This window comes from Saimiri boliviensis, chromosome 17 (assembly GCF_048565385.1).
Source record: "Saimiri boliviensis isolate mSaiBol1 chromosome 17, mSaiBol1.pri, whole genome shotgun sequence".
Lineage (NCBI taxonomy): Eukaryota > Metazoa > Chordata > Mammalia > Primates > Cebidae > Saimiri > Saimiri boliviensis.
This window is the reverse complement of record NC_133465.1, coordinates 7,587,987-7,711,475: the sequence shown is the minus strand read 5'-3', so window position 1 is coordinate 7,711,475 and position 123,489 is coordinate 7,587,987. Positions and strand designations below refer to the sequence as shown.

At 53.2% G+C, this 123,489-nt stretch overlaps 10 protein-coding genes across 32 annotated transcripts; 7 read left to right on the top strand and 3 right to left on the bottom strand.

The window, feature by feature from the left end:
- The first annotated feature begins 21,522 nt into the window (after positions 1-21,522).
- YBX2 (Y-box binding protein 2) lies at positions 21,523-28,210 on the top strand. The gene is made up of 9 exons (XM_039476608.2): positions 21,523-21,939; positions 22,701-22,764; positions 24,138-24,171; positions 25,044-25,133; positions 25,656-25,940; positions 26,120-26,223; positions 26,490-26,667; positions 27,647-27,731; positions 27,834-28,210. Exons 1-8 carry the CDS (start codon positions 21,657-21,659, stop codon positions 27,695-27,697), a joined length of 1,089 nt encoding a protein of 362 aa, XP_039332542.1. The 5' UTR covers positions 21,523-21,656; the 3' UTR covers positions 27,698-27,731; positions 27,834-28,210.
- A 234-nt stretch (positions 28,211-28,444) lies between these two features.
- Positions 28,445-34,475, bottom strand: SLC2A4 (solute carrier family 2 member 4). Its single transcript, XM_003929151.4, has 11 exons — positions 34,176-34,475; positions 32,815-32,931; positions 32,532-32,704; positions 32,315-32,439; positions 32,097-32,212; positions 31,807-31,969; positions 31,515-31,702; positions 31,251-31,355; positions 31,001-31,102; positions 30,266-30,469; positions 28,445-29,748 (listed from the first exon to the last, which is right to left on the bottom strand). The coding sequence occupies exons 1-11, from the start codon at positions 34,206-34,208 to the stop codon at positions 29,545-29,547; spliced, it is 1,530 nt and encodes a 509-aa protein (XP_003929200.1). The 5' UTR covers positions 34,209-34,475; the 3' UTR covers positions 28,445-29,544.
- Positions 34,476-41,882: 7,407 nt separating this feature from the next.
- CLDN7 (claudin 7) lies at positions 41,883-45,625 on the top strand. Of its 3 annotated transcripts, none has more exons than XM_074388129.1 (5): positions 41,883-41,972; positions 43,401-43,917; positions 44,757-44,921; positions 45,018-45,102; positions 45,215-45,625. In XM_074388129.1, the coding sequence occupies exons 2-5, from the start codon at positions 43,695-43,697 to the stop codon at positions 45,375-45,377; spliced, it is 636 nt and encodes a 211-aa protein (XP_074244230.1). In that variant the 5' UTR covers positions 41,883-41,972; positions 43,401-43,694; the 3' UTR covers positions 45,378-45,625. The 3 variants fall into 3 exon arrangements, with proteins under 3 accessions (XP_074244230.1, XP_010338070.3, XP_010338071.3); XM_010339768.3 differs by lacking the exon at positions 41,883-41,972 and adding an exon at positions 42,540-42,625; XM_010339769.3 differs by lacking the exon at positions 41,883-41,972 and adding an exon at positions 43,113-43,249.
- Positions 45,626-45,843: 218 nt separating this feature from the next.
- Positions 45,844-53,424, bottom strand: ELP5 (elongator acetyltransferase complex subunit 5). Of its 3 annotated transcripts, none has more exons than XM_003929147.3 (8): positions 53,060-53,424; positions 52,852-52,912; positions 52,687-52,767; positions 50,538-50,758; positions 48,561-48,742; positions 47,096-47,191; positions 46,852-46,952; positions 45,844-46,210 (listed from the first exon to the last, which is right to left on the bottom strand). In XM_003929147.3, exons 1-8 carry the CDS (start codon positions 53,103-53,105, stop codon positions 46,096-46,098), a joined length of 903 nt encoding a protein of 300 aa, XP_003929196.3. In that variant the 5' UTR covers positions 53,106-53,424; the 3' UTR covers positions 45,844-46,095. The 3 variants fall into 3 exon arrangements, 2 of the variants coding, with proteins under 2 accessions (XP_003929196.3, XP_039331918.1); XR_012514529.1 differs by having other exon boundaries at positions 46,134-46,210; positions 46,775-46,952; positions 53,060-53,120; XM_039475984.2 differs by lacking the exon at positions 47,096-47,191 and having other exon boundaries at positions 53,060-53,415.
- Positions 53,425-53,627: 203 nt separating this feature from the next.
- On the top strand, positions 53,628-62,441 carry CTDNEP1 (CTD nuclear envelope phosphatase 1). 2 transcript variants are annotated; one of them, XM_010339767.3, is made up of 9 exons: positions 53,628-54,449; positions 58,029-58,095; positions 58,190-58,308; positions 58,504-58,575; positions 58,992-59,108; positions 59,235-59,346; positions 61,398-61,482; positions 61,786-61,842; positions 62,080-62,441. In XM_010339767.3, coding segments are annotated over exons 1-9 (732 nt in total). In that variant the 5' UTR covers positions 53,628-54,347; the 3' UTR covers positions 62,081-62,441. The 2 variants fall into 2 exon arrangements, with proteins under 2 accessions (XP_010338069.1, XP_003929191.1); XM_003929142.4 differs by having other exon boundaries at positions 53,629-54,449; positions 61,786-62,441.
- Positions 62,442-63,515: 1,074 nt separating this feature from the next.
- Positions 63,516-65,562, top strand: GABARAP (GABA type A receptor-associated protein). The gene is made up of 4 exons (XM_003929149.4): positions 63,516-63,733; positions 64,303-64,381; positions 64,522-64,640; positions 65,063-65,562. Exons 1-4 carry the CDS (start codon positions 63,644-63,646, stop codon positions 65,126-65,128), a joined length of 354 nt encoding a protein of 117 aa, XP_003929198.1. The 5' UTR covers positions 63,516-63,643; the 3' UTR covers positions 65,129-65,562.
- An 897-nt stretch (positions 65,563-66,459) lies between these two features.
- PHF23 (PHD finger protein 23) lies at positions 66,460-70,958 on the top strand. Of its 2 annotated transcripts, none has more exons than XM_003929145.4 (5): positions 66,460-66,732; positions 68,305-68,336; positions 68,491-68,583; positions 69,418-70,054; positions 70,146-70,958. In XM_003929145.4, exons 1-5 carry the CDS (start codon positions 66,699-66,701, stop codon positions 70,358-70,360), a joined length of 1,011 nt encoding a protein of 336 aa, XP_003929194.1. In that variant the 5' UTR covers positions 66,460-66,698; the 3' UTR covers positions 70,361-70,958. The 2 variants fall into 2 exon arrangements, with proteins under 2 accessions (XP_003929194.1, XP_003929192.1); XM_003929143.4 differs by having other exon boundaries at positions 66,462-66,732; positions 69,217-70,054.
- Positions 70,959-71,391: 433 nt separating this feature from the next.
- On the top strand, positions 71,392-82,020 carry DVL2 (dishevelled segment polarity protein 2). Of its 3 annotated transcripts, none has more exons than XM_010339766.3 (15): positions 71,392-71,868; positions 75,952-76,021; positions 76,629-76,774; positions 76,905-77,002; positions 77,117-77,252; positions 77,381-77,471; positions 77,615-77,684; positions 77,781-77,920; positions 78,010-78,086; positions 79,307-79,374; positions 79,566-79,694; positions 79,814-79,945; positions 80,080-80,259; positions 80,712-80,930; positions 81,039-82,020. In XM_010339766.3, exons 1-15 carry the CDS (start codon positions 71,675-71,677, stop codon positions 81,485-81,487), a joined length of 2,199 nt encoding a protein of 732 aa, XP_010338068.1. In that variant the 5' UTR covers positions 71,392-71,674; the 3' UTR covers positions 81,488-82,020. The 3 variants fall into 3 exon arrangements, with proteins under 3 accessions (XP_010338068.1, XP_074244228.1, XP_003929187.1); XM_074388127.1 differs by having other exon boundaries at positions 76,905-77,014; positions 79,847-79,945; XM_003929138.4 differs by having other exon boundaries at positions 76,905-77,014.
- A 62-nt stretch (positions 82,021-82,082) lies between these two features.
- On the bottom strand, positions 82,083-87,740 carry ACADVL (acyl-CoA dehydrogenase very long chain). 2 transcript variants are annotated; one of them, XM_003929136.4, is made up of 20 exons: positions 87,654-87,740; positions 87,502-87,577; positions 87,159-87,224; positions 87,002-87,074; positions 86,851-86,915; positions 86,623-86,757; positions 85,986-86,130; positions 85,286-85,415; positions 85,068-85,193; positions 84,529-84,727; positions 84,175-84,279; positions 83,637-83,723; positions 83,491-83,553; positions 83,297-83,398; positions 83,124-83,221; positions 82,956-83,028; positions 82,799-82,871; positions 82,642-82,714; positions 82,472-82,547; positions 82,083-82,398 (listed from the first exon to the last, which is right to left on the bottom strand). In XM_003929136.4, exons 1-20 carry the CDS (start codon positions 87,713-87,715, stop codon positions 82,258-82,260), a joined length of 1,968 nt encoding a protein of 655 aa, XP_003929185.1. In that variant the 5' UTR covers positions 87,716-87,740; the 3' UTR covers positions 82,083-82,257. The 2 variants fall into 2 exon arrangements, with proteins under 2 accessions (XP_003929185.1, XP_074244229.1); XM_074388128.1 differs by lacking the exon at positions 82,083-82,398 and having other exon boundaries at positions 82,471-82,547; positions 82,630-82,714.
- A 103-nt stretch (positions 87,741-87,843) lies between these two features.
- DLG4 (discs large MAGUK scaffold protein 4) lies at positions 87,844-118,116 on the top strand. Of its 14 annotated transcripts, none has more exons than XM_010339762.3 (22): positions 87,844-88,847; positions 89,039-89,137; positions 89,398-89,438; positions 99,428-99,493; positions 103,321-103,374; positions 103,515-103,565; positions 103,772-103,896; positions 103,993-104,162; positions 104,265-104,401; positions 104,548-104,692; positions 110,481-110,776; positions 110,998-111,100; positions 111,241-111,355; positions 113,357-113,533; positions 113,862-113,898; positions 113,993-114,020; positions 114,150-114,197; positions 114,282-114,383; positions 114,746-114,918; positions 115,860-115,969; positions 116,553-116,644; positions 117,179-118,116. In XM_010339762.3, exons 1-22 carry the CDS (start codon positions 88,829-88,831, stop codon positions 117,283-117,285), a joined length of 2,295 nt encoding a protein of 764 aa, XP_010338064.2. In that variant the 5' UTR covers positions 87,844-88,828; the 3' UTR covers positions 117,286-118,116. The 14 variants fall into 14 exon arrangements, with proteins under 14 accessions (XP_010338064.2, XP_074244219.1, XP_039331916.2 ...); XM_074388118.1 differs by having other exon boundaries at positions 88,814-88,847; positions 103,321-103,375; positions 103,507-103,565; XM_039475982.2 differs by having other exon boundaries at positions 88,814-88,847; positions 99,428-99,592.
- The last annotated feature ends 5,373 nt before the right edge of the window (positions 118,117-123,489 follow it).

The window sequence follows — 123,489 nt, the reverse complement described above, 5'->3', positions numbered from 1 at the left end:
TGTGGTTGCTAAGTGCTAGGGGAAGAGGGGAATTGGGAGTCACTGATTAATGGGTATGGAGCTTTTGGTGATGAAAATCTTTTGGAACTAGACAGAGGTGGTGTTTGTACACCATTGTGAATGCACTAAATACCACTGGATTGTTCATTTTAAAAATCGTTAATTTTGGCTGGGTGTGGTGGGTGGCTCATGCCTGTAATCCTAGTACCTTGGGAGGCCAAGGTGGGTCAATCATTAAGTCAGGAGTTTGAACTGGCCAACATGGTGAAAACCCGTCTCTACTAAAAATACAAAAATTAGTGGGGCGTGGTTGCACAGGAGAATTGCTTGAACCTGGGAGGCAGAGGCTGTAGTGGGCTGAGATCGTGCCACTGCACTCCAGCCTGGGCAACAGAACAAGACTCTGTGTCAAAAAAAAAAAAAAAAAAAAAAAGGTTAATTTTAGGCTGGGTGTGGTGGCTGACACCTGCAATCCCAGCACTTTGGGAGGCTGAGGTGGGAGGATCACTTGAGGTCAGGAGTTCCAGACCAGCCTAGCCCACATGGCGAAACTCCGTCTCTGCTAAAATTACAAAAATTAGGCATGGTGGCATGCATCTGTAATCCCAACTACTCAGGAGGCTGAAAATCACTTTAACCCAGAAGGTGGAGGTTGCAGTAGGCCAAGATCGCACCACTGCACTTCAGCCTGGGCAACAGAGCAAGATTCTGTGTCAAACAAAAACAAAAACAAACAAACAACAAGGCCAGGCAAGGTGGCTCATGCCTGTAATCCCAGCACTTTGGGAGGCCGAGGCGGGCAGATCACGAGGTCAGGAGATCAACACCAGCCTGGCCAACACGGTGAAACCCTGTGTCTACTAAGAATACAAAAATTAGCTGGGCGTGGCAGGGCATGCCTGTAGTCCCAGCTACTCAGTAGGCTGAGGCAGGAGAATTGCTTGAATCTGGGAGGTGGAGGTTGCAGTGAGCCAAGATTGTGCCACTGCACGCCAGGCTGGGCGACAGAGTGAGACTCTGTCTCAAAAAAAAAGAAAAAAAGAAAGATAGTGTCACATGACACGGGTTAGAATATAATAAAAAATAAATAAAAATTTTAAAAGGCTTGGGCCAGGTATGGTGGTGGCTCACACCTGCAATCCCAGCACTTTGGGAGGCCGAGGGGAATTGATTGCTTGAGTCCAGGAGTTTGAGACTAGCCTGGGCAACATGGGGAGACCCTGTCTCTACAAATAAAAAATAAAAAATTAGACAGGTGTGGTCATGTGTGCATGTAGTCCCAGCTATTGGGGAGGGCTGCATGAGCTTAGGAGTTCAAGGCTGCAGTGAGCTGTGATCACACCACTGTATTCCCGCCTGGGGAACAGAGTAAGACCCTGTTCCAAAAAGAGAGAGAGAGAGAGAGAGAGAGAGAGAGAAAATGTTGTACATAAATGTTCAAAGCAGCATTATTACTTTTTTAGGGGGATGGAATCTCAAACTGTTTGTCACCCAAACTGGAGTGCAGTGGTGCAATCTTGGCTCACTGCCACCTCTACCTCCTGTGTTCAAGTGATTCTCCTGCCCCAGCCTCCCAAGTAGCTGGGATTACAGGCACGTGCCAGCACACCCGGCTAATTTTTTGTATTTTTAATAGAGACGAGGTTTCAGCCTAAGATCAGGCTGGTCTCAAACTCCTGACCTCAGGTGCTCCGCCTACCTTGGCCTCCTAAAGTGCTGGGGTTACAAGCATCATTTTTTTTTGAGATAGGGTCTCACTCTCACTCTGTCACTTACACTAGAGTGCAGTGTCACCATTATGACTCACTGCAGCCTCTGCCTCCCAGAGTTGGGTGATCCTCCCACCTCAGCCTCCTGAGTAGCTGGGACTACAGGTGTACACCACCACCTCCAGCTGCTTTTTTGTATTTTTTTGCGGAGATGGGGTTTTGCCATGTTGCTCAGGCTGGTCTTGAACTCCTGGGCTCCACTGATCTGCCCAATTTGTCCTCCCAAAGTGCTGGGATTATAGGCGTGAGCCACCATGAATGGCCAACGGTTTTTTTTGTTTGTTTGTTTTTGGTTTTTGTGAGACAGAGTCTCACTCTGCTGCTGACGCTGGAGTGCAAGGGCAAGATCTCTGCTCACGGCAACCTCCACTTCCCGGGTTCAAGCGATTCTCCTGCCTCAGCCTCCCAAGTGTCTGGGACTACAGGTGTGTGTCACCACGTCCAGCTAATTTTTTTTTCTTTTTTTTTTTTTTTTTTTTGAGACGGAGTTTCGCTCTTGTTACCCAGGCTGGAGTGCAATGGCGCGATCTCGGCTCACCGCAACCTCCGCCTCCTGGGCTCAGGCAATTCTCCTGCCTCAGCCTCCTAAGTAGCTGGGATTACAGGCACGCGCCACCACGCCCAGCTAGTTTTTTGTATTTTTAGTAGAGACGGGGTTTCACTGTGTTGACCAGGATGGTCTCGATCTCTCGACCTCGTGATCCACCCGCCTCGGCCTCCCAAAGTGCTGGGATTACAGCTAATTTTTTTTTTTTCTTTTCTTTCTTCTTCTTTTTTTTTTTTTTTTTGTATTTTTAGTAGCGACGAGGTTTCACCATGTTAGCCAGGCTGGTCTCGAAATCCTGACCTCAGGTGAACTGCCTGCCTTGGCCTCCCAAAGTGCTGGGATTACAGGCATGAGCCACCGCACCCGGCCTGACAGTCTCATTTGGTTCATTGCTCTGAGACATTGACTAAGTGTCTTGACTGAGCCACAAACTCCATGATATCAAAAGGGACTTGGGTAGTCACAGCCCCCAAGAGCTTCCATTCAATTTAGAAGCATAGATAATGTGGACAGAAGACTAACGCATACACCAAGAAAGACAAGGGCAAAACATCATGTATATCGTGGTTTGACGAGACAGCACCTGGGAAGACCAGCAGTGGTGTTGGATTTATGGGATCACCACAGTCCAGGACAGAGCCTTCAGCTTTGGAAGGTTCATCATTTTCTTTTGCCAACTCAAGTGACTTCTTCAGGAAATCCTTTCTTGACCTGGCAGGCTAAGTAGGCTTCTTGTGTTACATGCTCTCATAGCAAAAAAAGCATTTGTCATAGACTGTTGATATTCATATATCTGTAAAATTGTTGTATTAAAGTCTGGTTTTCCTCATTAGAATAAATCTGTATAGCCTGGCGCTGTGGCTCAAGCCTGTAATCCCAGCACTTTGGGAGGCCGAGGCGGGTGGATCACGAGGTCAAGAGATGGAAACCATCCTGGTCAACATGGTGAAACCCCGTCTCTACTAAAAATACTAAAAATTAGCTGGGCATGGCGGCGCGTGCCTGTAATCCCAGCTACTGAGGAGGCTGAGGCAGGAGAATTGCTTGAATCCAGGAGGCGGAGGCTGCGGTGAGCCGAGATCGCGCCATTGCACTCCAGCCTGGGTAACAAGAGCGAAACTCCGCCTCAAAAAAAAAAAAAAAAAAAAAAAAAAGAATAAATCTGTATAAGGGATAGGAACCTGTTTGTTTTGTTCAACACCATGTACTCAGCTCCTCGCATTGTTCCTCGGAAATACTTGGCATGTTATAAATATCAATTTAATGTTGAATAAGGGTACACCTGACTTAAGCTAGCCAGATTCACAATAGACTGACAAAGATATAGCAGTGTCAGATTATTTATAAATGAATTGAAATGACTTAAGGCACAGGGCTCCGTGGCTCACGCCTGGAATCCCAGCACTTTGATAGGCCAAGGCGGGCGGATCACGAGGTCAAGAGATAGAGACCATTCTGGCCAACCTGGTGAAACGCATCTCTACTAAAAATACAAAAATTAGCTGGGTGTGGTGCCATGCACCTGTAGTCCCAGCTACTTGGGAGGTTGAGGCAGGAGAATTGCTTGAACCTAGGAGGTGAAGGTTGCAGTGAGCTGAGACTGCACCACTGCACTCCAGCCTGGAGACAGAGTGAGACTTAGTCTCAAAAAAAGAAAAAGAAAAAAAAAAAAAAAAGGGCCAGGGGTGGTGGCTTACGCCTGTAATCATTTGGGAGGCCAAGACCGGTGGATCACAAGGTCAAGAGATGGAGACCATCCTGGCCAACATGGTAAAACTCCGTCTCTACTAAAAATACAAAAATTAGGGCCGGGCGCGGTGGCTCAAGCCTGTAATCCCAGCACTTTGGGAGGCCGAGGCGGGTGGATCACGAGGTCGAGAGATGGAGACCATCTTGGTCAACATAGTGAAACCCCGTCTCTACTAAAAATACAAAAAACTAGCTGGGCGTGGTGGCGCGTGCCTGTGATCCCAGCTACTCAGGAGGCTGAGGCAGGAGAATTGCCTGAGCCCAGGAGGCAGAGGTTGCGGTGAGCCGAGATCGCGCCATTGCACTCCAGCCTGGGTAATGAGAGTGACACTCTGTCTCAAAAAAAAAAAAAAAAAAAAAAATACAAAAATTAACCAGTTGTGGTGGTGGGCACCTGTAGTCCCAGTTACTCAGGAGGCTGAAGCAGGAGAATTGCTTGAACTCAGGAGGCAGAGGTTGCAGTGAGCTGAGATCGCAACACTGCATCCAGCCTGGTGACAGAGGAAGACTGTCTCAAAAGAAAGAAAGAAAGAAAGAAAATGACCTAAGGCAATAGAATATCCATATTGGTTGGCCCATCTGTTTATTTTTTCTATAAGACAAAATCAGTGAAAAGACAAAACTCAGTCAAAGAGCCTTGAAATCAAAGCAAGGTAATTCGCTGCACCTCCTTCAGGCCTAGTATCATACAACTCTAAGACCTGAGTACATTTGTCTTTAGTGTAAAAGAAGGCCTGTCTGTCTTCTCTTCAAGAAGAATCCTGGAATATTAATAAATGGATCAGGAGGTGCCATGAAAACTATTGGAGAGCCTCTCTTTGACCTTCTTTCTAATTTACATATTAAGCATTTCTGTTCACACAGAAGTTTCCTTCTTGAGAAATGATTCAAATACAATTGAATGGCCGGGCGCGGTGGCTCAAGCCTGTAATCCCAGCACTTTGGGAGGCCGAGGCGGGTGGATCACGTGGTCAAGAGATCAAGACCATCCTGGTCAACATGGTGAAACCCCGTCTCTACTAAAAATACAAAAAAAAAAAAAAAATTAGCTGAGCATGGTGGCACATGCCTGTAATCCCAGCTACTCAGGAGGCTGAGGCAGGAGAATTGCCTGAGCCCAGGAGGCGGAGGTTGCGGTGAGCCGAGATCGCGCCATTGCACTCCAGCCTGGGTAACAAGAGCGAAACTCCATCTCAAAAACAAAAAACAAACAAACAAACAAAAAACAAATACAATTGATTGGATTCTAGCTTGTCTTAATGGCCATGATTAATGACACACACATTCCCTTCCTACTTCCTTTCGGTTACACTCACTCACCATGATTAGAATTCAGATATTCTTGAAAACTGTCAGGCACAGTTGCTTGTGCCCATAATCCCAGCTACTCTGGAGGCTGAGGCAGGAGGATTGCTTCAGGCCAGAAGTTCAAGACCAGCCTGGGAAACATGGCAAGACCCCCATCTTTACAAGAAAATTAAAGAATTAACTGGACGTGGTGGCATGCGTCTATAGTCCTAGTTACTTGAGAGTCTGAGGAAGGAGGATTGCTTGGGCCCATGAGTTCAAGGTTATAGCGAGCTATGATCACACTACTGTATTCCAGCCAAAGTGATAGAGTAAAACCCTGTCTGTAAAATTAGTTAAACTTTGGGAGGCCAAGGTGGAAGGATTGTTTGAGCCCAGAAGTTCAAGACCAGCCTGGGCAAGTTGGTGAGACCCCCATCTCTACAAAAAAAAAAATGCAAAAATTAACTGGACATGGCTAGTCCCAGCTACTAGGGAAGATGAGGCAGAAGGATCACTTGAGCCCAAGAATTTGAGGTGGCATGAGCTATGATTGTGCCACTGCACTCCATCCTGAGTGACAAAGTGAGGCCCTGTCTCTAGAAAAATAAATTCTATAATTTTGTTTATTTTGTTTTATTTTTTAGACAGAGTCTCACTTTGTCATCCAGGTGGGAATACAGTGGTACAATCTTGGTTCACTGCAACATCCACCTCCCGGGTTCAAGTGATTCTCCTGCCTCAGCCCCACCGAGTAGCTGGGATTACACATGCCCATCACCACTTCTGGCTAATTTTTGTATTATTAGTAGAGACGGGGTTTCACTGTGTTGGTCTGGCTGGTCTCAAACCCCTGATGCCAGGTGACCCCCCAACTTGGCCTCCCAAAGTGCTGGGATTACAGGCGTGCACCACCGTGCTTGGCCAATTTTACAATTTTAAAGATTTAAATTAAAAAGTTTTTAAGCCGGGCGCGGTGGCTCAAGCCTGTAATCCCAGCACTTTGGGAGGCCGAGGCGGGTGCATCACGAGGTCAAGAGATCGAGGCCATCCTGGTCAACATGGTGAAACTCCGTCTCTACTAAAAATACAAAAAATTAGCTGGGTGTGGTGGCGCGTGCCTGTAATCCCAGCTACCCAGCTACTCAGGAGGCTGAGGCAGGAGAATTGCCTGAACCTGGGAGGCGGAGGCTGTGGTGAGCTGAGATCACGCCATTGCACTCCAGCCTGGGTAACAAGAGCGAAACTCCGTCTCAAAAAAAAAAAAAAAAAAAAAGAAAAGTGGGTGAAATTTGGTTGGAGGGAAAGGTAGAAATAAGAGTAAAGAGAATTGCTGACGATGGGAGTGATGAGAGCAGCAGGATGGAGGAAGATGTGCTTGGTGAATAGAGGAAAAGAGTCGGCCAGGTGCGGCGGCTCACACCTGTAATCCCAGCACTTTGGGAGGCTGAGGCAGGCAGATCACAAGGTCAGGAGTTTGAGACCAGCCTAACCAATGTGGTGAAACCCCATCTGTACTAAAAATACAAAAATTAGGCAGGTGTGGTGGTTCGTGCCTGTAAGCCCAGCTACGCAGGGGGCTGAGGCAGGAGAATTGCTTGAACCTGGGAGGCAGAGGTTGCAGTGAGCCAAGATCACACCATTGTACTCCAGTCTGGGCAACAGAGCAAGAATCCATCTAAAAAAAAAAAAAAAAAAAAGAATCATGGGGGATTGGGAGGGAGGGCAGAGATAGATCATCATGAGAGCTAAAGTGGGGATGGAAGATCTGGGCCATTGTGAAGGCTTAAATCTGTGCAGAGGAACAGGGCCTTTTTTCTGTAAATAAGGAAGAAGCAACGTTGGTCCCTGATGTGGCTGTGCTCTAGGAAGCTCACACCAGCCATGCGGGACAGAGCAATCAACATGGAGCCAGACTGGAAACGAGACTGGTGAAGAGCCTGTGGCAGTAGCCTGAGTGAGCAAATGGGGGCCTGGATTGGGGTAGTGGTGGTGGGTGAGGCAGGGAGGAACACATAAGTATCAGAGACATTTTGGAGATCCAGTTCACGGAACTCAGTGGGTAATAGAATGAGGAGGATAAGGTCAAAGAGTAAGTCAGAGGCACCATCAGTCTATGAGGCTGGAGAACATAATAGATTAACCAAGACGTTCCCAAAGACAAATGCAGTAATGCAGGTCGGGATTTGTGGCTCACACCTGTAATCCTAGTACTTTGGGAGGCAGAGGCAGGTGGCTCACTTGAACCAGCCTGAGCAACACGGTGAAACCTCATCTTTACGAAAGGTACAAAAATTAGCCAGGTGTGGTGGTTTATGCCTGTAGTGCTAGCTACTCAGGAGGCTGAGGTAGAGGAATCGCTTGAGCCTGGGAGGTAGAGGCTGCAGTGAGCCACGATTGTACCACTGGACTCTAGCCTGAGCAACACAGCAAGACCCTGTCTCAAAAAGAAAAAAAAAAGAGGGGAGTGGGGCTGTGTGTAGTGCCTCACACCTGTAATCCCAGCACTTTGGGAGGCCAAGATGGGCAGATCATTTGAGGTCAGGAGTTTGAGGCCAGCCTAGCCAACAATGGTGAAACCCCATCTCTACTAAAAATACAAACAAACAAACAAACAAATTACCTGGGCATGGTGGTGTGCACCTGTTGTCCCAGCTGGCTGGGAGGCTGAAGCAGGAAAATCGCTTGAAACCGGGAGGCGGAGGTTGCAGTGAGCCAAGATTGTACCATCACATTCTAGCCTGGGTGACAAAGTGAGATTCCGTCACACACACACACACACACACACACACACACACAGAGGCCAGGAGGCAGAAAAGACTTGAGCGTAGGCCGGGCGCAGTGGCTCACATCTATAATCCCAGCACTTTGGGAGGCTGAGGCAGGTGGATCACGAGGTCAAGAGGTCGAGACCATCCTGGTCAATGTGGTGAAACCCCGTCTCGGCTAAAAATACAAAAAAAAAAAAAAAAAATTAGCTGGGCATGGTGGCACGTGCCTGTAGTCCCACCTACTTGGGAGGTTGAGGCAGGAGAATTGCTTGAACCCAGGAGGCGGAGGTTGTGGTGAGCCGAGATTGTGCCATTGCACTCCAGCCTGGGTAACAAGAGCGGAACTCTGTCTCAAAAAAAAAAAAAAAAAAAAAAAGACTTGAGTGTAATGGAGCAAAAAGTTAAGTGCAACTGACAAGTCTAATAAATAAGGAGGAGAACAGAGGTAGGCAGGATCAGATCAACCAAAGCCTTGGGATCTGGGTTTTAGTCTAAGAGTGATAGGAATGGGAAGTTTTGTTTGTTTGTTTGTTTGTTTGTTTTGAGATGGTGTCTCAGTCTATCACCAAGGTTGGAGTGCAGTGGTGTGATCTTGGCTGACTACAACCTCTGCCTCCCGGGTTCAAGTGATTTGCCTGTCTTAGCTTCTCCAGGAGCTGGGACTACAGGTGTGTGCCAACACACCCGGTTATTATTATTTTTTTTTTAATTTTTCGTAGACAGGGTTTTGCCACGTTGACCATGCTGGTCTCGAACTCTTGACCTCAGGTGATCCACCTGCCTCAGCCTCCCAGAGTGCTTGGATTACAGGCGTGAGCCAGCACACCCAGCGCCCCCTCCTGGCCTTTACACTAGCTATTTCATGAGTCTGGACTCTCCCTTCCTCCCTTTGTTGTTATCTTTTCCTTTTTTGGTTTTTTTGTTTCGTTTCATTTTTTGTTTCGTTGTTTTGAGTCTCACTCTGGCCCAGGATAGAGTGTGTGCAGCGGCTCGATCTCGATCTCGGCTCACTGCAAACTTCATCTCCCAGGTTCAAGTGATTCTCTTGCCTCACTTGCTTGTAAGCTGGGATTACAAGCATTTGCTACCACGTCCAGCTAATGTTTGTATTTTTAGTAGAGATGGGGTTTCACCATGTTGGCCAGGCTGGTCTGGAACTCCTGACCTCAAGTCAGCCGATTGCTATATTTTTCTTATCCTTCAAGTCACAGTGTAAACACACCACCTCCTAGGAATGTCTTCCCGGCAGCCTAATTCTAGATTAACCCCCCACATTCTCCTACTCTCTATCACATCAATCTGTGCATTTCTCTCATGGCTTTTCCTGTGTCTGTACTTAGCATGTGTATGTGCTTACTTTTTCACCATCTCCTTTACTGGAATGCAAGCTCTGACCCAGGGATTTTTTTTTTTTTTTTTTTGAGATGGAGTCTCGCTCTGTTGCCTGGGCTGGAATGCAGTGGTTTGATCTTGGCTCACTGCAACCTCCACCTCCTGGTTCAAGTGATTCTCCTGCCTCAGCCTTTTGAGTAGATGGAATTACAGGTGCACGCCACCATGCCCAGCTAATTTTTGTATTTTAGTAGAGATGGGGTTTCAGCATGTTGATCAGGCTGGTCTTTAACTCCTGACCTCATGATTCACCTGCCACGGTCTCCCAAAGTGCTGGGATTGCTAGTGTGAGCCACTGCACCTGGGCTGTTGCTGGGATCTTGTATGTCTAATTCACTGTTATACTTTAGCATGTTTTATAGAACCTGGCACACAGTAGGTGCTCAATAAATATTTGTTAGAAACAAAAGAAGACTGGTGTGGTGGCTCACACCTGTAATCCCAGAACTTTGGGAGGCCGAGGCGGGCGGATCACAAGATCAGGAGTTTGGGACCAGCTTGGCCAATATGGTGAAACCCCGTCTCTACTAAAAAATACAAAAATTATCCGGACGTGGTGGCAGGCACCTGTAGTGCCAGCTACTTGGGAGGCTGAGGCAGGAGAATCGCTTGAGCCGGGGAGTTGGAGGTTGCAGTGAGCCAAGCTTGTGCCATTGCTCCCCAGCCTGGGTGACGAAGTGAGACTCCATCTCAAAAGAAAGAAAGAAAGAAAGAAAGATGCATATTTTATTGTAAACGATGTGAAGTATTTTTAGAAGGCAACTCACAGAGTTGCTAACCAGCACTGAGATTATCATGACAGTTACTAGTGCATTTGTCTCCCAGGCCAGATGGTCAGAGGAAAGCACTCAAGAAATCTCAGCGAAATTAACTCAAATAGGAAACTATTTCTGAAACTTTTAGAAGAGAAGATTTAGTATCCTGAGAATTGAGATTTACAGAGATGGTTGAAGCCAGGCATGGTGGCTCACGCCTGTAATCCTAACAGTTTGGGAGACTAAGGTGGGTGGATCATTTGAGTCACAGAGACGGGATTACCCAGGAGCGGGAGACCAGCCTGGGCAACATGGTAAAATCCGTCTCTACCAAAAATACAAAAATACAAAAATTAACCAGGCGTAGTGGTGTGAACCTGCAGTCCCAACTACTCCAGAGGCTGAGGTGGCAGAATCATGTGAGCCTGGGAAGGTTAGGGCTGCAGTGAGCTGTGAGTGCCCGGCTGCACTCCAGCATGGGAGACAGAATGAGACCCTGTCTGAAAAAAATATATAGAGTTTGTTAAATAGTAGTGCTGTCTGCTAGACCTTTCTTTGAGGGTGGGAATGTTCTCTATCCGTGCTAATATAGTATCCTTGAGCCTCATCTGGCTGTTGAGCTTTTGAAATGTGTCTGGTAAGACTTAGAAACTGAATTTGAAATTTTATTTTAATAAAACTGAAATAGCCATATGTAGCAATGTCAGGAAGACTGGTCAGGAGGCAGTGCTTGGGGCCTGGCTGGGTACGGTGGCAATGAGTTGGATCTTGGGCCCTTATAGTTAAGCCAAGGTTTGAGCTTTACCTGTGAGTTTTCGATGGGAAGTCACTGAAGAGTTTTAAGCAGAATATAACATTTTCATTCATTCCTACATTTGATTTTTTTTAACGCCCCCAACCCCATTTACTTCCTTGCTCCTCCTCAAGCAATTATAATGTTATGCATCTTTTTAGTTTTTTGTTTCTATTTTGGTTTTTTTGTTTTTTGTTTTTTGTTTTGAGATGGAGTTTCGCTCTTGTTACCCAGGCTGGAGTGCAATGGCGCGATCTCGGCTCACCGCAACCTGTCTCCTGGGTTCAAGCAATTCTCCTGCCTCAGTCTCCTGAGTAGCTGGAATTACAGGCACGCGCCACCATGCCCAGCTAATTTTTGTATTTTTAGTAGAGATGGGGTTTCACCATGTTGACCAGGATGGTCTTGACCTCTTGACCTCATGATCCACCCGTCTCGGCCTCCCAATGTGCTGGGATTATAGGCGTGAGCCACCGCGCTCGGCCTTCTATTTTGTTCTTTGAGACAGAGTCTCGCTCTGTTGCCAGGCTGGAGTGCAGTGGCACAATCTCAGCTCATTGCAACCTCTGCCTCCCGGGTTCAAGCAATTCTTCTGCCTCAGCCTCCCAAGTAGCTGGGACTAAAGGTGTGCACCACCATGCTCAGCTAATTTTTCTATTTTTAGTAGAAACAGGGTTTCACTATGTTGGCCAGAATGGTCTTGATCTCTTGACCTCATGATCCACCTGCCTCAGCCTCCCAAAGCGATGGGATTACAGGCGTGAGCCACCATGCCTGGCCAATCTTTTTTTTTTTTTTTTTTTTTTTTGAGACAGTGTCTCACTCTGTCACCAGGCTGGGGTTTAGATATAGTCTGAGAGATGTGGTTTGTTTTTTGTGGGAATGATTCTTTTTATGCATCATTGTATATGTTTCTTTGAGACAGGGTCTTGCTGTGTCACACAGGCTGGAGTGCAAGTGGCAGGATTGTAGCTCACTGTAATCCTGACCTTCCAGGCTCAAGCAATCCTCCCACCTCAGCCCCTCCCAAGTAGCTGGGACCACAGGTGTGTGCCACCATGCCTGGCTAATTTTTAAAATTATTAGTTGAGATAGGGTTTCCCTATGCTGCCCAGGATGGTCTCAAACTCCAGGCCCCAACCTATCATGCCATCTCAGCCTCCCAAAGTGCTGAGATTATAGGCGTGAGCCACCATACCCAGCCTGTTGTATATGTCTCATCCTGTTTCTCACCCTTTTTCTGTAAGTAATGTGTTTATTTTCTTTCTTTCTTTCTTTCTTTTTTTTTTGAGATGGAGTTTCGCTTTTGTTACCCAGGCTGGAGTGCAATGGCGTGATCTCGGCTCACCACAACCTCCGCCTCCTGGGTTTAGGCAATTCTCCTGCCTCAGCCTCCTCAGTAGCTGGGATTACAGGCACGTGCCACCATGCCCAGCTAATTTTTTGTATTTTTTTTTTAATTTTATTTTATTTGAGACGGAGTTTCGCTCTTGTTACCCAGGCTGGAGTGCAATGGCGCGATCTCGGCTCACCACAACCTCCGCCTCCTGGACTCAGGCAATTCTCCTGCCTCAGCCTCCTAAGTAGCTGGGATTACAGGCACGCACCACCACGTCCAGCTAGTTTTTTGTATTTTTAGTAGAGACGGGGTTTCACCATGTTGACCAGGATGCTCTCGATCTCTTGACCTCGTGATCCACCCGCCTCGGCCTCCCAAAGTGCTGGGATTACAGGCTTGAGCCACCGCGCCCGGCTGTTTTGTATTTTTAGTAGAGATGGGGTTTCACCATGTTGACCAGGATTGTCTGGATCTCTTGACCTTGTGATCCACCCGCCTCAGCCTCCCAAAGTGCTGGGATTACAGGCTTGAGCCACCGCGCCCGGCCCAGTAATGTGTTTCTAAGATACATCCTGGCAGGGGCACAGTGGCTTATGTGTATAATCCCAGCAATTTGGGAGGCCAAGGGGAGTAGATCACCTGAGGTCAGGAGTTTGAGACCAGCCTGGCCAACATAGCAAAACCTTATTTCTGTTAAAAATGCAAAAACTAGCCGGGCGTGGTGGCTCAAGCCTGTAATCCCAGCACTTTGGGAGGCCGAGGCGGGTGGATCACAAGGTCAAGGGATCGAGACCATCCTGGTCAACATGGTGAAACCCCGTCTCTACTAAAAATACAAAAAATTAGCTGGGCATGGTGGCGTGTGCCTGTAATCCCAGCTACTCAGGAGGCTGAGGCAGGAGAATTGCCTGAACCCAGGAGGCGGAGGTTGCAGTGAGCCGAGATCGCGCCATTGCACTCCAGCCTGGGTAACAAGAGCGAAAACTCCGTATAAAAAAAAAAAAAAAAAAAAATGCAAAAACTGGCCAGGCATGGTGGCTCATGCCTGTAATCCAGCACTTTGGGAGGCTGAGGCAGGCTGATCACGAGGTCAGGAGCTCAAGACCAGCCTGACCAACATGGTGAAACCCCGTTTCTACTAAAAATACAAATAAGAAAAAAAATCAGCTGGGCGTAGTGGTGAGTGCCTATAATCCCAGCTACTCAGGAGGCTGAGGCAGGAGAATCGCTTGAACCCAGGTGGCGGAGGTTGTAGTGAGCCAAAATTGCACCACTGCACTCCAGACTGGGCAATAACAGCAAGACTCTGTCTTAAAAAGAAAAATCTGGCCAGGTGCAGTGTCTCATGCTTGTAATCCCAGCACTTTCGGAGGCTGAGGCGGGCAGATGATGATGTCAAGAGATCAAAACCATCCGGGCCAACATGGTGAAACGCTGTCTCTACTAAAAATAATTAATTAACTGTGCATTGAGGCCTTGGCCTCACCTGTAGCTGGGATTATGGGCGCATGCCACCACGCCTGGCTAAATTTTTTTGTATTTTAGTAGAGACGGGGTTTCACTATGATGGCTAGGTTGGTCTTGAACTCCTGACCTCAGGTGATCCACCCATCTCGGCCTCCCAAAGTGCTGGAATTACAGGAGTGAGCCACCACACCCAGCCTCATGTCTGTCTTCTGTGAAAGAATCCCTTTGGGTCACATGCCCAGAGGATGAATTGCCTGGTCACAGGGAATGTAAATATTTAACGTGAGGAAGTATTACTAGAAAGAAAAATGCATTTTAGACAAACCTTCTGTCTTCATTCATTCAGCCAGATATTCACTGGTCACTTACTAGGTGCTAGGTACAGTTACAGGGGCTGATGATACAGCAGCCAACAAGACAGACAAGATTTCAAACTTACAAATTATAAACAAGAAAATATCAAGTAATAGCTGGGCACCATGGCACATGCCTGTAATCCCAGCTGCTGGGGGGGTTGAGATGGGAGTATCATTTGAGCCCAGCCTGGGCAACATAGCAAGAAGACCGTATCTCTGCAAATAAACAAAAAAATAGCCAGGCATAGTGGCCCATTCCTATAATCCTAGCACTTAGGGAGGCCAAGGCTGGCGGATGACTTGAGGCCAGGATTCAAGAGCAGACTGGCCAACATGGTGAAACCCTGTCTCTACTAAAAATAAAAAAATTAGCCAGGTGTGGTGGCATACACCTACAATCCCAGCTACTCGGGAGGCGGAGGCACAAGAATTGCTTGAGTCTGGGAGGCAGAGGTTGCAGTGAGCCAAGATCATGCCACTGCACTCTAGTCTGGGCGACACAGTGAAACTCCATCTCAAAAAAAAAAAAAAAAAAAAAAAAGTTAAAAGTCAGGCGTGGTGGCATGGGCCTGTAGTCAGATCACTTGAGGTCAGGAGGCTAAGCATGGGAAGTCAAGACCAGAGTGACCTGTGGTCATGCCACGGTACCCCAGCTGGGGCGACAGAGTGAGACCATGTCTGAAAAAAAAAAGAGAAAATGGCCAGGCGTGGTGGCTCACACCTGTAATCTAAGCACTTTGGAGGCCAAGGCGGGCAGATCACCTGAGGTCGGGAGTTCAAGACCGGCCTGACCAACATGGTGAAACCCCATCTTTATTAAAAAAAAGAAAAAAAGAAAAAGTTCACTGCCATATTATTTGTTGTGGTTGAGAATCGGAGGGGCCATGGGTGCTCCTTAGCGGGACTATGAGCAGGTAAAATGTGGTGCAACTCGTACGGCAGATCATTATGCAGTCCTAGCTTTGATCATCATAGAGCACGGGTGGGTTTTAACAACATAGTACTAACTGCGAATAAGATGAGAACAAACTCTACAGCAAGATGTTATTTACAGAAATTGAAAATGCACACGAAGAGATACAGCAGATGAGACAAAGAGGTGGAAGCTGGGGGAGAAGGGCTTTGACAGAGTGCTAGCTGAGCCTGCAAAGAGGGAAGGACATCGGAAAGAGCAGCTAAAAAATAAATGTGAGGCCCGGCGTGGTGGCTCATGCCGGTAATCCCAGCTACTTGGGAGGCTGTGGCAGGAGAGTTGCTTGAATCCAGGAGGTGGAAGTTGCAGTGAGCTGAGATCGTGCCACTGCGCTCCAGCCTGGCAGGGACAGAGTGAGACTCTGTCTCAAGAAAAACAAGAGAGCAGTTATTAGAAGAGAGGAGAGGTAAACTCTGAGTTGGGCTGCAACAAAAAAGTTGGAGGGAAGAGTTTCTGGGAGCATATGGCACCAGGGAACAGAGGCGACACCATCTTTTCTTTTCTCTCTCTCTCTCTCTCTCTTTTTTTTTTTTTTTTTTTTTTTTTTTTTTTTTTTGAGACAGGGTCTTATTCTGTTGCCCAGGCTATAGTGCAGTGATGTGAACAGGACTCACCACAGCTTGGGTCTCCCAGGCTCAAGTGATCCTCCTAACTCAGCCTCCTGAGTAGCTAGGGTGCATCACTATGCCCAGGTAACTTTTAAAAAAAAGCTTTTGTAGAGATAAAGTCTTGCTGTGTTGCCCGGGCTGATCTCAAACTCCTGGGCTCAAGCAATCCTCCCACCATGGCCTCTAAAAGTCTTGGAATGACAGGAGTGAGCCACCACGCTCAGCTGACATCATCTTTTCAATCTTCCAAATATTATTTCAATTTGATCACGCAAATCTTCACCTTTACTGTGCTAAACCTGTGCCTCCAGGAAGACTGCTCTACGCAGCATGACTGTAGATAAGTGGTGATGACCTGAACTCAGTCAGAAGGGAGAACGGAGAGTGGAACGAGAGGAGCTTGGGCTCATCAAGTTCCAGAAGTCTGAGGAGCAGCTGACTTGAGAGAACCTGACTTGAGGGTCTGGCAGAAGGTGGGAAGAACTCAGGGCAGACACAAGTTTGAGAGCCATCAGAAACGGGTCACCGGAGCCAGGGGAACAGGTAGAACAACCTAAAGAAGGGTTGGCTGGGCGCAGTGGCTCACATCTGTAATCCCAGCACTTTGGGAGGCTAAGGCAGGTGGATCACTTGAGGTCAGGAGTTCAAGACCAGCCTAGCCATGATGGTGAAACTCCATCTCTACTACAAAAAAAAAAAAAAAAGGGCTGGGCGCGGTGGCTCAAGCCTGTAATCCCAGCACTTTGGGAGGCCGAGGCGGGTGGATCACACGAGATCGAGACCATCCTGGTCAACATGGTGAAACCCCGTCTCTACTAAAAATACAAAAAATTAGCTGGGCATGGTGGCGCGTGCCTGTAATCCCAGCTACTCAGGAGGCTGAGGCAGGAGAATTGCTTGAACCCAGGAGGCGGAGGTTGCGGTGAGCTGAGATCGCGCCATTGCACTCCAGCCTGGGTAACAAGAGCGAAACTCTGCCTCAAAAAAAAAAAAAAAAAAAAAAAAAAAAAAAAAAAAATTAGCCAGGCATGCCTGAAATCCCAGCTACTCTACTCGGGAGGCCGAGGCAGAATATTCACTTAAACCAGGGAGGCAGAGGTTGCAGTGAGCTGAGATCATGCCATTGCACTCCAGCCTGGGTTAGAGACTCCATCTCAAAAAAAAAAAAAAAAAAAAGGAGATGGCAGGAGAACATGGCCTAGGAAACACTGGGGTTGGTGAAGGAGAACAAGCATAACAGGAGAGGTTGAGGTCACAGGGAAGATCGGGTTGTGGAAGCTGTGGCAGGAACACTTCACTTGACGGAGTCCAAAGGGAACCAGAAGCCATCCACTGCATGTCTCAACTGAGAAGGGATAGTGGGCCCTCATTGATGAAGCTGTCAGGGTGGTGTGATGGGGCAGAAACCAGATTTGGGTTGGTGGGGTGTGAAAGAAAGTTGAAGAAGTAAACACAGCAAAGACTGGTTTCAGGAAATTTGGTGTTCAAATAATGGAGATTGGGTTGGGCGTGGGAATCCCAGCACTTTGGGAGGCTGAGGCAGGTGGATCACAAGGTCAGGAGATTGAGACCATCCTGGCCAAAATGGTGAAACCTCTCTACTAAAAATAAAAAAAATTAGCGGGGAATGGTGGCATGTGCCTGTAATCCCAGCTACTCCGGAGGCTGAGGAACGAGACTCACTTGAACCCAGGAGGTGGAGGTTGCAGTGAGCTGAGATTGCGCCACAGCTTGTTTTGTTTTTAATTAATGAACAAAACAGGTAGAGAATACTTCAGGTGAGCAGGAACAAATGGAAAGAAGTGACAGAAAAAGAAGGGAGCCTTTTCACTAGAAAGCCTGGAGCGCTTGTTATCTATAGTACTTAAGAATATTTAAATAAGCTGGGCGCGGTGGCTCAAGCCTGTAATCCCAGCACTTTGGGAGGCCGAGGCGGGTGGATCACGAGGTCGAGGTCCAGAGATCGAGACCATCCTGGTCAACATAGTGAAACCCCGTCTCTACTAAAAATACAAAAAACTAGCTGGGCGTGGTGGCGTGTGCCTGTAATCCCAGCTACTTAGGAGGCTGAGGCAGGAGAATTGCCTGAGCCCAGGAGGCGGAGGTTGCGGTGAGCTGAGATCGTGCCATTACACTCCAGCCTGGGTAACAAGAGCGAAACTCCGTCTCAAAAAAAAAATAATAAATAAAAATAATAAATAACTAGAAAATTATGGCCAGCCTTGGTGGCTCACACCTGTAATCCCAGCACTTTGGAAGGCCAAGGTGGGTGATGGTTTGAGCCCAGGAGTTCATCCAGGGTGAAACCCCCTCTCTACAAAAAGTACAATTAGCCTGTGGTCCCAGCTCCGGATTGGGTCAGTTAGCTATACAGGTGGGAGGTTGAGAAGGGAGGATCACTTGAGCCATCAAGGTGGAGGCTGCAATGAGCTGAGATGGTGCCATTGCACTCCAGCCTCGGTGACAGAGTAAGACCCTGTCTCAAAAAAGAAAAAGAAAATTATATATATGCACAAATCCTTCATCTGAACAGGACAATTAAATGCATCTCTGTGACATCTGCAAATTCTCCTCCATGGGCATAGAGAGCATAGAGCTGTTGCCTGTGTTGCTGTTGTTTCAACAGCCAGGAGTAAGCTTCCCTTCAATGCCCCCACCTCTGATCTCCTGACATTTTTCTTTTTCCTTTCATTCTTTTTTCTTTTTCTTTTCTCTCTCTCTCTCTTCTTCTTCTTCTTTTTTTTTTTTTTGACAGAGTCTCTCAGTCTGTTGCCCAGACTGGAGTGCAGTGGCATGATCTCAGGTCACTGCAATCGCTGCAACCTTCATCTCCCCGGTTCAAGCGATTCTCCCACCTCAGCCCCCGCGAATAGCTGGGATTACAAGCGCGCACCACCACGCCTGGCTAATTTCTGTATTTTTAGTAGAAATGGGGTTTCACCATGTTGTCCAGGCTGGTCTTGAAGTCCTCCTGACCTCGGCATCTCAAAGTGCAGGGATTACAGGCGTGAGCCACCGCGCCCAATCAATTTTCTTTTTCTTTTTCTTTTTTTCCTTCGTTGTTGTTGTTGTTATTGACACAGAGTCTCCCTCTGTCGCCCAGGCTGGAGTGCAGTGGCACAATCTCAGCTCACTGCAACCTCCACCTCCCGGGTTCAAGCGATTCTCCTGTCTTAGCCTTCTGAGTATCTGGGATTACAGACGTGCCCACGCCCAGTTAATTTTTGTATTTTTATTTTATTATATTATTATTATTTTTTGAGACAGAGTTTTGCTCTTATCGCTCAGGCTGGAGTGCAATGGCACGATCTCAGCTCACTGCAACCTCCACCTGCCAGGTTCAAGCGATTCTCCTGCCTCGGCCTCCCAGAGGGCTGCAATTACAGGCGTGAGCCACCGCGCTCGGCCCATTTTCTTAATCTTACTACAAAAAGGGCTCAACTTCCCTTCCTATGTTCCTCTCATCTCACCCTCCTGCCTGTAGCTAACTGGCCCACTCCTGAGCTCCCTCTGTACCTTCCATGTGATTCTTTTGCTGCAGCGGTCACACTGTGAGGTTTCTTGCCTGCCTTCCCCAGCCTTGGTCTCAGGCTTCTCCAATTCCTTGAGCTCAGGGCTCGGCACGGGTAAGTCGGTCCTTAACAGTCCAAGGCCAGTCGTCATTCTTGTATGCTTCACTGCCTCGTCTTGCAACTTGGTTGTTTTCTTGTCTCTTTTTTTGTCCACTGTGCCCGATGCCCTGGAAATCAAAATCTTAACTCTGAAAAAGGGCCGGAGGAGTGGGGCGGGCGGGATAGCAAGTGGAGGGACCTCGAGGAAGCGGGATCCGGCGACTTCCGGGAGTGGCCGGCAGAGGGCGCCACGGGACCGGGAGAGGCAACACCGCGGCGGCAGCGGGCCGGGAAGGAGACGCGGAGGACTCAGCGCTGGGGAAGTGCACGTGGGGCAGGCCGAGCAGCGCCTGGGGGCACGTGTGCTGCCCCGGGGCGCGCTGCCCGGGCTAAAAATACGCGCACCCGTGTCTTCCCTTGTGGGGGAGGTGGCCCTAGGGAGGAGATACTGCTGGAGCCTCGTTTTTCTAGGAGGAACATTTCAACTTCCCGGTAGGACTTCCCAGGCTCCTGAGAAAACTGATACAAGCTTCGTACCGCCTCAGTCCTTGCATCTGTGGAATGGGGGCTGTTAATGTATTCGATAAATACTGAGCATGTACGTCGTACCAGGCACTGCCGCAGGGGTCTGGTGTAACTACAAGGCTCTTACTGCTGTGGAGTTTACAGCCTACTGTGCGTGGGGAAGTAAAGTAACAAATGGTCAGGATCATGTCATATTTTCAAAAATGCCATTAGAAAAATAAGGAATGGTGTGATCGGGAAGAGTGGTGTGTAAGCTGCTACTTGAAGACAGCCACCCTGAGACAGGAAGGCAGAAGAAACTGCATGTGCAAAAGGCCTCGAGTCCACGAAGCCTGACACGCGGCTGGAGACCACAGCCAGGCATGTAGACATCAGAGGTGCGGCGATCAGCGTGGGCCACATGAGTAGACACATTGATCAAAACGAAGCCGGACGTAGTGGCTCACGCCTATCATCCCCGAACTTTGGGAGGCCGAGGTGGACGGATCACCAGAGGTCAGGACTTCGAGACCAGCCTGGCCAATATGGTGAAACCCTGTCTCTATTAAAAAATACAAAAATTAGCCTGGCTGTGGTGGTGCATGCCTGTAATCTCAGCTATTCAGGAGGCTGAGGAGGGAGAATCGCTTGAACCAGGGAGGAGGAGGCTGCAGTGAGCCACGATCGCACCACTGCACTCCAGCCTGGGCAACAGAGGGAGACCCTGTGTTGTAATAGAAACAAACAAACCAACAAACATAAAACCAACTCAGCTAAGAGGTGCACATTGTACTACTTGGAAACTTTGATTCCAATACAAGCACATGTAGGGGCAGGCCAGGGGCGGTGGCTCAAGGCAGGAGAATCACTTGCACCTGGGAGGCAGAGGTTGCAGTGAGCCGAGATCGCGCCACTGCACTCCACCCTGGGCGACAGAGCGATACCCTGTCTCAAAAAAGAAAAAAAGAAAAAAAGAAAAGTAGGGGTTCCCGGCTTGTGGGAGCAAGCGTGAGCCGGGAAAGCCGTTCTGCGGCGCTTTCCAGCCTATCCCGCCGGCGGAAACCGCAGCCCCAGGTGTGCAGGGCCGCTCTGTGGGAAGAGGGTGGCAAGGGCGGTGGTGGCCGGAAGGCGTCTGCACCTGGCAGCCTACAGGCAAGGTCGGCCTCGAGGGTGCAGGCGAGCGGGGCTGCTCTCTACAAAACCGAGGCTGCAGACTCCCGCCCTTCGCTCGGGTCGTTAGGGGCAACCTCAGCGCTGCGGCCCCAGCCCCGCCCTTCGCGCCGAGGCCAGGTGGCAGTTGGGTCGCCACCGGCCCGTTTGATTTCCCGCGGCCGGTGGAAAGGGGCGGAGGGGGGAGGGGAAAGGGGCCGCCGGCCAATGGGTTGGGCCGGGAGCGGTCACGTGGCGTCCCGGAGGCGGGGCCCAGGTGTACTTACCGGGCTGCCGGCGGGGGCCGGGGCCGCGGTGCGAAGTCCGGGAGGCGGGGCCAGCGTGCGGGCCAGGGGGCCGCCGGGCTGGGATTGGCCCGTGGCTGGGAGGCGGGGTCTGCGCCCGCGGCTGCAGCGGGCTGCGATTGGCCTCGGCTCCGGGCCCGCTGCCGGTGTGCGGGCGAGGCTCGGGGCTCGAGGACCGAGCGGGGCGGCGGGTTCGCGAGCCGGGGGGAGGGGCTGGGGCGGTGGCGGCGGCGGCGGCGGAGGCGGCGGTGGCGGCGGGGGCCGGTACTGGACCCGGCGGGATGAGCGAGGTGGAGGCGGCAGCGGTGGCGACAGCGGCCCCCGCGGCGACGGTGCCCGCGACGGCGGCAGGGGTGGTAGCGGTGGTGGTACCGGTGCCCGCGGGGGAGCCGCAGAAAGCAGGCGGCGGGGCGGGCGGCGGCGGCGGCGGGGGCGGAGCCGCCTCGGGCCCCGCTGCTGGGACCCCCTCGGCGCCGGGCCCCCGCACCCCTGGCAACCCGGCGACGGCGGCCTCGGGAACCCCCGCGCCCCCGGCCCGGAGTCAGGCGGACAAGCCGGTGCTGGGTGAGGGGGGGGCGCGCACGGGGCGGCTCTGAGGGGTCGGCGGGCTGGGGGAGGGGCAGTGTGGAGCCCGGCGGGATCCGGAAAACCAAAGGCGGCCTGGCCGGGAGGCCCAGAGCGCTAACTGGGCTGGGAGCTGCGCACCCAATAAAGTGGATTCCCCTGGTGGGAAATCCTGCTGTGCTTTCCTGGGCAGGAGGGCGGGGCCGGCAGGTTTAGCTAAGGCTGTGGGGTGGAGAAGAAACCCCCAGGGCCGGGCCACGCCTCCGGGCGGGACACAGTGCCGGGTTAACTCGGTTAGAACTAGGGAAACCTCTGAGCCTAGCCAGCAGGTGCCCTGGGGACTCTTGCGTTGGGAGGGGTAGAAAAAAAACCCTCAGTTATGGCCTGGGGGCAGCACTTTGCAGACCAGGTGAGTACCCAGTTCTAGGTGAAGGGCCTGGATTTGTAGGATGTGGGGAACTTGCCTTAGAGTTGGAAGGCTTTTTGAAAGCCTGAGTCCCCTGTGTGGGTGATTCCATTTGGTGGAATAGGGTAAGAATACCTTGAAGCTGCTAGTGAAACCTGGTTTGCTTGAAGGTAACCTTAATAGTAGTTTGGAGCTTAATTGCAATAGTTGCGGCTATTTGGAGCAGCAATAAGGCAGTAGGCTAGATTTTTTTTTTTTTTTTTTTTTTTTTGGAGTGTCTCAAAACTGAGTCCAACTCCATCTCTTCCCCCCCCCCCCCCCATCTTACTGTCCCCACTGCATCTCTGCCTGGCAGCAATCCGAGTCCTGGGCACTGTCAAATGGTTCAACGTCCGGAATGGTTACGGATTCATCAACAGGTATCCAAGGAACCCAGGGCGGGGGTGGAATGGGTGTCTTCCAAACTGGCCTGTGGGACTGGACACCTGCCCAAGCTCATCTCCACCCCTGCGGAGGCACATGGTTGCAATGTCCAGCTGATGCTGGTTGAAAGTCTTTAACCGCAGCACAAATGTGCGCTTAGTGACAAGAGGAAGCCTCCTCCACATCTTCAAGGGCAGCAGAGGATTAATGATTCAGGAACTTGGCAAACCTGGCTCTGACCCTGCCAGCTTCTCGTCTCACCTTCTGGAATTGCTTCATTACTTTCACTCTGACATGCCTTTGGGGCACAACGTATTGTAGGGTTCTCTGCCTCAGGGCTCCCGGCTGGAATCCTCACTGATTTCCTGTTATGGCAGCACTCACAACTTATCTCCGTTAAAGAGCTGTGGCTCATTTGAGCCCCCCACCTGTTGGGACTGAGGCTGACAGTGGGGGGCAGGAGGAAGGAGCCCGAGGCTGCTGCTCTTCTTCAGAAGGCAGCCCCGCCCCTCAGCACTGGGAGAGGCTGTGGCAGTGGATTCTGGGCGGAGCCAGGTCCCGGCTGGCCAGTGGGCCCTTCCCCAGCCTGGGCATCCTGCCTGGCCCGGCCCTCCTGGGAGGCCCCAGTTCCCTCTTAGCAGGCTAACCCTTGTGCAGATCCAAGGGCTTTACAGCTAAAATGTTTGTTCTGGGGAAGGGTCCCTGTCTAATTCTGGAAACGGCAGACTGGGTGCAGGGCAAAGGGCCTCCAGGAAAACTTTTCCTTTCTCCCCTCCCCCCACCGACTGGCGTGCTCGTGATAGAGACTGGGTGAATGTTTTCTTCTCTCTCACCCTTGGTCCCACGCTTGTGGCATGTGGGTCTGACCCTGGGGTTCACCTCCAGGCTGAGGATGAGAATAAAGTTTTGTGGCTGCCTGGAGCAAGTTCCTGACACATTGTTCCCTTCACCTTCTTCTGCACCTCTGGCTCCATCTGCACTTTCTGCCTTCTTGACTATAGAAGGAAGAAGACAAATGTTCCAACCGCGATGGGGGTTGGAGGAGGGGGAATTGGCTAGGGGCAGTTGCAGCCAGCGCTGGCAAGTTGTAAGGCTCGCCTCGGTTGAAGTGTGGCTCGAGCTGCCTTTGCCTCCCCAGCTTGCCCTTGCCTTGTGAAGTCCAGGTGTGGCACTGAGGTTTTAGGTGTATTTCGCTTTACATCAGCTTCTGGGGTCCTGCTCTTTCTCCCTTACCCCGGGCCCTGCGTACCCCTAACTGTGGAATGCTGGCAAGGATCACTGAACTTAGACGGGGCAGCTAAGGGGGCCCCAGTGAGGAGCTGAGGGCTTTGTTCAAGTCCCCCCCTTAACAACCCATCCTGTTCTGCAGGAATGACACCAAGGAAGATGTCTTTGTTCACCAGGTAAGATCTAGGTCGGCTTTCTGCGGGCAAGAACCGGCCGTCTTTGAAGGCCTTCGCCATAGTCCTTAGCAGTGCCCTCCGTCGTGTTTCTCTGGCTCTTACTTCTTCACCACGGCGCCCTTGCCAGGGAATAGCTCCCTCATCTGCCTCGGGTGCCTGTGTCGACCACCATTAGCCGCACTTGTGTGGGGTTATTAAACATCTGTCGGAGTTGAGCAAGTCACCCCTGGGTATGGCATGCTCACTACCTCCTGGGACCTGTTAACACTCCAGGAAGCACTGAGGCAGTTTTCAGAGGGAGAAGGTACTTGGGTGCAGTGGTTCTCAAAGCGTGGCCCCCACACCAGCAGCAGCAGCAGCAGCATCACCTGACATCCAAAGTCTCAGGTCCCAGCCCAGACCTGGTGAATCAATCAGGGCTGGGGCTGGGGCTGCGGAGTCTGTTTAATGAGCTCTCCAGGTGATTCTGATGCACGCTACAGCTTGAGAACCACTGCTTGGTGGAAAGAGCTCTCAGTGGGACCGAGGTAAGAAACGCAGTGCGTTTTACCCGCTTTGCAACTGAAGACTGTCCCTGCCTTCTGCTTTGCTTTGGAGTTCATGTTTCTCGCCTCCCTTTTTGAAATCCCTGAGGGGGAAAGGCGGGAGGGAGAGTGTGTCCTGGGGACAGTGGTTAACTGCACCATCGTTGCTGAGGCCCCTAGTGTGTGACTTTTCCCCTACTAAACTTTGACCACCTCCTTGCTCCACCCTCCAGCTCTAGACCCCAAGTCAAATGTGGAAAGAATGAGATTGGGTGGTGGACCCAGCAGCGGGTGACAGAGACTCTGGTCTTGCTGGCTCACCTTTCTCCTGGTCTTTCCCCCAATCAGACAGCTATTAAAAGAAACAACCCCAGGAAGTTTCTGCGCAGCGTTGGAGATGGGGAGACTGTGGAATTTGATGTCGTGGAAGGAGAGAAGGTTTGGGGACTGCTATGGGGTATAGAGTTGACCAGGCTTATGGGAGGGTGGCCTGGAAGTCATGGCAGGGTAGACGCTCCTGGGCCCGGCTCTGCCCCCTTCTGTGGGAATAGATCTGTGTTCTCTCCCCCTGATGCCCTCTTCCTTAACACCAGGGCTAAGGGATGTCCTAAATATGTCCCTGTCACGTTGGCAGTGTCTGGGTTTCTTCTCTGTAGTTCACCAAGCACTTCCACATCTGTTCTCCACATGGGGCCCTGTCCTCAGACTTCCTGAGTCCGCCTCTGGAGTGAAAGGTGGATGGTGGCTGCCAGGCCTTCCTCCACTCAGGAGGGTGCAGTAGCAGTTATTTCAAAACAACAGGTTGCTCCTTCCTAGATGGATGCACATGCACTCCACTGCCCCTCCAGGGAGGGTAGAAAGAAGTTGGAGGAGCTGAAGGAAAGCTGGAAGAAGGGGAAGCAGGTTGGGAGTGTGCGCCCGCTGAAGTGGGTTCTGACTGTTCGCTCACCACCTTCCCAGGGTGCAGAAGCCGCGAATGTAACTGGGCCTGGGGGGGTGCCCGTGAAGGGCAGCCGTTATGCCCCCAACCGACGTAGGTTCCGCCGATTCATCCCCCGGCCTCGCCCAGCTGCCCCACCACCCATGGTTGCAGAGGTTCCCTCGGTGGGGACAGAACCTGGCAGCGAAGGGGAGCGGGCTGAAGACTCAGGGCAGCGGCCCAGACGACGGCGCCCGCCACCCTTCTTCTACCGAAGGCGGTTCGTGCGAGGCCCCCGGCCCCTCAACCAGCAGCAGCCTATAGAGGTGAAGGGAAGCTGGAGTATGGGAGCCAGTTCCCCAAGTTCAGGAGAGGAGTAGGAGTTAGGATAGAGATCATGGGACCCCAAAGGAGGAGGAACTGAGGGTTGGGCAGAGCTGTGGATAACCTGGCTCCGGGACAGCCGCTGTCCCCACAGCTCACCAGGGCCTTTGCCTATTCCAAGGGCACTGATGGGGTAGAACCCAAAGAGACAGCCCCATTGGAGGGGCACCAACACCAGGGAGATGAGCGTGTCCCCCCGCCCCGGTTCCGGCCCAGGTACCGAAGGTAAGACTCCCTGCTGGGGGGCTTGGTCTCCCCCTTCCCTCCAGTGCTGGTTCCTTGGGGAAAGGACAGGAGGGTGGAAGGATGAAGCTTGAGGCAAGAGCCTGGCTCCCGGGGAGAGGGGTACCTTGCAGGGAGGCAGTGCTCATAGGCTGGAAGCCTGGCTCCTGGAGGTGAGGTGGGGCAGGGCAGCTGGGGGAGCCCTGGGGAGGGAGGCGGTCAGCCCTGGGTGTTCCCTGGTCCCTTCAAGGCCCTGCTCCTTTCCCTAGGCCTTTCCGCCCCAGGCCACCCCAGCAGCCTACCACGGAAGGCGGGGATGGCGAGACCAAGCCCAGTCAAGGTTCCGCGGATGGTTCCCGACCTGAGCCTCAGCGCCCACGAAACCGCCCGTATTTCCAGCGGAGACGGCAGCAGCCTCCTGGCCCCCGGCAGCCCGCAGCCCCTGAGGTGAGGACCCCAGGATGTGGGATGAAAGAAAAGGCTGAGACCAGCTCCCCCACACCCCTCCTTTTCTTTTTTCTTCCTACTTTATCCCTTGGCTCCTCTCCTCCCTTGCCCTGGCCCTGCCAACACCTGCTTCCATGCGGCCTGCTGGATCCGCCCCTGGCAGGTGCTCCCTCCCACCAGGAAGCCCCAGGGGAGGCAGTCAAGCCCAGGTCACTGCCCCCGCCCCTCAGTGCTGCCTAGAGCCATAGCACCAGCTTGTGGATGTGAACTGGAGGAAATGATTGAGGGTATTAATGGGAAGGGAAAAAGTGAAAGAAGGTTGAAGTTCAGGGCTCTGAAGAACAAGTCTCGGCCTGGCGAGGTGGTTCACGCCTGTAATCCCAGCACTGTGGGAGGCCGAGGAGGGTGGATCACTTGGGGTCAGGAGTTTGTGACCAAACCCTCCAACACGGTGAAACCCCGTCTCTACTAAAGATACAAAAATGGCCGGGCGCGGTGGCTCAAAGCCTGTAATCCCAGCACTTTGGGAGGCCGAGGCGGGTGGATCACGAGGTCAAGAGATCGAGACAATCCTGGTCAACATGGTGAAACCCTGTCTCTACTAAAAACACAAAAAATGAGCTGGGCATGGTGGCGCGTGCCTGTAATCCCAGCTACTCAGGAGGCTGAGGCCGGAGAATTGCCTGAACCCAGGAGGCGGAGGTTGCGGTGAGCCGAGATCGCGCCATTGCACTCCAGCCTGGGTAACGAGAGTGAAACTCTGTCTCAAAAACAAACAAAAAGATACAAAAATTAGTTGGGCGTGGTGGTGCGCACCTGTAGTTGCAGCTACTTGGGAGGCTGAGGCAGGAGAATTGCTTCAACAGGGAGCGGGAGGTTGCAGTAAGCTGAGATTGCACCACTGCACTCCAGCCTGGGGTGAGACTGTCTCCCCCCGCCCCCCAAAAAAAAGTCTCAATTGGCCACTGCTGTTCCCTAGACCTCCGGCCCTGTCAACAGTGGGGACCCCACCACTACCATCCTGGAGTGATTCCAACTCAAAAGACAACCAGAGCTGCCATCTGGTGAGTGGCTGATGCAGTCGGGTGGGTGACCAGGAAGGTAGGGGACTGGGTGGCAATAAGTGGCTGTTGTTCACGATCTGTCCATTCCCTTTTCTCTCTCAGGTATCTGCCAGTTTTTCCAACTGACCTGTACCCTACCCAGTACCCCGTTCCTCCCTTCCCATGATTCATGGCATCAAAACACTAGCTTTTCACCTTTTCCTTGAGTCTCAGGAGGGCCAAAGCAACAGCCTTTTGCTTTTTTTTTTTCTCTTCCCTCCCGTTACCAAGGGTCAAAGGAAGGGATCCATCCTCACTGTTCAGAGATACCAACTCCCTCCCCTAACTCGGGCTGAGAAGGAACCGGCCAGCTCTTACCTCCTCCTGGTTGTTTTTCTTCCCCCCCCCCCCAGTTTATTTTTGTTTCCCCCCCGGTCCCCTACCTCTGAAGCCATTTTATGATCTGTCATGTGCCACCTGAGCCTCCAGTAAAAACAAAAACAGGCTTTCCTGTGGTCTTGGTCTCTGCCTCTTCTGTTTTGGAGAATTGCTAGTAACTCACTGTCGAAGGTGGGGAAGAGGGGATGTAGGGCCATGGGCAGGGCCTGGCATCCTTGCTCCTGGGTCTCCAGCTGTGCCCCTGATGAAGAGTGCCCCCATCAGGGAGTTTCACTGCCCATCTGTGATATGGGCTGCCACCTCCCTTGCAGAGTGAGTGTTCTGCAGATGCCAAGAGTAGTGCCCGCCACTGGCAGCTACAATTTATTGAGCATTTACTATTAATAAAGCAATGAGTAGAAATGTAAGGGCATGAGCGATGGCATCCAGAAGATTCTGAGGCCTTGAGCTGAGCCAGGACAGAGGGAGGAAGAGGGGTGAAGAGTTATGGTCCCTGTCTCAGCCCGTCCTCAAGTGCCTCCACGCCAGGATGCCTGTCTTCAGCAGTGACTTTATAGATCTGTATATACACATTTCGGACAACCGACCTTTGGTTTCTTCTCTCAGGCCGACTTTTCAAATGTATATAAAAACATCCACAGGCTCCTCCCAGCCCAGTGTTTTCAGGCAGCCTTTCAAATCCCCTCTTTCCCTTAGTTGGTCAAAAGCCTGTGGGCAAAGCACCCTTCCAGGAAGGGAGAGGAAAAAAGCTAGGGCTCCCTCTTGGCAGCCTTGGGGAACAAGGCCTGGGGTAGAGCCCGAGGGGTAGAGCCCCATGCCTAGAGGCAGGAGCCTGCTGTCCTTCTGTCTTGCCACACATGGGCATATTCTTTCCTGTTCCCTCTTAACCTGGAAGGCTGAGCCTGCAGTGAGGGAGGTGAGTCCTTTTCCCTGGAGGGGTCAAGACAGAACCCCCTTTGCCCAGAGTCTGTATGGCAGGAATTCAGTGAAAGTCCCAGATTGCGGGAGGAGTCCAAGGTGGTGGGAAACTCGGTTTCTTGTCTCATGTCCTGCTCTCTGCTCCGACTTGTCCCACTGAAAAAGTCTAGACCTCTCCTCCCTCTAATCCCCCTTCTCTAGCAGGGAAGACGGTATTATGGAGCTGAGTCTGGCTGGGGTGGGGAGGAAAGGGGATAGGGGAAGGAAGAGGGAGGGGAGAATGGCCCACCCTGATGGCCATGGCCTAACCACAACACAAATAATCCAAGAGAGTCACACGAGGGGAATGAGGGGGTGCTCAGACCACCCTTCCCCCAGCTTCCCAATTCTACCAGGCTGCAGGGATTCTTTTCCACCTGGAAGTAATAGGGAAGAGAGGGTTAAAGTGCTGCAGAGGAAAGGAAGGGGTCTCTGGGGCGGGTCGAGAGAGCTGGCTCTCCCACCCCTGCCTGGCCCCTCAGTCGTTCTCATCTGGCCCTAAGTACTCAAGTTCTGTGCTGGGTTTCACCTCCTGCTCTAAAAGAGAGGGTGTCCGGTGGAAGGCAGCTGAGATCTGGTCGAAAGTCCGGCCTCGAGTTTCAGGTACTCTTAAGAAGGTGAAGATGAAGAAGCCAAGCAGGAGGACGGCAAATAGAAGGAAGACGTAGGGCCCCATAGCCTCCTGGGACAGGTGGAGAAAGGGGTGTTGACAGAGGGAAGTGGCGAGGGAAGGGGCCGCTAATGGCAACCAGGAGCTAAAGGCCTTCATAGGGAGCTGGGGAGCCTGCGGACAGCAGCTGGCTCCTCCAGGGACGAGGGAGATGACTGGGAATGAGAATTTACACGGAAAAGAGGATTCTCTGAACCCCAGTACGCCTTTAGTTTTTGGCCTCTTCACCATCCTCAGTTATTGCACTCAGGAGACTCCCAGCTGTTCGTAGTATTCATGGGAAGTTTACCGTTTTATTCTCGGACTAAGGTAAGTTCTGCCACTGGTTCGTCTTAGGCACCTCAGGTGCTATCCAACCTAGGTCAGCTCCCTTCCTTGCTCTGATTCTGTAGAGCAGGTGGTCCACCCAAATGACCCAAAGACCCATGGTCTACGGCTGGAGGAGCCCCTGACTGGAAAGCAAGTGGGCTCGCTGTGTGTTGCCCTCTGACCTACAGTGTGGGAGGTGGGGGTGGGGGCAGGGACCTACCGCAACATACTGGAAACCCATGCCAATGATGAAGTTGCTCGTCCAGTTGGAGAAACCAGCCACAGCCATGGCTGCTGGGCGGGGTCCCTGGCTGAAGAGCTCGGCCACGATGAACCAAGGAATGGGGCCAGGGCCAATCTCAAAAAATGCCACAAAGCCAAAGATGGCCACAATGGAGATATAGCTCATGGCTGGAACTCGCTCCTAGAGGCCAGACAGGGAGGGTGAAGAATCCAGTTGAGGCCTTTCTGGATCTTCCCTTGCCCTCAACCCAGAGAAATGAAATCTAACCCCTTCCCCAGCAGCTTGTGGGAGGCCTGCCATCCGGGGTTAGAGCATGCCCTTGAGCCTTTCTGAGCACTGACATTCTGCTGGCTATCTCAAGCAGGCTCAAGGCAGAGGAAATGTTACTGCCTCTCGGTTCTCATGATGGTCAGTTCTCCCTTGACTCTAAAGCTGGGTCCTTAGGAATGGTTGTTCCCTAGGCTTGACAGCGGCTCTCCCTGCTGGCTGCCAGAGTTGTGCCCCAGCTGGCACCCAGTGCACCCCAAGACCCTCAGGAGCACAGACCACAGTCCCAGCAGATTCTGGAGCCCACCACCCACAGTCCTGGCACAGAGCTGGCGCCAGGATGGAAATCGTGTGTGATACGGAGGGGCCCTGGCTGGTCCCAGAGACTCTCAGGACCCTTCCTATGGGCTGGGCTGCCGGCCCCTCCCAGCCTCCAAGCCTTACCAGCAGGAGCAGAGCCACAGTCATCAGGATGGCACAGCCACACATGCCTGCCAGACCCAGGAGATGGAGTGTCCGGCGCCCCGCCCGCTCCACCAGCAACACCTGCGGGAAGAGTCAGAGCTTGACCGGAGCCTTTCAGGCATGGGAAGCGGGAGGGACCGTGTGGGTGAGGGCAACCAAGAGTAGGACCTCCAGGACACCCAGGGATGTGAAGCCAGTGGCTTGGGCCATTCCAGAGGTGAGCAGTTACCGAGACCAAGGTGAAGACTGTGTTGACTACACCCGCTCCTATGGTGGCATAGGCAGGCTGGCCTACCCCTGCTGTCTCGAAGATGCTGGTCGAATAATAGAAAACCTAGAGGTAGGGGAGAAGAAGTGATGGCAGGGATGTCCCTTCCTCGACTCCAGCCACAACAGGCTGGCCTGACCCTGAGTGTTGGTGGAGAAGGCTCACTTCCCACTCCCGTTTCCCTTCCCTGGGCTGTGCCCTGCCTGGAGGCTGCTCCACACATACAGCATTGATGCCCGAGAGCTGCTGGCTCAGCTGCAGCACAACCGCGATGATCAGGGGCTGCCGGTGGGTACGGCTGCCCAGGAGCTGGAGCAGGGACAGTGGCCGCTCACGCTCCAGCTTTCGCTTCTCATCCTTCAGCTCAGCCAGCGCTCCAGAAACATCCGCCCAGCCTGTCAGGCGCTTCAGACCTGAAGGAGGGAAGGTTAGGCCTGAGGGAATCTGAGAGGAGGCCAGGTGCTAGCAGGATGGGGCCGGGGTATGGGCCTGGGTCAGACTGCAGGGGAGAGCTTACTCTTTCTGGCAGGCCCCTCGAGATTCCGGATGATGTAGAGGTAGCGGGGGCTCTCAGGACAGAAGGGCAGCAGGACCAGCTGCAGGAGGGCAGGTAGCACTGTGAGGCTCAGGAGCAGTGGCCACAGATTAGCAGTGCCCAGCAGGGACTCCAAGCCCAGCACCTGTGGGAGAAGGTTGGGAAAGAAGGCAGGTCACTCAGCCCTCCTCCCTTGGCCTGGAAGCCCATCACATTCTCCAGAGCCCCACCCCAACCACTGCCCAGGCACCCAGGAGGCCCGGCCCAGTCACCTGGGCGATCAGAATGCCAGTGACGATAGCTAGTTGGTTGAGCGTCCCCAGGGCACCCCGCAGGTGAGTGGGAGCAATTTCCCCCACATACATAGGCACGAGCCCTGATGTCAGCCCTGGGGGAGGGAAGAAGAGAGGGCTGAGGGCATTCCATCTGAAAACCCAGGCATGGGGAAAGAGAACAGGGCGCTAGGCAGGACTGTGGTGCCCGTGAGTACCTGAGTAGGCGCCAATGAGGAACCGTCCAAGTATGAGCATTTCGTAGGAGGCGGCAGCATTGGCCAGGCCCATGAGGCTGCCGCCCAGCACCGCCAGGACGTTGTTGACCAGCATGGCCCTTTTCCTGGCAGGCAGATAGAGTGAGGCTGTGAGGGTTAGGGCACCCAGCGGTGGCTCCCTTCCTGTTCCCTCCACCCCTACCCTCCAGCTCCTAACCTTCCAAGCCACTGAGAGATGACGCCAATGAGGAATGAGGAAATCATGCCGCCCACGGAAAAGATGGCGACGGAGAGGGCCCAGAGGGTGGTGAGAGTGCCTGGTGGGATGGAGCTGGGTCCCTCAGGCCCCTGCCTCCCCAGCCATGTCTCATTGTAGCTCTGTTCAATCACCTGGGGGACAGGAGAGGAGAGATTCCCTGCAGACCCTCCGTTTTCCACCAACCCTGGGGCACCTGTTTTCCTCCCCTGGTACTCCCAACTTGCCAGCTGCAGTCCCTCACCTTCTGAGGGGCATTGATGACCCCAATGTTGTAGCCAAACTGCAGGGAGCCAAGCACAGCAGAGAACACAGCAAGGACCAGGGTCCCAGTCACTCGCTGCTGAGAGGGTTCCCCATCCTGGACAGGCAGACGCAAAGACACAGTATGTCACATGGAATCAGGATTTTTTCTTTCCGCTAGGGGCCTGGGCCTAGCTGGAGCCTGAAGATACTGGGCTCCATCCAACATGTTGGGTGAGGGAAACTGGGCCATATTAGGAATTGCACAAAGATCTCAATGTAAACAGGAGCAACACACAGCTCAACTGCAACCTAGACATAGAGGAGAAGCTGGATGTTTGAGAAATTAAATCTCAAAATTCTTCTGTGACCTTGGGACAGGCTTGGCCTTCAGAGCTCAGATTTGTGTGACCTTGGGCAAGTCACTTCCCTGCCAAGAAGTGGGTGTCCTCTGTGAGATGGGGGTGATGCTGCTTGCCTTGCCTACCTATCTGTGAGAGTATTGTGAAGATCAACATCACATGTTAACAGTATCCCTGACAATGCTGTTTTTATAAACTGACAAGTGAATTATTATCATCAGCCACTGTGCTCTTCCCTCTCCTCTGGGGTTTCCGTCAGTCAGCTCCAGGAGGGTCCCAATAGGACCAAGAAGTGCTGTTCCAGAAAGGACATCCTGGTCATCTAGGGGTGGTCTTCTCTATGTCGTGGCCTGGCCTTCCCCTCTAAGCTCCGACCAAGGGCGGAGAGCCGTGTGGGGGTTCTGCCTGGGAGAGCCGTGCCCAGGGGAGGAGGGCAGGAAGGTGGTGTGAGGGGCGGTGGCAGTGGTGGCCGCTCACTGGCGGCACAGACTGTCTCCAAGCGGAAACCTGAGCTGGGGGGGGGGGTGCGGTGGCTGACAGTCCTCTCTGCCCCTCCACCAACCATGGGGCCAAGGGAAAGTTCAGCGTCCTGGAGGGCGGCCAGGAGTGGGGGTGGGGGCCCGCGGAGAGCCTCCGGTCCTCGAAACACTGGCCGCGAGCGGCGATGGACGGACAGCTCCCGGAGGGCAAGAGCCGTCTGGATCTACTTTCCCGAGTCGGATCGAGGGCAGGGTGTCCCCGATTCTGGAGCGCAGCGCCGCGTACTAGGCAAGGGGGTGAACTGTGAAAGGCCCTCCAGACCCACTCTGTCTCTTGGTAGGATTGGAATCTCACAGTCACGGGTTGTCCGGGCCGGGTATAAATAGCCAGCCAGCCCCTCACCTTCACCCCCTGCGCCTGCGCAGGAACCACCCCCGGCTGACTCCAACCTCGACCCCAGCCCAGGAGAAGCGGGACCCTAGCCCCCCGCCCCGCCCCGCCCCCTCAGGATGAATCCTACTTCGGAGCCGATCTGTTGGAAGCCCGACGGCATCTTGTCTTAGAAGAGTTGGACGCGCAGGGGCGGCGAAGATGAAAGCACCGATCCGGGAGCCTGTGGCCCCGGCCTGGGGGGCAGAGGCCTCGGGGGCCGCGGGGGTCCCGGAGCGACGTGCGATGGAGGGCCCGGTGGGACCCACAGCCACAAGCCAAGGAGCCAGAGAGCGGTGGGGCTCCCACGGATCTGGCGGAGCCGGGCTGCGGGAAAAGACGCGGGGAGCCCCCGCCACCTCGCGCCTGCCCCCGCGGGCCACGCCCTTCACAGCACCCATTGGCCAGGAGCCCGCACACCCCAGAAGGCCACGCCCCCTCCGCCTGGGGTTTAGAGTTTGGCTGGAGTTCGTGGGGCCGGTCAATGAGGCCACGCCCCTCCGCGTGGCCGGCGAGACACGCCCCTCGGGTTCCCGCCAGCCTCCGACTGGGAAAGTTTGAGAAAAGGGTCCCTGGAAGAAAAGGTCCGGCCCACCCACGTGTTAGGACTCCGCCCATCAGCTAGGATCCCGGGCCTCAGAAACCTTTGAAAGTCTGCGGGTTTGGAAGGTGGGGTCTGAGAGAAGAGGACCGGCCAGGGGTACTTGCCCCGGGGAAACTCCAGCAGCCTGAGACCACTCGCGAGCCCGCGCGCAGGGTGGGAGAAGAGCAATGCCCCGAAGTAACCCGGGGCGGCTATTTTTAGCTCCCACGTCCAAATGTCAGGTCCCGGGTGTCTCGGCCTGTCGCAGGCGGGGGCGGAGAGACAGGGAAATGGAGCCTTAAAGGGTCCACGACATGCTTCCCACCGAGGGTGGCCCTGGGGGCCAGGAAACTCCATTCCCAGCGGGTCTGGTGGCCGGGCTGTGTGGTCCTGTCTTTCAGTGCCTCCCCGCTCCGGGCACTGCCTATCCCGCCCTTCCCCTACACCCATTCCCCAGGTTGGTTCCTGGAGCCGGTCCGAGAGACGATTGGTCACGCTGACCACACCTCCAGCCCTGAGGTGTCTGGGCCTCTGAGGTCTCTGAGCATATGCTGGCCGCGTGGACGACACGCTCTCTGGAGGCTGTTCCGGGTTTGGATCCTCCGCCAAATTCTGCCAGGCAGAAAGTGCGCGACCTAGGGTCGGCGCGTGGGGAGAGAGAAGCGAAATACTCAGAGGGTGGAGAGTATCTGGCTTAGAAAACGATCTTCGGAAGCGCAGGGCTGTGGTGCCACCTGGAGGGCGAGCGAGGAGCCGCAGCAGATTGGACTCGGGGAATCTCGACCCACTGTTTCTCGTCCTTCCGCCACCCTAAGGGTTCAGTGACATCGAACCCAGGCCCTTCTCTGGAGCTGCAGATCAGGTGCTCCGTTACCGCCCGGATGTGGCATGTGGCAGCTCTCCGGAGGAGCATGTCCAAACCTGCTCCTTCTCCTAACTTCCTTATCTCAATGAATTACCCGCCCAGTAACCCCTGTGGTAGAAGTCAGGCTCGATTCCTCCTGCTGTTTTATCGTTTCTTCCCTCCCTCCCTCCTTCCTTCCTTCCTTTCTTCCTTCCTTCCCTCCTTCCTTTTTTGATGGAGTTTCCCTCTTGTTACCCAGGCTGGAGTGCAATGACTCCATCTTGGCTCACGGCAACCTCGCCTTCCGGGTTCAAGCAATTCTCCTGCCTCAGCCTCCAACCTGGGGAATGTGTGTGGGGAAAGGGCAGGATTGGCAGTGCCCGGAGCAGGGAGGCACTGAGTAGCTGGGATTATAGGTATGCGCCACCACGCCTGGCCTAAAATATTTTTAGTAGAGACGGGGTTTCTCCATGTTGGTCTCAAACTCCCGACCTCAGGTGATCCACCCGCCTCAGTCTCCCAAAGTGCTGGTATTACAGGCATGAGCCACTGCACCCGGCCTATCCAGTTAGTTTCTAACATTGGTGCTTTGACCTCCAAAACTCTCCCACATCCGTCCGATATTCTCCACTTGCACAGCTGCCACTTCAGTCCAGATCACTGTCACGCTCATTGGTCTTCCTGCTCCTCTTCTATCCTTTATGATGAGTGCAGAGAACAATTTTCAAAGATCCAATCTCATCTCTCATGCAAGAAGTCACTAACACTTTGTTCCCCCAACTGTCAAGTTCAAATCCCTTTTCAGAGTGAACAAAACCTCCTGCCTCTGTTCTCCCATCTCTGGCCTTACCTATCTCTCCTGCCTCTCCTTCTGTCTCCTTCGCTCTGGTTCTGAGCAATGTCTAAGTCTTTATTGTACCCAGAACATGCTGTGCCATTTCACCCCTTCTTGATGCCTTTGCTGCACTAATCCTCTGCAAAATCTGGAATGCCAAAGGACTCCACTCCTATACATCCTTCAAAGAAAGCTTCCCCACCCAGCTCCTGCTCCACAGGTTTGCTTTGCTTCCAGCTTCTGGGGACCTTGATCCCTGAGTTCCAGCAATGCTATGGCCTCCCTTTATCTCTTCCCTATATTTTGTTTACATAGTTGGGTCTCTGGTACAGAAGATTGAACCAATGACACAGTTCTTAGCACACTGTCTTCATCGATCTGTCTCATTTTTATTTTTGTTTTTGTTTTGAGACGGAGTTTCGCTCTTTTTGCCCAGGCTGGAGTGCAACGGTGTGACCTTGGCTCACTGCAACCTCCACCTCCCAGGTTCAAGTGATTTTCCTGCATCAGCCTCCCGAGTAGCTGAAACATGTGCCACCAGGCTAGGCTTATTTTGTATTTTTAGTAGAGACATGAGTGGCGGCGGGGGGTGGGGGGCGGTTTCACCATATTGATCAGGCTTGTCTTGAATTCCTAACCTGTCTGGTGATCCACCCACCTCAGCCTCCCAAAATGCTGGGATTACTGTCCTGAGCCACTTTGCTGTGCCTTCTGTCTGTGTTTGAGTTGGGGTCTCTCTCTGTTGCTCAGGTTTGAGTGAGTGGCACAGACAGGCTCGCTGCAGCCTAGACTCACTGGGCTCGAGTGGTCGTCTCACCTCAGCCTCTCAAATAGCTGAGACTACACGTTTGAGTCACGACACCCAAAGGCTTTTTTTTTTTTTTTTTTTTTTTTTTGAGATGGATTCTCTCTCTGTTGCCCAGGCTAGACTGGAGTGCAGCGGCAAGATCTCGGCTCACTGCAGCCTCCGACTCCCAGGTTCAAGTGATTCTGCCTCAGCCTCCTGAGTTGCTGGGACTACAGGCGCTCACCACAACGCCCAGCTAATTTTTTTTGTATTTTTAGTAGAGACGGGGTTTCAGTGTGTTAGCAGGGATGGTCTCCATCTCCTGACCTCGTGATCCACCCGCCTCGGCCTCCCAGCGTGCTGGGGTTACAGCCATGAGCCACCACGCTCAGCCCAAATGCTTATTTTTATTTTTAAAATTAGCTACTTCCACATCCATTTCTCATTTTTCTTCCTTCAGAAGTCAATTATTCCAGGCTTGGGTAGGGGGGTGGCTCACATCTGTAATCTCACTGTAATCCCAGCAGTTTCAGAGGCTGAGATCAGAGGATCACTTCAGTGAGATCTCCAATACTCCAATGCATTAAATGTTCATTTTTTTTCTGTGTGCTCTTACAAAATATAAATCATTTTGTGTGCAAAGTTGTTTTTTTTTTCTTTTTATGAGACCCAGGCCGGAGTGCAGGGCATGTGATCTCCGTTCACTGCAGCCTCCACTTCCCAGGTTCAAGTAATTCTCCTGCCTCAGCCTCCTAAGTAACTGGAATTACAAGCTCACATCACTGTGCTTGGCTAATTTTTGTATTTTAAGTAGAGATGGGGTTTTACTACATTGGCCAGGCTGATCGTCAACACCTGACCTCAAGTGACCTGCCTGCCTCAGCCTCCCAAAGTTCTGGGATTATAGGCGCGAGTCTTCATGCCTGGCCCAAATGTTTTAAATGTATGTAAGTAGCATCTTGTTATATATTTCAGTCTGATCTTATTTTCAGGAAGCACAATTTTTTTAAACCCACTCGTGTTGTACGATGATCAGAGGCTACTACTGCATGATGCTCTGCAGTATGGGTGGTGCCACATTTTACCTGCTCACAGTCCCACTGAGGAGCGCCCATGGCACCCCGAATTGTCGACCACAACAAATAATATGGCACTGGCAGAGTGCGGTGGCTCACACCTGTAATCCCAGCACTTTGGGAGGTTGAGGCAGGAGATCACCTGAGGTCAGGAGTTCAAGACTAGCCTGGCCAACATAGCGAAACCCCGTCTCTACTAAAAATACAAAAATTAACCAGGCGCAGTGGTGGGCACCTGTAATCCCAACTACCCAGGAGGCTGAGGCAGGAGAATTGCTTGAACCGGGGGCGCAGAAGTTGCAGTGAATTGAGATCTCACCATTTCATTGACAGAGCAAAGTTCATCTCAAACAAACAAAAAATGAGATCAGTTACTTGTCAGATTTAGGCATTGCAAATACCTTCTCATATTCCATCATCTCTGTATTAATTTTTCCTTTGTGAACTTCATGGAATATATATATTTTTTTCAGATGGAGTCTCACTCTTTCACTCAGGCTGGAGTGCAGTGGACACAATCTTCGCTCACTACAACCTCCACCCCCTGGGTTCAAGCGATTCTCTTGCTTCAGCCTCCCAGGTAGCTGGGATTACAGGTGTTAGCTACCACATCCAGCTAATTTTTGTATTGTTAGTAGAGATGGGGTTTCACCATGTTGGTCAGGCTGGTCTTGAAGTCCTGATCTCAGGTGATCCATCCACCTCAGCCTCCCAAAGTGCTGGGATTACAGGCATGAGCCACCACGCCTGGCCTCTGGATTATTATTTAACAATCATTTCCTCAAAAAGTTCTCTCTGACCTCATCCTAGCATAGACTCACCCTCATCACATTACGCTGTTTTATTGCCTTCAAAATATGCACCATTTTGTTTATCTCTTTATTGTCTGCTTCCTTCTAGAAAATAAGTTACATGAGTTCAGTCTCCTTATCCGTTTTGTTCCCTGCTGTATCTCCAGGGTCAACTATAGTGCCTCGTCCTTTTTTTTTTTTTTTTTTTTTTTTAAGAGACAGGATCTCTCTCTGTTGCCCAGGCTGGGGTGCAGTGGCAGGATCATAGCTCACTGCTGCCTTGAACTTCTGGGCTTAAGTGATCTCACCTTAGCTTCCTGAGTAGTTAGGACTAGAGACATGACCACTGTGCCTGGCCATGTTTGGCACATTACAGACACTTAGAAAATATTTATTTATTTATTTTTTTTTTTTGAGACGGAGTTTCACTCTCGTTACCCAGGCTGGAGTGCAATGGCACGATCTCGGCTCACCGCAACCTCCGCCTCCTGGGTTCAGGCAATTCTCCTGCCTCAGCCTCCTGAGTAGCTGGGATTACAGGCACGTGCCACCATGCCCAGCTAATTTTTTGTATTTTTAGTAGAGACGGGGTTTCACTATGTTGACCGGGATGGTCTCGATCTCTTGACCTCGTGATCCACCCGTCTCGGCCTCCCAAAGTGCTGGGATTACAGGCTTGAGCCACCGCGCCCGGCCCAGAAAATATTTATTGAGGGCTGGGCAGGGTGGCTTTCACCTGTAATCCCAGAACTTTGGGAGGCCGAGGTAGGCAGATCACTTGAGGTCAGGGGTTCAAGACCAGCGTGGCCAGCATGGTGAAATCCCGTCTCTACTAAAAATATTTTTAAAATTAGGCAGGTGTGGTGGCAAGTACCTGTAATCCCAGCTACTTGGGAGGCTGAGGCATGAGAATCGCTTGAACCTGAGAAGCAGAGGTTGTGGTGAGCCAAGATCACACCACTGCACTCCAGACTGGGCGACAGAGCTAGATTTCATCTAAAAAAAAATTGTTGAAAAGTGAATGAAAATACTGTTTATTTGCAATTTATTCATTCATTAATTCCTGAAATATTTATTGGTGACAAAATCCAGACACATCTCTATCCTCTTGGAATATACAGTACAGTGGATATTGACATTGAATAAATAAGCATGTAAAGTAAATACAGTATTTTCAAACTGTGATAAGAGCTTTGAAAGAAAAGTATTGGTAGCCTTGAGAGCATTATGCAGATGATCTGACTCAGCCTGGGGTGGGGTGGTCAGGCCCGACTTTCTAAAAGAAGTGATATTTGAGGAATAGCTGAAGGATGAGTTGGTTAGCTGGATAGAGGAAGGCGGGTGGGAGTGAATGGAGAAGAGCTTCTAGAAGCAGAGGACAGACTGTGCAAAGGAACTCCAGTAAATAGGAACAGAAAGAAGGCCAGTGTGGCTGAGGCAGTCAGGTCAGCCATGGTATGGCACTTACTGGCAAGAACACAAGTGTCACTGAAAGATTTTAAACAGAAATTGTCAAAACTCTGAGTGGATTAGAAGAGGTCACTTCAGAGAATAGAGTTTAGAAGGACAAGTGTGAAAGTTAGGGACACTGGTTTGGAGGCAGTTGCTGTGTCCAGACTTGGCGTGCTGTGGGGTGGCAGCAGTGAGTTTAGAGAGAAGCTGGATATAGTTAAGTGATGACAAACATTTTCCTTTAGAGCTCAAAGGAAAATTTTCAAGAAAATCTCAGCTGGTCTGCAGGTAGTGAATTATTTCAATTGATCAGTTGAAATAATTCACTACGTGCAGACCAGCTGAGATTTGATCAGTAATTTGATCTTTTTTTTTTTTTTTGGAGACAGAATTTCGCTCTTGTCGCCCAGGCTGGAGTGCAGTGGCGTGATCTCGGCCGGCTCAGTGCAGCCTCCACTTCTCAGGTTCAAGCGATTCTCCTGCCTCAGCCTCCCAAGTAGCTGGGATTACAGGCATGTGCCAACATGCCCAGCTAATTTTGTATTTTTGGTAGAGACAGGGGTTTCTCCTTGTTGGTCAGGCTGGTCTTGAACCTCAGGTGATCCACCCCCTCCTCAGACTCCCAAAGTCCTGGGATTACAGGCATGAGCCACCGTGCCCAGGCAGGAACTTCTTGTTCTACTTTCACCCCCTTCTCACTACTGTGCCTGACTAGTCTCTTAAAATAATTTGTAAAAGCCTAGGTGTGGTGGCTCACACCTGTAATCCCAGCACTTTGGGAGGCCGAATCGGGTGGATCACCTGAGGTCAGGAGTTCAAAACCAGCCTGACCAACATGGTGAAACCCCATCTCTACTAAAAATACAAAAATTAGCTGGGCATGGTGGTGGGTGCCTGTAATCCCAGCTACTTGGGAGGCTGCAGCAGGAGAATCCCTTGAACCTAGGAGGTGGAGGTTGTGGTGAGCCATGATCGTGCCATCGCACTCCAGCATGGGTGACAAGAGTGAAACTGCCTCAAAAAGAAAAAAAAAAAAAAAAAGAGTTCATGGAAGTCTTCACTTTTTACAAAAGCAGGTCAGTGAGTGTAGCATAAGGGGCCGTTTAATATGTTTAGCGAATAAACGAAGGAAAGACAGAGAAATGTTTGAGACGGCAGAACCATGATTTAGAAAATGTGAGAGAGTCGAGGTAAAAAATGGAGACAGGAAAACGAACTGTGAGAGAGCCAGAATAAGCAGGGTATGTGAGTCTGAGAAGTGTGAGGAGGTTAGAGGGTAGGAAGATTGGGAGGAAACTGGGCCGAGTGGGTGGAGAAAGTGCAGTGTGCACCTAAGAAGAGGAAAGAAAGATTAATTTCTGATGCTGGACTCCAAGGAGACTGGAGACAAGGCGCAAAGGTAAACGAAAAGACAAGGAGTGGGCTGGGCGCGGTGGCTGACGCCTGGAATCCTGCACTTTAGGAGAAGGCAGCGGCGGATTGCTTGAGCTCAGGAGTTGGCGACCAGCCTCAGCAACATGGTGAATGAAACCCCTTCTCTACCAAAAGTCCGAAAATGTTAGCCGGGCGTGGTGGTGCGCAGTGTGGTCCCAGCTCCTGCGGACGCTGAGGCGGCGTGATCGCTTGAACCGCGAGGTGGAGGCTGCAGTGGGCAGAGATCGCATCCCTGCACTCCAGCCAGGGTGACACACTGGGATCCCCCTCTCCAACGAACAACAAAAAGGACAAGGACTGAAACAGGAAGACCCAATACAGGAAAGGCAGGAAGGGGAGATGACCGAAGATGACAGGGGAAGGAGCAGAGCATGAAAGGGGTGCCAGAAGGAAGGAGGGAGCAGTGCTTTGGGGAGGGAGAGCAGGACTGCAGGATGAGGGCCCACGGATGACCAGCTTAGAGAGCCACGTTAGAGAGGACAGAACAGTGAGGGCGTGAAAGAGTGCACAGCAATAGGCAATCCGCGCCTAGGCCCAGGAGGGAAAGAGAAACGGGCGAGTGGCTGGGGGAGGGGTGGGAAAGGCGGAGGGTAGGTCTGAAAAGACTCCAAGGGAGGGGAACGATGGGTGTGGCCAAGACTCTGACCTAGACCTCACCCTGCTCCCCACCCTTGGCCGCTGCGGTCCCAGTGGTTTCTTCCTCCTGTTAGGAGCCTTGACGCCGGAGGGGATCCCAATGGTAGGTGGGGAGGTTGAGTGCAGAGGGTTCAGGCTGGGAGTCATGTCGGGTTGGAATGGGGGCTGCTGGGGAGCCACGCTCAAAAGCCGGGTTTCTGTAGGGGGGCAGAGTCAGACAACCGGGACAGTGAAGTGAGTGCTGAAGGGGGCGACTCTCAGGGATCGAGACAGGGCCCCCGCAGGTGGGATTGACCAGGGAGAAAGAAAAAAAAAAGGAGACCAGCTGGTGGAGGCGAAAGCAGGGCGGAGCAGAGAGTACTTTGGACAGAACCCGGACGCGGGGCACCCCGCAGCGTCCCAGACGCACCTGTTGGGAAGAAGGGAAGGGCATCCCGGTGTTCGAGGGAAATCCAGTCCTGAGGGGCTGACTCTGACTCTTGGGATTCGGAGCCACCACCTCCTCTCTAGCGGCGGCCAAAACCTGGCAAGTGAGGGGGCGTGACCCTGGTGCTCAGGTTTCTTCCTCCTCACCTGGGCAAGGAGGGGTGGGGGCCGCGACTTCCGGTTCAGGTGAGTGTCCCTTCGGTGACGTCAGGTCACCCTCGGCCGCCCCTCCGGTCTCACCTCCCCCTGCCGCGCTCCCGGTGCCCGCAGGCCGCGCCCCCGACGCCCTACATATACTCAGGTACGCCCCACCTGTCCGCCTGCACCTGCCGGCTCACCTCCGAGCCGCCTCTGCCGCGCAGCGCAGCTTCGGCGGACAGCTCAGGAAACTTTGGGACTTGCCGGAGCCCAGAACCGCGCCCAGACGGCCCCTCCACCTTTTGTTTGGCTAGGGTCGCCGAGAGCGCCGGAGGGAACCCGCCTGGCCTTCGGGGATCGCTTTTGTCTGAAACCACCTCCCGGCGTAGCCTGTTCCCTCTGCCGCGAGGCCATCGCGTCACTGGAGGGGTTGATTTGTGTGTCTTCGGTGACAAGATTTGCATTCACCTGGCCCAAACTCTTTTTGTCTTTTTGGGTGACTTGAAAACTTCACCTCAAGTTTTCTTTTGTGGGGCTGCCCCCCAAGAGTCGTCTGTTTCACTGTAGGGTCTCCCGCCCGGCGCCCCCAGTGTTTTCTGAGGGCGGAAATGGCCAACTCAGGCCTGCAGCTGCTGGGCTTCTCTATGGCTCTGCTGGGCTGGGTGGGTCTGGTGGCCTGCACCGCCATCCCGCAGTGGCAGATGAGCTCGTATGCAGGCGACAACATCATCACGGCCCAGGCCATGTACAAGGGGCTGTGGATGGACTGCGTGACTCAGAGCACTGGGATGATGAGCTGCAAAATGTACGACTCGGTGCTCGCCTTGCCCGGTAAGGCTGCGGGACTGACGGGGCGGACGCGCCCCGGACCCAAGTGGCGGGGGTGGCGCTCGTGGCAGGGCCGAGGCCCCACGGCTGGGCGCCCTGGGTTGCCGGGGAGCTGCGGGGCGAGGAAGTGGTCGCGCGGGAGCGGCGGGGCTGGGCGGGAGCGGGCCGGGGTTCGGGCTGCACGTGGGCGCGCACCTCGGCCGCCCGCGGTCCTCTTCCGCCCCCAACCCAGCCTCCTACCCGGCGCGAAGCATTGGTGCTTAGGCCGCGGCCGTCCCCTCCCCGATCCCTGGGCAGTCTACGGCCTCCGTCATCTCCCGCCCTTTACTCAAAAACGGGCCCGGGCCGCAGGGCGCGGGGCGCACGGAGGGCCAAAGGGCGGTGCGGCTGTTCCTAGTGGGCCGCCGCCTGCGGCCTCTAATCTTATCGGCCGATTAGCCGAAGCCACAAACCCGGTGGCCTCGATAGCGGGCTCAGAGCGAGGACGCCGGCCGGCTTGTGCGCTGCGCGGGGCTCGGGCCACCGTCTCCGCTTCTCTTCGCTGCCCCCTTTCACCCTTCCCCCTATCCAGGGCAGTTTCACCGAAACCCTGGTGCCCCGGGCGGATCCTGGGGCGGAGAGGGCGGGGCGGGAGCAGGAAGGCCGCGCTGTCGGGAGGGGCGGGGACCTGCCTGCTGAGCCCGCGCCTTGGACACCTGGGGCCCCAGGCCTGCGGCAGAGGCAGGCGCCGGCCTGTTGAGGTCCAGGGGTTAGTGGGCGCGGCCAGCAAGCACGAAGACTGGAGCTGCCTGAGGGCCACCCGCATTTCCAGCAATGACAGCGCCCCTTCCCCTCGCCCGCAGCGGCCATGCAGGCCACTCGAGCCTTAATGGTGGTCTCCCTGGTGCTGGGCTTCCTGGCCATGTTTGTGGCCACGATGGGCATGAAGTGCACGCGCTGTGGGGGAGACGACAAAGTGAAGAAGGCCCGTATAGCCATGGGTGGAGGCATAATTTTCATCGTGGCAGGTGAGCCCCAGGATTCTCTCCCTTCTGGGAGGCCAAAGGCCGGGCAAGGTGCTGGTTTAAGGCCTCACCATACCGAAACCCTCATTCTCTCTTCAGGTCTTGCCGCCTTGGTAGCTTGCTCCTGGTATGGCCATCAGATTGTCACAGACTTTTATAACCCTTTGATCCCTACCAACATTAAGTAAGTCTGGGAGCCCTCCCTCCTAAGGGGACAGGTCTGGGGTCCTGGGATAGGGAGGGCAGAGGCAGGCCAGGTTTTCTAACCTCCGTACCCTGCTCCCTTCTCTTCACAGGTATGAGTTTGGCCCTGCCATCTTTATTGGCTGGGCAGGGTCTGCCCTGGTCATCTTGGGAGGCGCACTGCTCTCCTGTTCCTGTCCTGGGAATGAGAGCAAGACTGGGTACCGTGCACCCCGCTCTTACCCTAAGCCCAACTCTGCCAAAGAGTACGTGTGACCCGGAATCTCCTCCTATGACCTGTGACCTGTGACCTCCTAGCCCCAGCCTGACAGGCTATGGGTGTGTCTGGATGCCCTAAAGGGCCTGGGGTTAGGGTCAGCCTGCGGGCAGGGTGCGGGACAAAGGCCTCCTGGTCACTCCTGTCACTCCATGTATAGTTCTGTGGGGGTGGGGAGGATTGGTAGGAGAGACAAAAAGAGGGAGAGTGTGCTTTTTGTACAGTAATAAAAAATACGTTTTGGGAAGTAGGCTTTTTTTTCCTTCAGGGCCTCTGCTTTCCTCCTGTCTGGGAGCTTGGAACCTTAAGTACACTTCAGTTCAGAAAACACAGAGAGCGCCCCAGTGGCTTGCATGGCCATTCCTGGCCCCCACTGACTCCACTGACAATTGACTAGAAGAGGCAGGTGCTTGTATCTCAACATCCAGTCCCACCCCCCTCTTATTTAAAATAGTTGCCAACGTGTTTCTTTTTTAATAAAAAAGCAATATTTTATTAGGCATGGGGGTGTTCTACTCTCTCATGTTACCCTATGTCTACATCCTACCTTCAGTCCTGATGAGACACTGCTTCCTGGCTCATGGGGCAGGGCTCCATAGACAAGGGGAACCAAGGTGGGGCAGGGATAAGGTAAGGCCAACACAAACAACAGAGATGGTTCTGGGCCCAAACTCTTCCCGTGCCCCTTGCAATTACAGTCTAATAAAATGTGGCCAGTCAGATATCTAGGTCATCATCTGGGTCTTCTTGGTCCAGGTCATCATAAGCATCTGGCTCATAGAAGATGTGGCTGGTAGCCTGGCTTGGCCTAGGCCGCAGTAGAGCCTCCTGTCTGAGAAGGGAAGATTTGGTGCTGGTAAGGGTGGCTAACAGGTCCAGTCTGAATACTTTCTTCCAGGTGACTGTGCCTCTCACTCAGCCAACCCCTCTTAGGCCTCCGTGTCATTTGCTTGGTCCAAGTCCCTTTCTCTGACCTCCAGGTTACTGGGTAACCACTCGATACTGGAATAGATATACTAGTACTGCTCCTGCTCGCCTAATAAGTTCCTAGCAGCTTGAGGGCAAGAATTTGTAGTCTAGCTTCATCCACCCACATACTGGGCACAGAACAGCAGGCATGTACTAAGCCCTTGTTAACCAGCCTTTGCCACACCTATATAGCTTTCTGTCCTCCTAGCACCGTTGCCTAGGGATAGGGTCACTTCCCAAGGGTCTGGTCTGACTCAGCCCAGGCCCAGGGTGCTCTGGGGACAAGTGGAGCTGTGACCCAAGGACCTAAGAGAGAGGTAAGAGACATAAAGGCCTTCTGCCATTGTACGGTGTATATATGGTGGGTAAAGAACTTGGACTTGTCTCTGGACTTCAGCCCCTATAAAGTCTTAGGTTAATCAATAACCTGCTGTCGCTCCACCTCTCCGCAGCCCAGATGCTGGGCTCTGTGTATGGATCCACGTACTCAGGTCCCAATCTTACTTTTCAGAGCTGAACTGGAAGGGCAGGGTCAGGCTATCTCTGGCTTCTCTCTCTTTCCTGGACAGGTGAAGGTTAAAGGTCAAATGAGCTGTGGGATCCACCTGTAGGTACAAAGGATGCTGCCACTCTGCCCCATCCCCAGAATCCCTGACCCCACCCCCAACCTCCGCAGCTTTTATTCTCTCCCCTTTTACCAGACCCTAAACTACATTTCCTTGTTCTGGCCCTGGCATTCTTACGATACCGGGGATATATGAGGATCTGAGTGGGGCTGGGACTCTATGGAGGGCCCCTCTTGGAGATCCAGGCTGAAGTCTGGAAGGATGGAGAACCACTGAGTCTGGAGAGAAGAAAGAAAAGAATTTTTTTCATCTTATTGACGAAACTACGGAGGATCTAGGACTTCACGTCCTCAGCCCCCAATCACCTATTTAACTGACTGCTTTCAGCCCACACCCTCAACTTTTTCTTTACTTTTTTTTTTTTTTTTCCCCCCCCGGAGACAGGGTCTGGCTCTGTGGCCCAGGCTGGAGTGCAGTGGCACCATGTAGGCTCACTGCAACCTCTGGTCTCCCAGGTTCCAGTGATTCTCCTCCTTCAGCCTCCTGGGTAGCTGGGATTATAGGCACGTGCTACCACACCCAGCTAACTTTTGTATTTTTAGTAGAAATGGGGTTTCGCTATGTTGGCCAGCTGGTCTCGAACTCCTGACCTCAGGTGATCTGCCCACCTCGGCTTCCCAAAGTGCTGGGATTACAGGTATTAGCCACCGTGCTCAGCCTCTATTTTATTTTCAAAAGTGAAAGCAAGTTTATTAAGGAAGTAAAGGAATAAAAGAATGGCTACTCCTTAGGCAGAGCAGCCCCACCTACTCTTTTTTTGAGATGGAGTCTCACTCTGTCGCCCAAGCTGGAGTGCAGTGGCATGATCTTGGCTAATCTCAACTTCCGCCTCCCAGGTTCAAGTGATTCTCCCACCTCAGCCTCCCAAGTAGCTGGGACTACAGGCGCCCACCACTATGATCGGCTAATTTTTGTATTTTTAGTAGAGATGGGATTTTGTCACGTTGGCGAGGTTGGTCTTGAACTCCTGACCTCAGGTGATCTGCCTGCCTCGGCCCCTCAAAGTGCTGGGATTACAGATATGAGTCACTGTGCCTGGCAAAATAGTCTTCTTTGTACCTCTTTGTTGAGGCTGGGAATGGGGTCAGACTTAACAAATCACTGGAACCTGGGAGACCAGGGGTTGCAGTGAGCCAAGACTGTGCCATTGCACTCCGGGCCACAGAGCCAGACCCTGTCTCAAAAAAAAAACAAAAACAAAACACAAACCCCTGCCTGATCTGGCTTTCCAGCCTGAAAAATGGTGATAACAAAACAATCTACCTTATACCATAGCTGTGAAAATTAAATGAAGTAAGTGATAGAAAACACAGAGAAATACCCAATCAGCATTTTTTACAAGATGTCTCCTTGAGGGCTGGGCGCAGTGGCTCATGCCTATAATCCTAGCACTTTGGGAGGCTGAGGTGGGAGGATAACTTGAGCCCAGGGGTTTGAGACTACCCTGGGCAACACAGCGAAACCCTATCTCTAAACCAATTTGTTTTTAAAGTCTCCTTGAAACATCAGCTTTTTCATTGTTCTTCCCATCATGTCACCCCTTTCTCTGCCCCCGATTTCCAGTCCTATCCTGTTGGTTCTTCTGACCTGATCCGTTGGGCGCTGTCGGGGCCTCCGACACAAGATACGGGCTGAAGCCTGGCCCACTGTACCGCCCAGGGTCACCTCAGTCTGAGCAAGGCTGCTGAGAGCTCCCATGGGGCCTGGTCCATGAAGCTCTTCGTGTAGCAAGCCCAGCACATGCACCTTCCCCACTGGGGAGCCGTCACCTAGAGAAGGACAAGAAACGTAGGATAGTAGGGAGCATTAGGATTGGTGGCCTGGGATACACTGTAGGGAGAAAAGGACAGAGGCCCTCATTCCATCACACTGCTGCCAAAATCCTGACTTCCCTTGGCCAACCTCACTGCGGTGCTCTGAGCCTTCTCCAGCCCACACCTTTATTTTATTTGATGATGATGATGATGATGATGATTTTAAGACAGGGTTTCACCATGTTGGTCAGGCTGGTCTTGAACTACCAACCTCAGGTGATCCACCAGCCTTGGCCTCCAAAGTGCTTGAATTACAGGCGAGAGCCACCACGCCCGGCCAGCCCACACCTTAATATACTCTATTATCCCAATGTAAACCTGATCAAGACACCACTCTAACTCCAATCCTTTAGCAGCTCCTCAGCCTTCAGGATGGAATGAACACTTTCAGCAGGTGGTGTCCACTAACTTTCCAGCCTCATCTCTTACATATGGAAATACTTAACAGTTTCTGGAACTTCCCAAGATCTCAGTCAGTGCCTTCAACTTTCTCCCTCCCCTTTCGGGAACATTTAGAGTGTGTCAGGCACTATGCTAAACGCTTTAACACAATGTTTGGATCCTGACCAGGTGAAGCAATGAGAGATCAAGCAACTTAATACAAAGCTGGGCGTCTGCCTCTTAAGTCCATTCGAGTGCCCACAGCGCATTTTTAGGTCAAACCAAATAAAATTGATGATATTTGATAATTTTTTTTTGACATGAAGTCTTTCATCTCACTGCAGCACAGTGGTACTATCTCGGCTCACTGCAACCTCCGCCTCCTGGGTTCAAGTGATTCTCCTGCCTCAGCCTCCTGAGTAGCTAGGATTTCAGGTGTGCATCACCACCCCTGGCTATTTTTTAGTATTTTTAGTAGGACGGGGTTTCACCACGTTGGGCAGACTAGTCTCCAACTCCTTACCTCAGGTGATCCATCTGCCTTGACCTCCCCAAGTGCTAGGATTACAGGCATGAGTCACTGTGCCCAGCCAATATTTGACAATTTGTGACCTAATAAATGGCAATTTAGGGCGAAAGCACAGGCGCTGCTGCCTCAGGCAGCTCCCAGGCTCCTCACCTATGCACAGCCAAAAAAAAAAAAAAAAAAAAAAAAAAAAAAAAGGCAATATAGTGGTTCATCCTAATACTTCCCCTGTATCTTCCCCCATATATAGAGGAAAGTGAAGCAATGAGAAATCAAGCAAGTTAATACAAAGCTGGGCATCCGACTCCTAAGTCCATTCGAGTACCCACAGTGCCCTTGAGGGCTAGTCCCAGTGCCCTGCCCAGCTAACTTTGCCTGGCTGACCTCTTGCTCTTCAAAAATACCTTTCTTTAAGGTACCCTGTGTATGTCCTATATCACTGTGGCCTTTATCAAACCATCTTGTTTACTTATCTCCATCTTTTTTGGGACTTTGACCTCCTGGAAGGCAAGGATCCAGCTACAGTTTGTCTTTATTTTGCCATTACCTAATATTGTACGTGACACATTGTATGTATTTACTATTTGTTAAATAAATAAATGAGTGAAGGAAATAAGTAAAAAAAAAACAAAAAACAAAAAACAAAACAAAAAAAAACTTGGAGAAAAAAAAGCAAATGGTAGATGGCATTACAGAGAAGTAAAAAAACAGACAAAAGGTCAAAAAGATGAAAAAAAGTCTGACTAAAAAATCCGGATGTTTCTTCTAGGGTAGAAAGGAAAAGGAGCACACTCCTTGGCAGAAGGAAATGTATGAGGGGAAACAATGAAGGAGGGGTCTCACCAGGACAGGAGTCCTGATGGCTCACTGCATGCAGGGTCTGGCAGAGTGTGGTGCAGGGAAGATGGAGCAACAGCCAGCTGAGTGAATCGAGAGCGATGGTGACAGGACCGAGATCTGTCCTCTTGCACATGGCTCTCAAGGCTCCCAGTGGTCCCCCAGGAAGGGCCTCCCCAGTTTTTGACCAGTTGAGAGGGTCTCTGAAGAAGTCGTGGTAAACCAGCCTGCAAAGAGAAAACAGGAGACAGCATAACATTGTCCCTTCCCCTGAGAGGATCAGAAATTTCATCCTCTGATCTTCGTGGCTCCGTTTTCTCAATTTTCATGAACATCCTTAATATTAGTGAAAGGTAATTACTGAAACAATATAGTGATTGAGAGCACAGATTTTGGTGTCTGACAGCCTGAGCTCCAAGCTTGGCTTTGCTACTTGGCCAAAGCCAGCTAACTGATAAGTTACTTTCTAAGACTCAGTTGCTCCGTTGGTAAAATGGAGATGCCAAACTCAAAGCATTCAGCACAGTGCTTGACACATACTACATGCTTAATAAATTCCAATTATCACCATTATCAAGTATTTCCTCAGGGGGCACCTACTTTTTTTTTTTTTTTTTTTTTGGGGATGGAGTTTCTCTCTTGTTGCCCAGACTGGAGTGCAATGGAGCAATCTTGGCTCACAGCAACCTCTGCCTTCCAGGTTCAGGCGACTCCCCTGCCTTAGCCCCTCAAAGTAGATGGGATTACAGGCACGAGACATCACACCCAGCTAATTTTTGCATCTTTAGTAGAGATGGAGTTTCTCCACATTTGTCAGGCTGGTCTCGAACTCCTGACCTCAGGTGATCCACCCGGCTTGTCCTCCCAAAGTGCTGGGATTACAGGCGTGAGCCACCGTGCCCAGCCCTAATTTATCGCTATGAATAAATAAAGAGAAAGCAGAGGACATGAGACTTGGTTCCTGCCTGTACAACAGCTTAAAGAAAGTCAAGAATTAAGTCATGGAATACCAACTACACACACACAAAATAGTCGTAACAGCTTAGGAAAGGGAGACTGGCATAGGCTAGAAATCCTGGGAAAACTTTGTGGTAGCAGAACTTTCTTCCCAGATCCCTCTTTTCTATTTTCTCGTTTTCTTGTGGAATGCCAACTTAACCTACACCACCACCTCTATCACAACAATGGCTGAACAAAATTAGGAGCTCAACAATAGATGTAAACTACTATTATTATCCACTGAGTTGCCCTGACTAGGAAGTAAAAAGCACCCTACTAATGGTTCTTAATGTCTCCTGATCAGGCACAGGGCTGGGTTTAGGTATTTCCTTATCTCTATACTTTCTTCTCCCCCACATTAGTCAATAAATCCTGGATATTCTACCCACTAAAGGCCTTTACATTTGTTCTAAACTTTCCATCCCTACTGCCAATTCCTTAAGCTAGGCCTCTATTACTTCCTACCATTATTCCCTAAAATTCATTAGGGAAGTGTGTCTTATTCACTGCTGTCTCCAGTATCTTGTATAGCACGTAGTTTACGGTTGTTGCTCAGTACACATGGACCTTAATGAGCCAACCTGGATTAAGAAATCACTACAATAGCCTTCCCACAAGTTCTCCCAGTCTCCAGGCTATTTCTCTCTCAACTTCTGTGATCTTTGCTTTGGATTACCCAAATACTCATCACTCCTCTTACTAATTCTTGTGTCCTTAAAGACCCATATCCGTTTCTTTTTTCTTTTTTTTTTTTTTTTTGAGACGGAGTTTCGCTCTTGTTACCCAGGCTGGGGTGCAATGGCGCGATCTCGGCTCACCGCAACCTCCGCCTCCTGGGTTCAGGCAATTCTCCTGCCTCAGCCTCCTGAGTAGCTGGGATTACAGGCACGTGCCACCACGCCCAGCTAATTTTTTGTATTTTTGGTAGAGACGGGGTTTCACCCTGTTGACCAGGATGGTCTCGGATCTCTTGACCTCGTGATCCACCCGCCTCGGCCTCCCAAAGTGCTGGGATTACAGGCTTGAGCCACCGCGCCGTTTCTTAAATGAATATTTAAGAAACTGCCACTATACCAGGTTATGTGCTTGTTGTAAACAAATTTCCTTAGCAACAGAGGTCCCAAATCTAATCAAATGTCTTCCAACTTGTACTTACCGATTGTTGATCTGAGAGTCAAAACCTTCACGAAACTCTTCTTCGCTTACTTCACAGCCCAAGATATGCACTTGCTCCCCACTAAGGTAGAGATGAGGGGGGATTGTCAGAGTGGGCACAGGCTCCCTATCCCAGGTAGGCCGGGAGACACCGTGGGATACCCACCATAGTGCAGATTTCTTGACAAGCGCCTTCAAGAGACTGCGCCCCTCCCACTCCACGGAATCTGCAGAGCGAGGGACGGATAAAGTGTGAGAGCGACGGATGGAGAGCCCGTCGCGATCTCCACACTTAGCCTGTGACCCACGGCCCTTCCTCCCCACTTCCGTCCCCTCAGCCAGGCCCAGAACCCCCCAGTGCCTCTGGCTCTCACCCCGAAGCAGCACCAGGCCGCCCAGAGCCAACAGCGAGTCCAACATCTCCAACTCGCGTCAGGTCCCTGCACTGGCGCCCTGTGATAGCGTCATAACTCACTGCCCCAACCCTGGGGTGAAAGGGGCGGGGCACTCAGGCGTCCTCCCACCATGAAGAACCTAACATATTCTGGAGAGGCGATTATGTTCAGTATTCCCGGGGGGGCGCCCCTCCCCGAGCCCTGACGCACAGTCGTAGGTACAACGACCCCGTCTACATTTTTTAGTGTGACCGGGGCGGGAAGAGCAGTTAGGGCAGTTGTCAGTGGGACGACGAGGGGGAGCCACAAGCCTCCCGCGAGGGCGCTAACCGCGGGGCCACGTGACGTCACTCCGCCCCGCCCACGCAGTTTGAGACGGGACCTGCTTTGCCTCAGGCCCCGCCCCGTGGACACTTCCGCGCGTGCGCAATACTGCAGCTTCGTTTGGAATGCTCCTGGCCTTCCTTATACCTACCCCCATAGACCGCGCAGGGGGAATTTAGTCCTGGTGAAGCGAATACACGTCACCACCGGAAGTAGTGTCAAAGGGGAAGAGGAGGGGGAAGACAGGAGGAGGGAGTCCTTTGGGCGGTAAAATGGCGCCCGTCAGAGTGGGAAACCCAGCTGCAGAGGCTGCAGCCCCGCTTCCCAGCGGCTAAAGGACCCCCGAGCTCGGGGAGGGGGAGGCCGCTCCGGCCCAGCGCTCCGAGCCCTTCGGCTCCCCCTCCCCCTCCCCCTCCTTCCCAGCTCCTCCGCTCTGCAGGCTCGTTCTCCGTAGCGGCCCTTAGTGTGCCGCTGCCCCCGCCCGCTCCGTTCCTGCGGGTAGCCCCCTAGCGCGCCTGCGCAGCGGGCCACTCTCCGCTTTTCCCCCTTCCCCTCCCCCTCCCTTTTCCCTCCCTCTCTTTTCCTCGGCCCCCTCCCCCATTGCCCCCTCCCCCAATTATCCTTTCCCTTCTCTTCTGGTCTCGGAGGACCCCATCCTAGCCCGACCTGTCTCGGCCGGCAACCTCCCCGAAGCCGTCGGTGCCACTCCCAGCCCATGTGGGCCCCCGCGGGCTGCCCACGCCTGTCCCCCAGCTCCTGGTTCCGCTGGGCTTTCCCTTAGCCCGCGGTGGCTTTCTGAGCCGCCCGCTCCGTGCCCCTCTCTGCAGCCTCTCCTGCCACTCGGGGCCCCCGTTCCCCCTCCCGGCGGCGGGGGGCTGCCCCCGGGGGGCTGGCGGAGCTGGGCCGCGGGGGCCCCGGGGCCGGCGGTGCCGGGGTCATCGGGATGATGCGGACGCAGTGTCTGCTGGGGCTCCGCACGTTCGTGGCCTTCGCCGCCAAGCTCTGGAGCTTCTTCATTTATCTTTTGCGGAGGCAGATCCGCACGGTGAGCCAGGGTGGGCGCTGGCGGTGTTGGGGACCTCTGTCCGCGGTGCTCACAGGTTTTCAGTGTGTCGGGCCTCTGTTGGGGCCTAGGCAGGGAGTCCTGGCGGGGGCTTTTCTCAGCAGAGAATTAGGGGACCCTAAGCGGGGCTTGGGCTGGGGAGGAGGGAGACCCTTGTAATAGAACCAAGACCTTGGGGGTTTTGATGGGGGCTACTTGGGACAGGATTTGGCAACTCTTGGGGGCTAAGGTGGTGGGTGGGGCGCTCTTTAAGAAAGCGGGAGTTGTTGCTAAAGAAACCGAGAGGCGCGGAACACCTGTTTGATGGCAGCCAGATCTGTTGATTTGGGCTTATGAAAGACCCTATTTGGAACCTGGGTGTCTGTTTGGTCCCATAACAAGGCAGAGGCCGACTTGTGTGTCAAGGGTGGAGGTGGGTGTGAGTGCATATGTTACAAACAGGGACTGGAACTTGGGAAAGCCCTGGGTGTGAAGGAGAAACCCCTGCGGTTCCCATTAAGAGAACTCCAAAAAGGCTGTGGAAATGTATTTCATAGTGTGAATATTGGTATCTGGATTTGAGGACTAAAGCAGATGTTTTAATGATGGACCTCTTTAATTGTGGGAGGGAGTTCAGGGTGGGTGCTGTGCCCACCATGAAAGTCTGGGTGTCCCTGTCTGTTAGGGCAGCGTTGGTCAGTTGTAGGGCTTGAATCTGAGGGCATGTTTGCTTCTCCAGGAGACCTTAGCATTCTGAAGGATACTGTCTGGATGTACCCAAACATCTCTGGGTTCCTTTCCCCTTAGCTTTTCTCCAAGGTCAGAGCTCCTTCAGCTAACAGCACCTAATGAATGTGCTCTTGTGGTCTCATCACCACCAGGGAGAATCCTCAGAAGGAGTCTGGGGAGAATTTAGTAAGCTGGGGGGTCAGAGGTTCTGGGTCTGTACTTCGGTCTGTATGCCTTAGCATACCTCAATACAGTTTGAAAGAATAAAACTAGGTTGGGGTGACCTGGTGTCCAGAAAATTTCCAGAAAGCCCCGAGTGGTGGTGGTTGACTTAACTGATTTGGGAGAATGGGTCTGGCCTTGGGTTCATTCTCTCCTTTACCAGTCGACTTCCACTTCCTGATTTAGGGTGCGAACAGTTCAGGATGGTTGTGGCTCTAGGCAGCAGCGCTATTCCCCTGAGACAAGAGCTAGGAGTCAAGAAAAATTTAGGGTCATAGCTGCTGAGATCTGTGTGGGCTTAGCTCCTGGGGTTTTCTTTTCTTTTCTGAGATGGAATCTCACTCTTTCACCCAGGCTGGAGTGTAGTGGCGTGATCTTGGCTCACTGCACCTTCTACCTCTTGGGTTCAAGCGATTCTCCTGCTTCAGCCTCCTGAGTAGCTGGGATTCCAGGTGCCCACCATCACACCTGGCTAATTTTTTGTATTTTTAGTAGAGATGTGGTTTCACCATGTTGGCCACGCTGGTCTAGAACTCCTGACCTCAAGTGATCCACCTGCCTCAGCCTCCCAAATACTTAGATTGAGCCACTGTGCCCAGCCTCCTGGGGTTTTCTTTATGGGTTGACTGCTTCTTCTCTGTGTGACCTTCTCGCTCTAACACATCAGTTTTCTGGGCCCGTGGAGTGGTGCTTCAGCTCATCCACAGGTTAGTTATTTCCAGAATTCCTCTCTTTTGGGCAGCACTGACCCCACAGCCTTTTGTCCCCCCCTCCCATCTAATCTGGTTTCTTTCCCCACCCCCTTTCTGGCAGATGCTTGGAGCATTCCCTACATGCCCAGTATATGCAACCCGAGATAGCAAGGCCGGACACCCGAGCTGTTTGAGACCTCATCATGGCCCAGGGAGAAAAGAAGGGCAGATCTTGACTGGCGGGGAGCCCTTTGGCTTACAAGGGAGAGCCTGGTTCTTGTGTGGCTTGGGGCCTAGGGATGCACTGAGGAGGGTTTCTGCCTTTGAGGAAAAGTGTGGAGGGAGGGAATTGCTAGGCTTTGCATGGGGTTATTTGTGTATTAGGATGTAGGAGTCCCTAGGGAAAGCTTGGAGAAGCAGAGCTGGAAGGCTGAGGTGGTGACGTCCTTGTCCCTTATTCACCTCTCACTTATAGCCCTGAGTTCACTCTGGCCTCCAAACCCTGCCAGTCAGCCTGGCAGGGGCTCTCCAGCGTTCTTTGCCTCACCCTGGGTACCAGGATAAGGAGGCTGTTCAGAGGGCTGAGGTTCTTTGAACTTGTGACTTGGCTAGGAGAGACAGAAGTGGACAGGTGGCTGGTTAAAATAGGCGTGGTGGCTTTTAGCCAGAGGAACTTAGCTGACCTCACAACCTCTGGATTCCCTCATTCTGTATTCCCATTAAAGACCCACGGATCTCCTCCCCTGACTCCTACTCCCTGTGCACTAGGGAATCTGAGGCTCACAGTTCCCAATGTGAGATGATGGTAGTTGCTACAAATAATTCTTGGGGTGAAGGTTGTGTTGCCGGGGTGGGGGGGAGGGGGCAGGTCGTGTGTTTCTTTTTCAGCAGCAGGATAATACCATAGTTAGGAGGGCAGGTTTGACCAGGTGTGGTGGCTCATGCCTGTAATCCCAACACTTTGGGAGACTGAGGCAGGTGGATCATGAGGTCAGAAGTTCGAGACAAGCCTGGCCAATATGGAGAAACCCTATCTCTATTAAAAATACAAATATGGCCGGGTGCGGTGGCTCAAGCCTGTAATCCCAGTACTTTGGGAGGCCGAGGCGGGTGGATCACAAGGTCGAGAGATCGAGACCAACCTGGTCAACATGGTGAAACCCCGTCTCTACTAAAAATACAAAAAATTAGCTGGGCATGGTGGCGCGTGCCTATAATCCCAGCTACTCAGGAGGCTGAGGCAGGAGAATTGCCTGAACCCAGGAGGCGGAGGTTGTGGTGAGCCGAGATCGCGCCATTGCACTCCAGCCTGGGCAACAAGAGCGAAACTCCGTCTCAAAAAAAAAAAAAAAAAAAAAAAAAAATACAAATATGAGCTGGGCATGGTGGTGGACACCTGTAGTACCAGTTGCTCGGGAGGCTGAAGGAGGTGAATCACTTGAACCCGGGAGGCGGAGCTTGCAGTGAGCCGAGATCATGCCAGTGTACTTCAGCCTGAGCAACAGAGCAAGACTCTCTCAAAAAAAAACAAAAACAAAAACAAAAACAAAAAAGAGGGCACGTTCTTGGGTTGGACTGCACTGGTACAATCCTGGTTCTATCACTTCACTGATTGTACTACTATTAACAAACCACCTTTGCTACAGTGTTCTAGGCACTGGGAATACAGCCATGATCTAGATAAAATCATGTTCTCATAGAGTTTTCATTTTAATCAGGGAGACAAACAACTTAAGATAATCCCTATCTGTGTAGCCTCAGTTTCTTTACCTTAAAACAGGGATAATAGTAGTATCAGGGTTGTTTTGAGGATTAAATGAAAAAATCCTAAGTCACATACCCAGTACCTGTGGTAAATGTTCAGTCTCTGCTACCTGTTACTGTTACTGGGGAAGACTTCCTTGTCAAGGGTTCCAGTCCTCTTTTGTGCTATTTCTAGGTAATTCAGTACCAAACTGTTCGATATGATATCCTACCCTTATCTCCTGTGTCCCGGAATCGGCTAGGTAAGTATGTGGTGATAAGCCTGCTTGAAGGTGAAGTAGGGGCCAGCTCTGGGCCAGGGGTTGGTCAATATTATTCCTTCTCATTGTGGTTCAGCCCAGGTGAAGAGGAAGATCCTGGTGCTGGATCTGGATGAGACGCTTATTCACTCCCACCATGATGGGGTCCTGAGGCCCACAGTCCGGCCTGGAACACCTCCTGACTTCATCCTCAAGGTGTGTGGCGGTAGGGAGTGATGAAATGGTTACATCTGTTACTCTGCCCAGACCTGGGCTCCCTTTCCCAGTCCCAGAGTTTCCATCCCCTGGCACCGGTGTCAGCCTGGAGGAGGGAAGCAGGTGGGTGAGGTGTTTTCCAGGCCTGGGTTGTGGTGTTCAGGATTTCCCCCAGCCCATCTTGTTCCTCTATAGGTGGTAATAGACAAACATCCTGTCCGGTTTTTTGTACATAAGAGGCCTCATGTGGATTTCTTCTTGGAAGTGGTAAGTTTGGGGAGCTAAAGGGAGCTCTGTGATGAAGGAATGGTTTTAGGGCTCTGGGAATTCAGAGGATTTGGAGGAAAGGATGAGGAGAAATGGGTAAGAGCACTTTTTGAGAGGGGAAGCTGTGGGATGTAGGGGAGTGGCTTTCAGTACTTGGGGTTCATTTGCTGTGCTGATGTAACTCTTCCACAGGCTTCTTTCTTTCTTGTTCTTACATTTCCAAATCTTAAGAGTATAGGATGCCTAACACTGAGTTTGGAGGTTTTGGACTGGGGGTTGAGAATTTCGTGGCCTCGGAGACATCTGATGTAGATGGAATGCTGAAGGATTATGCTGTTGCCTTTCTGAAAGATAACTGTATGTCTAAAAGAATGATCACCTTGAATGGCATCGTATTCTCCCCCAATCTATTTCAGGTGAGCCAGTGGTACGAGCTGGTGGTGTTTACAGCAAGCATGGAGATCTATGGCTCTGCTGTGGCAGATAAACTGGACAACAGCAGAAGCATCCTTAAGAGGCGATACTACAGACAGGTAAGTTAGAATTCCGGTCTAAGAGTGTGGCTTGGGAGGGAGGCCACCAGGGAGGGATCTGGGTGTGAGGAAATGATCCTGGAGAGGGTGTGGGGGAGGCCTATTACATAATCCCCTGTCTTCCAGCACTGCACTTTGGAGTTGGGCAGCTACATCAAGGACCTCTCTGTGGTCCACAGTGACCTCTCCAGCATTGTGATCCTGGATAACTCCCCAGGGGCTTACAGGAGCCATCCAGGTATGGGGAAGTGGGGGGTCTGGCAGGACCAGAACATGGTTCTGAGAAGATATTTTTGCAGGAGACCTGGGCCTTGTTCCCTGAGAGCTAGGATTACCTAGTTTATCCCTAGTTTGCTGTAAGTCCAAATGTAAGTTATTTTCCTATTTCAAATGAGATATCATATATGTCCATTTCATAAGTCAGATTTCTCATATCATTTTTTTCTTTTTTAAACTTTATTTATTTATTTATTTATTTTTGAGACGGATTTCGCTCTTGTTACCCAGGCTGGAGTGCAATGGCGCGATCTCGGCTCACCGCAACCTCCGCCTCCTGGGTTCAGGCAGTTCTCCTGCCTTGGCCTCCTGAGTAGCTGGGATTACAGGCACGAGCCACCATGCCCAGCTCATTTTTTGTATTTTTAGTAGAGACGGGGTTTCACCATGTTGACCAGGATGGTCTCGATCTCTCGACCTCGTGATCCACCCGCCTCGGCCTCCCAAAGTGCTGGGATTACAGGCTTGAGCCACCGCGCCCGGCCAGTTTATTTATTTTTTGAGATAGAGTCTTACTCTGTTGCCCAGGCTGGAGTACAGTGTCATGATCATAGCTCACTCACTGCGGCCTTGTTCTCCCAGGCTCAAATGATCCTTCTGTCTCAACCTCCTCAGTAGTTGGGACTATAGGTGTGTATCACCATGCCCAGCTAATTTTTTGATTTTTTTTTTTTTTTTTTTTTTTTTTTTGAGTTGGAGTCTTGCACTGTTGCCCAGGCTGGAGTACAGTGGTGCAATCTCGGCTCCCTGCAACCTCCACCTCCTGGGTTCAAGCGATACTCCTGCCTCAGCCTCTTGAGTAGCTGGGATTACAAGTGCCCACCACCACACCCAGCTAATTTTTTGTGGTTTATTTATTTATTTATTTATTTATTTATTTATTTATTTTTTTGAGACGGAGTTTCGCTCTTGTTACCCAGGCTGGAGTGCAATGGCGCGATCTCGGCTCACTGCAACCTCCACCTTCTGGGTTCAGGCAATTCTCCTGCCTCAGCCTCCTGCGTAGCTGGGATTACAGGCACGCGCCACCATGCCCAGCTAATTTTTTGTATTTTTAGTAGAGACGGGGTTTCACCATGTTGACCAGGTTGGTCTCGATCTCTCGACCTCGTGATCCACCCGCCTCGGCCTCCCAAAGTGCTGGGATTACAGGCTTGAGCCACCGCACCCGGCTAATTTTTTGTGTTTTTAAGTAGAGACAGGGTTTCACCATGTTGGTCAGGCTGGTCTCAAACTCCTGACCTCGTGATTTGCTCACTTTGGCCTCCCAAAGTGCTGGGATTAACAGGCGTGAGCTGCCACCCCGCCTGGCCAATTTTTTGATTTTTAGTAGGGATGAGATCTCCTTATGTTGCCCAGGGTGGACTCCCAACTCCTGAGCTCAGGTGATCCTCCCATATTGGCCTCTCAAAGTGTTGGGATTACAGGTGTGAGCCACTGTGCCAGGCCAGTTGTGTTTCAAGTGAGGCAAAATGGCAATAAGTTTGACTAGAAGCATCAATAAGTATGAGATCTGGTGATTAAAACTTCATTTTAGGCTGGGCGTGGTGGCTTGCGCTTCTTTTCATCAGCACTTTGGGAGGCTGAGGCAGGCGGATCACCTGAGGTCACGAGTTCCAAACCAGCCTGGCCAATATGGTGAAATCCCATCTCTACTAAAAATACAAAAATTAGCCAGGTGTGGTGGCAGGCACCTGTAATCCCAGCTACTTGGAAGACTGAGGTAGGAGAATTGGTTGAACATAGGAGGTGGGGGTTGCAGTAAACTGTGATTGCACCATTGCACTCCAGCCTGGTGGAGAAGAGTGAGACTGAGTCTTAAAAAAAAAAACCAAAAATCTTAATTTTATTTTGGAGCATAAATCAGGAAAGTTTTACTTAGGTTGTTGACTTCCAGTAGTGGGAGGTACATATTTTTAAGTAATAAGTCCTCCTTCCCTCCAGTAAGAGAAAAACACCCAGTCTCTCTTCAATTCTGTTTCTTCTCATCTGCATTTTCACTACCTACCCTAGACAATGCCATCCCCATCAAATCCTGGTTCAGTGACCCCAGCGACACAGCCCTTCTCAACCTGCTCCCGATGCTGGATGCCCTCAGGTAAGGGAAGTGGGCTCTGGACACTTGGATTTCTGAGTAGAGAAGGAGGTGGGAGATCCTAAGAGGGAATAAAAAACATTTGTCCTGTTTTACTTAGCTTTCTTCCCTTAAGAATTTAACATTTGGACCCAGGTCTTCTTACTTCAAAGCTCATCACTTTAGTAGGCTGTGGGCAAATTGGACCTACCTAATCATGTGAATATGGTGATATTGTATGCCCCACCCCTCCGGTGATGCACTTCAGTGTTAAGACGGTATCAATATAAGGAACTCTACCTATGCAAGTTATTGTTGTCGTCCCAGGTTCACCGCTGATGTCCGTTCCGTGCTGAGCCGAAACCTTCACCAACACAGGCTCTGGTGACAGCTGCTCCCCCTCCACCTGAGTTGGGGTGGGGGGGAAAGGGAGGGTGAGCCCTTGGGATGCTGTCTGATGCCCTGTCCAATGTGAGGACTGCCTGGGCAGGGTCTGCCCGTCCCTCCCCTCGCTGCCCTTGGGAGCCCTACACTCCACTTGGAGTCTGGATGGACACATGGGCCGGGAGCTCTGAAGCAGCCTCACTCTAACTTCGTGTTCACACTCCGTGGAAACTCCAGACTGGGACACAGGCGGAGGCCTAGGAGAGCTGAAACAGTGTTTGTGGTGGAGAGGCAGGACTGGCCAGAGTGACAGACATACGGTGATCCAGGAGGCTCAAAGAGAAGCCAAGTCAGCTTTGTTGTGATTTGATTTTTTTTTTAAAACTCTTGTACAAAACTGATCTAATTCTTCACTCCTGCTCCAAGGGCTGGGCTGTGGGTGGGATACCGGGATTTTGGGCCACTGGTTTTTCCCTCAATTTGTCCCCCCTTGACTCTCGTATTTTTCTCTCCTTAGACTCCCTCAGACCTGTAACCAGCTTTGTCTCTTTTTTTCCTTTCCTTTCTTTTAAACCATGCATTATAACTTTGAAACCAAAGCGGCCCTTAGGTCCTTCTCTGGGGTTTTGGGAAGTGAGGGGAGGGCACTTTGTTCACGTGCACCCTGTCTCCAAGGCAGAGGGGGAAAGAGCCTGCTGCTGGACTCGAGGGCAGGGGGAAAGGTGGTGGTGAGCATGGGGATACAATAGTGAACGTGGACACCAGATGCTCTGGCGGGAAGGGCCGAGTGACAGGATGGGCGCGCTGGTGGGGAGTGGAAGGATACCTTCGGGGCAGTAGGCTATTGAAGGCCGAAAGGAGAAACCTGGGCGGCCAAAGGGCGTAGACCTGGAGAAACGTCGGGCTTCGCTGGGAGCACTGATAGGAACAGGCGAAGCGGGCGCTGCCCCCCTGGCGGCTGACACCCCAACCTTCAAGGAGGGGAGCCCCCTCCCCGACGTCGCCCAGCTGGCCCCGCCTCCCCGGCGCCCTCCTGAGCCGGCCCTACTTTCCGCACCCGCCACGTGACGCTCCGCCCTCCCCGAGATCACATGATTTTTCTCAAACACTGCGGTGTTCCTCCGCGCTGGCGTAGTCCCTACCTCTCGGACCTCCTCTCCAGTCCCTATTGGTCCACTCATTCCTGGCATTCAAGCGTTCTGTACATCTCTCCAAATATCCGTTTTCTTTTTGAACTCTATTTCTGGAGATCATCTCTGTCACTTGGGTACTACTTTGTTTTGGTGTCAACGGCCGCCTTCAGCGTAGCAACGCGTTTTGTGAATAGCCAACCTTGTAATTGTCTCTGCTGTTCCTCTACGTTATTTCCGAAAGGAACTTGGGGAACCAAGTCTCATATGATTATTACCATCTCATACTCCTTTTGAGCCCCGGCTTCCTTGAGGGGAAGGTTGGGGTACAGGTTTAGAGTTATTTTCGATGAGTGAAAACCAACCATCTTTGCTACGTCTCCTGCGTATCCCACACATTAATTCCAAAGCGATTACGCTAATGGCGTGAGGGGGCGGGTCAGTGGGTGTTGCTACGCCAGCAGCGTTTGTGCCGATGAGGTAGTGGCGTATCTTAGCGGGGGGGCCGTCCTGTTAGTCGGGGGCGGGGTTGGTGAATAGGGAAGTGGCGCAAATTCGTGGATCGCTCCGCTGAATCCGCCCGCCTGTCGCCGCTGTCGCCGCCGCCCCCCGTCCGGCCCCCCCCCCCGGGTTCCCTCAGCCCAGCCCGGTCCAGCCCGGTTCCCGGGAGGATGAAGTTCGTGTACAAAGAAGAGCATCCGTTCGAGAAGCGCCGCTCTGAGGGCGAGAAGATCCGAAAGAAATACCCGGACCGGGTGCCGGTGAGGACAGTAGCCTGGGCCGAGGGCGCGGGACGCTTACGCTGACGCCACAGCCCGGCCTTGGATTTGGGACGGGCAGCGCGGGGATCAGGCTGCCGGCTATGGCGGGGTTGGGAGCGAGCCTGAAACTGCTGTCCCTGGGACCGAGGATGAAAGGAGTCGGGTAGTGGTGGACCTGGGGTAGAGAGGGATGTAGACAGGAGAGAGAAACCTTGGCATTGGTGAGTGGAGGCCTTAAGAGAGTTTGACAGCCTGAGCTTCAAGTGGTCATCCCCCTAGCTAGTTAAGGTTGCGACATCGAAGCACTCGTTGGCCCAGACAAGTCATCTCCGTCTGCTTAAGATAGTTGTTTATGGTGACGCCCTATTCGGGGGATGGATCCTGGATATTTAAATGAACTCCAGTCAGTGAGGTCAGGATCTCTGGGACTGGGGACTGCACCGCGTGTTCAAAGACAGATGAGTCTGGGGTAGATTTAGGTACTAGGGTTATTGTTACTTGAGTTCTTGACAGGTGCAGCTGCGGGGCTGCATTCCTCTGCCTCCTCATGTTCATCTTCTCTTTATCAGGTGATAGTAGAAAAGGCTCCCAAAGCTCGGATAGGAGACCTGGACAAAAAGAAATACCTGGTGCCTTCTGATCTCACAGGTGGGAACCTGACCCAAGACCGAGGCTTGCTTCCTGTGGGTGGGAGTGCAGTCTCTGCAAGAGGAGGCTCCACCTAGCACCTGTTCTTTTGAGGGCATTTATGACCTCTGTGACTTTCTCACACCTTGTATCTTTTGCAGTTGGTCAGTTCTACTTCTTGATCCGGAAGCGAATTCATCTCCGAGCTGAGGATGCCTTGTTTTTCTTTGTCAACAATGTCATTCCACCCACCAGTGCCACAATGGGTCAACTTTACCAGGTATGGTGACTGGGAAGTGGTGGAGGCTTTGGAGAGGAAACTTGGAAGAGCCTGAACGGAAGAAAGTGTTGTTACATCAGTAGTTTTGGACTAGCTTCCTAACTTGCCTTAAAATTTCATGATAGCAGTGGGTTGGGGGTTTGAGCAGAACAGTAGGAGTAGAGAGTAGCAAAGAGAACAGTGAGCTGGAGGAACTGTTTGATCAGGACTCTTCCCAGTCCTCCTCCCCATTCCAGAGCAGCAGAAAACAGTTTAAGGTTTTTTTGCCCAGGACTGCAGAGATTATACTGCTCGTGCTAGTCCTTGGAGTCAGTCAAGGAGTCGGGCACTGGTTTATGATTCTAGAAGACCGTGTCTGGGTGGTGGTTGGTTGAAGTAAGTTAGGAGCCCAGTTGCTGAACAGTTTTCTGCTTTCGTCTCAGGAACACCATGAAGAAGACTTCTTTCTGTACATTGCCTATAGTGACGAAAGTGTCTACGGTCTGTGAAGCTGCTGCCCCGGAGCTGGAGGGGGCTCTCATTCTACAGAGAGAGAGGTGGCCCCCCTTTCTTGACTTCCTCCTCCTTCAAGCTCAAATACCACCTCCCTTATTCAGGACCGGCACTTCTTGATGTTTGAGGCTTTCTCTCCAGCCTCTCTTAGGAGGGGCCGTGGTGGAGCTGCCATCTTGTACCTCTCCCTTCTCCTTCCTTCCCCTTTCTCTGCCTGCCTTTCCCATTCTGCTTTAGACTCTTGATTGTCAGTCTCTGTCACATCTAGTGATTGTTTTGGTTTCTGTTCCCTTTCTGACTGCCCGAGGGGCTCAGAACCTCAGCAATCCCTTCCTTTCACTACCTTCTTTTTTGGGGGTAGTTGGAAGGGACTGAAATTGTGGGGGGAAGGTAAGAGGCACATCAATAAAGAAGAAACCACCAAGATGAACTGAATTTTGCCTTGTGTTGCTCCCCTCCTCCCGCTGTTTTTTAGTCTTTCCAAGGCGTCAGTGGGTTTCAGTGGTGGGGAAAGAAGAGTAATGGGTTGGGTACAAGCTGGAGGGATAGAAGTATATTTTGGTTTATTCTGTTCATGCTTAGCTTTTCCCTGTCTGCTAAGAGAGGGTGATTTTGTTGGAGTGGAATGGAATACTGAGTATCATTTCATAAAAGTTTAGTTTTATGACACATATGTGAAACTAAATGTTAAATATGCTTATGTAAAAAATACTGTTTTTTTTTACTGTGGGTTCCTGTGGAGAAAGTTCGAAAGTACCTGCTTTAAGTGGACATATATTAGAACATTTTAATTAAGGAAGATATTTTCATGTGTAGGAGGTGGCAAAACGGCTGTTCTCAGTTGCATGTCACTTGGCCAGAGTTTTGCCGGCAAGTGGGATCCGGAGGAGTGGAATCAGGGAGGGAGAAGACTGGGAGGACGGAGCCATTATCGCCAGGAGTACTTCATCTCCCAGCGATCATTTCTCCCGCAGGCCGGAAGTGGGGCGGTCCCCCAGGGGAGAAAGAAGCTGCAGAACGAGGCAGTATGGTGGCCGAGAGTTCTAATCCCTTCTTCCTCTTCTTTCATCGTCCCGCCCAGCCTACATCTCCCAGGGGTCTGCGCGCGCATTTCCGCTCTCCCCTCAGGCTCCCGGTCTCCCCGCCACTCCCCGGGGGAGGGGAGCGGCTTGGTGCGCCTGCGTCAGCCCGTGGCTTTCTGGGAATCAAAGTTCCGGAGGCTCATGCGGTCCCTTTTCCGCTGTCCCCGTACGGACTACAAAACCCTTGGTGCACTGCGCCTCGGCGCCGGCGGAGGGAGGAGGGAGAGAAGAGGAGGGAGGGAGGAGAGAGAAGGAGGAGGAGGGAGCAGGCGGCCGGCGGCGCGGGGGGAGGGGGCCCGGTCCGGGAGTGCGGGAGGCAGTGGTAGAGGGAGGTGGCGGCAGCGGCTAGCGGACTCGAGTCTCAACCGGGCTGAGGCGGACACTTCTGTGGAGCGAAGCACTAGGAGCACCGAGCAGTAGAGGCGGCACCGGGATCCCCGGCTCCGGGGAGGGGGGCGCCGGACCGGGAGGAGGGGAAGGGGCGATGCTGGAAGCCATGGCGGAGCCCAGCCCCGAAGGTGAGCTCTAGACCGGCACGGAGCGCTGAGACGGCGGGGGGCGGGCGAGGAATCAATTGGCAAACTTGGAGGTCGAGCCCCGGAGCCCAGCGGGGGAGTTCGGGGAGGGGGTCGGGAGCCTGGCCCTAGAGGTGGGAGAGCGACGAGTTGAGAGACCTTGGAGAAAGAGGAGTGGGAGACTGGGCTAGGGGAGTTGGAGACAAGACGATGTGGGGGTGCAGGGGATAGGAGCTGGAAACCCGGAGCCTCGAGGGCTAGGGGCCGAAAGGGCCACCGGCAGATTGGGGCCCTGGAACTGGGAGGTTGGAGGAATCCGGTGGCCGGAGAGTTGCTAAGGGAGGACGTAGAAAAACTGAGTGAGGGGCCCGGTAGTTCGCCGAGGTGGGGTAGTTTGTGGCGGTGGTGCCGGAGCTCCGAGTAGTTGCCGCCGGAGAATGCCCGGTGATTGTCGGAGGGGTGGGCAGGTAGTTGTGGGGAGAAGAGGGGGTCTGGGTATTGTCTACGGCAGACGGACCTGTACAGGGGGGTAGTTGCGGAGCGAGCGAGCCAGGAAACGAGGCGAACTGGGTAGTTGTAGGAGGTGGTGGGGCGGGGTGGGGGGGTTAAGACCGGCGACTTGCTTGGGGGGGGTAGGGTTGGTCCGCGAGGGTTAGAGCCTGGGAGTTACGGAGGGTGAGGGGGGCATCGGCGGCTGCAGCGGTGGCTGCCGTGGAGAGAGACGGGGGGTAGCTGGTTGGGGGGAAGGTGCTGGAGTTGAGGGGTCCGTAGCCTAGTGACTGGGTGGTGAGTACGGGGGAGGAGGAGGTGGGGGCGGCGGCCGGAGAGGGCTCGGGAACGGGGCCGGGGGGCCCGGCGGGGAGCCCGAGGAGCTCGAGACGGGGAGGGGCCAAAGCCCCGGATGGGGGCGGAGGGACAGCGAAATTGTGGGGAGCGCGGTATGGGGGGGCAGGTGGGGCCGCGTCCGGGTTAGAGCTCCCTGGTCTGTCCCGGCCGCGAAGTAGCGTTGGATGCGTGTGCCTGTGTGTTTGGGGTGGGGGTGAGGGGCGCGCCGGGCCGCGTGCTCGAGTAGAAGAGGCCAGAGGGCGGGGAGCGGTTCGGCGTGGTCATCCTGGACCCTGGGGGCCGGCGGGCGGCGTGTGCGGTCTCGGAGGGCCCTAGGCGGTGGAGCGCGGCTGGATAGGAACTCGGGGCTCCGGGCGCGTGTGAAGGACGGGGGCGGCGGGCGGCGGCCAGGACGCGGCCCCGGGAGCCGTAAGGTGGGGCGCGGCGCTGAGGGATCCGAGTAGACTGGAGTCGAGAGAGACCGTGAGTTGGGGGGGGGCGGGGCGCCGGGCCTCCTGTTGGGGGAAGGGGAGCGCTATAGCGAGGCCTCAGAGGGCGCCGCGCCTAGGCTCCGCCCCTCGCGGGGCGGAAGGGGGAGCAGGGGCGGATCCAACACAGCTGGGGGCCTGCTGGCCTGGCAGAGGGACCTGGGAGAGAGCAGGGGGTTCAGTGGGAACCGCAGCGTTTAGAGGGGGAGTTTTGCACAGACTGTTTCCTAGTGTCTTGACTCAGCTTTTATTGCTTTTTCAGATCCACCTCCGACCCTTAAGCCAGAGACTCAGGTGAGGTTTCCCCTACCTTTGCAGCCTAGTATCCCTGCCTGACAACGCCCCCCTGTCCCCCTTTTCTAGACTGCTTACTTAGGTACTGTGGCTCTGGGAATGGCCTTCTTAAACTGTGTGGCTTTCCATGTGATCCATGTCGTCTTCCTTTCAGCCACCAGAGAAACGACGGAGAACAATTGAGGATTTCAACAAATTCTGCAGTTTTGTCTTGGCATATGCTGGTTACATCCCCCCTAGCAAAGAGGTAGGGACAGGATAATTACTGACTTGAGGCTGGTGTGGTGGGACTATAGAGCGCCTGTTGTTCACGTAGAACTGTATTGCTTTTCTTGGAGAAGGGGCCCCTAGAAATTATGACTAGGAAGTTGGAGACGCTTAGGGCTGTGGTAGAAAAGCTGGTGTGCCGGGAGGGGATCTAGGGATAGCTAGCTTGAAGAGCGGTGAAAAAGGGGATTTGGAGGCACTGGTCGAGAGTTCGGAGGCACTGGTCAAGATTTTGGCATAGTCTTGAGGTGCTGTGAATGGAAGGTGTTGATGGATAAATTTTAGAGAAATGAAAATGGTAACAAATGAGGCTGTACAGCAATAGAGCTAAGGACACACGACTCTGATGTGGGGGATACAGTGTTCCAAAGGTCCTGGGCAGGGGCAGGAGTGAGGTAGCAGACGGGAGGGTTGTAGTAACATGAAAGTGGTCAAGAGGACATGCTGATGGGAATTGGGGTGGGGAGAAGGTTTTGGAGCACAGTGGGATTTAGTGGTTGGCGTAGGACATTTTGGGGTAAATTGGGTCCCTGCTTTTTTTTCAAGCTGGGTTTGTGGAGGGGCTGAGATGACACTAGGGTTCTGCTGACCCTGGTCTCTTCCCCCTTTTAAGGAAAGTGACTGGCCAGCCTCTGGCTCTAGCTCTCCATTGCGAGGAGAGAGTGCAGCAGACAGTGATGGCTGGGACTCAGCCCCCTCAGATCTTCGAACCATCCAGACTTTTGTTAAGAAAGCAAAGTCATCCAAGAGAAGGGCAGCCCAAGCAGGTCCCACTCAGCCAGGACCCCCAAGGTCCACTTTCTCTCGCCTGCAGGCCCCCGACAGTGCTACCTTGCTTGAGAAGATGAAGCTCAAGGACTCTCTCTTTGATCTGGATGGGCCCAAAGTGGCATCTCCTTTGTCCCCCACATCCCTGACACATACCTCCCGGCCCCCTGCTGCTCTTACCCCAGTGCCCCTTTCCCAGGGGGACCTCTCCCATCCTCCTCGAAAGAAGGACCGAAAGAACCGAAAGTTGGGGCCAGGAGCTGGGGCTGGCTTTGGGGTGCTTCGGAGGCCTCGGCCAACTCCTGGGGATGGGGAAAAGAGGTCTCGAATCAAGAAGAGCAAGAAGCGGAAGTTAAAAAAGGCAGAACGGGGGGATAGACTCCCACCTCCTGGGCCTCCCCAGGCACCCCCCAGTGATACAGACTCTGAAGAGGAGGAGGAGGAGGAGGAAGAGGAAGAAGAGGAAGAGATGGCAACAGTGGTAGGGGGTGAAGCCCCAGCCCCTGTGCTCCCAGCACCCCCAGAGGCTCCTAGGCCCCCTGCCACAGTGCACCCTGAAGGCGTCCCTCCCCCTGACAGTGAAAGCAAAGAGGTGGGCAGCACTGAAACAAGCCAAGATGGAGATGCCAGCTCCAGTGAAGGCGAGATGCGGGTCATGGACGAGGACATCATGGTAGAATCAGGTGAGAGGTTTGGGCTGGGATGATGGGTTTGAGGGTGTTGTGAATTCAAAAACAGCTCTGACAGAATACCAAATGAACCTTTTTTCCCCAGGTGATGACTCATGGGATCTCATCACATGTTACTGCCGAAAGCCCTTTGCAGGGCGGCCGATGATTGAGTGCAGCCTGTGTGGGACGTGGATCCACCTCTCCTGTGCTAAGATTAAGAAGACCAATGTCCCTGACTTCTTTTATTGCCAGAAATGCAAGGAACTGAGGCCAGAGGCCCGGCGGTTAGGGGGGCCTCCCAAATCTGGAGAGCCCTGACGGTGCCAACTCTAGGCTGGAACTTCCAAATGACAACGCGATTTGGGAACCCAGCCTCAGGGACCTCAGCCTATCCCCTGGAGCTTGGATACTGTCTGCACTTGAAGGCAGGAATTCCCAAAGGAGACTTGTTTGAAAATGAATGTCTCACTTTCCTACCCTCTCCTTCCTCCCCACTCTGTGGAATTGAAATTGGACCCATTATAGTTGGGGGTGGGAGGCTGGCTGTGTCTCTAGACGCAATCTCTTGTCTCTTGGACCTGCCACCATCATTTTCGGGGTCAGGATGGAATTGGGATGGAATGGGACAGTTGTCTATAAAACTCTAGTGTAAATATTAGCACTCCCCTCCCTCATCTTTTCTTCTGTTTCACTCCCCATTTATTTTCTTCTACACCGGTTGTATTTTTAATTTTGGACTTCCCCTACTGGGCATGGCAGCTCAAAGGTGGAGTACTAGAGCCTGGCCAAGCGAGGAAGGAAAGCAGAAAGGTGACGATTCTCATTCACCTCTTTTGTTTTTAATAATATTGGCCGCTGTTTGTACAGACAGCCTGCGTGTTGTAAATAAAGCAGAGTGGGCTCTTTTGTGTTTATAGCCCTCACTGAATGTCCTGCTTGGGAGGGAGGCTTTGGAAAAGCTGGCTGAAGACTAGCTGGAGGTGGGGCTGAAAACCACCTCCCAAAGTCCAATGTGAAGATGGCACGGCACTGGGCCTTCCCCAAGAGTCTAGGAACCCCCGCAATTCCCACCTTCACTCCCTGCACGCACACTCCTGCGGGTCAGAGTCGCTTCGCGTTCCCGCCTGGGTCGCGTAAAGCACGGTGGGAGCCGATTGTCTGCTTCCTGAGGGCAGAGGCCAGTTTAGCCAGGGTGCACGCAGGACCTCGACTAGGGTGCCCGTTTGGGGGCTGGGAGGCCGTTGCTGAAGGCAGCGATCACGTGGCGGGGGCGCTAGGAGGAGCCCGGGGGTCACGTGACTGGAGGGGTCACGTGACTGGCGGCGGAGGAACGCGGAGTGGGCGGGCTTGGGTCACGTGACATGAGGAGAGGTGGGCGGGAACCTGGAGGTGCTCGCGACGTCGGCGGCGATGGCGCGCGGCTACCGCTGAGACCGTGGCTTTGAGTCGCACCCCGCGGCCCGCCCCCCGCCGCCACTCTCGCCGACCTCCGCTTTCTATCCTTTGCTTTTCTCTTGTACTAGGTCGGTCCTGTCCGCGCTCGTGCGTCGGTTTGTGCGTGTGCGCAGGCGCGGCAAAGGCCATTTGCCCGGTTGGGTGGGCGGCAGAGCCCGGGAGCGCGCGGGTGAGACCATGGCGGGCAGCAGCACTGGGGGCGGTGGGATTGGGGAGACCAAGGTGATTTACCACCTGGATGAAGAAGAGACTCCCTACCTGGTGAAGATCCCTGTCCCTGCCGAGCGCATCACCCTCGGCGATTTCAAGAGCGTTCTGCAGCGGCCCGCGGGCGCCAAGTACTTTTTCAAGTCTATGGATCAGGATTTTGGGTGAGCGCAAGGCCTACATAGGACCGACGGGGGCTTTGCTAGAGTGGATTGGGCGACGTGGAGGGTCACACATCTACTTTGGGCCACACTTGGATTTTGTGGCCTGTGGTGGAGCAGATTGTACTCTGCTGAGGTGGGTTGACTATGCCAGGATGGACAAGGTTATGCTTGGATAGATCGAGGCACACGGACAGACTAGGATATCCTAAACTAGATTAGGAAAGGTTATGTTCTACTGAATTAGGTGGGGGCATACTGGTTTATTTTGGAGTATTCTAGACTGTACTGAGTAAATTGATCCATTTTCTGGTCGTTTAATACGTTCACAGGAGTCCTGCACGTTGTCCACAGGTTATGTAGGGATACTGTGTAATCTCTTGACGTAGATAAGGCCATGTTGGGTCAACTTGGGACATTCTGGCGTATACTAGAACAGACAGGATTTTGGGGGGGATATTCTAGTCTATACTGATGCGAAGAGTGCTCTATTGGGATGTTCTAGGCTGCCCTGGAGTAGAATATCGTGTAGAAACTTAGGCCATGATCGGGCACGGTGGCTCACGCCTGTAATCCCAGCACTTTGGGAGGCCAAGGCGGGCGGAACACGAGGTCAAGAGATCGAGAGCATCCATCTCTGCTAAAAATACAAAAAATTAGTCGGGTGTGGTGGCACACGCCTGTAGACCCAGCAGCTCTGTGAGGCCGACAGAATCGCTTGAACCCAGGAGGCAGAGGTTGCAGTGAGCCAAGATCGTGCCAGTACACTCCAGCCTGGGCAACAGAGGGAGACTCTTGTCTCAAAAAAAAAAAAAAGAAAAAGAAAAAAGAAAAAGCTTGGGTTATTATGGACTCTACTGGGTTGCATTGATTAATCCTGGTTTCTCTTGGGGCAAGACGTGGTTTTATTGGAGCACTCCGTATAAGGGTAGACAAGGCTGTCGGGGCCCATCCTAGTACAGGCAGCTGTATTGGGGTATTCTAGTCTATATTGGCGTGGACAGCTTCGTGTGGGGACATTGTAGGCTGTGCTAGAATAGATTGGGCTCCTAACGTAATTTGGGACATTCAGGGGTATCTTGGACTAGATGGGCTTGTAAATAATGTAGAGAAAAAAAGCCCTTTTGTGTTTATAGCCTTTGGGACTGAGCCCAAAGGTTGGGTCCTCAATCTCTGCTTTTTTGAAGGCAGGCTGGATTCAGTTGGGATATTGTGGGTTTTAAAAGGTTCTTCTGGTTGTCTGCAATGTACTCTTGGACAATTTATTTAAATTTTATCTTGCTCTCATCTGTGACCTGGAGAAAATCACAGAATGAAATGCTTAGATCAAGTGTGTGGCAAACAGTAAATTCTTGGTGAATGGTAATTGTCATTATTAATATTGAGGCTGACTGTAAAGTAGGTTATGGTGATACGGAATTACTTGTCTTAGAGTGGACTGAGCTATGCTGAGATTACGTTGTACTGTATTGGGAAGAATCCTGCATTATGCTGAGACAGATTGGTAGTGCCTGGGCTGCGTTGGCACATTGACAGCAAGTGGATTAAGTTGGCATATATCCTGGCTCCCATAACCATATTAGGCCAAAGGGTTAATCAGACAAGGTGTCTTAATTTGGGGGCAAGGGTGTGTGTCGAAAGAGAGGAACAACTAGAGCAGAGTCTGGTGATTTGTACGTTGATTCATTTAGCCAACAGTATTTGTTCACGTGTCACTGTGTGCTGTGTGGCTAGGACATGGTGTTGACCAGAGTGAGTGTTCATGATTTGATATTGTGGTCAAGAAGAAGGGTCAAGTCTAGTCCACCACGGGGAACCTATTGGAGAGATGACCGCAAGGCCGGGCCTTGGGATCTGTCAGGCTGAGCAGATTGCTTCGTGCAGAATTTTGTGCCAGATAAGGCGCAGGGGAATCAGAAGCTTAGCTTGCCCTCTCCTTGGGAACTTTCAGTCTAATGAGGAGCTTCCGTTGCTTGATCTAATGGGTTTTTTGTGATGGAGTTCACTGTCTCACAGGCTTGAGTGCAGCAGCCTGCAGCGGAATGATCTCGGCTCACTGCAACCTCTGCCTCCCAGCTTCCAGCAATTCTTCTGCCTCAGCCTCTCAAGTATCTGTGATTACAGGTGTGCATCAGCATGCCCAGCTAATTTTTGTATTTATATATATATTTTTCTTTCTTTCTTTCTTTCTTTTTTTTTTTTTGGAGACGGAGTTTCGCTCTTGTTACCCAGGCTGGAGTGCAATGGCGCGATCTCGGCTCACCACAACCTCCGCCTCCTGGGTTCAAGCAATTCTCCTGCCTCAGCCTCCTGAGTAGCTGGGATTACAGGCACACACCACCATGCCCAGCTAATTTTTTGTATTTTTTAGTAGAGACGGGGTTTCACCTTGTTGACCAGGATGGTCTCGATCTCTCGACCTCGTGATCCACCCGCCTCGGCCTCCCAAAGTGCTGGGATTACAGGCTTGAGCCACCGCGCCCGGCCCCTTTCTTTCTTTTTTTAAAGACGGGGTTTCACCATGTTGGTCAGGCTGGTCTTGAACTCCCAACCTCAGGTGATCCACCCACCTTGGCCTCCAAAGTGCCTGGATTACAGGTGTGAGCCACCACGCCTGGCTTCTTTTTTCTTTTTTTTTTTTTTTAAAGACGGGATTTCACCATGTTGGCCAGGCTGGTCTCGAACTCCTGCCCTCAAGTGATCCGCCTGCCTTGGCCTCCCAAAGTGTTGGGATTACAGGTGTGAGCCACCATGCCCAGCCAGGGTTTTTTTTGTTGTTGTTTTTTTTCTTTCCCTGAGACAGAGTTTCACTCTTGTTGCCCAGGCTGGAGTGCAATGGTGTGATCTTGGCCCACTGCAGTTTCTGCCTCCCAGGTTCAAGTGATTCTCCTGCCTTGGGCTCCTGAGTAGCCAAGGTAGGCGTGTGCTATCATGCCCAGTTATTTTATTTTTATTTATTTATTTTTTTTGAGACGGAGTTTCACTCTTGTTACCCAGGCTGGAATGCAATGGTGCGATCTCAGCTCGCCGCAACCTCTGCCTCCTGGGTTCAAATGATTCTCCTGCCTCAGCCTCCTGAGTAGCTGGGATTACAGGCATGCGCCACCATGCCCAGCTAATTTTTGTATTTTTTTTTTTTTTTTTTTGTATTTTTTTTTTTTTTAAGACTAGTCAAGTGCAGTAGTGAGAAGGGGGGAAAGAGTAGAACAAGGAGTTCGATCTGTAACTGACTGTGAACAATCAATTGAGATAACTCACTACCTTCGGACCAGCCATAATTTTTGTATTTTTAGTAGAGACGGGGTTTCACCATGTTGACCAGGATGGTCTTGATCTCCGGACCTCGTGATCCACCCGCCTTGGCCTCCCAAAGTGCTGGGATTACAGGCGTGCACCACTGCACCCAGCCTGGGTTTTTTTTGAAACGGAGTCTTAGCTGCCCAAGCTGTAGTGCAGTGGTGTGATCTTAGCTCACTGCAACTACCATCTACCAGGTTCAAGCGATTTTCCCATCTCAGCCTTCCAAGTAGCTGGGATTATAGGCACCTGCCATCATATCCGTCTAATTTTTGTATTTTAGTAGAGATGGGGTTTCCCCATGTTGGCCAGGGTGGTCTTAAAGTCCTACCTCAGATGATCCACCAGCCGCAGCCTCCCAAAGAGCTGGGATTACAGGCGTGAGCCACTGTGCCTGGCCTTGTTAGAAGGTTTGTAAGGAATAGGATGGGCTTGAGAGGAGGCTACTAGCTAGGCTTCTAAGTTGGAAAGATGTCTTAGGCAGCTGTATCAGCATAGGGGATTGCCTTTGAAATTGCATTGAGAGGTTTGAATCAGACTCAAGGAGGTCTTTTGGAGCAGCACTGTGCCCCTGAGAGTGCATTAGGAAGAGGAGAAATAAGGAAAGGAGATTGAGTTTGGAGATTTCTTAGGTGTCAGACTCAGTTATTTCCATGTCAGAGAAGACCTGAACAGGGAAGGAGAACGTCAATATCCTGGAGCCAGGTGAAGATTGAAAGAAACTTTGAGTGGGGGTGGGGGTGGGGGTGGCTGGTCCAGCTCACCGACCTCTACACTGTCTCTTGGCAGGGTGGTGAAGGAAGAAATTTCAGATGACAACGCCCGCCTCCCCTGCTTCAACGGAAGGGTGGTATCCTGGGTAAGAGTTGGTGACGCCTAGTGTCAGGTCATCTCAGCATTGCCAGGCTCCTCCAAGCCTCAGTCTGTTTCTGTAGCCCTGCCCCAGGCCAGCCAGGTGTTAGTGGCCGTGCCTCTTTTTCTTTTTTTTTTTTTTTTTTGAGATGGGGTCTTGCTAGATTGCCCAGGCTGGAGTACAGTCTCAGCTCACTGCAACCTCCGTCTCCCGAGTTCAAGCAGTTCTCTGCCTCAGCCTCCTGATTAGCTGGGATTACAGACATCTACCCCCAGGCCCAGCTAAATTTTTGTATTTTTAGTAGAAACGGGGTTTCACTATTTTGGTCAGGCTGGTCTTGAACTCCTGACCTTGTGATCCACCCACCTCAGTCTCCCAAAGTGCTGGGATTATAGATGTGAGCCATGGCACCCGGCTGGCCCTGGTTCTTTACCTCCTGTCTGTTTGGAGAGCCAGCGAGAGGCCCTCAGCTTTCTCCTTTTGGAGTCTCTAATACTTGCTAGGTTTTTTTGCTCTTTGGCTCTCTGAGACCCTTCCTAATTCTTTGACTTACTGCCATCTGTTCCACCCCCACTCCCAGGCGAGTCACTGTTTATTGTTTGCACCCTTCTAGCTGGTGTCCTCAGATAATCCTCAGCCCGAGATGGCTCCTCCAGCCCATGAACCTCGGACAGAACTGGCGCCTCCAGCCCCACCTTTACCACCTTTGCCACCTGAGAGGACCAGTGGCATTGGGGACTCGAGGCCTCCATCCTTTCAGTGAGTCCTTCGGATCCCTGACTGCAGGGGAGGGAGATGAGGAGGGAGTCCAGGCCTTTTGGTAGGGGGTGCCTGGGATCCGGAGACCTGATCTCCTGATGTGGGTTGGAAACCATCTCTGCCTGTCCAGCCCTAATGTATCCAGCAGCCACGAGAATCTGGAGCCTGAGACAGAAACCGAGTCAGTAGTGTCACTGAGGCGGGAGCGGCCTCGAAGGAGAGACAGCAGTGAGCATGGCGGTGAGGGGCAGGCCTGGGGACAGGGAAGGGCTGGGCCAGACCCCAGGCTTGGTGGGGTGAGCAGGGGGAAGCTTGGTTCCTGAGCTTCCTATCCATATGCAGCTGGGGGCCACAGGACCGGTGGCCCCTCAAGGCTGGAGCGCCACCTGGCTGGATATGAGAGCTCCTCTACCCTCATGACCAGCGAGCTGGAGAGTACCAGCCTGGGGGACTCGGATGAGGAGGATACCATGAGCAGGTGTGGCTCTGCAGCTCCCCCCAGTGGGCCCGGCCCCGGCTTTCCTCCTCTGGTCAGTCCTCTTGTTCTTTCTCTTGGCCCCGTGACCACTTTGGCTTATGTTTGCTCTCCTCCCAACCTCCCGACAGGTTCAGCAGCTCCACGGAGCAGAGCAGTGCCTCCCGCCTCCTGAAGCGCCACCGGCGGCGGAGGAAACAGCGGCCACCCCGCCTGGAGAGGGTGAGGGGGTTCCCACGGGAATACTCGTGCTGGGAGAAGGTGGGGCACGGGCCTTGGTTTGGGTGGTGCCGGGACACCAGCAGAGCCCCAGGGTGTAGCCTGGGTTGTTGAAGAGCACTCTAGCTCCTCCTTTCCCACCGCAGACCTCATCCTTCAGCAGCGTCACGGATTCCACAATGTCTCTGAATATCATCACAGTCACACTGAACATGGGTATGGGGAAAGCCTGTGGCAAGGGTATGGGCAGGGCCTGGTCTCTCTGGGGCTTGCGACTGGGACCTCCTCCCCTCACACAGCCTCTCTCCACAGAGAAGTACAACTTCCTGGGCATCTCCATTGTGGGCCAAAGCAATGAGCGGGGAGATGGAGGCATCTACATTGGTTCCATCATGAAGGGTGGGGCCGTGGCAGCCGACGGGCGCATTGAGCCAGGGGACATGCTTTTGCAGGTGTGCTGGGGTAGGGCCGTCGAGCTGCCCTTCGTGGGGGCCCTCAGCCTCTCCCACCCGGCCTCTGACCCCCTTCTCCTTGCTTCCAGGTGAATGACATGAACTTTGAGAACATGAGCAATGATGACGCCGTGCGGGTGCTGAGGGACATCGTGCACAAGCCTGGGTGAGTTGCTGAGCAGGCTGCAGATCCTCAGTCTTTTTTTTTCTCCCCTTTAACTTTTTGTTTTGCAATTTTAATAAGTGGTAAGACAATCGGGCCCAGTAGCTCACCCCTGCAATCCCAGTACTTTAGGAGGCTGAGGTGGGTGGATCACCTGAGGTCAGGAGTTTAAGACCAGCCTGGCCAACATGGTGAAACCCCAACTCCACTAAAAATAGAAAAATGGCCAGGTGCAGTGACTCGCACCTGTAATTCCAGCACTTTGGAAGGCCGAGGCGGGCAGGTCACCTGAGGTCAGGAGTTCGAGACCAACCTGACCAACGTAGAGAAACCGTGTCTCTTCTAAAAAATATAAAATTAGTTGGGTGTGGTGGCACATGCCTGTAATCCCAGCTACTCGGGAGGTTGAAGCAGGAGAATCGCTTGAACCTGGGAGGCGGAAGTTGTGGTGAGCCGAGATTGCACCATTGTACTCCAGCCTGGGCAACAGGAGCGAAAACTCCATCTCAAAAAAAAAAAATATTAGCTAGGTATAGTGGTGCTCCCCTGTAGTCCCAGCTAGTGGGGAGTGAGACAGGAGAATTGCTTTAACTCTGGGGTGGGGGGCAGAGGTTGCAATGAACTGAGATCATGCCACTGCACTTTAGCATGGGCAACAGAGCAAGACTCTGTTTCAGAAAAACAAAGAGGGAGTGAGACATAACATTCAACGTACATGAAACAAATTCGTGATGTAGCAAATAATACTAGAGTGAATACTAATGTCACCGCCATGTAGACCATCAAACAGAGATTGCTGACACCCTAGATCCCCCTCCACAGACGCCCCTTCCTGTTCCCCAATGCCTCACCCCCCAGGGGTAGTCACTCTGCTGACTTCCTGGGTCATTGCCATGACAAACAAAAGCTTTGCCTCCCTCCATAGTTACCACCCTTGCATGTATCCTTGAACAGCACGGTTTTGTTTTACCTGTCTTTGGACTTTCTGTGAATGGAATTGTACAGCGTGTACTCTCTCGTTTCACTTGGCAGTATGTTTTTAAGAGTTTCCATGTTGATGAGTCATCCACATTGTGGTCCCTTCCACCCTCACCTTCCCTAGCCCAGCTGAGACATGCTGGCTTCTCCCCATCTTTGTTTCTCTTAATTCATCCTTGCTTCAGCCCCCGCACCCCAGGCCTCTTCTTCCCCTGCGCCCTTGACTGGCCTTCTCTTCCCCATAGCCCCATTGTGCTGACTGTGGCCAAGTGCTGGGATCCCTCTCCTCAGGCCTACTTCACCCTCCCCCGAAGTGAGTGACACTCAGGGACGGGCCTGAAGTTGGTGGTGGGGGTGGCCCAGAAGGCGGGGGCTGGCCTCTGGTCATGGGGAATGGGTGGAGGAGGGTCCAGGCAGAGGTGGAACAGGAGGCTGAGTCAGGGAGGGACTGGGCTGGCTTTTGGGGACTGAGAAGGGGTCATTTTGGTACCATCTTTGTCCTAGATGAGCCCATCCAGCCAATTGACCCTGCTGCCTGGGTGTCCCACTCTGCGGCTCTGACTGGCACCTTCCCAGCCTACCCAGGCTCCTCCTCCATGAGCACCATTACATCAGGATCCTCTTTGCCTGATGGTGAGCCGCCAGCCCACCTCATTTCACCCTCGTGCCAGAGGGCTGCCCTGAAGTGGTATGACCCATGGCCCTTGTGGGAGTGACCCTGCCTCTTGATGCCCCATTGTCTCCTCTGCCAGGCTGTGAGGGCCGGGGTCTCTCCATCCACACAGACATGGCATCAGTCACGAAGGCCATGGCAGCTCCAGAGTCTGGGCTGGAAGTCCGGGACCGCATGTGGCTCAAGATCACCATCCCTAATGCTTTTCTGGGTATGGCTGGGTCCTGGGCAGGTGGCTGGAGAAGGGGAGGAGGAGGTGACCGAAGCTGGGAACAGCACAGGCAGAGGTGAGAGCAGGAGCTGGAAGGAGAACCTGAGGCCTTTTTCTGCCGTGGGTGCCCCCAGGCTCGGATGTGGTTGACTGGCTCTACCATCATGTGGAGGGCTTTCCAGAGCGGCGGGAGGCCCGAAAATACGCCAGCGGGCTGCTCAAAGCCGGCCTCATCCGACACACCGTCAACAAGATCACCTTCTCTGAGCAGTGCTATTATGTCTTCGGAGACCTCAGTGGTGGCTGTGAGAGCTGTGAGTCCCCCTGCCCCGACTCTGGCAGTGTGGCTCTGCCTGCCTTGTTCTGCCTCTCCAACCCTAGACCTAGCCCAGAAACTGCAGCCAGGGCCACCATGGATGGTTGAGCAGCATGTGTCCCGAACTAGGTCCTGCACTGGCCGAGGATGGGGGCCAACGTCCACCCATGTGCTGCTGGACTAACCACGCCAGGTGCAGGACTGTCCACCAGGGGAAGGTGCACCTCTTTCTGAGTCCCGCAGAGGCATGGGCTAGTGGTGGCCCTGGCTGTGCCCCTGCCCTCATGGCAGAAGTAGTTGGGAGTTTCCTGTCAGAGGCCCTTGTGAACCCGTTTTGAGCCCCATCCTGGGTGGGTCTGGGAGAACTGTTCGCAGGTCCTCTCATTCAGTGTCTTAGGGCCCTAGCCTCTTCGAAGCAGTGATTTCGTACTCTCTTCTCTTGCTTTCCAGACCTAGTTAACCTGTCTCTCAATGACAACGACGGCTCCAGTGGGGCTTCAGACCAGGACACCCTGGCCCCTCTGCCTGGGGCCACGCCCTGGCCCCTGCTGCCCACTTTCTCCTACCAGTACCCAGCCCCACACCCCTACAGCCCGCAGCCCCCACCCTACCATGAGCTTTCGTCTTATACCTATGGTGGGGGCAGTGCCAGCAGCCAGCACAGTGAGGGTAAGTCACCCCCAGACACCCGATAAACGCCAGGTCTGAGGGCGGATCAGAGGGGAGCCAGGGAGGAGCCTGGGTGAGGACTCAGTTGCCCCTCCCCTCCCTCCACAGGCAGCCGGAGCAGTGGGTCGACACGAAGTGATGGGGGGGCAGGGCGCACGGGGAGGCCTGAGGAGCGGGCCCCCGAGTCCAAGTCCGGCAGTGGCAGTGAGTCCGAGCCTTCCAGCCGAGGGGGCAGCCTTCGGCGGGGTGGGGAACCAAGTGGGACTGGCGATGGGGGTCCTCCTCCCTCCAGAGGCTCAACTGGGGGTGCCCCTAATCTCCGAGCCCACCCGGGGCTCCATCCCTATGGACCACCCCCTGGCATGGCCCTCCCCTACAACCCCATGATGGTGGTCATGATGCCCCCACCCCCACCCCCAGTCCCTCCAGCAGTGCAGCCTCCAGGGGCCCCTCCAGTCAGAGACCTGGGCTCTGTGCCCCCAGAACTGACAGCCAGCCGCCAAAGCTTCCACATGGCCATGGGCAATCCCAGTGAGTTCTTTGTGGATGTTATGTAGCCCACTGTGAGCTAGGCTGGGCCTGGTGCTCCTGGTGTGTGACTGGGTGTCCCGGCCATCATGTGCTTGCTCTCACCGTGCCTGGGCTCAGCCTGCCGGCTGCTGCCAGACAAAAGATCGTGGCCACTGTGACTCTCACCAGCAGTGCCTGGTTCCTCCCCCTTCCCTCAGGGGTAAACAAGGGACCTTTGATTATTTTTAGCTTTGTTTTTTTATAAGCCTTTTTGGGGGTTAAAATAGAGTTTCTTACACTTTTGGGACTGTTTTTTAAATAGGCATTTCCTCTTTTGTACGAAGAATCCCCATCTGTTGGGCCCCTTGTTCTAACCCCAGAATGTGACCTCCTCCTCCAGTTACCCACAGCCCTGCCCTGTGCAGGGTTGGGGGTGGTCAGTGGTACCCTGGGGTTAGGCCCCTAGACAGCAGCCCGAGGAAGCTGGGAGATTTGGGCCGTGTAGCTGCCTTTGTTACTCTATTTATTTTAGTCACTTGTATAAAACACCAAATAAAGCAATAGAGGCAAACTCCCCACACCTCTGGCTCCTTTCTTTGGGAGGGAGGTAGGCAGCGGAGGGAAAGAATGGACACACAGGAGTGAAGGATGACTCGTTAGAAATTTTATTATTTGTGAGGCATTTAAGTGCTCTGGAGAGCAGGCACAGTCTTGGGAACACTAGGCCCACCTGGTCAAACCAGGGCCCTCAGGAGAGGGGCTTCGGCTTTGGCTTGAGGGAAGGCACATAACCAGGCCAGGCCCTGGCCAAGAGTATTCAGAAGCCAATTGGGTTGCTGGTGACCACACCACCCCGCTCCACCAAGGCCTTGGAGATGCTTTTGAAGTTGCGGTAGAGCTCCTGCTGCTGGGGGTCCGATTGCAGAGTGGCCATGCTCTCTCGGATCCGGGCTGCAGCCTGTGCGGGGGAAGGAGGGGTTTGGGCCTGTACCTCTAGCCCCTCACCTGAGCTTGGCAGCCCCAAGTCTCACCTCGATACACCAGGTGTCACAGAGCATTTTTTCATGCTGGGCTGTGGAGTGGCCCTCACTGAGGGATCTTGAGGCCCTGGCAGGAAGCAAGAGACAAAAATAAATCTCTGCTGGCTGGGATCCGGGCCTAGGCCCCCTTCAGCACAGGCATTCCCTACCTGCCTCCTCACCTCGAGAGAACCACTACCATGGCATAGAGGTCGATGGCCCCGTCTGCCAGCCGCTGCAGCAGAAATTGTTCATCTATCGGGTAGGTGGGTGGGGGTGGGAGCGTTAGTCTCAAGGAGAGGAAAGGGTGGGAGGGGTGGGAGGGCAGAGCTCACTCACTGACAATCCCCTTCTTGTGTTTTATCAGCTTTGCCTCCACCACAGTGGCAAACTGCTCCAGAGCCTGCACTGCCTGAAGAGGTGGGAAAGGTGCAGGGCTCAGGGGCCGTCGGCTGTAGCCCCTGATACAGGCTCTCCTAGACCCCTGGCTACTTACCAGCTCACCGCTCCGACTCAACTCCGGGTGGACGATTCCATTGAGACTTAGGCCGCTGCCCAGTCCTGCCCGCCTGAGAGGAAGAGGAAGAATGACTGGTTAGTTGCCATACACCGCCCCGCCCTCCCCTGGTCCTGGCCCTGGCTCTGGCCCTGGCCCTAAGCCTACCGCCTCAGCTGTTTGCCTGCCTCTCCTAGCAGGAGGCCAGCATTCCCAAAGGGATTCTTTAGAGCACTGCCAAGTCCAGAGAGCTCCTTTCCTTTGTCCTATGGGGGAAGAGGGTCCAGTAGTCAGGAATCAGTGTCCTCCTCACCTCTACACCACCCAATTCTCCCTCTTACCATACAGCCCTGCAGAGCTACAAACAGCCGAAGAATGTCATTTGTCCCCTCAAAGATCCGGAAGATGCGAAGATCTCGGAGTACACGCTCTACTCCAGGTTCCTACCACAGGGCAACACAGATCATATGGCCCTACGGAGATGTGCCTGCCCGCCCCTGGCCCAGCCGAGGCTCTGCAGAAGACAGAACTGTACCTTCATGAAGCCCATACCCCCCATGATTTGGATGCACTCATCTGTCACCTTCCAGGCTGCCTCCTAGGGACAGAGAACAGATGGGACTGGTTTTGGAGCTGAGCTCCCAAACTGGCCTCTCCCTCCCTGCATGCCTGGGACCTCACCGAGCCAAAGATTTTGCTGATGGCAGCCTCTATCTGGAAGTCTGTGGATCCCTGGTCCATGTTAGCACTCACCATGTAAGCCATGGACTGAGGTTGCATGGTTGGGACATGGGAAGGAAAATGGAAAAGGGCTGTGTCAGACTTGGCCTGATCACCCAATCCTCAAGATCAGGTCTGACTTAGCTTGCTAGACCCAGTCACCTAACTTGTCAGGTCAGGCAAATATTTGTTCTTTTGGGTCAGTTCTTCGGGCACTTTCAGGTATTTGTTTTCTTAAAAGGGGTGGAGATAAGGGATGGGGTAGGATTAACTTCAGGTACTGCTGGCCAGCATCTGACCAGAACATCATTGCTTTCCACCTTCCTCGGAAGCTGAGCTGACTATGCCTCCCCGCATCCCCTAGGGCATTGGTGTAAAGCTGGAGACCCACTGCCCCAGGTGCTGCTGGGGGTTGTAGTCTGACTCAACTGGGAAGAAGGCCAACCAACTGGGAAGAAAACTGCAGGGCTCCACGGAGAGCAGCTTGGGAAGCCCTCACCTCAGTTACATACTGCAGCATAACCATCCGGGCCAGCTTCTCCTGGATCAGCCCAAAGTTGTGAATTTTCTCCCCAAACTGGGTACGATTAGCGGCATGATCTACCTGGAAGAGGGTACACGTGTCGTGGTTCAGCGTGGTTCTGCAGTCTCCCTAAGAGCGGGGCTGGGCTTTGGATACAACCAGCGTTGTCTACATGGGATGGAGACCTAAGTTATGGAGACCTAAGCTAACGAGTCTGGGCCTGCTGGTAGGGGAGGAGTTTCTAGTGTAGGGAATGCATGCAGGGACACATGGCAAGGGGACCTTGAGACTTCTGTTGGGGCTAGCTAGGGACTCGGGCAGGGTACTCACCGCCTTGGCAATGATGCCTCTCATGGTACCTGCAAGGGCTGCAGCCATGCCAAACCTTCCGTTGTTGAGGATGTGCATGGCAACCTTGAAGCCACTCCCAACCTCACCCAGCACATTCTCTGAGGGCACCCGTACTCCATCAAAGAACACCTCTGCAGTGTTGGAAGCCTTGATGCCCATCTTCTTCTCAGGGGGCCCACTGTGTCAGGGCAGTGTGGGAAAGCAGAGGTGTGTTTAGTAGGTTGTCACTGGGGGAAAACCACTCCTTCACTCCTTATGCACCAGGAAGGAATTACAGCTCCTAGACTATCAGCAGCCCCCAGGTCCAGAGGGCTAAGAAGGCTGGCTGTGTCCTATTCTGTGTTGGACTTGGCTGCTGGAGCCAAAACTTAAGCTCAGTTGCATGTTAGTCCCAAGGGCCACATTCAGTCCACTTGCTTTGGCATTTGCATACATCCCCAGGGTGACCTGCAACAATCATCTTTGGTGCCAAGTTCTGCCCCCTCAGTCCTAAGCTCTTCCTCCCCAAATCCACTCACTGGGTAACGCCCCCGAAGCCCCTCTCCACCACAAAAGCGGTGATCTTCTCCTTCACGGCCCCCGTGGCTGGATCTGTAACTGGTGTCTTGGCAAAGACTGTGAAGATGTCTGCCAGGCCCCCATTACTGTGGAAGAATGAGGGGGCATTCAGGACATGGAGGACTGGGAGCAGTGGGGCCTGGGGTTGGGCAAAGAGGGGAAATGGGAGGCGTATTGCCTGATCCAAAGCTTGCTTCCGTTGAGGGTATAGTATTTTCCACAGGGGCTGGGCACAGCAGAGGTTCGGATGGAGGCTGCATCTGACCCGCTTGAGGGCTCGGTTAGACAGAAAGCGGCCAAAGTCTCCCCTGTTGGGGAGAGAGCTCCTTTACCCCAAGTTCTGATGAGCTTCAGAGTACCCTCCACCCACTTCCCCATCCCTCCACAAGGCAGTTCCCCCAACACCTGGCAGTACCCTTTTTTTTTTTTTTTTTTTTTTTTTTTGAGACGAAGTTTCCCTCTTGTTGCCCAGGCTGGAGTGCAATGACGCAGTCTCAGCTCACTGCAACCTCCGCCTCCCAGGTTCAAGCAGTTCTCCTGCCTCAGCTTCCCGAGTAGCTGGGATTACAGCCCACCACCATTGCCTGCTAATTTTTTTTATTTTTAGTAGAGACGGGGTTTTGCCATGTTGGCCAGGCTGGTCTTGAAATCCTGACATGCCTTGGCCTCCCAAAGTGCTGGGATTACAGGTGTGAGCCACTGTACCCAACCAGTATCTAGTTTTCTTTTGCATTTCCCAACCAACACCCTGATGCCTCCCCAGAATCTTCCCCCAACTAAAATGCCCAGCCATTTGATAATGTAAGTACCAACTAGCCTAATCTGTGCCAAGCCCAGTATACCCCCCAATCTCCCTGGGTCTACTAGGGTTGCCTCACCAGATGCCAGTTTGGGGAGGTATTTTTCTTTCTGGGCCTTCGTGCCAAAGAGCAGGATGCCTTTGAAACCGATGCTCTGATGGGCCCCCAGGGTAATGCCCACGCCAAGGTCATGCATGCCCACGATCTCCACCAGCCGGGCGTACTGAAGGGGAAACGGGAATCTGGGGCTGTCACTGGCTGCAGGGGGACCTGACCTCAACAGGAGAGTGTGGGCAACAAGGCAGTGCGGGCACCTGGACCATACCGTGTGTGTGTGTGTGTGTGTGTGTGTGTGTGTGTGTGTGTGTGTGTGAAGGAAGTGGTGTCGGGCAAAGGGTACAGCAGAGAATGTTGGTCAGTCTTAGGTCTTGGTAGGAGGGTGACTTGCTATACTCTTGTTCAGTGGCCGCCCCAGCTTAGAGATTTCTAAGGACTTGGGAACCAGGGTAAAGCCAGCGGCTCTTAGCTCCAGGGGACTGCATATAAATTGTGTGATGTTTGGGAAAGGAGAAGGTCGTATACATTTTGGGCGTCTCTCCCACAGGCCCCCAGGGCAGGTGCTTAGAAGAGACTTTAGCCCTGGGGATGGCAAAGAAGCTGAATCTGCCAAGCTGGATTATGGGATACTGGGATGTGGTGATAGGGTGCCCCTCACCTGGGTGTTGCAGAGGCCCACACCACCCAGCTCACTGGGCACTTGCAGACCAAAGGCTCCCAGCTCCTTGAGGCCCTGTAAAGTGGTCTCCTCTACCACCTCCAGAGTGTCATTCTTGGCAGGATCGTTCACCTCCTGGGGAAGGCACAGGATCTCACATCCAGGCTCCTTCAGAGCGTAACCTCTCCATCCACCCCCAGCAGGGACCAAGCCCGAGTCATTCCTCACCTCGAAGAAACGGGACACGGGCCCCACCAGCTCTTTAAGAAACTGTGTCTGCTCTTCGTTGAGCACTGTAGCGGGTTGGGGACAGGCCGGTCAGGCCAGGCTGGCAGGGGAAACCACCCTGGCCCCACCCCAGCTCTATCCCTTCCCTTACCGGAAGGGTATGGGAACACCTGATCTGTGGTGAGCTGGCCTTTGAACATCCCCACAGCAAAAGACTTAGATTCCTGGGCAGAGAGAGGGGGTTTCAGGACTATGGTTGGAGTGAGTCTCTCCCTGGTTAAGGTCCATCTGGCCTCGGGGCTACTTACCGTCTTGGCCGGTTTTTCCCTGGTCGAAGAATCAGAGGAGTGGGAATCTGGCTTGTCCACAGCCGCCTGCGAAAGAGACGGTTAGCAAGGCCGGGGAGAAGGGACTTAACGCCGTGCCAAGGGAAGCACAGGGCGTGAGCCGCGCCTGCAGGCAGCGCGGATGCGGTGACCTTTCCCCTAGTTTCGCCCTAGGGCACCCTGGCTTGCCCTTTGCTCTACTTTCGGCGACAGAACCGTGGGCAGGGGACTGGCACCAAGAGGGCACCCCTGCCAGCGGCGGGGAGGAGGGCGCCGAAGCGGACCGCAGCTCCCACACCCCCTAGCCAAGGCTGCCGTGACTTACCTGAGCGGCGACCCCGGCATAGGGCCGCCGGGCGGGGCCGGGCCGGGGCTGCCCCAGGAGTGCCGTGGGCCGCGAGCTGTGGGGAGTTAGGGGTTCAGTCCCGGCCCAGTGCCCTGGCCCACTGTCCCCCATCCCTCCTGTCATACACAGACCTTACGCCCCCCAGCCTCAGCAGCTGCCGCCCCACACTCGAGGCCATCCGAGCCGCCTGCATCTCCGAACCGCTCCGGGCACTGGTGTCTCGAGCGCTGACCCAGCTCTGGCGTCCCGCACGCCCGAGTCAGGGCGCCCCCCGCCCTGACTCATCGTCCACAATGCACCGGGCGGCGGGCGGGTTCCGGGGCCCGGGCGTGCTGGGAGCTGTAGTTCCCGGGCACTCTTTCCGCCGACCTAGAGGGATCTCCAAGCGTCATTTGTCTCCATCCCGCCCGTCCGAAGTAGAGTCTAGTCCTCTGACGGGGTGATGGGATAGGGTGGCACGGAAGAGGAAGGGGCTAAAGTCCCTGCAGACAGAGGGATGGAGGTGGACTGAAGGGAGGGCTTCTCCGGTGGGGTTAGAAGGAAGAATTAGGGGAAGAGAAGTGTAAGGTAGATGCCAGAGAGAGGCATGGAAAGACGCCTCAAGAGTTCCTGGTGCAATCTGTCTCCGCCAACACAAGGGTACGGTGGTGGTGGGCACTCAAGCTAGGGTGTGAGTACCCTAAGTGTATTCTCCTGAGACCTAGGCGACGTCGCTAACTCTTTAAACAGCCACGGTTTCGCAGTAGGAAGCCCCCCCCCCCCCGGTTTCACTGCCTCACCCTTAATAAAGCCTCTGAGACCTTCCTGAACATTCCTCTGTCTCTACCCTCTGTTCCTTCCAGAGACCATGTGCCCAGGCAGATGGATTCTTCCTGGGCGGGAGAGGAACTGCAGGAATTCTCTCTCCTGCCACTTGCCCATGAAATCCCAACTTCTCTAGCCCTCGGTCAGGAAGTCCCAAACAATTTCTACCCCTCTTTCTGCAATTCTCATTGGGGTGAGAAGAGGCCCAGGAGGAGAGAGAACAGGGATTAGCTTCTTTTTGAGCTGCTGGAGCCTTCTGTGAGGAGGCCCTCTTTGCTGGCGTCTCAGAAAAGTGTGGCTGAGTTCTGCCTGCCTTTGGGGAGAGGGAGCCAGCGTGTATGGAGCAAGGCGGTGGCTGTGCTGGTGCCTGGGGACCTGGGGGAATGGGACAGCTGGCCGGTTCAGAGACAGCCTACTTTACTCACAGCTGGAATTGAATGGGGAGAAGCAGCTCAACTCCAATCCTGGAGGATTAGGGAGATTAAAGTGAGAGAAGAGAGAGATGTCCCAGAGACCGAGAGGTGAAAAACAGGGGTCCGTGTGGAGGGGAGGCCTGGGACCGAAATGGGGGGCTGGCGCTTGGAGATCGCTGTTCCCGAATCTTTCCATAGGGCCTGGGGTGAAGGGCACAGGCTGGGGAGATGAAGTGACAGTGTGTTTGTCTCCCTGTGTTGGCCTCTTCCCTGTCCCAATTCTCCTTGCATCTCACTAGCTCCCAGGTCAGCCCTCTGGCTCCTGGCTCCCCCACTACTGCGGTGGGCACCCCCGCTCCTCACAGTGCTGCACAGTGACCTCTTCCAGGCCTTGCTGGGTGAGTAGCCCATTTTCTGAGGGACCTGGGCCTCCAAGGGCCGTTACTGAACTTTAGGGGCTGGTTGGGAGCTTAGAGATCATTTGGTCCAGGCTGGAGCCCCATGCAGGGTCATGCCCATGGTGTCCTCCATGATCATGGACCAGCCTTGGCCGAAAGGGTTCCTCCCTTGCCAGACAGACCGCAGCAGTGATGGCAGGGGTGATGTGCCCAGAGAGGCCTAGGGTGGGGAGGTTAACTCAGTTCTGTTCCTGTGACAGACATCCTGGACTATTATGAGGCTTCCCTCTCGGAGAGTCAGGTAAGGAGGTGGGGGCGAGTGCCTACCTTCCTGAGGGGCAGGCAGGGCTGGAGGGGTGAGTCAGCTATGGCTAACATTACTCAGAGACTTGGGGGCCCTGCTGACAAAAGCCTGAGTCCGTGGCCCAGGGACGTGGGGGCACCGATAATGCACTCTCTGGTTCTGTATCCCCCTGCCTTTCTTCTTTTCTTTGCCTGCCCCAGTTTCAGGCACTGAAGAGTCTAGGGCATAACTTCTGCGGTTTCTCAGCCCCTGAGAAATCTGAGGGAGAGCTAGGTCCCTAGGGATTCCCTCCTGCCAGCCAGCCCCTGCCTCACACCGACCCCCTGCCCCCTGCCACAGCCTCCCTCCCACAGTCAAATAACCGTGGGTGCTCCCGGCCCAGCTATAGGTGCTTTCTCCTCTAAGAAATGAAATCCAGCCTCCTTGTCCTTGCTGTCAACGCTGGTGGCTGGCCAGGTCTCCATGTTTGCCTCAGGGCCTCTGTGCTTCTGCTTCTAGCTCCTTTCCCATTATCCGGGTTCCTGCCAGCACAGAAGGAGTTAACTCTGCCAAGGCACCCCCCCCATTCTGGCTCCTAGCTCCCTCCCTCCCTCCCCCTGCTTCCTCTCTCCTCCTCTCTCCCCTTCCCTCTTCGGCTCCACGGCTCCCTCGGCCGCTGCCGTTTCCAACCCCCCCACCCCTCTCCCCCGCCACGGCCCCTAGCCCCTGGCCGTTTGGCAAGACCCCCCCCTACCCCGGGGCTCCCCGAAATCCAGTTCCCCTCCCCCATCCCAGCTCATGCCCCAGCCCCCGAACTCCGGGGCTGCCAGCCCCCGGTGCCCCCGCCCCTCCTGAGGATCGGGGTGTGCTCCCCAAGTCCCCTCCCCTCCATTGGGGAGCCCCTTCCAGGGCCCCCTTCCCCTCCCTCCCACGCTCCCCTCCCCTTCCCTTCTCCAACCCCCTCCTTCCCCTCTCACCCCTCCCCCCATCCTGGCCCCCCCTGCAAAAGTGGGGTGCGGAGGGGGGAGGGGTGAGAACCCACGGAGGGGAGGAACGAAACTCCGATGAAGTCAGAGCCCCTTACCCGCCACCGCGGCCAGGCCCCCCAACATGGACTGTCTCTGTATAGTGACAACCAAGGTAAGCATGATGGGGGGGCTGTAAACTGGGGGGAGGGTATGAGTTTGTGGGGAGGGGTTAGTAGGCCTTATCTGGGACTGGCGCCCCTGGAGTGATAGCATCAGAAGTAAGATGTATTTGGGGGTCTTAATTTAGTTTTGGGGTTCACATCTGATAAAATGCTGGATTTGGCCACAGGTGCCCCCTGGAGTGATCCCTTTGTACCTGTAGAGAAATGGAAAATTTAGGATAGTCCATGGTTTGGGAGGCCTGGTGGGTTTGGGGGTTCACCAGCGCTGTTTGAGGGAGACTTTTTTCAGGAGAAGCCTGGCTCCCATGGAAGTCCTGCTGGTGTATGTGGGAAGGTGGGCTATGTTGTGGGGGTCCTCTTCCCTCCCCAGGGAAAAGCTGCCTTCCAAGTACCTTGTTCAATTTTGGGGGGCTCCTGGCATGGGGTAAAGGTTCTTGGTTGTGAGTGCCTGACTGGTCTGGGGGTGTCAGCTGGCAGGGAAGGGGTGGGCCTTCAGACTATAGAACAAGCATCTCATTGTAGCTGCATTTAGGGATGCTCTCTCAATTTGAGGAAACTGTTAATTTAGGGTTCAGTCATCTAGAATGGAGATGGTTAGAAGTTGGCAGAGGGCTGGGGCCTGACATGGGATCACCTGAGGGAATGGACCAGGTGAGGCAAGGATTTGGGGGTACTCCCATGGGAGGCAGAAGATTGCAGCAGCTGAGCTTGGCAGCCCCTAAGGAGGAGGAGGAGAGATTTAGGGAGAGAGGGGATTTGAGGAGGGGGACTGGGTGGGTGGTGCAAAATTTGGGGGTGTCCCAAAGGCACGTACCCCATGTCCCCATCTCCTCCCACACTGTATCTAGCTTGGATCAAGAAAGAGGGAGAAGAACAGATGGGGGGACTGTTCCAGTTGCCCCTGACGCTTGGGATCAAGGTGGGGGAGGACACCTGGATTTAAGGGTCCCTGAGGACTTATGACCGAGGTTACTGAGGTTATGGGGGTGAAAAGGTGTAGGAGGAGGGCACGGCTGGCAGCGGTGGGGGTCTGTGCAAGAGTGTCCGTCTGGTTGGAGCCTGGCAAAGGCAGGAGATCTTGGATAGAGCATGGGCAAGCTCCTGGTGGGATGCGGATACCTAGACTCTGCTTGGAGACTCTGGGGCTGGAGGGCTGGATGCCTGGTGTGTGGAGGGAGGCTTGGGCGGGTGGCAGGCAGCTGGGGGCTGGGGGGTGGGACAGGAAGTGGGGGCCGGGGGAGGCGGGGTCCGGGTGAGTCACAGGCTGGGGAGGGGGTTATATTTAGTGGGAACTGCAGCTTTTCATGGGAGGGAGCTAAGGACACACATGTTCCCTGCCACAAACTCACACATGTGTGTACACATGCGTTGTGCACGTGTGAGCATGGCTGAAAGAGATGGAGGACTGAGGACCTTTAGATCTGGAGCCCCCACCCTCTCTCCACCAGGGCTATTTGTTTGTCCCTCATTCTGTGGGCTTCAGGCTTTCTCCCAGGCTGCCTCTTCCCCACATTCTCTGTAGTTTCGGTGGATTTTTATGCCTCAGTTTCTCTGGCCTGGTTTCCTTTAATGTCTATCTGATCCTCTGCTCCTACTGTCTCCTGCCCTGAGGCCTGCCACTTGGCCTTAGGCTCCCTGGCTGTGCTCTGTGTACAGGTGTAAATAGAAAGCCCGGTGGAATGTGTGGGCTCTGCTTCCAACACGTGAACACACAAATGGGAGCGAGGGTGAGGGGCTTGCCTGCACTGGCAGCTATTCTGGGTGGGTGGGTGGCCTTATTCATTACCCACTCCAGACTCCTACTTCTTCCCTGGCACCCAGGGTTGAGCATCCCTGAAGGAAGGAGGCTTACAGAGCAGCAGATCATGCATTTGGGATTTACAGAGGCATGGAGACCCAGGCTTGCCACATTCCTTGGCCGGAAAACTTGTCAGCCTTAGGATGGCGGGGACTCCAACTCCCACAAGGCCCCGAGGCACAAGATCCCTCAATGTTAGCGGGTTGCTGCCCATGGCACTGTTGGGAGTTGTGGTTCACCTCTATTCAGGGCAGCTGAGGGTAGCCCAGGAGGAACCTGCAGGGGGCACATAGCTCCTGTTTCCCCAAATGCTGGATTGGGTAGGGAGTGCTCAGGCTTTGCGGTCGTTCAGCTCCCTAGCCCTGCCGGAGTCTTCCATCTTTTATTGCCTATATTTAGATTCCTGCCGCAGTAATTTAAGGAACATTTATTGAAAGCCTACTACGTGCTAGGCCCTGTGTTGTGTGCAAACTCCGCTTTACAGCGATCACTTTGTCTTTCTTGGTGCCTTTATCTCTGCCAGCATCTCTCTTCGTCTCCGAGCATCTCTTTCTCCCACTCCGCCCCCGTCCCTCCCCCTTTCCCCGCGCTGCTGCCGCCGTTGCCATGGTAACCGGCGACGACTGAAGTTGCGTGGCGGACTGGAGGGCCGGGCGAGGGTGGCGGAGGGCGGAGCAGAACAAGTGGGGGTGGGGATACAGTGGGGGAAAGACCGAGGGTATAAGCTACGGCCCCAGAAGCGAAGTGGTTAACCCCTCCGGGTGGTCCTTATTGGGCAAAGCCGAGATGCCGGGGGCGGGGCAGTGTGGCCGACGGCCTCATTCATTGGCCGGCAGGGGCGTGGCGGAGGGACAGTGTGGGCGAGGCAGGGGGAGCGAATGGGCGGGAAGTGGACGGAGGCGTGGCCTCCCGGGCAGGTGGGTGGAGTCTGGCTTACTCTATCGAGGGAGGCAGCAACCCTTGGAAAGGGGAGGAACCTTGGGGCTGGGTTACCTGACCGAAATGAGGGCGGGGCTGAGCTGGGATGGGCGTGGCGTGGTACCCCGTGCGTAAAAGAGACGGGCTTTGAGGAGCTATTGTCCAAGTAACTTCGGGGCGCGGGGGTCTCCGGAAAGGAGAATCCGGGGGTTGGGAAGTCTGACGTTTCAATTTTCCTAAGATGGAGGCCTGTTAAGATTTCATCAGAGCACCCCTCCTACCTCAGCTCTGTGTTCCCAGGAGACGGTTGCTAAGCGACAGCAAAGTCCTTGATTGCTGCGTTGCCAGGCAACAGGGAAACGGAAAATGGAGGGAAAAGGGAAATGGGGGATGGGGAAGGGTCTTTATGGGCCATAGCGCCCACTGGTGGATAAGCAGGGCTTGTACGTTTTCTATTCTAGAAGGAATTGAGTCCAGCCCCTTCCACACTGACTCCTTGGATCCTCTGGTGATCCAAGCTTTCCTACCAGATAAGAAACTAGGACACTGGGGGTCATCTTGGGGTCGCATGTAACAGATGCCAATCAACGGGGTCAATCTTGCTTGGGTGAGATTCTAAGGACGTCGTCATTTCTGCCATGTGTGGACATTTTATAGAAGTCAGACAGGCGACTTGAGGAGACCCCTCACTGGGTTTTAACAGCTGGAACGGTGGGCGTGAATGGGAGAATATTTGGAAGAGAGGCTTTCAGGTTCAGTTGTTCGGGAGAAAATAGAAGTCTCTGAAGAGACCTGAAGCAGGCCGTTGGGAGTGTTCTGGACGATTTGTGGGTCATTGCAAATTGCCAGCCAGATTTTTGGTGTATATATTTTTTGAGACCTAAGTTTGGAGAAGATATATTTGGGAGCAATCTTCTGACAAAGTTGGAATTTGGAGTCATAGAAGGGATGTTCTGGGCAGCCAGAAAAGAGTGTGATCTATGAACCTCGGGGTAAAGAAAAGGAGAGGAAAAGTTAAAAAAAAAAATATATATATATTTTTTGGTAGAGATGGGATCTCGCTATGTTGCCCAGTCTGGTCTCGAGCGCCTGGCCTACAGGGATCTTTCCACCTAAATTTCTTTTAATAAGGGTTTTGGAAAAAAATTGAAGAGATTGCAATTGAATTTGGAGGGTCCACTTTAAAGTAGATTAAATATTTCCTGAAATTGGGCTCTTGTGTGGAATTAGACACCGGCATACTGAGAAGTCATGAGTATCTTATTAGATTCAGAGGCTTGGATAGGGGATCCCAAACAAATTGGAGGACTTGTTATTTGGGTGTGTATATTAGAGCAAGAGTAATATTTGCACCAATTGCAAGGTCCCTGTTAGTGGATTGGGGGATAGATGTGATTGAGAAAGGGATGATTTAGCGTCTGTTAATTTGGGGGCACGACAAGGATCTGTGGTTCCTTAAACTTTTGAACAAACATGGACTGCAGGGGAGAACTACGCTGCTGAGGATAGGAGATGCCTTGGAATCTGAGAAGTTGCTATCCACAGCATGGATCTTGCAGGGGATTTGATGGGAGAGGCTGTGTAGATCCCTTGGGGGTCCTTGTGAGAGTAGTGCTGTTTGCTTCCCTGGACTCTGGGAGTCCAGTAGTGGCGAGACGTCCAGTGAGGTTCTGGAATGGTTAGGGGCCTGGCGATGTTGGGGTTGGGGGATTAGATGGAATAAGGGGTCCCTGAGAACTAGAGAGATAAATTGGTAAAATTTTAAATGTCTCTATTTGTAAAGGGGTCGGAATAGAAGTATACTGTGGAAAGTGAAGTCCACAGAGAAACAGCGTGAACCAGGGAAGTTGGTGTCTAAGAGGGTCTCCCCTCACCCTTCTGTCTCCCAAAGTGACGCTCGCCCGTACTGCGCAGGCGCCGTCCCCCCCCCCCCCACTCCGGCCGCAGCCTCCAGTCGCCGCGGCCGCCGCAGCCCCCGCCCCTCTGCCCCTCCCCCTCCCCAACCCAGGGACCCTTGATATCCCACCCAACCCCTTCCCTCAGTCCCCCTTCCCTTCTACATGTCGGCTCGGAACAGATTCGCCTCCATGTGTCTCTGCGTGGTACGTGCCGCGGTATGGGCTCCGGCCCCGCTCCCCTCTTCCCGGACCCCCGCAAAATATCAGGGTGCAAGCTTCAAGTGCTGTCGTTCTTTCTTCTGCTTGGTGCGGGGTCTCTGGGTTGCAACTTCTTGGGGACAGGCGCCGTGGGTCGCCCCTCTTATCATTCACTTTGATTCACACCCCTATGTTTTGGGGGTGCAAGCCTCAATTCCAGGTCATTCTGTGCAACTGGGGCTCTGGTGAGGAGGGGGCCAAAGGGGAAAGAACAGCAGCGACTCCGTCGGTGTCCCCCACTCCCCAGGCCTTTTACTTGTTTTAAACCCTAATATATTGGGGGTGCAGACATGTCCCAGTAGCATCTGAGTTGTCGTTGGTTAGGGGCCCGAATCCCAGCAGGATAAAGGGTGGGGGTCCTCCTTTCCCATCCTGCTTTAGTTGCCCTGTGATCCAGGACTGAGAGGTGCTGATCCCTACCTTCCCAGCCCCCCAGTTTGCAGTTTCAGAATTACTCCTTCCACCCCTACCCCCACCCCTCCAGACGTTTCTCTCCCCCACCCCCCACATGTACGTGGAAAATTTCCAGGGACTGAACCCAGTCCCTAACCTCTTCCAGCCACATTCTGGAAACCCTGGGACCCATTTCTTGTTCCCCATGTTCCCCATGTTGCCTCCCAATCCTGAGGAGCCTCTTCCTCAGTGCCAGATACCACCCTCCCTCCGTGGGGGTGGGAGAGGGAGAGGTATAGGGTATCACCGAGAAAAAAGTTTACCTTCATTTCCTCCCTAGAATAAATGATGAAATGTCCCTCCTCATGTTTGCATTTTCTGTGGGTGCACCCTGACATTTCCTCATCAGATTCAGGAATTTTCTCTATGAGGTGGAGTGAAGACGGAGGGGCATTGGACTCAAACCCTCCCCCAGACTCCAAACCTTGGAGCTTTGGCCCTGTCTAATTTACCTTGCAGGAAATTAGAGGCCTTGTGAAGTGAGAGTAGAGAGCGGAGAGCGGCTTTCACCCACTCCCCCAGGAATCCCCAATTCTGGGGGTCGTCCCTCAGCTTGTGCACTGCCCAGGTAGAAGATCACCTTCTCAGGATACGGAATGAACAGTCTCTGTCGGTTCATAGAACTTCTTTATTCAAGACAGCTCAGCCTTGAGGGAGGGCTGTTTTTGTGTGTTCTTCTCCTATTTGCCTTCTCTACTTTTTGTGCCCGTGGTATTGAAACCTGGAGTTCAGGATTTTCTCTCCAAATCTGTGGTCCAGAGAATAGACTTGATCTCACTGAGCCCCTGTGCCCGTTTTCCTTCTTTAAGGCTTTTTTTTTTTTGGAGATGGAGTCTTGCTCTGTCACCAGGCTGCAATGTAGTGGCACAATTTCAGCTCACTGCAACCTCCGCCTCCTGGGTTCAAATGATTCTCCTGCCTCAGCCTCCTGAGTAGCTGGGATTACAGGCACGCGCCACCATGCCCAGCTAATTTTTGTATTTTTAGTAGAGACGGGGTTTCACCATGTTGGCCAGGATGGTCTCGATCGCCTCACCTCATGATCCACCCACCTCGGCCTCCCAAAGTGCTGGGATTACAGGCGTGAGCCACCGAGCCCAGCAAAGGCTCTTTAAATGCCTTAGGGTGCATCTTGATTCAAGGTGTCTCTGTGTCCTGGGTTTGAGAGTTTTCGTGTTGTCAGGCTCACTTCCTTCTCTTGTTCTCTTACTGTACTCTTAGTCTACAGCCAAAGTTGTGTTATATTCTCAGCCTTGATTCATCATCCTTAATATTTTCAGAATCATACTCTAGGACTGGCCATTGACCTTCAGAAGCTTCCTCCCGTTTGATCTTGGAGCTGTTGCTCTTTAAATATTAGGGCACTCTTATTCTCCAAAAAGTTTTGGGAGGGAAATTCTGCGCTTGCTCTCTCTCTCTCTTTTTTTTTTTTTTGTTTTTGAGACGTAGTCTTTTTCTGTTGCCCAGGCTGGAGTGCAGTAGTGTGATCTTGGTTCGCTGCAACCTCTGTTTTCTGGGTTCAAGCGACTCTCTTGCCTCAGCCTCCCATGTAGCTGGGATTACAGCTTCGCGCCACCATGCCCACCTAATTTTTGCATTTGTAGTAGAGATGGTGTTTCACCATGTTGGCCAGGCTGGTCTCTGACCTCAGGTGATTTACCCACCTTGGCCTCCCAAAGTGCTGGGATTACAGGCATCAGCCACTGCGCCCAGCCTCTCTCTCTTTTTGAGATAGGGTCTTACTCTGTCACCCAGGCTGGAGTGCAGTGGTGTGATCATGGCTTACTGCAGCCTCCACCTCTTGGGCTCAAGCAGTCCTCCCACCTCAGCCTCCCTAGTAGTTGGGAACACAGGTGTACTCCACCATGCCCAGCTAATTTTTTTATTTTTATTATTTTTATTTTTTTGAGATGGAGTCTTGAACTGTTGCCTGGGCTAGAATGCAGTGATGCAATCTCCGCTCACTGCAACCTCTGCCTCCTGGGTTCAAGCGATTCTCCTGCCTTAGCCTCCCAAATAGCCAGAATTACAGGTGCTTGCCACCATGCCTGGCAAATTTTTTGTATTTTTAGTAGAGACCGGGTTTCATTATGTTGGCCAGGCTGGTCTTGAACTCCTGACCATGTGATCTGCTGGCATCGGCCTCCTAAATTGCTGGGATTACAGGTGTGAGCCACCACACCTGGCCATTTTTGTATTTTTTTGTGGAGGGGGTTTCACCATGTTGCCCAGGCTGGTCTCCAACTCCTGGGCTCAAGCAGTCTGCCCACCTCAGCCTCCCCAAGTGCTGGGATTACTATGCCTTCTCTTTTTACCCATGTGTACTGGGGGTGCATTCTGTCTTCTTCAGTGTCTGAGGGAGCCCTGCATATGGTACCTTCCTCTTTCTGAACCTGGAGCTTGGAGGGTCTGTCTCTGTGGAGGCCCTTTCCAGAGGCAAGGAGCAGACGAGGGCGGAGGCAGAGGTGGAAGGACTCAGGCAGATCGCTGTCTTCTTCTGTCTCCATCTGCCCTTTTCCTCCTTCTCTGGCCCCCAGTTAATCTCATTTTGCTGTTGTCCCTATTAAGCTAGCACAGGAAGCCCTTGGGATGGCAGCTGATTAACTGGGCAGGGTGTCAGGGGTCATGTGGGGCCTTTGACCCCGAAAGACCAGAGGAAGACCAGGAATTCACTCTGAGGCTCGGCATGCTCCCCTCTTCCCCACCCAGGGAGGCTGGCACTCATTCTTGCCCCTGTCCTGAGCCTTGCTGTCTCTGTTCTTCCCTTTCCTCCCCCCTTCTAGCATATCCGGATTAGCTGGCTGGGCTGTGGGCTATTGTAAGGGTAGGGCCAGCCTCCAGGTCCTCTCTGTTGACTGCTTGGAAACCAGCAAGGGCAGTGAAGGAAGAACTGGACAGGCTTAGCCTTGTCCTGCCTTGGGGGCTGATACCAAGTACCTGCTGCTCGAAGCGGCTGACTTCAGTCCTTCTCTAGGGAGTGCAAGGTGCAGGAGAGCTGATTGCCCATGGGGTCGCGGCTGCAATGGGTAGACTGAGGCCATCGAGGTGGGGTATGAGGGGATGCCGTGCAGAGTAGGATCAGCCGGAGGGGGAGGGGAGGGGAAGCTGGAACAAGAGTGAGCCTGAGATGGTGAGAGAAGCCAGGAAGTTGGGGACGGGATGCAGAGAATGGAGGTGTAAGGGTCAGGGGCTAGAGCTCTGCTGCGGAGGGGTTTGAAGGTGACGGTGGGGGAGATAGGGGTGAAGACACAGATGCCAGAGGGGCTATGACTGCCAGCAGGCCAGTGTCCCTGCATGTGAGGAGTAGGGTTTGGGGGATGGGATTGGGACCTGGGGAGAGATGAGAGGTGCTGAGGCCCTGGCGGGAGAGAGAGTGGAGAGAGGGTAGCCAATGGGCTAGAGGCGAGGGAGGGGGAGGAGCTGGTCAGGCCCTAGGGCCTCCCGCACTGCACTGGCTGGGGGAAGAGGAGGCGGCCAGGGCGGCCAGCCTGGAGCCTTGAGGCACTGGTGACGCTTCCGTCCCCATCCCCAGAAATACCGCTACCAAGATGAAGACACGCCCCCTCTGGAGCACAGCCCGGCCCACCTCCCCAACCAGGTAAACGCCCCCGAGCTGGTGCACGTGGCGGAGAGGAACTTGTCCCACCTCGAGGCTGGCCACGGGGTCGTGGGCCACGCCCACCTCTCCCCTTTCAAGGTAGGAGACCCTGGCGGCCCCCTCCCCAGTGCGGCCCTCGGAGCCTCGGAGCTGCAGCAATCCCCAAGGGCCGGTAGGGTGAGAGAGAGCCGTGGGGGTGGGGGATGCTGCGATTGGGGGGTGAGGGTTTGGGCTTGGACTCCTGGGGCCTGGGGGAGGGGGCGTTTGGGGGGCTGGAAACACCTTGGTCCCACAGCGGAGAAATAGGCCAGGCCAGTGGGAGTGGATGTGGAGCCTAAGCAAGAATGTGTGCACGCGTGCCTGTGCGTGTGTGCGTGCCGTTGTATTTGTGCGCGTGCCTGTGCATGGGCGTGCGCTGTGTGCGTGTGTGCCTGTCCGTGTGCGCGCTGTATGCGTGCGTGTGCATGTGCCTGTGCGTGTGTGTGCGTTCGCTGTTTGCCTGTGTGTGCCTGTGCGTGTGTGTGTGCGCGCTGTATGCCTGTGTGTTGAGACGTGTGCATCCCCCAAAAGGCCCCCCACGCCTGGGACCTCTTCATTCCTTCACACCCCCAACCTCCGTTTCCATTTTCTCTGTCCACAGTTCTGTTCCAAGCGCCTGCTGCCCTCATTTGCTCCTGTGCCTTCCCCGCCTCCTCCCCCTACCTCCGCCTCTGGGCCTGGCTCGCCCTGTCCCGTAGTCTCCAGCCCTTTCCATCTGTCTGGCCTGAGACTTTACATGGTGGGGCCTTGCTGCCTCGTCCCCTGCCCTAGCCTTTGCTCTAGCCTTTGCTCGACTCCTGAGCTCTCTTCCCCCCCTCTGCAGCCTTTCCTCCCTGCTAGCTGGCTGGCTGGCTCTTGATGCTGTCTCTCTCTTCCTCCCACGCATTCTCCTCTCCCTCTCCCTGATCCCCAGCTCAGGCCGCTGCGGCCTGATCAGTCCTATCCCTCATCAGTCCTCTGCCTCCGTCAGCCAGCTCCCCTTTCCCATGTTCCCTCTTGCCTTTTCGTCTTCACGTTCTCTCTCTCTTCCTCCTCCCCTCTCATCCTCTTGGGTTCTCGCCTCTGCCGTATCTTCTTTCTGTCCCTGTCTGTTCCCTCCATCATCCGTCACCACCTGTTTCCTTTTCTCCTCTGGGCTCACAGGGTCTTCCCCTCTCCAGCCCCTGGAGGCCTGGTTTCTGGGACCTTCCATTCTCCAGTCCCTTTTCCATCTTTCCCTCCCTCCATCTCCTCTTCTGGGGACACAGGATGGGGAGGAATGGAGCGCACCAGGCAAGCTGTGAGATTGAGGGGACACCGTGGGGTCAGGGTGGGGATTCTAGGATGTTGTGGCATGTCCTGGGAAGGGGGAGGTTGCTAACTTGCTGACATTTCACCAAGAAGATGAGGAGGAGGTATCTGAGCCTAGGGAGCAGCCAAGCAGGTTCTGGAGTGAGAACTGGCAAGAGAGGAGTTGGGGGGTAGGAAGGGTGATAGGTCCTGGGGCAGGGGCCAGATAGGGATGAGACTGTGAGAGCAGGGCAGTGAATTGGAGCTGACAGAGCTAGGAAAGGAAGGCCCTGGAGACAGGGATGGTCCAGAGTGCTTGCGCGAATCCTGTGGCTGCTAGGAGTGAGGGAAGGAAGACTAGAGATGCTCTTTTGCAAGGCAGGGCCATTAGATTTCTGAGGAGGGGGAAGAGGAGGGTAGGGAGCTGGTGGTAGGGATGGTAGTTGGTACAGGGCTCAGGAGGCAGAAGAGGGTAGAGGGAGAGAATTGCTGGAGGCCATAAGCATGGGGTGGAGGTTGCAGCCCAAGGCGTTAGCTGAGGGACAGAAGAAGCCTCAATTTTCAGAAGAGGGGGGAGTGGATTGAGAAGTGAAAGATTGTCACTTGAGAATCATCTTGTTATGAAGGTAGGATAAAGGAGAATGGTGACAAACTCTCTGGGAAATCAGAAATTGAGATGGAGTAGCTGAGTGAGGTGGCGTGTGTCTGTGGCTACTCAGGAGGTTGAGGTAGGAGGACTACTTGAGCCCAGGAGTTCAAGGCATCAGTGAGCTATGATGACACCACTGCACTCCAGCCTGAGTGACACAGCAAGACCCTGTCTCGGGAAAAAAAGAATCTGGGATGGAGGATGAGGCCACAACCTTGGTAAGGGATGGGGCTGGAGGGTGCGACAGTGCCGGGGAAGCGAATGGAGAATAGAGGCTCGGGTTGGAAGATGGGGTTGGGTGTTGAAGGGCGAGACAGGGATGTAGATGGAGCATGTGGGATGCGGGCAGAGATAGGGATGGGAAGCAAATGAGTGTCGTAGTGGATGAAGAAGGGTGTGCTGGGAAGGAGGTTCCAGGATAGGGACGGGGATGGGGATTGACGATGGGCTGAACATGTGGATGAGATTTGGGCAGTCAGTGGCTATTGGTTGGGCAATAGCATTTGCTAAGATGTGAAGGGTTGGAGGGCAGTGTTAATAGATTTATGGGTGCGAAATCTATAATACAGCTTGAAATGGTCGGTAGTTTGTAGGATTGAGAAATAGCAATAGGAGACGGGAGGGACCCCTTTGGACGGGAAGAGCGGGAAGGAGAGTGTGGGATCCTTGCGCTTGGGCGGCTGCAAATACCTGTTTAAGAAGGAAGTAGGTTGGGGACCCCGGAAGGAGGCTCTTGGCGGCCTCCCCCCATTGCCATAGAGACGTGGCTTCGGTTGCCCAGGCAATTGGGGAAGCCCCTAGGACCGGCCTAAAGCTGGCCCCGCCTGGGAGTCTTGACACCAGGCGATTGACGTCAGGGACCTGGGCACGCCCCACTTTAACCCTTTCCCCGAAAGAAGTGGGGGAAGGGAGTAGAGGAGGGGGATAGGACCCGGATGTCTTTCTCCACGCCTCCTTCCTGACGTCCTTTGCACTGCGTAGGGTGAGGGGCGTGGGGGAGAGAGGAAGGCAGGTTGTTCAGGATGCCCTGCGCCCGCAAACCGCTTCAGCCTGGCCTCCTCTCGGCCTGTCTAACGCGGGGCGGGGCCCAGGGCAGGAGAGGCGGGGTTAGCGGATCCCTTCTGCACTCGGGAGCCTGGTCGGCCCCAGGCCACACCCCACCCCCCTGTTGTCCTGACGACAGGGCCTCCCGGAGGTGGGTCTCCCCGGGTCTTGGCTGGTCCTAGATACCGTTGCTAGGCAACACGGTCCTTGGAGGAAGGGGTGGATTGGACGGCTGGTGGGTGAGACCGAGGGAGGGGCCTGCAGCTGGGGAAACCCCGGATTCCCGAGGCGCAGGGTTTAGGGCAAATGTGTGTGAAGGTGAGGGACAAATCTAGGGGAGGGTTATGAAGATATATGGGCAGATATGGAGGGGTTGGGGGATGGAGCAGGCAGTGGGACCAGGACCCGGTGGACTTGAGCCCCGGGGTGTCCGTGTGTAGCACATAAGGCATGTAACACCCTGTGGTGTTATATCCGGTGAGAAGCTCCCTTCCCCCAAGCCTACCCCCCTCTCCCTGCTCTGCCATCTGCTGCTCCCCTCTCTGTCTGGCTGTCTCCCTTCCCGCTTCTCTTACACCTCCTTCCACATGCAGGGGGCCCCGGGCTGGGCAAAGTTAGAGCGGTGCGTATGTACATCTCTGTGTGTGTGTGTGTGTGCGTGCGCCTGTGTGGTGTGGATTGAGGCTGGGTCCTTGAGCAGCTCTCAGGGTGGGGGAGTGGGCTTGGCGGAGCGGCTATGGGGTAGCCACGCTGATGGGACCTCCCTTACGGGCTCCCTCTCGAGTCAAGGCTCAGGAGGCTTTTTGTCTCTTATTTCCCCGAACAGGCCAATTCTCCCCCTGTGATTGTCAACACAGATACCCTAGAAGCCCCAGGATATGTGAGTTGTTTAGATTTTGGGGCTGGGGCCATGGTAGAAGAAAGGAGGGAGTCAGGGAGGGCAGCAGAGGATGGGCAGGTTGTCGGGTGGGAGTGTCTGTCTCACTGCTTTTGTGTTTCTGTCCCGTGCTGGAGTTGCAGGTGAACGGGACCGAGGGGGAGATGGAATACGAGGAGATCACATTGGAAAGGGTGAGCAGGCTCCTCCGTCGGCGGTCCCCTTGGCTCCCCGTCTGTACCTTTCTTTCTGCCCATGTGGTCTGTGTGGTCAGCTCCTCATCCTGTCCCTTCCTGCTCTGGCTGCTGCTCTCCGCCACTCTCCAAGCCATTTCCCACCCCACTTGCTTTGCCAGAATTGGGCAGCGAGGGGAGCTGACCTCTTCCCCTCCTTCACCCAGGGTAACTCAGGTCTGGGCTTCAGCATCGCAGGTGGCACTGACAACCCACACATCGGTGACGATCCGTCCATTTTCATCACCAAGATCATTCCTGGTGGGGCTGCGGCCCAGGATGGCCGCCTCAGGTGGGGAGAGGAGACGGGTCAGGATGCTGGGTCCCTTGAGAGGGAGGGCCAGGGCAGCAGGAAGCCCTTGGCTTAGGCCCATCTTGTTGTTCCCAGGGTCAACGACAGCATCCTGTTTGTAAATGAAGTGGACGTGCGTGAGGTGACCCACTCAGCAGCAGTGGAGGCCCTCAAAGAGGCAGGCTCCATCGTTCGCCTCTATGTCATGCGCCGGAAGCCCCCAGCTGAGAAGGTCATGGAGATCAAGCTCATCAAGGGGCCCAAAGGTAGCAACTCATTTTGTTCCCACCCTCATCCCAACTGTCCTGTGCCCCAAAGCCTGCTTCCTGGGCACCTGGGCACCCACCTCTGGCCTCCCCTCCATCCAGGTCTTGGCTTCAGCATCGCAGGGGGCGTAGGGAACCAGCACATCCCAGGAGATAATAGCATCTATGTAACAAAGATCATCGAAGGGGGTGCTGCCCACAAGGATGGGAGGTTGCAGATCGGAGACAAGATCCTGGCGGTGAGGACACCATCTAGCCCATTTTCTAGCCCAGATCTGGGTCTCACCTACTAGCCCTGGACAGGCCCAAGTTCATCACTGCACCGCAGTGCCTCTGTCTTGGGCCATCTGTGGCTTTGTTTGAGCTTTGCTTTCCTTGACTCCAGGTCAACAGTGTGGGGTTGGAGGACGTCATGCATGAAGATGCTGTGGCAGCCCTGAAGAACACGTATGATGTTGTCTACCTAAAGGTGGCCAAGCCCAGCAATGCCTACCTGAGTGACAGCTATGCTCCCCCAGACATCACAACCTGTGAGAGCCCTTCAAATGCGAAAGCTCCCCATAACCCATACTGTTTAACCCCATGACATGCAGCCCCATGACATCCCGGTAGCTGTCCCTCTTCAGATATTCCCCATGAAATAGCCACAATCGCTGATTCTTGCTGTGGCTGGAGAAGAGATGGAAAAATCAGTTACCATAAAGGAACTGAGAAGATTGTCAACGATCTCTCCCCCAGAAGGCACAAAGCCCAGGTGGTTTGATGACTAATTTTCTGAAATTCTCAAAAGAAAATTATCTAAGATTTCACATTTCATTGCATAAGTCCAGTTCAAATGGTCACAAAGATAACATACAATAAGGAGAGTATAGACCCATTTTGCTTCTAAATAGAGATGCAAAAGTTTGCAATATAGTAGCAAACCAAACATGGCAGCATATTAAGGTAATAACATAGGGTTTGTTTCAGAAAACTAAAGATGGCTCAATATTAAGAAATATCTTAATATGATTCATATATTAAAAAGTCGGCTAGGTAGAGTGGCTCATGCCTGTAATCCCAGCACTTTGGGAGGCCAAGGGGGGCGGATCATGAGTTCAGGAGATCAAGACTATCCTGACCAACATGGTGAAACCCTGTCTCTAATAAATATATATTAAAAAAAATTAGTTGGGCTTGGTGGCGCATGACTGTAGTCCCAGCTACTTGGGGGGCTGAGGCAGGGGAATCGCTTGAACCTGGGAGGCAGAGGTTGTAGTGAACCGAGATTTTGCCATTTTGCCACTGTACTCCAATCTGGCAACAGAGGGAGACTCTATCTCAAAAAAAAAAAAAAAAAAAAAAGAAAGAAAGAAAAAATTAAGGGAGGCCAGGTGCAGTGGCTCATGCTTGTAATCCCAGCACTTGGGAGGCCAAGGTGTGAGGATCACCTGAGCCTAGGGGTTTGAGACCAGCCTTGGGAACATAGTGAAACCCTGTCTCTACAAAAAATAAAAAATTAGCACGTGCCTATAGTCCTTGGTATTTGGGAGGCTAAGGCTGGAGGACCGCTTGAGCCACGAAGTCGGAAGCTACAGTGAACCAATGATTGTGCCGCTGCCTAGTAGACTGAATGACAGAGCGAGACAAGAAAACGATATGACCATCTCAAATAGATGTGAAAAAGCATTTCGTGAAATTCATCATCTCTTCAATTTTTTTTTCTTGTTATTTTTCTTTTTGAGATGGAGTCTAGCTTTGTCGCCAGGTTGGAGTGCAGTGACACAATCTTGGCTCACTGCAACCTCCGCCTCCTAGGTTTAAGTGATTCTCCTGCCTCAGTCTCCTCAGTAGCTGGGATTACAGGCACGTGCTGCCATGCCCAGCTGATTTTTTTTTTAGTAGAGACAGCGTTTCACTGCGTTGGTCAGGATGGTTTCAATCTCCTGCCCTTGTGATCCACCCGCCTTGGCCTTCCAAATTGCTGGGATTACAGGTGTGAGCCACCGTGCCCGGCCAATTCACCATTTCTTTTGGATGAAAGCTTTTAGTGAACTAGGAACAGAGGAATTTTCCTTAAGATGGTGAAGATTACTTATGAGAAACAATAACAAACATTTTATAATGATAAAATCCTAGCAGTGTGTCCATTAACTTATTTTTTAATTTTAATTTTAATTTTTTTTTTTTTTTTTTGAGACGGAGTTTCGCTCTTGTTACCCAGGCTGGAGTGCAATGGCGCGATCTCGGCTCACCGCAACCTCCGCCTCCTGGGTTCAAGCAATTCTCCTGCCTCAGCCTCCTGAGTAGCTGGGATTACAGGCAAGCGCCACCATGCCCAGCTACTTTTTTGTATTTTTAGTAGAGACGGGGTTTCACCATGTTGACCAGGATGGTCTCGATCTCTCGACCTCGTGATCCACCCGCCTCGGCCTCCCAAAGTGCTGGGATTACAGGCTTGAACCACCGCGCCCGGCCTTAATTTTTTTCTTGAGATGGAGCTTCACTCTTGTTGGCCAGGCTGGAGTGCAGTGGCATGATCTCAGCTCACTGCAAACTCCACCTCCCCGGTTCAAGTGATTCTCCTGCCTCAGCCTCCCGAGTAGCTGGGATTACAGGTGCCACCACGCTGGCTAATTTTTATATCTTTAGTGGAGACGGGGTTTTACCATGTTGGCCAGGCTGGTCTTCAACTCCTCCTGACCTCAGGTGATCTGCCTGCCTCAGCCTCCTGAAGTACTGAGATTACAGGTATGAGCCACCATGCCCAGCCTCCATTAACTTACCAAGAAGACAAGGATGCCTGTTACCACTGCGGTTATTCTTCATTGCTTTAGAGCAAGATTTCTCAATGTTACTCCTGACATTTTTGGCCCCAAAATTCATTGTGGGGGGTTGTCCTGTGCTTTTTGGGATATTTAGCAGCATCCTTGGTCTCTTGTCTATCAGATGACAATGGTACTCCTCCCCCTCAGTCCTAACATTAAAAAATGTTATGACAGAATTGCCCCAGCAAAATTATGGTGGTTGAAAATCACTACGTTAGAGATTTCAGACAGTATAGCAAGAAAAGAAGAATAAATAGTTACACTTGGAAGGAAAGAACAGAAGTTATCTTTATTTGTAAATTATGCTACTTAGAATCTAGATCAAAATCTAAGTGAATTAACTGAAAAACTTAATATGAGAAGTTAAGAATGTGGCTATTTGTTGGCTGGGCAAGGTGGCTTACACCTATAATCCCAGCACTTTGAGAGGCCAAGGTGGTTGGAACACTTGAGGTCAGGAGTTTGAGAACAGCCTGACCAACATGGAGAAACCCTGTCTCTACTAAAGAAAAAAAAAATTAGCTGGGTGTACCTGTAATCCCAGCTAATCCTGAGGCTGAGGTGGGAGAATCACTTGACCCTGGGAAGCAGAAGTTAAAGTGAGCTGAGATTGAGCCACTGCACTCCAGCCTGGGAGGTAGTGAGATTCCAGCTCAAAAAAAAAAAAAAAAAAAAAAAAAAAAAAGGGGATGTGGCTATTTGTAAGGTAAATAACAGGAATTAGTAACTTCCCAGCAGTAGGAAGATGTAGGGGGTAAAAAGACCCCTTTTGCCGTAGAAACATTGCTATAAAATGATTAGAAATAGAAACTTGACAAGAAATGTAAGATTCATGTGAAGAAAATGATACAACTTTATTGAAGGACGTAAGAATGGAAGGGTGGAGAGTCACGCCGTGTTTCTGGATGGAAAAACTTCATATGCTAAAGATCTCAGCCGGCTCCAAATTAATCTATACATAACATTCAATCCTAATCCGAATTTTAATGTTGTTTCCCCGCTGGGAACTTGGAAGCTTGATACTAAAGTCTGACTGGAAAAATTTGTGTGGGGGAAGAACTAAGACATTTTGGAAAAGAATAATGAGGTATGGCGGCCCCTACAAAATATGAAATAATACTGTAAAACCATATTGAAATCACATGGTCCTATTCCTAAATACCATAACCTACCAAAAATAACCTGGGCTCCTTGGAAGAAGGGTCAATTTAAAATCTTTGGCAACAAATGTATATGATGAGCTTCTAACTTCTTTCATACTAGAGAGCAAGGAAGGTATCCAAGACTACTAGGGTCTCAGCAAAGACAGGAGCCAAACTGAAGGGGCTCCTACTGGCCAGTCAATGAAACTCATTAAATATATTAAAATCTTGGCTGGGCGAAGTAGCTCGAGCCTGTAATCCCAGTACTTTAGGAGGCTGAGGTGAGTGGATGATGTCAGGAGATGGAGACCATCCTGGCTAACATGGTGAAACCCTATCTCTACTAAAAATACAAAAAGTAGCCAGGTGTGGTGGTACTCGCCTGCAGTCCCAGCTACTCAGGAGGCTGAGGCGGGAGGATCATTTGATCCCAGGAGAGGGAGATTGCAGTGAGCCGAGATTGTGCCACTGCACTCCAGCCTGGGTGACAGAATGAGACTCTGTCTCAAGAGAAAAAAAAATCTTTAAGGTCATAATAATACTTAAAAATATTTTGGAGGATGCTAGGCAATCTCATTCATTCTGAAATTGGTGAATAAAGGGAGAGAGACATGCAGAGAGATAAGCACTTATCCTCCCTTTTGTGTGCAGACTACCTCAGAGAGTAGCCAAGAGGTTGACATAGGGCTGTTCTTTTGTTATTCTTGGAGGCAGATCTTGCTTTGTCGCCCAGCAGGCTGGAGTGCAGTAGTGCGATGTTGGCTCACTGCAACTTCCGCCTCCTGGGCTCAAGCGATCCTCCCACCTCAGCCTCCTGAGTAGCTGGGATTACAGGCGAATGCTATCATGCTCAGCTAGCTTTTGTATTTTGTAGAGATAGGGTTTCACCATGTTACCCAAGCTGGAGGATTTTTTTTTTTTTTTTTTGAGAGGGAGTCTGGGTCTGTCGCCCAGGCTGGAGTGAAGTGGCACAATCTTGGCTCATTGCAACCTCCGCCTCCTGAGTTCAAGCAATTCTCCTGCCTCAGCCTCCCGAGTACCTGGAATTACAGATATGAGCTGCCATGCCCAGCCAATTTTTGTATGTTTAGTAGAGATGGGATTTCACCATGTTGGCCAGGCTGCTCTCAAACTCTTGACCCCAAGTGATCTGCCTGCCTTCGTCTCCAGAGTGCTGGGATTACAGGCATGAGCCATTGTGCCTGGCCTCAATTTATTTTTACAGAAGAATTCCCACTAATAAATGCTCCTTGTTCCAAAGAAACAAAGTAGTAGAATACCACCATTTCCCAGTTCCTGGTACATACCAAAACCAGGAGGTGATTGTCAGTGCGGCTAAAACTTACCTGAGAGGCTGACGGGGCACTGTATAATGGATGGACTGCCCCTGAACCTGCCATTAATCTTATCTGACAGAACAACAACCAGACGTTATTGCATCCTGTGGTGATGCCGTAGAAAGAACAGAGCATTACCTATGAAGTATACAGGACTTACTAAAAAAAATTCTGAATTGAACTTGAAACTAATCAAGTTCAATTGAATGAACTGCCAGTTTACAGGAGATGAACTGCCAGTTTACAGGAGATACAGGGGCAGAGGCATAGGCTAAACCACATCACAGGAGGGTAAGCAGTACTTTCCCTGTTAGAATTTCCCCTATAGGCTGGTTGAGGTGGCTGATTCCTATAATCCCAGCACTTTGGGAGGCTGAGGTGGGTGGATCATTCGAGGTCAGGAGTTCGAGACCAGCCTGGCCAACATGGTGAAACCCCGTCTCTACTAAAAATACAAAAATTAGCTGGGTGTGCTCCTGTAATCCCAGCTACTTGGGAGGCTGAGGCATGAGCATTGCTTGAACCCAGGAGGCAGAGGCGGCAGTGAGCTGAGATGGAACCACTGCACACCAGCCTGGGTGACTCCTTCTAAAAAAAAAAAAATTTTCCTCATAGCACATGGGAAATTCTTTTAGATAAATGACCTAGTTTTTTCAACAAATGGATGGCAAGTGGGGGAAAAAAGAGGGAGAAGAATTTTATGGATTAAGAGATTTGAGAGACACAGAAACCAAAAGTAAACCCCAAAGCATGGTGTTAATGTTCCTCTTTGACTTCCCCATCCCTGGCACACTGAGGACATATCATGTTCAAATCCTTTATCCGCTAGGACAATCAGCCTCTGATGTCACCTGTAAATTCCTGACCCCTGACGTCGCTGATCTGATATCCCCTTCTACCCCACCCTGGCGTCTCTGGCAGAATACCTCCCTTCCTCCTGACTGTCGCTCCCTCGGCCCCCTGGGGAGAAGGTTGGGTGGCAGGTGCTGTTTCCCTCCAGGCACTTTCATCTCCACCTCATGTCTTCCTCAGCTTATTCCCAGCACCTGGACAATGAGATCAGTCACAGCAGCTACCTGGGCACCGACTACCCCACAGCCATGACCCCCACTTCCCCTCGGCGCTACTCCCCAGTGGCCAAAGACTTGCTCGGGGAGGAGGACATTCCCCGAGAACCGAGGCGAATCGTGATCCACCGGGGCTCCACGGGCCTAGGCTTCAATATCGTGGGTGGCGAGGACGGCGAAGGCATCTTCATCTCCTTTATTCTGGCCGGGGGCCCTGCAGACCTCAGTGGGGAGCTGCGGAAGGGGGACCAGATCCTGTCGGTAAGGAAAGGCCTGTCCCTCCCTGCACCACCCCGTCCCCTCCCTGCACCATCCCATCCCCATCCCTGCACCACCCCTTCTCCTCAGGGCACAGCCCAGAGCTCCTGGGGAGGGGTGTGGGTGAGCTGCAGCCTGGTCCTTTTGTGGGATCACTCCCTGCACCACCTGGACCCAGAATTGTTGGCTCCTGTCTCTGGTGACACAGCCTCTCCTCTTTCTAGGTCAATGGTGTTGACCTCCGAAACGCCAGCCATGAGCAGGCCGCAATTGCCCTGAAGAATGCGGGTCAGACGGTCACGATCATCGCTCAGTATAAACCAGAAGGTACCAGGCCGGAAGCTCCTTGTCTTGGGAGCTAAAATGGCCCTTAGGACTCTGCCTACTCAGCCGATGGCTTCCGTGGGGGTGGAGAGGGTGGCAGTAGGATGGGGACAGAGCTCAGGAACCTCGCTGTCCTTCCTCAGAGTACAGCCGATTTGAGGCCAAGATCCACGACCTTCGGGAGCAGCTCATGAACAGCAGCCTGGGCTCAGGGACGGCCTCCCTGCGGAGCAACCCCAAGAGGGGTTTCTACATCAGGTCAGAGGCTCCCCATGCCGGGCTTGTCAGCCTCTCCGAGTTCCTGGGCACTCTGTGTTCAGCCACTCCTCCTCTCCACCCTGCCTGCTCTAGCTTTCACCCCAGGCCTGACGTGCAGCCGGGGTTCATGGGCTTGGTTGCACAGCTTAACATTTGAAAGACTCCCTGTCGATGGGAAAATAGCCTCTGCCCCAAGTATCCCAGTTGCCTTCTAGTCCCGGCCATTGCAGCACTTCCCCGGGATTCCCAGACCACCCCACAGTTTGGCCCTTCGAAGGTTAATGCGTGGGGGGACAGAGGTCCTCTAGGGGATTTGGAGTGTTGCCCCAGCCCTCACATCCTCGTGGGCAGTCCTGGAGAGGTGGGCTGAAACTCTGTTGTGCCTGCCTCCTGTCTCTCCAGTGGGATTTTGACCCCCTCTTAGGGCTCCTCTCCATTGCCTTTTTTTTTTTTTTTGAGATGGAGTCTCTAGCCCCTGTTGCCCAGGTTGGAGTGCAGTGGTGCCATCTTGGCTCACTGCAACCTCTGCCTCTTGGGTTCAAGTGATTCTCCCACCTCAGCCTCCCGAGTAGCTAAGACTACAGACACGCGCCACCACACCCAGCTATTTGTTTTGTATTTTTAGTAGAGACAGGGTTTCACCATGTTAGCCAGAATGGTCTCGATCTCCTAACCTTGTGATCTGCCTGCCTTGGCCTCTCGAAGTGTTGGGATTACAGGCGCGAGCCCCCGATTCCGGCCTCCATTGACTCTTTGTGGCTTAGGCCCCTCCTGCCCCCACACGTCCCCCTCCCATCTGCCTCCTCTTCTCTCCCTCTCTGGTCCTGTGGCTCTCGTGGCCCTCATCTCTTGCCCCGATCTGCAGATGTCTCTCGGAGCTGTCGGCCCTGGCTGAACTCTTTCCAGAGGTCGAGACCTGCACTTCTGGCCCTCTGCTTTTTGGCCATCTCTACTGGGATGTCCCACAGGCATCCCACACTCAACAGGTCCCCCGCTGAGCTCATTGTCCTGCTGTGGACCCGTTCCATCTTGCTGCATCAGCAGTTTCCCTCTTGCCGAGTGGCATCTCCGGTCACCTGGACGCCAGCTCACACCTGAGCCCTTGCTCTGCCCTTTCTCCGTGCTCGGCTCCAGGTGTTCCCCAAAGTTCTTCTGACTCCCAGTAACCACAGAGATTGTGTGGCAGCTCCCAGGGGGAATGTCTTCTGGTTGTCAGACTCCCAGGGGGCCCGGGGTCTCTTCCCTCCCCTCCAAGTCCATTGCTTTCCTCCGGATCTTCATTCCTTCTCTAGTTTCTGACGCCAGGAGTTGTGACTTACTGATAGGGATTTGATACTAGCAAGGGTAACCATGATTTGCAGACACAGGAACCTTCTTTTTCTTCTTTTTTTTTTTGAGACGGAGTGTCGCTCTTGTTACCCAGGCTGGAGTGCAATGGCGCGATCTCGGCTCACCGCAACCTCCGCCTCCTGGGTTCAGACAATTCTCCTGCCTCAGCCTCCTGAGTAGCTGGGATTACAGGCACGCGCCACCGTGCCCAGCTCATTTTTTTGTATTTTTAGTAGAGACGGGGTTTCACCATGTTGACCAGGATGGTCTCGATCCCTTGACCTCGTGATCCACCCGCCTCAGCCTCCCAAAGTGCTGGGATTACAGGCTTGAGCCACCCCGCCCGGCCCTTTTTCTTATTAATTTGGATAGATTCAAGGTTACCCCTGCTTTATGACAGTTTGCACATGTACTGCAAACTGTTTTCTTGAGAGGGTGGAGTTCCAGCTCTCCCTCTGGAAACTGTACTCAGTGTGGGCTGAATGATGGTTAATAGTTGTGGTGATTACGATTACAGTCAGCGTTTGGCCCCCACACAGTTTTGGGTTTCTCAGCCCCTATTGTGGCCATGGGAGTGCCATCCACAGATCTCTGGGCTGGGTCTCAGGATGACTGATGCAACCTTCCTGGGGTCCTCAGCCCGGCTCTGACCAGTAGCCACTTGCCCCCCAGGGCCCTGTTTGATTACGACAAGACCAAGGACTGCGGCTTCCTCAGCCAGGCCCTGAGCTTCCGCTTTGGGGACGTGCTGCATGTCATCGATGCTAGCGATGAGGAGTGGTGGCAGGCGCGGCGGGTCCACTCTGACAGTGAGACCGATGACATTGGCTTCATCCCCAGCAAACGGCGGTGAGGCTCTGGGCTCCGTGGCCTTCCCGCCACAGGCACTGAAATTCCCAAGGTCCCCCAGGGTGGACAGCCATCTGGGGGTGGGTTTGCCCTCTGACCTCCTAGGGGTTTGTCTGTTGGGCCCTTCTGGGGATTGTGGCTCCCAGGAGCCTTTGGGAAGGACAGCTCCTCATTGAGGAGCACAGGGCCCAGGGCTGTGGGAGAAGGGGTTATCAGTCAGTCCCGAGCAAGCGTGGAGAAGGGGTTGCCAGCCAGCCTGGAGCCTGGGGGCAGCAGGGTTCCTCACTGGGCATTTCCCTACCCACCTTTCCCTTCATGTATCCCACAGGGTTGAGCGACGAGAGTGGTCAAGGTTAAAGGCCAAGGTAGGCGGTGGAGAGGTGAGCCTGGGTGGAAGCGTGAGGGCTCATGGAGCTGAGCTCATAGCTAACCCCGTGGCCGCCTGCTTTTTCTTTCTAGGACTGGGGCTCCAGCTCTGGATCACAGGGTAGGTAGGGTCAGTTCGGGAGGATGTGGGTAAGAGGCATACTGAGCTGCCTTTGATATCCTCAAGGGGGAGACAGGGCCCCAGGTCCCCTGTTTCAGAGCCCCTTGCAGACGCCCCGCTTCCCCACAGGTCGAGAAGACTCGGTTCTGAGCTACGAGACAGTGACGCAGATGGAAGGTGAGCCCTGGCCCCTGTCTTGGTCCCCACTCCTGCTGCTGCCCCAACTCTGTCCTTGGCCTAAGCCAGGCTCTATCTCCGCAGTGCACTATGCTCGCCCCATCATCATCCTTGGGCCCACCAAGGACCGCGCCAATGATGATCTTCTCTCTGAGTTCCCCGACAAGTTTGGATCCTGTGTTCCCCGTGAGTGCTGGGGCTTTGGATGGAGGTGGAGGTGGAAGTGGAGGTGGGTGGAGGAGGCCCATCCCTGCAGCCATAGGCAGAGCTCCCTGGGGGGTTGGTGTGCTGGGGGACACGGTTTCTCCAAGAAGGAGTGCTTCTCAGCCGCCCTCACATTCCCCAGTACCCATGCCCAGACCAGAGACTTGGAGGCCCTGGAGCGTGCTGGGCGAAGCGGTCCTACCCCTCTGCAGTCTTGGTCTCCCTGGCAGTGCCCTTTCATCAAATGACCAGCTGGGCCCTAGGGGGATTTGATTGATGGAGGCTGGTTTTAAGCTAGAGGAATGGGGGTTAGATCTTTGGGGGGTGGGGTGACTTCCTGGCAGATACGACACGGCCCAAGCGGGAGTATGAGATAGATGGCCGGGATTACCACTTTGTGTCGTCCCGGGAGAAAATGGAGAAGGACATTCAGGCACACAAGTTCATTGAGGCCGGCCAGTACAACAGCCACCTCTATGGGACCAGCGTCCAGTCCGTGCGAGAGGTGGCAGAGCAGGTAGGACCTGGCGGGCACCTGGTCCTCTTCCTCCTCCCCTCTCCCCACCCCATTGCCTCCCTCCAGCTCTCTCTAACTCTCTCTCTCTCTCTGTCTCTTTCCCTGCTGGGTCTCGATTCCACTCCTCCACCTCCTTCTCCTCTTGGGCAACTCTGTCTGACCGCCTGCTCTCTGCCCCTGCTCTCTCTCCCACCTGCCTCGCTTCCTGACCCCAAACTCCCCACCACCATCTGGCCTCTTTCTCTCCCCACTCCCTCCTCCTTGCCCCATTTCTCCTCTTCCTGTGGCCTTGTTTTTGGTGGCTTGGCCTTCCCCACTGGGTCCCTCCCTTTTCCCTGACTCCCCTCTGGCCCGTTCCCCTGCCTCACCCTTTCCTGGGGCCCCACTCCCCTCTCTCACTCCTCTGCTAACTCCTTTCCCTTCCCTGATGCTCCCCACCCTGCCCGCCCTCCCTCCACGGCTCCTCTCTCCATCTGCCTCCCTCCCTTCCATCTGTCTCCTTGTTCCTTCCATCTGTCTGTCCTTTGTCCGTCCTCCCCTCCCTCCTCCCTCTATCCTACTTCCTTTCTCCTTTTTCTTGGCTTTCCTTCCTGCCGGTGTCACCTCTGCCTTGTGCACACCGCCCCATGTGCTGCTGCCCTGGCTCTGACACCCTCTCTTGGGTCCCTGCCTGTCTGGTGCTCCTCCCTTTCTCCATCTTACCCTGTCCCTGCCCTCTACCCACGCTCTTCGTCTTCCCTATCCTTTCTCTCTCTGTCTTTTACTCTGTCCATTCCCCCTTCCTGCCTGACTCTCTGCCCCCATGTTTCTTGACATCCATGTCACTCCCCCTTGGCCAACCTCCCATTCCCCACCTCTCCCTGTCCTGTGTCCCTCCACACCACTGTCTGTCCTTTCCCGCCACCTGCCGGCCCCCCTCCGCCCACCCTGCCTGCCCCCAGGGGAAGCACTGCATCCTCGATGTCTCGGCCAATGCCGTGCGGCGGCTGCAGGCGGCCCACCTGCACCCCATCGCCATCTTCATCCGCCCCCGCTCCCTGGAGAATGTGCTGTGAGTATGGTCCTGGGGGCCTCCCCTCTGCTCCCCCACATATGTGGCCCTGGGCCTCACAAGGCCTCTGCAGTGAAACTCTCCCTTCAGAACCCTGGACAGCGGTCCCAGCAGTCCCTGAGGGGGATCCCTGGAACCCAGGGATCCATGAGGACCTGGAATCCAGGAGACCTGAAACCCAGAGGATTCGGGCAGTCGGGTCTTTCCCTTCCTTTTCTGCCTGGAGCTAGACAGGACTGCATCTCCCAGCAGCCCCTGGGGCACACCAGCTGGGGCAAGCCAGGGCCTCCAGGGCTGTTGGGAGTTGGAGTCTGAATCTCATCTGTGGGGCTGAAGGCTGGAAGGATGAAGCTTGGGAGATGGCCCTGGAGTAGCCACACCTGGCTGGGGTGGTTGTGGATGGGGGCTTATCCGTGGCCCCAGAGGATATTGGGAATTGTATTTTTTTTTTTTTTTTTTTTTTTTTTGCTGTGTGCTCGAAATAGGAGAATACTAGTTGCAACTTAACATTCCTGGATAGAGGAGGTGAAATTCAGGGTCAGGTGGGCCCAGTCTCAGGCCTGCGCTCCCTCCTGCTTCACAGAGAGATTAATAAGCGGATCACAGAGGAGCAAGCCCGTAAAGCCTTCGACAGAGCCACCAAGCTGGAGCAGGAGTTCACAGAGTGCTTCTCAGGTGAGGCTACGTAGGGCACCTTTGCTCGGATTAGAAAGCATCCCCCGTCAATCCCAGTGGATGGCTTAGAAAAAAAGAGGTGCGACCCTGTGGGCAGACGCGGTGGCTCACGCCTGTAATCCTAGCACTTTGGGAGGCCGAGGTGGGTGTATAACCTACGGTTAGGAGTTCAAGACCAGCCTGGCCAACATGGTGAAGCCTGTCTCTAGTAAAAATACAAAAAGTAGCTGGGTGTGGTGGTGGGCGCCTGTAATCCCAGCTATTCCGGAGGCCAACACAGGATCACTTGAACCTGGGAGATGGAGGTTGCAGAAAGCTGAGATTGCGCCACTGCACTTTAGCCTGGGTGACAAGAGTGAAACTCCATCTCAAAAAAAAAAAAAAAAAAAGAGGTGCCCCAGTGGGTGGGTGCAGCCCCATGGCTCATGGCTTGGAGAATTAGAAAGGGATGCCCCTTCCTCTGGGCTGCTGCCACCCCCTTGGCCAGGCATCCTCTGACCCTTGGCCTCACTCCCTGCTCCACCCTACTCCCAGCCATCGTGGAGGGTGACAGCTTTGAGGAGATCTACCACAAGGTGAAGCGCGTCATCGAGGACCTCTCAGGCCCCTACATCTGGGTTCCAGCCCGAGAGAGACTCTGATTCCTGCCCTGGCTTGGCCTGGACTCGCCCTGCCTCCATCTCCTGGGCCCTTGGTCTGGACTGAATTGCCCAAGCCCTTGGCTCCCCCCGGCCTCCCTCCCACCCCTTCTTATTTATTTCCTTTCTAACTGGATCCAGCCTATTGGAGGGGGGACACTCCTCTGCATGTATCCCTGCACCCCAGAACTGGGCTCCTGAACGCCAGGAACCTGGGGTCTGGGGGGGAGCTGGGCTCCTGGTTCCAAGCCCTTGCTCCTTAGGACCCCCACCCCTGCCCGCCCCCAATGCACACACAGACCCACCGGGGGCCACCTGCCCTCCCCCATCTTCTCCCACACACATTCCAGAAGTCAGGGCCCCCTCGAGGAGCACCCGCAGCAGGGATGCAGGGCCACAGGCCTCCGCTCTCTCCCGAGGCAGGGTCTGAGGTCACCCCTGCCCTCATCGTAATTCCCATGTCCCTTGATTTCTCATTTATTTTTTCCACTTTTTTTCTTCTCAAAGGTGATTTTTGTGGGGAGAAGCAGGGGACTCTGAGGCGGGCCCCCTGCCTTCCACACGCCCCCCACCTTTTTTCTTTGCTGGTTTGCATGAGTGGAAGGTTTAAATGTGGCTTTTTTTTTTTTTTTTTTTTTTTCCTGGGAATTTTTTTTTTTTTTGGGGAAAAGGGAGGGATGGGTCTAGGGAGTGGGAAATGAGGGAGGGAGGGTGGGGGGCAGGGGTCAGGGGTCGGGTGTCCGGGAGCCAGAGAAGACTGGAAATGCTGCCGCCTTCTGCAATTTATTTATTTTTTCTTTTGAGAGAGTGAAAGGAAGAGACAGATACTTGAAACTCGGTGTGTGGCCTGGTTATTTGGGACCTGGGTGTGGAGGGAGATGGGCATAGGGATGGATGAGTCAGGTAGAGTCAGATCCTTCTTCCCTCCAAACCAGAGTAGTTAGAGTGGCCTGAAAAATGGACCGTGGAGGTAACTGGCATATCAAGGAACTAGAGTTGGTGAAGATGGCCTGTGAAGAGCTGGAGCTCTGTCCAAAGTCATGACAGGCCACAAAGAGGAGGCTGGAACCCGTATGGACCCTGCAAACTTAGTCCAGCTCTGATCCCCACCCCGGGCTGTCTCAGTCCTGTTGGGTAGCACAACAGGCCCTAAAGGGAAATGGAGAGGAAACTTTCTTCATTCATGTTCATGGAGTTGTGGACAGAGCGAGGCTCTGGGAATGATCTTTACAGAGGTTTGCCGATAAGAAATGCTGTGTGAATATACACTGGGTTTCTTTATATCCTCTTTTTTTTTTTTTTTTTTTTTTGAGATGGAGTCTTGCCCTGTCGCTTAGGCTGGAGTGCAGTGGCGTGATCTCTGCTCACTGCAACCTCCGCCTTCCGGGTTCAAGCGATTCTCCTGCCTCAGCCTCCTGAGTAGCTGGGATTATGGGTCCCAGGACTACACACCACCACAGCCGGCTAATTTTTGTATGTTTAGTAGAGATGGGATTTAACCATGTCGGCCAGGATGGTCTCAATCTCCTGATCTTATGATCCACCCACCGTGGCCTCCCAAAGTGCTGGGATTACAGGTATGAGCCACAGTGCCTGGTCTCTATTTTTTTTTTGAGATGGAGTTTCACCCTTTCGTCTAGGCTGGAGGGTGGTGGTACAATCTTGGCTCACACCCCACAGCCCACCCAACTCCAGTTCAAGCAGTTATCCTGCCTCAGCCTCTTGAGTAGCTGGGATTACAGGCACCCACCACCACGTCTGGCCAATCTTTGTATTTTTACTAGAGACGGGGTTTTTCCATGTTGGCCAGGCTGGTCTTGAACTCCTGACCTCTGGTGATTCACCCACCTGGGCCTCCCACAGTGCTAGGATTATAGGCTTGAGTGACCGCACCTGGCCTTCATGACCTATCTCTGTGGGAAAGATCTGAGGCAGCTTTGCAAATAATGAGGGTAGGAAAATAACCTGAATGCCAAAGATTAAAACAGGAGAAACAAATACTAGCTATGAGGGTAAACGTGATCTCTGAGTTTCCTGATTGCAATGGCAAAAAGGGGAAATGGTCGATTACCTAGTTCTTTAGTATAAGGGAGAAAGAATTTTAGTTTCTTTAGGGAATCAGATTTTCCTGGCCCTCAGTCCTAACTGAAGCTTCTCAGATCCTGCTGTAGGGAATGATGACTCTCAGCCTTCTGCCTTCTTCATGTGTTTGGCAAGCTCCCAGCAGGAAGGTCTCAGCTGTGGCACAGATGAGCCTTTGGGGGCCACCTGCTGGGGTACCATTCCCTTCTCTCTCTCATTCTCAGGGGCTCCAGTGGGTAAGGCTGAGGAAGAAGGCCCTAAGAGTTGTGGAGGTTTAATCCCAAATAGTGCGAAAAGGCATTTTTTGTAGCCAACCCTGACTAAAGTTGAGAGTTTCATGCAATAGACCAAGCCAGGGGTTGTGATTCTGTGGAGGGCATGGCCGCCCAAGCCTCAACTAGTCCAGGAATAGAGGCAGAGATAGCTGAAGGGGTGTCACTTCAACCAGTAGCCATGGGTTGCCCTGCAGGATTTTCTATTCAGGACCGAGTCCAACAGGATCCTGGTGATGGGGACCAGGGGTCTGCATTTCTGGGAAGCTCTCGGGTGATTTAGATGTCTTGCTGGGTGGAGGAGCACTGCTTCAGAGGATGTTTTTCAAATAATCCTTCTCTTAGCTTGGTTCTTTGTAATAGCAGATGGTTTGAGGCTGTGCTAATGTTCTCTACCGTGGGCTGAAGGGAGAAATTTAGGAGCTGAGGAAGGTATGTGCAGGTAATGTGTTTGTGTGTTAAACTGGAAGGGGTAGAATCACATAATTTGCATGCATTATGTTATTATTTGAGACAGAGTTTTGCTCTTGTTGCCCAGGCTGGAGTGCAATAGCACAATCTTGGCTCACCGCAACCTCCACCCTCTTTCTCAGCCTCTCAAGTAGCTGGGATTACAGGTGCATGCCACCACTTCCGGCTAATTTTTTTCTATTTAATAGAGATGGGGTTTCACTGTATTGGTCAGACTGGTCTCGAACTCCTGACCTCAGGTGATCCACCCACCTTAGTCTCCCAAAGTGCTAGGATAACAGGCATGAGCCACTGCACCTGGCCTGCATACATTATTTTGTAAATCATAATTAATACACCTACCTGACAAAAATTTAAATAAATACAGAAGTATATGTTATTTAAAAAAAGTTTCCTCCCTGTTTCACTCCACATATGATTCCTCAGGGGAAGCATGGTTGCAGCTGGCACTATATTCCTCCAAGTCCATGGAGATCACTTCCCTGGCCGCTTGAGGAGGCGGTGTAATTTAGTGGACTAGAGCCCTGGGCTCCCGAACAGATGTAGGTTCAAATCCTGCCTCCTCTTTTCCCGCACCCTTTTTATTTCTTTCAGCAAATACTTGAATGTTCCTTGAAATGAGGCAGTCAGTGTTCTAGATGTTGGGAAGGCAACGTCCCTGTCCTTAGGGAACTTTGGGTCCATCCAATGGGGATGACAGACTATAGGGAGTAAGTGAACACGGAATGTTTAGGACAGTGATGGATGCTATCAAGCAAAGAAATTGACAGCCCTTGTTAGTTTAGGCTGGACAGCCAGGGAGGCCCCTTGCAGCATCATTTGTGTTGAGGCCTGAATGATGAAAAAGACTGGGGTGGTGAGAGTGTGCCAACCAAGTAGAGAGAACAGTCTGGAAGGATAAATTCTTTTTTTTTTTTTTTTTTTTTTTTTTTTAAAGACAGAGTCTTGCTCTGTCACCCAGGCTGGAGTGCAATGGTGTGATCTTGGCTCACTGTAGCCTCTGCCTACCGGGTTCCAGTGATTCTCCTGCCTCAGCCTTCTGGGTAGCTGGGATTACAGGTGAATGCCACTACACCCAGCTAATTTTTCTTTTTGAGATGGAGTCTTGCTCTGTCACCTAGGCTGGGGTACAGCGGTGCAATCTCGGCCCACTGCAACCGCCACCTCCTGGGTTCAAGCAGTTCTGCTGCCTCAGCCTCCCAAGTAGCCGGGATTATAGGTGTGCGCCACCACGCTCGGCTAATTTTTTGTATTTTTAGTAGAGATGGGGTTTCACTGTGTTAGCCAGGGTGGTCTTGATCTCCTGACCTCGTGATAAGCCCACCTTGGCCTCCCGAAGTGTTGGGATTACAGGTGTGAGCCAATGCGCCTGGCCTGATTTTTGTATTTTTAGTAGAGATGGGGTTTCACCATGTTGGCCAGGCTAATGTCAAACTCCTGACCTCAGGTGATCTGCCCGCTGGCCTCCCAAAGTGCTGGGATTACAGGAGTGAGCCACCGCGTCTGGCCGGAAGGAATAAATTTGAAAGGTTGGAGGACAGAAGGAGGCCACTGGGGTGGAGTAGGGTGGGGGACAGAGAGAAATAGGAGATTTGTCAGAGAAGTAGAGAGGCCTGGCACACAGGACTTTCTGTGGATTTATTCAGAATGGCATAGAGGCTGCTGGAAGGCTGTGGAAGGAGCGCTGGGGTTTGTCCCGGAGCAGGTTACTCTGGGTGTGGAGGAGAACATACAGCAGGGGGCAGTGGAGAGCCAGCTAGGCTGTCGCTGGGGTGAGCATAAGGGATGATGGTGGAGTCACTGTCACTTTGGGGAGGGCTTCACCTCTCTCAACCTCAGTATACCTAGCTGTAAAATGGGAATAACTACCTACCTTTCTGGACACCTGTGAGGAGTAAAGGGGATGTACATGTAAAGCCCTTAGCACAGTGTCTGACGGATGGCAGAAAATGGTAGCAATTTTTGTCACTGGCCTGTTGGTCTATTTTCAGATATGGACAAACCCAAAAGTTAAAGCCTGGAATCATTTGGAGTTTTAACAAGTTTTACCCTCAAAAAATAGGAAAGAGGCATAGAGAGGGTCCCGGGTCACAGAATCCTGGCTGTCCCAAGGCTGAAAAGATGGGTGTGCCTGGGGTGGGCAGAGTGGCACTGGGGAGGAGAGAGCTGGGGGGAGAAAGACCCTACTGGAGACTGGGAGCTGGGACTCCCACTCCTGCAGGCTAGCTTCTTGTCAATTGCAGAGATGGGATATCGAAGCCCTTGGGGTAGGTTGTGTCAGCTTAGATTTAAACTTGGGTGCAGAGGGCCATCTGCTCCTTCCAGCCCTCGTGATCCTCCTCTTCCCTTGCCCTGATGCACAGCCCTCCAGCCTGAGATGCTAGAGGATAACGCTCCTTTTCCTCAACCTCCCCTGCTTCATCTCAACCCGGTTCCTGCTCGGCCTCTTCTAGACATGGGGCCACGGCCGTCTTTGGAAAGTTCATGAAGAGCCTCTGCTTTGTCCCTCTTGCCTATTTGTTCAGGCATCTCTTCTTCAGATCTGCGGGTGTCAGACTCCCTGCAGGCCTGGGGTGCCCAGAGGCAGGAGGTCTAGCCCCAGCCCTTGGGTGGACAGGCCCATCCGAAACATGAGGCTGGCAAGTCCTTTGAGAGGGCTGGTAAGGACTAAGGGAGCTCAGAACCCTCCTCCACAGCCAGGGAAGGGACGGTCGCAACTCAGACAATCCCCTGGGCCCCCAGCTCTCTCCCAGTGAAGTTGCTAACCACCCTCCAGGCTGTGGGGAGAGACGTCCTCTGCCATCCTGATCCCAGTTTTCCCCGTTTTCTCCTCCTACACTGGAAGAGGCCTTGGAGGTCTAATGCAAGTCTTGGCTGTGTTGCTAGTGAGAATAATGAAAATAAGATCTGCCAGCACGTGCTGAGCACCTGGTGTGTGTCGGCACTGTGCTAGGTGCTTTTCATTCCTTATCCCATTTCACCCTGATGAGCACTCTGAGCTGGGCATGAACCCACTTTCCAGATGAGGGCAAGGTGGGGCAGGTCTGACTGATGGAGGGCCTCAGGCTGCTTCGGCTGGATTAGCATCCTTCCTGGAGCCTCCAGCCTTTAGCAAGCTTCCTGCTCAGCAGCCACCAGCCCTCTTGCTTCCAGCTCCTTCTCTGTTCGCCAGCTGCTCAGGCCTCCCTCAACCTGAAAATACTCCCCTCTTCCTGACTTACCCCCATTGGAAGTTCATTCCATTCTGTCTCCCTGGCATTTAACTTGGTAATCATGGCCCCCAGAGCTGACCCTGAAGCTTGGATGACTGGCAGTCCTGGGCACTTTCTCCTGCTTCTTCCACTGGCAGGGACTGTCCTGGGCTGCCTCCTTTCCACCATGC

What these genes read in the sequence shown, in the direction of transcription:
- DLG4 (XM_074388117.1), top strand. An exon ending in CTTCCCTCTCGGAGAGTCAG is followed by an intron (nt 89,439 to 99,427) that starts GTAAGGAGGTGG and finishes CCCCATCCCCAG; the next exon opens with AAATACCGCTACCAAGATGA. An exon ending in GCCCAGGATGGCCGCCTCAG is followed by an intron (nt 103,897 to 103,992) that starts GTGGGGAGAGGA and finishes TGTTGTTCCCAG; the next exon opens with GGTCAACGACAGCATCCTGT.
- SLC2A4 (XM_003929151.4), bottom strand. Translation starts at nt 34,208, where the DNA reads ATGCCGTCGGGCTTCCAACAGATCGGCTCCGAA. An exon ending in TCCAACAGATCGGCTCCGAA is followed by an intron (nt 32,932 to 34,175) that starts GTAGGATTCATC and finishes CTGCCTGTCCAG; the next exon opens with GATGGGGAACCCTCTCAGCA. An exon ending in CGAGGGGCCTGCCAGAAAGA is followed by an intron (nt 31,703 to 31,806) that starts GTAAGCTCTCCC and finishes TCCCTCCTTCAG; the next exon opens with GTCTGAAGCGCCTGACAGGC.
- GABARAP (XM_003929149.4), top strand. Translation starts at nt 63,644, where the DNA reads ATGAAGTTCGTGTACAAAGAAGAGCATCCGTTCGAGAAGCGCCGCTCT. An exon ending in GGTGCCTTCTGATCTCACAG is followed by an intron (nt 64,382 to 64,521) that starts GTGGGAACCTGA and finishes TATCTTTTGCAG; the next exon opens with TTGGTCAGTTCTACTTCTTG. An exon ending in CAATGGGTCAACTTTACCAG is followed by an intron (nt 64,641 to 65,062) that starts GTATGGTGACTG and finishes CTTTCGTCTCAG; the next exon opens with GAACACCATGAAGAAGACTT.
- PHF23 (XM_003929143.4), top strand. Translation starts at nt 66,699, where the DNA reads ATGCTGGAAGCCATGGCGGAGCCCAGCCCCGAAG. An exon ending in CCCTTAAGCCAGAGACTCAG is followed by an intron (nt 68,337 to 68,490) that starts GTGAGGTTTCCC and finishes TCTTCCTTTCAG; the next exon opens with CCACCAGAGAAACGACGGAG. An exon ending in GGACATCATGGTAGAATCAG is followed by an intron (nt 70,055 to 70,145) that starts GTGAGAGGTTTG and finishes TTTTTTCCCCAG; the next exon opens with GTGATGACTCATGGGATCTC.
- ELP5 (XM_003929147.3), bottom strand. Translation starts at nt 53,105, where the DNA reads ATGTTGGACTCGCTGTTGGCTCTGGGCGGCCTGGTGCTGCTTCGGG. An exon ending in CGGCCTGGTGCTGCTTCGGG is followed by an intron (nt 52,913 to 53,059) that starts GTGAGAGCCAGA and finishes CTCGCTCTGCAG; the next exon opens with ATTCCGTGGAGTGGGAGGGG. An exon ending in CAGATCCTCATATATCCCCG is followed by an intron (nt 46,953 to 47,095) that starts GTATCGTAAGAA and finishes TTGTACCTACAG; the next exon opens with GTGGATCCCACAGCTCATTT.
- YBX2 (XM_039476608.2), top strand. Translation starts at nt 21,657, where the DNA reads ATGAGCGAGGTGGAGGCGGCAGCGGTGGCGACAGCGGCCCCCGCGGCG. An exon ending in GGTTACGGATTCATCAACAG is followed by an intron (nt 22,765 to 24,137) that starts GTATCCAAGGAA and finishes CCTGTTCTGCAG; the next exon opens with GAATGACACCAAGGAAGATG. An exon ending in ACCAGCAGCAGCCTATAGAG is followed by an intron (nt 25,941 to 26,119) that starts GTGAAGGGAAGC and finishes GCCTATTCCAAG; the next exon opens with GGCACTGATGGGGTAGAACC.
- CLDN7 (XM_074388129.1), top strand. Translation starts at nt 43,695, where the DNA reads ATGGCCAACTCAGGCCTGCAGCTGCTGGGCTTCTCTATGGCTCTGCTG. An exon ending in CATAATTTTCATCGTGGCAG is followed by an intron (nt 44,922 to 45,017) that starts GTGAGCCCCAGG and finishes TTCTCTCTTCAG; the next exon opens with GTCTTGCCGCCTTGGTAGCT. An exon ending in TTGATCCCTACCAACATTAA is followed by an intron (nt 45,103 to 45,214) that starts GTAAGTCTGGGA and finishes TTCTCTTCACAG; the next exon opens with GTATGAGTTTGGCCCTGCCA.
- CTDNEP1 (XM_003929142.4), top strand. Translation starts at nt 54,348, where the DNA reads ATGATGCGGACGCAGTGTCTGCTGGGGCTCCGCACGTTCGTGGCCTTC. An exon ending in TGTGTCCCGGAATCGGCTAG is followed by an intron (nt 58,096 to 58,189) that starts GTAAGTATGTGG and finishes ATTGTGGTTCAG; the next exon opens with CCCAGGTGAAGAGGAAGATC. An exon ending in GGCTTACAGGAGCCATCCAG is followed by an intron (nt 59,347 to 61,397) that starts GTATGGGGAAGT and finishes TACCTACCCTAG; the next exon opens with ACAATGCCATCCCCATCAAA.
- DVL2 (XM_003929138.4), top strand. Translation starts at nt 71,675, where the DNA reads ATGGCGGGCAGCAGCACTGGGGGCGGTGGGATTGGGGAGACCAAGGTG. An exon ending in TCGAGGCCTCCATCCTTTCA is followed by an intron (nt 76,775 to 76,904) that starts GTGAGTCCTTCG and finishes CTGCCTGTCCAG; the next exon opens with CCCTAATGTATCCAGCAGCC. An exon ending in CATCCCTAATGCTTTTCTGG is followed by an intron (nt 79,946 to 80,079) that starts GTATGGCTGGGT and finishes GGGTGCCCCCAG; the next exon opens with GCTCGGATGTGGTTGACTGG.
- ACADVL (XM_003929136.4), bottom strand. Translation starts at nt 87,715, where the DNA reads ATGCAGGCGGCTCGGATGGCCTCGAGTGTGGGGCGGCAGCTGCTGAGG. An exon ending in TAGCTCTGCAGGGCTGTATG is followed by an intron (nt 83,222 to 83,296) that starts GTAAGAGGGAGA and finishes CTTCCCCCATAG; the next exon opens with GACAAAGGAAAGGAGCTCTC. An exon ending in TGAGTCGGAGCGGTGAGCTG is followed by an intron (nt 82,872 to 82,955) that starts GTAAGTAGCCAG and finishes CCACCTCTTCAG; the next exon opens with GCAGTGCAGGCTCTGGAGCA.